At 36.8% G+C, this 127,873-nt stretch overlaps 4 protein-coding genes across 10 annotated transcripts; all 4 read left to right on the top strand.

Moving 5' to 3' along the window:
• Nucleotides 1-7,277: 7,277 nt before the first annotated feature.
• On the top strand, nucleotides 7,278-8,823 carry LOC132120943 (galanin receptor 2a-like). The gene has a single exon (XM_059530159.1). The coding sequence runs from the start codon at nucleotides 7,278-7,280 to the stop codon at nucleotides 8,550-8,552; it is 1,275 nt and encodes a 424-aa protein (XP_059386142.1). The 3' UTR covers nucleotides 8,553-8,823.
• Nucleotides 8,824-18,029: 9,206 nt separating this feature from the next.
• adam8b (ADAM metallopeptidase domain 8b) lies at nucleotides 18,030-32,583 on the top strand. Its single transcript, XM_059530540.1, has 23 exons — nucleotides 18,030-18,096; nucleotides 18,707-18,789; nucleotides 18,933-19,039; nucleotides 19,154-19,232; nucleotides 19,764-19,840; nucleotides 19,987-20,152; nucleotides 20,248-20,310; nucleotides 21,242-21,313; nucleotides 21,390-21,559; nucleotides 21,976-22,057; nucleotides 22,157-22,293; nucleotides 24,129-24,306; nucleotides 24,452-24,541; nucleotides 25,326-25,521; nucleotides 25,864-25,966; nucleotides 26,113-26,281; nucleotides 26,365-26,445; nucleotides 26,563-26,647; nucleotides 26,733-26,841; nucleotides 28,674-28,836; nucleotides 29,224-29,271; nucleotides 31,931-32,005; nucleotides 32,196-32,583. The coding sequence occupies exons 1-23, from the start codon at nucleotides 18,045-18,047 to the stop codon at nucleotides 32,250-32,252; spliced, it is 2,442 nt and encodes an 813-aa protein (XP_059386523.1). The 5' UTR covers nucleotides 18,030-18,044; the 3' UTR covers nucleotides 32,253-32,583.
• Nucleotides 32,584-34,761: 2,178 nt separating this feature from the next.
• On the top strand, nucleotides 34,762-107,699 carry LOC132121281 (exocyst complex component 6). 7 transcript variants are annotated; one of them, XM_059530532.1, is made up of 24 exons: nucleotides 34,762-34,938; nucleotides 48,585-48,756; nucleotides 53,721-53,768; nucleotides 53,910-54,000; nucleotides 54,216-54,261; nucleotides 56,206-56,410; nucleotides 56,807-56,956; nucleotides 59,240-59,308; nucleotides 61,177-61,260; nucleotides 61,341-61,387; nucleotides 61,504-61,624; nucleotides 67,710-67,781; nucleotides 67,954-68,051; nucleotides 68,156-68,261; nucleotides 69,875-69,984; nucleotides 74,897-75,008; nucleotides 75,098-75,232; nucleotides 76,191-76,370; nucleotides 77,002-77,031; nucleotides 81,722-81,863; nucleotides 92,475-92,548; nucleotides 103,425-103,537; nucleotides 103,817-103,828; nucleotides 106,237-107,699. In XM_059530532.1, the coding sequence occupies exons 1-24, from the start codon at nucleotides 34,805-34,807 to the stop codon at nucleotides 106,367-106,369; spliced, it is 2,484 nt and encodes an 827-aa protein (XP_059386515.1). In that variant the 5' UTR covers nucleotides 34,762-34,804; the 3' UTR covers nucleotides 106,370-107,699. The 7 variants fall into 7 exon arrangements, with proteins under 7 accessions (XP_059386515.1, XP_059386518.1, XP_059386519.1 ...); XM_059530533.1 differs by lacking the exon at nucleotides 34,762-34,938 and adding an exon at nucleotides 36,537-36,715; XM_059530535.1 differs by lacking the exon at nucleotides 103,817-103,828 and having other exon boundaries at nucleotides 34,763-34,938.
• A 4,674-nt stretch (nucleotides 107,700-112,373) lies between these two features.
• Nucleotides 112,374-115,245, top strand: LOC132121280 (cytochrome P450 26A1-like). The gene is made up of 7 exons (XM_059530531.1): nucleotides 112,374-112,786; nucleotides 112,938-113,162; nucleotides 113,523-113,804; nucleotides 113,884-114,039; nucleotides 114,142-114,276; nucleotides 114,369-114,521; nucleotides 114,616-115,245. Exons 1-7 carry the CDS (start codon nucleotides 112,598-112,600, stop codon nucleotides 114,958-114,960), a joined length of 1,485 nt encoding a protein of 494 aa, XP_059386514.1. The 5' UTR covers nucleotides 112,374-112,597; the 3' UTR covers nucleotides 114,961-115,245.
• Nucleotides 115,246-127,873: the final 12,628 nt, after the last annotated feature.

Here is a 127,873-nt window from a genome sequence, read left to right as displayed (position 1 = left end):
GTGTGTGTGTGTGTGTGTGTGTGTGTGTGATACGCTGAGAACGTCCAGTGCGGCACAGCATCAGCAGCCAAATTTAAATTCTGCTTTGCACTTTGGCTGGCGCCGAGCCAGACGCGTTTTTACAGCGCTGCACATTATAACCAATCACACAAGATTCTGTTGAGTTTATGAATGCAATGGCCAATCCGAGGGATTCAGATGAATCATCGCTGAAAACCCCGTGTTTTGTTCAGTGCGCGCGATCGCTGACTGAATGCTGCTCTCTTGCGAATTAATTGTCTCATCATAAACAAACAGGTAAGATATACATTTCACAGTATAAACAGCTTCAATTATTATAATGGGAGTTGTTGAGAGTTCTTGAACTCTGTCTAGACATAAGTTAATATTCTTTGATAATGCAAATTTTCTTTGCTTACTTTATGTAGCAATGAAAGTGTTATAATTAGTTACTTAACAATGTTTTTATTAAATGTACGTTAAGTACAAAGTCAGTCGATTTAAAATTTTTATTTGACATGACACCTATATCTACTAGTACAAGTTAAAAGACGGGTTTTATGCATAGGCTAGGGTGAAGTCAGCTAAAATTTGCCATGTTTGGTAAATGACTTATAATACCATCAAATAAGCTATGCATGAGATCAATTTTTTTTTTCAATTAGCATGGGTCTCTTAAATATATATAGGCCTATATTTTTTTTTATGTGAAAGTATAATTATTTTAAAATTATGAGAAGGTACCTTCTTGAGCCTAGGCACAACATTCAGGAAATATGGGCCAACTCTTCAGTTAAAATGGGCCAGGTAATTTCGGCTGAAATAATTTTATTTTTAATAGTAAATTTACACCATTGTCTCTTTAGTGTGCCATTGCAACAACACCATGAATTTATATATAAATTTTATGCATTTAGTAGAAAGCGACTTACGGTGCATTCAGGCTATCAATTGTTACCATGTGTTCCCTGGGATTTGAACCCCCAACCTTGCGCTTGATAACTCAATGCTCTACCAATTGATCTACAGAAACACTAATAGTTTAATGAATTTTTTTCATTAAATAGAAGGTTGAACCAATACTTCATTAAACGATGCAATTAAAAATGAACTGATCATGTTGTATAGGTGTGTGTTTCAGTGCACGGGTGTCTTTTGTGTGCATGTATTAGTGTGATAATCAAATACTTTTTGAACATTTTGTTAAAGATTAGGACATATTTGACAAACAAACAAACAAAAACACTTTAATATTTCCTATACTGTATGTCTTAACATTACCTGATGACCCATTTTAGCTGACTTCACCTATTTAATAGATTACACTAATATTATGCTAATTTTCCCATAGCCCATTAAAGATAAACTAACATGATATTATATATAAGGTGCAAAATGTATTTACTTATATTTAAGAATCATGGTATTTTATTATATAGTTAACAAGTCTGGAAAATTTCAAATAAAAAAAGTAATAACATAATATACAATTTCCACAATAAATTGACATTAGGGATGTTGCACACCCTGTCTGGTTGCGGTTTTGTTTATGCATGATATGACTGTTGTTTTATAATTTGTAAGAGACTTCTTCTATCAGAATAGGCATATTTGAAAGCAAAAACAAATTCTGTCATTTGTGTTGTGTTAGTGTTTAGAATTCCTTTTGGATCGACAAAATTAATTAATTAATTAATTAAATAAAAGAGACCAAAATACAACTATGAAACAAGACATTAGAAATCCTCAACTTCCAAGTTTTTACCACAGTTGCCTCGAAACCTCCAGACTTAACCGCATCAATCACAGTATTGATTCTGGAGACAGTCACACATCTGGACAATTTGAGTTTGCTATGAATAGAACCCTGTGGTGATTATCAGAGAAGTGGGTGAAGATGGCACACAACTTTTAGGCATCTTGTCTATTATCTCTATGAAATGAAAAATGTATACCCATCAAAAACAATTCCAGAAGATTTTGTCACTCTGGCAGTCCAACCAATCCCAGTCAGTTCTCAGTTTGCACTCTGGTGTAGAGAACGCAGATGTTTCAAGGTGGAAGATTACTCATGTCAGTGAGTCTCTTCTAACTCCCAGTGTTTGCAGTAGCTCAGCAGAGCACAGCTTGCCAGGGTGATAAGAACAATAAATGATTCACCACTAAAGGTATAACCTTGTGAAAAACCAAGTGCCATCTCACCAATCTATTCCAAATATCTTGTGGCGCTTTCAAATGGAACCTATGAGGAATAATGTGTGAAAGAAGCAGGTGTTGAATGAAAAATAGAGATGGTGTCGTTCTCAATCCACAAATAATCTTGAAACTGTCAGTGAAGGGTGAAAGAACTAAAGTGCTGGCTGCTGTTGGTTTATGGTTTAAGGTCACTAGTCTTTATTTCATGATTTATTTTGTTTCTTTTTTTATCTTTTGCTTTCATTTAAAATGTCTTGTTCTAACAGGTTTTTTTTTGTACACTTTGCACTATTTTCACAAGTGAAATGTAAATGTTTAAAACGTATCTCATACTTTCAACAGTTGTACAAGTATTGCATTGGCAGCAAAAAAATAAATAAATAAAATAATTGCAGTGTCACTGCACAGATACTGTTACAAACTTTATGAACATTATGTAAATACTGTTAGTTAATGCTAGTATATTTTCTAACATGAAAACTGTAGCCTGTAAAATCTAAAGTTTTTCAACAAATGTGATTTTGAAACACATTTCACATTACTTGCTACTGAATTATAATGTTCGTACATTGTGATGTTATTAAAATGATCTTGTGTTTTTAAAACTGTTTATGTGGAAAGGAAATATTTTCAATGTACTGAAAGAATGAAAGAATTTTAGCTATAAACATTTTGAAAATGTTCACTATGCATGTAAAAATAGCATAAACATAAAACATATAAGATCAGTTGGATTAAACAATGAACAAGAAAATAAATAAACTAAAATGTTTGATAGCATTATGAAAGGCAGTTAATGAAATATTTATACAGATTAAACACTTATTTTGTGTAATGAAAATGATTATTTTTTATTTTGTGTATTGTAGTCTACTAACATAATTGAAAACAAAACATTTTTTTATGTGCATTTTGAATGCTGTGAAATCAGTAATAGTTTTGAAAATGTACCACTTGCATGTGAAAACTGCATCAAAGCAATTAAAAAAACAGTTTGAGGATATAAATCTTGTGTAGCTTGAATACTTGTGCCACATAAAAAAAAAACTATAATATGTTTTGCATATTAGGAATGAGATTTGCTTTGTCAAACTCTGTGTAATTTTGGTAAGAGTTTCCTCTGTGTGTTTGCTAAGATTTAAAGGGATAGTTCACCCAAAAATGAAAATTATGTCATTAATGACTCACCCTCATGTCGTTCCAAACCCGTAAGACCTCCGTTCATATTTTTGGACCAAAATGTATTTTCATGCTTCAAGAAATTCTAACCGACCCTCTGATGTCACATGGATTACTTTGAAGATGTTTTTATTACCTTTCTGGACATGGACAGTATACCGTACATACATTTTCAATAGAGGGACAGAAAGCTTTTGGACTAAATCTAAAATATCTTATGCTGCGTTTCCACCGCAGGAACTTTACCCCGGAACTAGGGACTTTGGCCTGGTACTCAGTGTGTTTCCACCGCAGGAACCAGGAACTAAATAAAGTTCCGGGTAAAAAAATGCCCCTCAGAAAGTCCCTGCTGGCGAGGTGGTACTTTTTCAAAGTTCCGGAACTTTCGGGGGCAGGACTTGGGCGCTAAACATCCTGATTGGTTGAGTTCACGCAGCATTGGTTGAGTTCAACCACCATTTATTCGGATCAACATTTTCAAAATACTACTGTTATTGTGTCATGAAATGTAATTTTAAAAGTATTTCAGGCGAGAATGTAGTTGTTTAAAACTCAAATCTGTGGTTTATTTATAAAGACAGCGCCTGTTTAAAAATGTGTTTCGCCGATCTCAGAGACGGTCAGCTCCACGCGATCAGCGAGAGCTCAGTGATCATCTATCCGCCGAGAAGCAGCCTCACCTTGGCTAGACCTTCTGATATGTGCCGCTGGCTCTGATGTCTCTTTAGTGGTTAAACATAAGATAAAATCTAACAGGTTATCTTTGGTCTGTATTCAATTTATCTATATTTTAAAATGAAAATAAAAAAGACAAATTGATATACTATTTTGTTTCATTGTATTTGCTGTATATATACACATTTACCTGAACTAAGTACATTTCTGCAGCTGTTATTATGTTTAAATCAAAACGAAAGGAGGCAGTGGTATTTGATATCCCATTTCGTTTCGTAATTTTCACGGTGGAAACGCAGAAAGCAACAGGTCTGGGGGGAAAAAAGTTCCTGGGGAAAAAAGTTCCTGGTACAAATGTTCCGGGTAATTTCGGTGGAAACGCGGCATTAAACTGTGTTCCGAAGATGAACGGAGGTCTTACGGGTTTGGAACGACATGAGGGTGCGTCATTAATGACATCATTTTCATTTTTGACTGAACTAACCCTTTAAGACCTAAGGTTTAAAATACAACATTTGATTCTGTTGTTGTTTTAAACTGTAATTATGATTTTGAAAACACACCCAAATATGGTGAAAAAATGGTTTATTAGATGCATTTTAGTTGTTAAAAATGTTAACAAAACTTTTGTTAACAAATGTAAAAAACAAGTCCCTGCACTATATTATGACCAACGTTACAACACTGTTTTCAAGCTCTGGCCATGCTAACTGTGTCATTTTCTTCACAAGATTCAATTTTAGATCAATTTCTTCAACACAAATGGACATGAGCCAAGATGTCAGACATGCAATTTACCCGTGAAATTGTTTATAGTTCAGGTAAATCACATTTCTGACACTAACATTTAAAATCAAATTGTCAATATCTTGCAATAAACTGTCAATAGAGAGTTTCCTATTGTAATTTTTGGAAATCTAGTGCAGATAAATAGCTTTGTGGACGTTTTTCTAATTATAGAATTCAAGTGTTTTAGTCTAGAAAAATAATCTTTCAGCAAAAAGTAATTTTCCATTTTATCAGTTATTATCTTTGTGTGTGAGAGTAATAAAGTTAAATTTGTCAACATTAGTTAATACATCAAGTATCAGGAACTAACAATTAATAATAATTTAACAGCATTTATTTATATACTTTTTTTGGTTAATGTAAAAATGTACAAGTATGAATGAATTAACATGTTATCATGTATATTTTAACATTCATTTATTTATTATGAATAACATAATTAAAAATAAACAGTTGCACATATTTATATATTTAAAAATTATCGTTATAAAAAAATAATAATTGTTGTAAAAAAAGTTATTTCATTGTTTTTTTATGGTACCTAATTAAAACACAGTGTTTTGCCTGTGTTTTAAAAATGGAAAATTTTATTTGCGGAAAACTACAGGACTGCAGTGTATTTAAATCAGGTAGGTGCTTTGTGAAGTAGGTAAAGTAATAAATATGTGGGCTATTCGTTGCATCTGAGGTGTTGGAAATTATCAAATGAATGCATTTGCAAGAAGGTGACTATCAACCTTACTCAAGCAATGTTCTTCTAGTGTCTGATATGATGATCAAATCATTATTAGTTTTCTTATTAGTCATGCTGTAGGTTGGAGTTGTCATCATGATGTGAATGAGTGAATTAAAACACTTAGACAGCAGGCCTGTTATGTAAGTCTGTTCATCAGTGTTGCTTGGTAGATTGGAACACAATGTGTTAGTTTTGAGGTGTGTGAAGAAGAAATTATTAGTTTTTTTCCCCTGTTCAGAAATCTTAACAATTGCAAAGGCATAAGGCAAATGCACATACATTTTGTTATTCATAATATAAGACATCTAGCACAAGAGAAACACATTTATTTAAGAACACATGACTGTAACTTGGCCTTAAGTGGATTATTGCTTTTCTAAATGGTGGCAACAGCGATAATGATAAAAGACACAAATGTTCAATAGAGCATTACATTTATTCATAATGAGCGATTCTTCTGCCAAAAGATATAGCTCATTGGCCTCCAACTGGGGCTGTTCATAGCAACGGCTTAGAACTTGAATAATGCAATCAGATTTTATACACAAAACTACTCATTTTCTAACATGTTTTCATATTTTATAAGTAGCTCTTTTAAATGTGCTGGAAATATCATACCTGCAAAATCTGTGTAAAAAGACAAAACAAGCAGCTGACTGGCCTGATTTGATGACCTAGTACTGATTTGGCCCTATTTAACCATTCATTTAGTCAATAACAAAGCCAGTTAATTTAGATGTTGCCACTAACTGCAGAGCATCATTGATATAAAGACAGCTGTGTGTTAATCTGAACAAAATAATGAATCAATGTGGATTGGTAAATGATGTCTGGGGGAATATGTGCTCAAGACAGAAAATACATTTTCATGATCTTGTGTATTATACATTTCAACCATTGATTAGTGACAGATGTGACATGTGAGAAAGAGCTTTCCTGGAGCATATCAGTCTTAGTGCAACTGGAGCACACAATCAACTATGGGTGGCAAGGCACTGTCAGAAGATCTCTGGGATGAAGTTGTGGACAGGAACAAGTCAGGAGATGGATACAGAAAAAAATCAAATGCTTTATCAATGCCTAGAAGCACAGCAAAGTCTATTATTACAAAATGGAAGGTGTTTGGTACAGCACAGACCCTCCCTGGATCAGGACGTCACTTCAAACTGGACGAAAGTTCCAGGAGGAAACTGATCAGAGAGGCGACCAAGAGGCAGACAGCGACTCTGGAGCAGCTGCAGGAATTTATGACAAAAACTGTTCATTGTGTGCATGAAATAACAATTTCACAAATTCTCCACAAATCTGACTTTTATGGGAGAGTTGCGAGATATCACGCTCACATACTTTTTCCAAAAACAAATGGAAGGAGACACATTATATCTATCAACTCAATTGTGCATTTCAGATGCTGACACATCCTGCATCCTCATCGTTTACATTCTGTCACCCAGTCATACCAAAAATACACAATAATGGATTTACAAGCATCAGCGTTTGAAATGTGATCGAGAGAAGTCGTAGGCTACAGTGAAGAATATTTTAATTACACGCGTCATTATCTGAGATTTAACCAATTATGGGATATTTGAGTTTTTTTTTCTCGGTGAATCATTGCTCTTTTATCATATAGCTGAGGGTGGGGGCGTAATGGAGATCCTCGAGAAGCGGACGGTCAGATGAGATCCTATACAGAGGAAACATGAACACCTCGAGCATTCACAGCACATTCGGACGCTTCTTCCCAAACAACTTTTCTCTTTGGGAGCATCTCCAGAAGAACTGGACTACTCGTGACTTGACGCCTTTCTCAATCGACTTTCTGTTCGCGGGACACGAACCGGACACTATAGTTTTAATGGTGATGTACGTGATCTCTTTCGTGACCGGACTGGTGGGGAATATCATGGCTCTGTGGGTCCTGACGCGCCGCAGGAATCGTTTATCTGGAGCTTCAGCCACCAGGAGACTCCTGGTCAACCTGGCGGTGTGCGACATGATGGTGGTGTGTGTCTGCATGCCGGTTAACTTAGGACACCAGGTGTATAACGCCTGGGTGTTTGGAGACTTTCTGTGTCGAGCTGTGCCGTTCGTTCAGGCGGTGTCCGTCTCTGCGAGCGTTTTGAGTCTGTCCGTGATCAGTCTGAACAGATACTACAGCGTCCACAGTCCTCTGCACGCCAGGGCTTTCTTCACGGCCAGCAGAATGATATGCATGATAGCTGTGGTGTGGGTCGTGTCTTCTGCGTTATGTCTGCCATTATTTTTCATGAACACAACTAAGACGCTTTCTCTTCTAGACGGGCTGCATACAGTGACCGTGTGCGTGGAAAGCTGGTCTAAAGTCAAACTGCGCCAGAGTTACAACTTTTTACTCTTCTGCGCGTTATATGGATTCCCGGTGGTATTTAACCTAATTATTTGCTTCCTGACATGTTGGAAATTGAATAGAGGAGGTACAGCATCATTTTCAGATCCCAACCAGCTCGCGCTGACCTCTTCGACATCACGCCTGAAAACGCGCAAGAGGATCGCCAAAATGGTCTTTGCGCTCGTGCTGCTCTTCACCTTCTCCTGGCTGCCACTCTACGCCGTGGACATCTGGATCGATTCCAACATCCCCAGCTCTCCTGATCGAAACGATGAGCTGAGCAACGTTGAGCATCGTTGGATTCTTCAGAGCAGACCCTTTGCGCAATGGCTGGGTCTCACCAACTCATCCCTCAATCCCCTCTGCTACTGCTTTGTCGGAAACTTGTACAGATCGGCCAAGAGGTTCAGAGAAAGCTACAGAGAGAAGATGTCATCTGTCTTGAGCATGACCAATAAATCTTCAATGAGAAATTCTGCGTCTAAAATCCAGCCGCGCAGCTCTGGCTCCTCCAGGAGATTTGCGTCGGACACAGGGAGCTACACTGTTTTCAAGCTGTCCAGAAGTAAAAGCTTGTCTTCGACGACCGTGTGTGAGAGTATTTGACTTGGGGAGCATTGCCGACAGACTGCAAACGAAAACGGAAAAGTCAATAGTGTGATGCTCTCTAATAACTTTCATCGATAAGTCCTTATCAAACATCACATGCTGCTTAATGGAGGTGTACATTTCAGTCTAAATATATATATTTTTCATTGTTTCTTTGCAAGTTTGAAAACTACAGGAAACAATAACATTTATTTATTATTTGCACTTTTTATTTATGAAATACCTTTTTTTTCATTCGAAATATTTTAGCATAATTTGAATGAAAAGATGAACTTAAAAAAAGAATGTTTGGCATGTCCCTTTTTTCAATGTCGACTTTTAATGCATAATGTAATATTGTCAATAAATTAAATTTCTTTTGTAAATGTATTGATCAAATTTATTATAATGTAAAAAAAAGGGATTATATATTTATCTTGTCTATTTTGTAGGTTTCTTTTGTTATTATTTTCAGTTAAATAGATGAACACCAGATTTGTAAGGAAATCCGTCCTTCTGAGTGGAAAACTGTGGTCTGATTTATGGGGACAAACCAAGAGTGTGTGGCTCAAGTCAAGATTAATGGTACCACTGAGAGGATTTAGCCCTGACATGTGGTGGTCTGTTATTCCCACCAACTCCTCCCCGGCAGAAATCTGAAGAGCCCTAAATAATAAATATTCCTACTGGTATAAATTTTGATATTTAGTCATAAGAAAATTACAAATTCAGTGACAAATTGTGTGTTACACAAAAAAACAACAACAGTATGCTATTTTTCCAGTGTTTGCTGTTATACAAGAAAATTACTCAGTTGCAGATTAATTTAGATTAGGATAATAGGATTTATATTCTATTTAATTTCTTTATTCTTCTAGCGTGGCTACAGATGATAATTTGTTGTCATTAAGATTGAGCACAGATACACTCTCTCAGTGAACAGTAACCTTGTAATTTTGACAAACACCTCTACAATTTTCTGTGCAATTATATTAATTCCATATTAATCTTGACAAATGCCATTCTAAGATTATCCTCAAGTGCATGAAAAGGTGATCTGTGCAAGGCTATATTTCAGAAACTATAATTATCCCTTAGTTCGCTTCATTAAATGAAAACCGACTGTGCATAATTTGCTTAGAAATGAATCTAGGCAAGATAGAGGAACATTATAAATGAGTGCTGATTGTTGTAAATATTGGGTTGAAATAAGCTGTGTAATGCTCTGGATTTGGTTGATTTGATAGTCTCTCTTGATATCTCTGCTTTGCAAAGCAGAAAAAAGCTGTGCTTAAATGAAGAAACATTGCATTTGAATAATGTGTTGTCTTATTCATAAAAATAAATACATTTCAAAGCTCATCTGAAGCACACACACACACAAAACAACTCAAAAAAAAAAAAGTTTTTTGCAAATATTACAATATTTTTTTTCCTCTTGCATTCGTACTGAATAGCCATGATGCATTATTATCACTATTTAAATTCTTTACTGTTTATAGCAGTGAAAAAAAGAGAGGACCTCTGCTCTAAAAGATCTCAAGAGTGTCCTGTGATTACATTTATTTAAACTTAATGTCTAGCACAAATGGGCTCCTGTCAGTCACTGAAAACAAATGAGTGCTATAATGGATGTGCTGCCTCTGTGAATAACCTCCATGAGCTTGTGCCGTCAACAGTTCAATCTTATTTCAAAGCAAAAGGAACATCTGGGACAAAAACATGTCATTTGGGCTGGTTTTAAAAGAGTAATTCAAAGTCTTATATAAAAAACAATTACTGCATCTTAATAACTCCCACCTGATGTAGTGAATATACACCACAATATGTAATACTTTGGGCTGTTCATGTTCATAGACAGTCTAAGAATGATCAAATTTCCTACAATAAACAAAGACATTGTTATTCAGCAGTTGATTGCTGCCACATTCTTCTTTGTACACTGAGGATGGGTGGAGAAACTTGTGAGCCCACCCAATAAATTGTTTGCTTTTTCATCAGACTTTGACTGCAGTTACTGTCTCTCATCTGGACATTTAACGCTATACCCATCTGAAAAACAAGGGCTTCCTACCTCATATCACTTCAGTACAGAGTCTAATTTAATGTGTCGGTCCACCCAATGGGTCCTTTTCAAAAGTTTAATTGCCCACCTAAAATGGAATGAAGTAGTTTGTAGGAAGGTCTTCAACAGCAACACAAAATAATATTGAGCCCTCTTTATTTCTTCTATCATTAATGAATAGTAGCAACTGACCAGCTAAAGGGCAACATTGAGAAGGAATAGTTCACGCTAAAATGAAAATTAGCTGGATATGTATTTACCCTGAGGACATTGAAGATGTAGATGAGTTTCTTTCTTCATTGGAACAGATTTGGGAAGATTTTGTAGGCCTCCTACAGCAGTTGCTCACCAATGGATCCTCTGCAGTGAATGGGTGCCGTCAGAATAAGAGTCCAAACAGCTGATAAAAACATCCCAATAATCCACAAGTAGTCAACACAGTCCATCAATTAACATCCCGTGAAGCAACAAGCTCTGTGTTTGTAAGAAACAAATCCATTGTTTAGACATTTTAACTTTAAACCGTCACTTCTGGTCAAAATACCACACAGAGTCCATAATATATAATAAAATCTGTGTGAAGAGAAATAAAAATGAAGCTTGTTCATTCAGCCAAGTATGGTGACCCATACTCAGAATTTGTGCTCTGCATTTAACCCATCCGAAATGCACACACACAGAGCAGTGAACACACACACACACACAGATAATTGCACACCATTATTTTGTGTAGTGTTTATTCAGTTTTACCGTGATTATGCTATTATGCCTTTGCCTGCTGAATATATTACAAGTTAGCTTAATTTTTGACCTTGAAATTAATTCCCAGAAATATAATGAGCTCTATTCCCACTGAAATGCTTTAAATATAAATTAATTTCATGATTCTTTCATCACTGCAATCATTTCTTCCTCATTCTAATTTTAGAACAGACATGTGTTGTTTTTTCATTGTCATTTCATTCATTTTTGGGTGAACTATCCCTTTAAGAACATTTATTCCTTTTATTTTATTAATATTATGATATATATATATATACACATATACACATATATATATATACATCTACAAGGCAAAAGGAATGGTAGCAACACTTAATATACACTTCGTACAAATGTAAATGTCTATGGATTAAATCCATAGACATGTTGGGTGTACTATATCTGCACATATTATGCTTTTAGCAAAAATATTAGCCTAACAAGAGAAGGAAAATAGTTTTTTATTCTCACATGTTGTGAAAAGAAACTGTAATATGATGCCAGCCAGTTATATTTTACATTACTATACTTTGTGTGACCATGTGTGTGTGATTCCATGTTTTTTTTAGGAGTGGCATATGGTTTGTAGGCTAAATCCTCAAGGCTGCAGCTTTGGAAGTCTTTGCCCATCTGTGGAGAATGTGATATACTTTTAATCCCACTGTCAGGCACACGGGGTCCAGGCCAAGCTGGGAAAAGACTCACAAAACTCTAGTCTCCATAACACAACACGTGACAAGCAAATCAGGAAGTATCCTCAAATATATCATCTCACTGGATGGTTTTTTGGATGAGCAAGGCAAACCAGCAATTACCACTATCTGAGGAAGGTAAATGATGTTGAAATAATCATTTAATTTAATTTAATTTAAAACTTATGTTAGTGGTAGCCTACCTGGAGATTAATCTGCAGTGTGCTGTATACTTACAAACTCATCATTCCAAATCATCTGGGACTCCCTTAATTTTAGATCACTTTTACATAAAAAAATAAATAAACAAATTAATTACTTTGGGTGAGAAAGGAATCCATTAAACTGCAAGTAATTTTAGAAACGAAGCAGCTGCAAAAATAAATAAATAATATAAATTATTTAGAAAAAAATCAGTCCAGTAGGTTTTGCCATAAATGTCTGTTCACATTTCAACAACATACTTCAAACCAGCAATAAAAATAACCAATGAAGGCAAAGAAGATTAAAAATTGTGAAAAACAAACGACTAATGTTAAATAATAATAATAATTCATGTTATATTATTATTAATATTTAAAAGATGTAAATTTAGCCTATTAGACTGAAGCCACTTTACTTGATCATCCATGCATCAAAATTATGTTAAAATGCAAATATCAGACTTTGAGGAACGCTTATTTGTAGGTCTATCATATTGCATTGCATTGTTTTGCATCCCACAATTAAACGTGCAGTATGGAATTTTTGGCCACCAGGGGTCACTCAATCAAAATAATAACATGAGACGTACTTTGATGACGTCGGGAAAGAGCGTAGGCTCATGGGAGTTGTTGTTCATTGGAACACGCGCTATGTCGCTCTCCACATTCCTCACTCATTTTAACTGAGGCCGGCGTCTCAGCTGCGTGGCGTGTCAGTTTTTAATAATTCGGCTCCCATGTTAATAGGTTAGAGCTTGCAGACTGCCTGCGTGAGACGCGTGTCTCAGGCGCGGCTCGAGCCGCGCGGAAAACGTGTGCATGCTAGAAATAGAACCGACGCCTATTTTTCACGCGACACGCACGCGTGTTGGAAGCGTTTCCAGGCAAAATATAATAGGAAAATATGTTTATATGTAATTTTGTACACAAATACATATTAATTCATGACATTTTTATGTTTGAAAGTCTATAGGTTGACATAAATTCAGATACAAATGTAATTTAAAAAATAAATAAATAATTATTGATTTTCAAATATTGCACCTGTCAAACATGAGTCTATTTTGCCGTCAATACTGTTGACGGTGCCCTTTATCAGTAGGCTTTATATTTATGTTCAACATGAACTATAGATACTGTTGTCATGAAGACAAGAGCCTGGTCTGTCAGCGGTCTCCCTCTATGTCACCTACAGCAGCAGGCGCCACGCTTCTGGCACGCAGCAGAGACGCCACGCAGCCAGTGTGTCACCGGCCTTAGTATTTTGACAATCACGTATTTTCGAACGCAGAGATATATGAATTATCAGACCCCTATCAAATCAATATTCCATCTAGCTAGTAGTAATATATGTAAAAAAAAACACGGTTGCCTTTCGTTAATAATTATAATTAGGCTACGTTTATACTATGATATCGAACAAAATAGTGAACTGCATTTGAAGCTACTTTATCCAGCTAGATATAGAACACATGTAGATTTACATTATACTCTACATGAGAGCTAGTCCGTCTGCGTTTTACACAAGACATCATCGTTTCACAAAATATACGGATAGATATAGTTAGCTGAATGGATGCATACCTGTTTATTAGAATGCAAACATCTGTAGTTTCAGCTTGTCACGAAGCTCTCTCTATCTTGGAAATGCAACTCCAATATTTACCCGTGTCTCGTTTCTTCTTCGTCCCAAAACCTTCTCAGGTCATTTATTTCACCCGTACGTTTGCGCTTCACAGAACGTGCAGGCAAAGCATAATCATGATCCATAACTAAGTTATTGATTGAGGTATAAATACGAATATACAACCCGAATTCCGGAAAAGTTGGGACGTTTTTTAAATTTTAATAAAATGAAAACTAAAGGAATTTCAAATCACATGAGCCAATATTTTATTCACAATAGAACATAGATAACGTAGCAAATGTTTAAACTGAGAAATTTTACACTTTTATCCACTTAATTAGCTCATTTAAAATTTAATGCCTGCTACAGGTCTCAAAAAAGTTGGCACGGGGGCAACAAATGGCTAAAAAAGCAAGCAGTTTTGAAAAGATTCAGCTGGGAGAACATCTAGTGATTGATTAAGTTAATTGATATCAGGTCTGTAACATGATTAGCTATAAAAGCTTTGTCTTAGAGAAGCTTTGTCTTGGCTCTCCAATCTGTGAAAGACTGCGTAAAAAAATTGTGGAAAACTTTAAAAACAATGTTCCTCAACGTCAAATTGCAAAGGCTTTGCAAATCTCATCATCGACAGTGCATAACATCATCAAAAGATTCAGAGAAACTGGAGAAATCTCTGTGCGTAAGGGACAAGGCCGGAGACCTTTATTGGATGCCCGTGGTCTTCGGGCTCTCAGACGACACTGCATCACTCATCGGCATGATTGTGTCAATGACATTACTAAGTGGGCCCAGGAATACTTTCAGAAACCACTGTCGGTAAACACAATCCGCCGTGCCATCAGCAGATGCCAACTAAAGCTCTATCATGCAAAAAGGAAGCCATATGTGAACATGGTCCAGAAGTGCCGTCGTGTCCTGTGGGCCAAGGCTCATTTAAAATGGACTATTTCAAAGTGGAATAGTGTTTTATGGTCAGACGAGTCCAAAATTTGACATTCTTGTTGGAAATCACGGACGCCGTGTCCTCCGGGCTAAAGAGGAGGGAGACCTTCCAGCATGTTATCAGCGTTCAGTTCAAAAGCCAGCATCTCTGATGGTATGGGGGTGCATAAGTGCATACGGTATGGGCAGCTTGCATGTTTTGGAAGGCTCTGTGAATGCTGAAAGGTATATAAAGGTTTTAGAGCAACATATGCTTCCCTCCAAACAACGTCTATTTCAGGGAAGGCCTTGTTTATTTCAGCAGGACAATGCAAAACCACATACTGCAGCTATAACAACAGCATGGCTTCGTCGTAGAAGAGTCCGGGTGCTAACCTGGCCTGTCTGCTGTCCAGATCTTTCACCTATAGAGAACATTTGGCGCATCATTAAACGAAAAATACGTCAAAGACGACCACGAACTCTTCAGCAGCTGGAAATCTATATAAGGCAAGAATGGGACCAAATTCCAACAGCAAAACTCCAGCAACTCATAGCCTCAATGCCCAGACGTCTTCAAACTGTTTTGAAAAGAAAAGGAGATGCTACACCATGGTAACCATGCCCCGTCCCAACTATTTTGAGACCTGTAGCAGAAATCAAAATTGAAATGAGCTCATTTTGTGCATAAAATTGTAAACTTTCTAAGTTTAAACATTTGCTATGTTATCTATGTTCTATTGTGAATAAAATATTGGCTCATGTGATTTGATAGTCTTTTAGTTTTCATTTTATTAAAATTTAAAAAACGTCCCAACTTTTCCGGAATTCGGGTTGTAAATATAAAATATAATAGTCTCGATAAAGGCTAGCTACTACTTTTTCTTCTTCGTCTCGTCTTTGCTTCTGTTCACCTTTGTATTTGGCGGTTCCGCAGGAAGTTAGATAAACTAGAGGGGTCAAAGTTTATATGACGCCATAGACGGGCGACAAAAACGGAAATAAAGAAACGTGCCGTGTCTTCTAATTAAACTATAATTTTCTCCGGATTTTAAAGTTTGTGGAAACTGACGGGATAATGTAAGTACACAACAAAAAAATGTATATAACATAGATATAGTGATATCTGCTATTTTTAAAGCAGAAAAATTACATATTGCGCCTTTAAAGTAACAGAACTTTGATCATAAAATTTAGCATTGAAATAATTAGAGAAGCAGAGTAACATCTTATATATGTGCATTTTATAAAAGTAGTCTAAAAGTAGGCCTTAAAGATCTCAATTATTTTTACATTACAAATCTAAATTTTGCTCATGTGAATGTCAAATGTGCATCAAATTGAATTTTGATCAGTTTAGACCTCTGAATAAAATTTAGGTGTTTTTTCCTTCTGTAAGTGCTCCACATTCTCACTATATCGTATGAGAAATGTAACAATATCAAATATGACAAAACATAAAACACCTATGCAAACTTTTTATTTTAGATTTTATGTTTTTACATTTTTTGTGTTTACTTTTGTAAGATACATTCTGTGTATGGTTGCCACTTGATGTCTGAAGTAAAATGTGGCTCCTGAAGTAAACCCATTGAGAAGCACTGATCTAAAGTGCTAACATACTGGCTGTGAAATAAATACACACTTCTCTTGTGAGCGCTGTGAAACAGACCTGTGAACAAACACTTCCTCTGTCACAGTTCTGTTGTGCCACAGAGGATGATCAATGCAGTCTGAAATTACATAAAAGAACTACTAAAAACCTTAATGACAGCATCTGAGCAGCAGTGCCAACACTAATGCCAATGTTTGTTTGTTTTAGCATCACTGAGATATTTTACATTTTTTTTAAATAGTTAGTTTTTTTGTATTTTGCATTTAGATTTTTTGTTAAAGTTTTAGTCTTGTTGTTGTTTTTCACTTGTATTAGAACACACACACACACACACACACACACACACACACACACACACACACACACACACACACACACACACACAAACACACACACTGTATATATATATATATATATATATATATATATATATATATATATATATATATATATAGGCTACACACAATAGGCCTATTGCAGTAATATTTTATGTGTCTTTGATCTGTCCTCTAGTGGTTGTGATATGCAAGTGAAATAGAAGTTTTCTCCGTGCAAACGGGCAAACATCGGGCAGGATGATCAATTTTCATTTTATAGCTAAGCTGATGATTTATAATATAAATATAATATTATATCCTTGAAACAGAAAATGTAGCCCAAGTGCAATCAGGTCAATAATTGAACATTGCATGCGTTAAAATGTGTTCAACCTCCATTAGGGACATTTATTTTGAAAGAAAGAAAGAAAGAAAGAAAGAAAGAAAGAAAGAAAGAGTAAATTCTGGGAATACTAAGTGCTTAAAATTACTGTCCAGTTCTAAATGTATAAATATTGCATTTATTTACTCATCAGTTATACAATATACATCAATTACACAGTAATTAGAATATACACACGCTTTTATACGTAACATGTGTTTCCTGTAATGTTCTGAGTCATTGTCGTTACGGGATATGTTGCGGTTTGTCCTTTGGGTGGTAAGTAGAAAACACGGATGTGTTCATGCAGGGGCTTTTGGAGGGCAAGTAGGGAGGCCCAGGACACCGAATGCTCCATTGAGCCACATTCAAATATCAGCTCGTGATTTACACACAAAAACTAATTTAAATAAAAATAATTTAATTCTGTAAATTTCAAAGATTGTAGCCTAACATAAATAATGAAAATTAACCTCAGTGGCCTGTAGAAAAAACTAATAGTAATAATAATAATAATAATAAACTTTACCTTGTAATCACAAACGAATGTGATTGGTTTGCCAAGAGCAGCGCTTAGAAAAGTATTAGCTACCACGTGACAACGTTGTGGATGATCTGTTTCAGCAGCGGTATGACAACAATTTACCACTACATAATAACACTGAGAAACAACATATTATCATATAATTAAAAAATTAGCAGATACATTTGTCAAATTACGAGAATTATTATTTTGATCCCTCGTGACGTCTCTAAGCCCCGTCCCTTTCGAAACTTTGTTGCATGCAATTGGCCATTCTACCATCTTATTCTGTTTTTGCGTTTGTCCGGTTAAATGGAAACGCGGCCCACTTGGGCGGAACTCAAGTTTATCTTTTGGGATGTAATAGTTCGCCAGATATGAACTATAACGCACAGTAAACATGCAGTGCCCTGCCTTCACAGCTCATGTACTATGGTGTCTTTGTCTTTGGGGTATGTATGATATTCCTTTATGTAAAAATATGTTTTATTCCTTAATGCATGTAATTAGAAAGCATATTTGCGCTCAAAGATTAAACCGGTCGCTTTTGTCTATTTTATGAATTTATTTGTATGTATTTACATTCCTGCGAATAGTATAGCTACTCATAGAAGAATATAGTGATGGAGGAACTTTTCTATCCTTGAGTTAATTTTATAGAAAAATGTATTTATTAATATTTGTACCTTTTTATTGTATCCCTTTAATGACATTTAGGTATTGTTTTTCCTCATTTTAAATGTGGAAAGATTTTTAATATACAAGAATTTTCGTACTTTGGACTTGTCCTAAGAAGGGTTTATCAATTGAAGTATTTAAATAGTAAAATAAGGGAAAGTATCATGCACTTTTTCAAGCATGTATAGAACATATGTTCAATTAATTTGTTATTATTTTTGTGCTGCAGAGTTTTCGAAGATCAGAAATGTTTAAAGGTAATTTAGGGCCAGTAAAGTTTACCCTAGTTAGGCTTATGCAACCTATTTATTTTTATAGAATCCTGTTAACTTTTGTGCATGGTGCATTTATGAAATGTAAAAATATCTTTTGATTCTTCATCAGGATGTGTGGCAGAGAGTTTGCTGACATTACCTCATGTAGAGCAATTTGATGTAGTGAGACCTAAAAGACAGAGCGTCAGAAAGGTACCTCCATTTACAAGCTGGATCTTATTGTTACAACAACAAAATATATTTGAATAAAACATTTTTTTATTTTTAGTTTTAGGATAAAAGCAACCATAGGGTTTTGGTGTTTATGTGTGGATTAACACATCAATCCTCTGCAGGTACAATCTGATAAAAGTCCAAAAAGCCATGAGACATATCCTGATAGACTCACATATAAATTATTCTTTGGAGGGAAAGATCACCTGATTCATTTGGAAAAGAACTGGTGAGTGTTGCATTTGGGTGTGTTATATTTCAAAATTTCATTTTGATGTTTAATCATATGAGATACACCATTGTACTCTAAGGTAGTTCTAAATAAATATTTACTGTGATTTAGGCAACTCATAGGACATAACTACTCTGAAATATATTATCAAGATGATGGACTGATTGTGAGCAGGAATCCAATTTTAAAGGTAATTTACATTTACTGTAATTTAATAATAACTATGATCAGAACAGCATACTAGCATATTCCTCATTTTATTCCTGCAGTATAGAGCATATCTATACAGCCGAACTAAAATTTATTCAGACATCTCATTAATATTTCACACATTATTACAGCTTGTTAGCTATAGTTTAGAAAATGTCAGATAACACTTAAGCAAAACATGGTCAGGTCAAATTGTCTGAATAATTTTTGGTCCCAAATTTTTATCAATCTCACTGGTAGTCCATTGTATGACGTTTACTTTATTGTGCTATGCTCACTTAAATAAATGAACTTTAGTGTCATGCACCCACTAGTAAAAAAAAAGATGATACCTGGTGTCTGAATAATTTTTGGTTTGACTATATATTGCATATTGTGCAGTTCCTGCTAGTATTCTATTCTGAACATTTAAGTCATGTCAGACTGACTGAAGTTCCCTTGTTTAAGCTGGATATAATATAATCAGTTAAGCACAGAAAATAAAAATCAATCAATTTTGTATCATTTGTAGGACAACTGCTACTATCATGGCCATATTCAGGATTTGGAAGATTCCTCGGTCAGTGTGGGAATCTGCTCTGGAATCAGGTTCGAGACAATGGCATGCTCCTTTCACATCAAGTTCATTACAAGATGCTTTTCATACATTTCCTAATGGAAATGCACAAGCATTAAAGGCCATTTTTGCATGTACATATGTTCTTGAGCAGCAGCATTATGTCTTCTGTCCATAGAGGTTTTGTTAGAGTGAAACAGCAAGTATACCTGATCGAGCCCCTGACCAACCACAGTGAAGGAGACCACGCACTTTATAAGCATGAACATCTGAGGTGGAAGAGAAGCACCACCATTTATGACCATGAACCACCAGTGGCTGTCCCCTTGAAGTCCAGTGGATGGGTAATAACAATTTCTTTCACAATTCTAGAATCACAAGTGTTCTGCACATGAAAGAAATTATGCATGCATTTTAAATAATTCATATATCTTCTTAGAAAACAAAGCGATTTCACACTCCAAGATTTGTGGAATTGTTTCTTGTGGTGGATAACACTGAGGTAAGAATTTAAGCTTTCAGAAGCTTGTTAACTGTTATGGTGATACCGATATCTAGAGATTAATAAATCGGTGATGAACCATAATACAATGTCAGTATTTGAATCTCTTTGACTTGACATTGTATTATGGTCAATTACTGATTTATTAATCTCTAGATATTGGTATCACCATAACAGTTTTTTTTTATTGGCCAGGATGATACATTATATTGTAATGTAGTGTAACACTAATATTTCCGTCTATTTTACATTTTTATATTTTCGAATATAAAATGTTTGACCCATCTCATCATAGTGGGGCCAATACTATTGGTCAATACATAAAGCCAAAAAGAACATTTTCCAAACAAACGATTGCTTTATTTATAGAGGTGTGAAATCTTGAGATATGCAATGGCTTACACTAATAACTGTCTAATATTATTCCAAGCAGCTAATCCCATTTGTAGTGTCCATTGTCAGCCCAGCAACACAGTTCAATAAATCCACTTCAGAAACGTTGAAATAAAAGATGAAAATCTCCGGTTTTATTCCTTGGTTTCAAATTTACAAAAAAGAAAATATGAGCTGACTAATACACTTATTCTATAGTTACTAATGAAATAAAAGATTACTAATAAAAGTATTTAGAAGTTAGCAGTTAGCAGGTAAGAAAACCGTTCGCTTCCACAGCTCTCAAGATCAGAATAACATAATGATAATCAACTTAATATATTTGGCCTTTTCTTAAAGAGACAGTACACTATTTTACAAATATGTACCAAATCCTATAAACACATGAATTCTAAGATGCTTTTAACCTTTTAAGTAGTATTTAACATTTTAACTATTACATGAACTTCTAAATGAAATTATTTAACTTTTTAACATTAATTCTTATTCACATTACTATGAATTGTACTTTGGCCTCTACATTATTTTTCTCTTATAGTACACAAAATATGACTCTAACATGGACATAATCAGAGCCAGGATGCTGGAAGTTGCAAACCATGTTGACAAGGTATACATATATTTTGATTTAAAAGAGTTAAACCTGCAGGAAATGCAAGACGGTGAACACTTTATTCTTTGCTCAGGTGTATCGAGCCCTTAATATCCGGGTTATGCTGGTGGGGCTTGAGGTTTGGACGAAACAGGACCAGATTGTGGTCAGTTTGAGTTCTGATGACACTCTCAGTCGGTTTATTGAGTGGAGAAAGAGCAATCTGCTTAAAAGAGTCAAGCATGACAACGCTCAGTTTGTGACGTGAGTATGAACTAGTTACCCATTTACTCTGCTGGATGACTAAGACCTTCACTTCGCTACAGAATAGACGATGCTAGTGCACTGTAATACAAAGCTAAAACTTTTCATAAGTTAACTTTTAGTTTCAACATGTTGTGTCTTTTTGTGTCTGTTAACATTAGTTCATGCACTGTGAACTAACTGGAGCGATGAATAATTCTATTTTTATAAACTAATATTAACAAAGAATAATAATAAAGTAATAAATACTTAATAAATAAAAATAAAAAAATAATAAATATTTTTCTTGTTGTTATTATTTAATGTTAACCAATGCAGTAACTAATGCAACCATATTGTAAAGTGTTAAAAATATATCTTTACGTCAGTATATTACTAAAGAACCTTTTATTGTTTATTGATTGTTTTTCTTCCAGTGGAATTGATTTTTTGGGTGACACAGTTGGGTTGGCAAACAAATTTGCAATGTGTTCTGAAAGCTCAGCGGGGGTCAATCAGGTATTAATTTTCTGAATCAGTGAAAATGCTCTTCTGTGGTGTAATAATAAAGATTCTTTGTTATAATTGCGTAAATGGTTATATGATGTTATTTTTCAGGATCATAATCAGAACTCACTGGGCCTGGCATCCACGATTGCTCATGAGATGGGTCATAACATGGGCATGTCCCATGATGAATATCCCTGCACGTGTGGCTCATTAAATTTCTTCTGTATCATGACAGAGCGTGTGGGGTAAGCAGTATTTGTGTAATGTTATACTGTGTTTTCAGTGTGCTGTTCATTTTTGCTTTGGTCAGAAGTAAGATCTGTCTGTTTTTTACTCCCTATGTAATGATCATCAAGTATGCCTTAGCAGTGACTCATAACACCTTAGCAACCACATAATAGTATACTGGCAACAACCTGCAATGCCCATGCAACCACTTTGCATTCACCTGTGAAAAAGAAGCACACGTTGGCACACTTTTAACATAAGACTACTTACGGAAATAATACAATTAAGAGTCAACTGAATGTAATGTTTTCTTCTTCTGTACTTCTATAAAGCATGATATAAGATTATTTAAAGATAATGATTTTTTTTTAAAAACATAATGGTAAATGTACTTTGAATAATTGTTTTTTTTTACATTACAAAGTGCATGTTTTCAAAATGTACAAAGCCGATTCCAAAAAAGTTGGGAGTGGGACACTCAATATTTTATTCAGAATACAACATAGATGACATATCAAATGTTTAAACTGAGAAATTGTATCATTTTAAGGGAAAAATAAGTTGATTTTGAATTTCATGGCATCAACACATCTCAAAAAAAGTTGGGACAAGGCCATGTTTACCACTGTGTGGCATCCCCTCTTTTTTTTATAACAGTTTGTAAACGGGACTGAGGAGACAAGTTGCTCAAGTTTAGGAATAGGAATGTTGTCCCATTCTTGTCTAATACAGGCTTCTAGTTGCTCAACTGTCTTAGGTCTTCTTTGTCACATCTTCTTCTTTATGATGCGCCAAATGTTTTCTATGGGTGAAAGATCTGGACTGCAGGCTGGCCATTTCAGTACCCGGATCCTTCTTCTACACAGCCATGATGTTGTAATTGATGCAGTATGTGGTCTGGCATTGTCATGTTGGAAAATGCAAGGTCTTCCCTGAAAGAGACAACATCTGGATGGGAGCATATGTTGTTCAAGAACTTGGATATATTCAGCATTGATGGTGCCTTTCCAGATGTGTAAGCTGCACATGCCACACGAACTCATGCAACCCCATACCATCAGAGATGCAGGCTTCTGAACTGAGCGCTGGTAACAACTTGGGTTGTCCTTGTCATCTTTAGTCCGGATGACATGGCGTCCCAGTTTTCCAGAAAGAACTTCAAATTTTGATTCGTCTGACAACAGAACAGTTTTCCACTTTGCCACACTCCATTTTAAATGAGCCTTGGCCCAGAGAAATGACCTAATTTAATTTAATTTAATAATATTGACCTAATAAGTTGCATATTGGTCCTCCAGTGGCAATGGCAAAATGTCTCACTTTCAACATTTGATATGTCATCTATATTCTATTGTGAATAAAATATAAGCTTATGAGATTTTTAAATAATTCCATTCCCTTTTTACTCACAATTTATACAGTGTCCCAACTTTTTTGGAATCGGGTTTGTTATTGCTGTGTTAAGAAACACATCTCTATAAGTACACTTAAGTGGCCATCTCATTAATATTATAATATCTGCAAGTGCATCTTTAAAAAAATATATATATATACTTTTAAGATTTAAAGTACCCTACAAATGCACATGCAATATACTCAAGCACACTACTTAACAAGCAAAGTAAGACAAGTGCATGAAACTCTTTAGACCTTTAAACTTCACTATGGTAAAAACACAAACTGAGCCTTCTGTTGCAGTTAGATCTAGTAAAAAATGACAACATTGGAGTACACAACACAACTTGTAAAATCTGGGCAGAAGTCATTAAGTGTATTCCAGCCTTAAGTGGACTGCTCTGCCTAGTTTAAAGCCTGTACTGTCGGAAAAATGACAAATTCTTTGCCTGTCTAGCAAGCAGTTCCCGGAGCAGTTTAGTAACTGTAGTCTGGAGCAGCTAAATATGTTTCTAGACAACGCCAACCCCAGCTGCCTGCTGGACACCCCCAGCTCATCCAGACTGTACAGTGGGTCTGTTTGTGGTAATGCCTTCCTGGACCCTGGAGAGCAGTGTGACTGTGGAACAGCTGAGGTACTGCACACATATCCTGTGTCTGTAGTGACTCAGTCTTGCCCTGATGATCCTTTTTAATGACATCATTAATGCATTAATGTAGGTTCATCTTTGACTCAATATGATGTCTCATTGATGACTGTGATTTTTTGTGTACTGTAAGGAATGTGAAAATTCATGCTGTGACCCCATGACCTGCAGGCTCACTGAAGGCTCACAGTGTGCTCACGGAGACTGCTGTGAGAATTGCCAGGTAAATGACCATAAATAAATAACTTCACTCTCAACCATTGTGGGTCAAATTACTGTAAGTGGTGCAATACCCTGTGCTCCAACTAGAAAAATACTTGATGCCCACACACCTTTTTTTTAAGAAAATGGCACTATGAACATATGTTTTAGAATATATCTTTATTTAAAGGAATGGTTCACCCAAAAATTAGATTTCTCTCAATAAAGTCAGTCATTGATATAGGAACACTGTTTGGATTTGAACCCAGGTTCTGTAAATCAGACTGGACTGCTGTCTTTGACTTGTCAGATAGTGTGGGTGGCATTACAAGAGTTTTCAAATGTCACCCAAACTTCTGTTCTTGGCATTTTTTGTGGGTGGGAGGAGGGAGGTGCAAAATGCACTCACTAAATTGCAAGAAGTCACGACTTCTGGTGGGGATCTGGACTTTCTGGCCAAGAAAGTCATTGGCATAGGCACCACCAGGATTTGAACCCAGGATCTGCAAATAAGACTTGAGTATTACAGCTGACCCTTGTTTATTGTTGTTTGTTTGTCCATCCCATGGAAGAGCAAGATCCTCATATGGTTCCACTGAAATTTGAACCTATAATCTTATGTTTATAAGACACACTTGAACCAACTGAGCCCTTGATGCCAAAAGTTATTCATCTTGCATGGAAGGGTGACTAAGAAGAGCATAAAAAGGGTTGTTGAAGAGCTTATAAGAGTTTACAAATGTCCCGCAAGAATCTTTTCTATATGTATTTTGTTATTATTTACAGCTTCTCTTTTTTCATGCCAGATAAAAGATGCTGAAAGCATGTGTCGAGCACCTGTAAATGACTGTGACGTCCCAGAGTACTGCACAGGGCTCTCAGAGCAGTGCCCAGAGAATGATTTTAAGATGAATGGCATACCTTGCAGCTCTGGCCAGGGTTACTGCTATAATGGCCAATGCCCCACTCACCTCCAGCACTGCCAAAGACTTTGGGGAACAGGTAAGCGTGAGTTTATTGCCCAAAAGACCAAAATCTCTCCAACGTCTATGCATATGTGTTACAAGACATAAGCACAGTCAACATTCTTAAAGTTTGGAACGGCATGCGAATGAGTAGAGGATGACATAATCTACATTTTTAGGTGAAACTGGAATCTGAACTAATATTATTAAACTCTGTGATTCCCTACAGCCCAACTACTTTACTAAAACACCAGTTCATTAATTTTCACAAGCTGGGTTGATTTGCTCTACCTTGATATTTCAGTATCCTGCTCTGCATGATGTTTCATATAAACACAGTACTGACATCTGCTTCAATGTTGTGTGATCATTTCCCTAGGTGCCAAAATTGGTACTGATAAATGCTTTCATCTAAACACATATGGAAAAAATGATTCTCACTGTGGAAAGACCAAAAATGGATACAAAGCCTGTACAAAAGAGTATGTCATCTTTTTCATTTTCTAAGTCAAAACAGCTCACAAAATGACTTTTTCCAGCATCAATATTTGTCATAGCACACTTTTTTAAACTAACCTAATACATCAAGCATAGATTACAAAAAAATGTGCTTTTTTTCCTTATATAGAAACAAGTTTTGTGGTAAGATATTTTGCGAAGGAGGAAACGAATACCCCATTACTGGTCAGAAAGCTGTTATAGGAACATTATGGGGACTTTGCAATGTAGCTGGGGACCAATCAGAAGAGGACGCCCTCAGCATGGTTCCCATTGGCACAAAATGTGGACACAATAAGGTGAGCATGTAAGAAGGGTATTTAGACTATGATGGCAGGACTTGTAGGCACAAATATGAATTCTCTGGCTTATGTTTCAATAGGTTTGCTCTGATTATATGTGCCAAGACCTGAGGGTTTACGGTAATATTGAAGACTGTGCACTACAATGCAATGGTAGAGGGGTGAGATCAAAGCTCCATTTCACTGAAACCAATAAGAGAATGTATTATAATTCCAACTTAAAAAGCTTTAACAGGATTTAAACAAAAAAAAGTGTGTTTTTTGTCTTATTTTTGCAGATTTGCAATCATAAAAAACAATGCTACTGTGAGCCTGGTTGGGCACCTCCTTACTGTGAAGTCAGATATTCTGAATTGTCACCTGGTAATCAAACTTTTTTTCTGAAAGGCATGTTTAAATGTAGTATCTGTAGTAATTTTGACAAATTTTACTCTTGTTTCCAATTTAGGACAAGCAAAAATCATTGGCATCTCAGTAGCAATCACTCTACTTGTACTTGTACTATGTGCAGTCTTGCTTTATCATAAACTAAGAAAAGCCATCATCAGCCGCAAGATGTGAGTTTTTTAATTTACCCATACCAATTAAACATTTTCCAACCAGGAATATTTTTATTGGTCATAAAACCATTTTGCATATTTTTTATTTAAAAATTATTATGATTAATTTTATTTAATTAGCTACCCGGGTTTTTTTCTCTGCCTTTGCCTGTGACTCTGGGATAGGCTCCAGCGTCCCAGTGAACCTACAGACAAATGATTCGGAGAATGAATGGATTTTTGACAGTGGGATAATTGTTTTTTTTTCTTTGCATGTATGAAACAATCAGCAAAGCTCATATATGAGTTCATCAGATGTGCTGGTGATAAAAAGAGGAAGACTCAGCATGATTTTGTTCCTCAAATAGTGTGTGTGTGTGTGTGTGTGTGTGAATTATTATTATTATTGTTAGTTTTTTGGAGGCTCAAAATAGTGCTTCACTACATAGTTATGGGGAACTATGAATTTCTGAAGAAACAAAACCTTTTGTTTTTTGCATCTTACAAAAATGGTAAATGATATTGATAGATCTTGAAATCTTCATCTAACTTGACTTTTTTTCAAAAGTAATATTTATTAGGGGTGTGATGAGATCTCGCAAGATCTGATTTGTGACGATATCCTCCCAGACCTTTCAAATATATTTGCATGACACTGGCCCTTTCACCAGTGGTGGTATGTAAGATATTTTATTTTCACATCAGGCAAGTGGACACATGATAAGAAGGAAAATTACGCAGTGTAGTCTTTATCTAGTCATAAAAACAGAATTCACAATTTAACGCAGAATGCCACGGAATTTGTTGACATTGACGTTGACAAAGTGACATTAAATCAAATGACGATGTACGTTATCTGTAAAAATAAAGCTGCGAAATTTTCTGCATGTCTCTGTTACTGAATGGCACAGACGCACGGTTACGTATACCAAAGACTATCAATTACTAAAATGCGCCTGACGCTCGCGGTGATTTCAGTGTCTGCCGTCTCACTAAATGAGGACTTGAACACATGAACAAAATCTCAAAAAATGCTCTGTGAATCACTTCATGAGCATTTTACCATTTGATTTGTGTAAAACTAGCATCATATCACATGCACAGAACTGTAAAGGTATTTATGGAAACTCGTCAAAATAAAAGTCCGGTACTATTTTTCAGTAGAACGTACATAGTTTTCTACTACTACTAAAACTGTAAATACACAACACAGAATTTTTAAGGGAAAAGAATTCATAAGGCTACTTTAAGAAAAAATAAAATAATTTTTTTTTTTTTGTTTATACATTCAAATAATTAGACATGCTAAAACACAGAATGGTAACAATAAAAATAATCTAGTGAGAAAAAATAAAACATTTCACAGGGCCCTAACATTTTTGTTAAACTTTTAATAAATTGATGTGAAAATGTATACGCTTCATGATTTTAATTAATTGCACATGCTTTTTAATTGATAAAATGTAACTATTAAAAAGGAGTTACAGAACAATTAAAATGGAAAATAAATATTTTTTGAAAAAAATAAAATGGATTAGTTAATTTTTTTTTGCATTTGCTGTTTTTAGTTGAATTAAAGACTATATATTTTTCCCTATATATTTCATTACTGAGGATTTCTTAAAACAATTTTTAAAAAAGTCTAAAAATCTCGGCTCGTTCTTGTGAACCCTGTCTTGTGTCTTGTCTCGTCTCGTGGGATAAGTGTCTCATCACACCCCTACTATTTATGCTTTGTGTGTAAAACTTTTAATGAAGAAAAATTTTTTGGTCAGAAGGTGTGGGTAGCTGTGAGTAATGTAATTATAGTAGTCTGTCCGTTCATGTCACATCTGTCTGATTGTTTGCAGAAAAACTCCGGCATCTTCAGGGCAGTTGAGTCTGCTTTTTGAGAACAACAGTGCCAAAAAGGACCGCCCTGAGATTAGCCAGCCCATATTCATGGGGACCACTGTGACTCAACCCTGCACCCCTCTAACAGCTAGATTGGGCCCGAACCGTCCTGCTCCTCCAGTAAGTAGAACCTTTAATGTAATGCAGCCTATTTATTATCATCTTAATGTTAATACCTCTTTTAGGGTCAAATTTATATTGCATAGACATATAATGGATTTGTCCATAAAGTCTGGTCCACATTGCAGCATATTCTGGTTAGGAACACCCATCTAGATTAAAAGAGACGTGTAATGCTCCCAGGCACAGTTTGTACATGCCATTTAGGGCTGGGAAAATCTAAACTGATTCATACAATAATAATAGACTGGCGTGTGACCAAAAATGTGAGTGGACCTTGAATGGAATTTCTGTTTGTCCAAAAGTTTGAAGTACTATTTATTTCTTGAACAAGTTGAATATAAGTTCTGCTCATGGATATCTGGTCTATCACTATTCTGCTTACAGCCTCCAAAAAAGTCGCTATCACAATCGCAGCAGACAATTGTTAAACAGGTAAGATCAACCATTGATACCAGAAATCCACCTTTTTTTATTAAATTTTTTTTATATATATATTAGTTCTGTTGAACGATTAATCGCTATCACATCCAAAATAAAAGTTTTTGATTACATAATATATGTGTGTGTATTGTGTATATTGATTATTTATATATAAATACACAGATATGTATGTATATATTTTGGAAAAATGTTATATTTTTATTTTAAATATATTTATATATAATATCAATGATATGGATATAAATGTATACATGTAAATATTTCCGAAATGTATACTGTATGTGTGTGTATTTATATATACATAATAAATGTACACAGTACACACACACATATTATGTAAACAAAAACTTTTATTTTGGATGCGATTAATCACGATTAATCATTTGATAGCACTTTGACACACATTACCAAATAAAAATTACAGCACTTTTAAAGTTCATCCCACTGTTTGATGTGAGCATAAGTATTGGAACAATTGAATTTAAGGCAGATGTTACCAAAACATTTCTTTGCCCTGATAAAGTTCTTGACTGAACTGGCAGGGTGTTTTGGGTCATTGGCCTGATCCAATATGAAGTGCTATCTAATGAGTTTGGTGGCATTTTTTATTATTATTGGTAGCCAAGATGATTTTGTACCCTTCCAAATTCATTCTGCTACTGCCATCATACATTAAGTCATCATTAAAATTAAGAGATCCTGTTCTAGAGACTGCCATACATGCCCTAGTCTCGCGTAGAATTCATGGCAGCTTTCATTGGCCAAGCCCCGCAGATGAGGTCGTTTGACCGACTTGTCCAACAACCAATCACAGTCCGTTTCGTTCATCAACACATTTCGAGGTGTGGAAATGTCGCCACAATAACAGACCGTTATGATAATGATAATCGATCATCATCACAGTTGTAAACACAGCGGCTTTCTTCTTTTGTGAGCGGGTTTGGCGCCACGGTATCTTTGTTTCCAGGTGGAACGTTAAAGAACGCGACACACATCTCGTGGAACTCCTGTAGAATTCAACCAATCTGATGACGACTTCAACATTCCTGAAGTGTTTCCACTTTTTTTCCCATATGCATCAGATGTTTAGCCAACGGTCCGTGGGCGTGACGTCTGAGGCTGAGACTATGCATGCCCATGCCATGACACCACCTCCACCAAGCTTTACAGATGAGGTTGTATGCTTAGGATCATGTGCAGTTCCCTTTTTTCTCCACATTTTCGCTTTCCAATCAGTTAGATAAAGGTTAATCTTTGTCTCATCAGTCCATCAACTCCAGTCCAAAACTCTACTGGCTCACATTTTTGAAGAATCTTGCCTTTCTCTTTTTGGTGCTGATCAGAGGTTTGCATCTTGCTTTGTAGCTTCTGTAATTCTGTGTCAAATTCTCCTGTGGACTGTAGATTGACAGAGCATCACCCCAGCTTTGTGGAGGTTGTTGGTGATTTTACAGACATGTATTTTAGGGTTCATTTTCAAAGCTTTCATGATTTGTCTGTCATCAACTACTGTTGTTTTTCTTAGCCGATCAGGTCATTGTTGGTTGCTGATGTCGCCAGTAGTTTCCAAACTGTTGATTTCTCCATGCCCTTTGTTTTTCCTATAGTTCTAATTGACTTCCTCTTTTCTTTTAGCATCCAAATTGCTTGCTTTTATTTCAGAGACGGCTTCCTCGTCTTCATCCTGGTTTGTGTGTGTCATCAGCAAAAGCAAGACTTAGAATGCAGAAGCAATGGATATAACTGATAAAACACATTCCCTGCTCTTAATATCTGAAGAATTACACAGCTGAACACTTAGAAAGATCTGTGAGGCAACTGTTCCAATATGCTCACATCAGATAGGGAGATGAAACTGTAAAAGTGCTGATCTTCTTAGCTGGTAAAACATATTTGTGTTGAATCACCCAATAATAAAATGTGACATTCTGTAGTTTTGTCTCATATTCATCTTTTAATCATATTTACAGATTTCTTGACTCCACAGCAAACAGAACAAATTTGTCTTTACTTTTCCAATAAATTTTATATTTTTTATTTTTTTTTGGGCAAATAATTATTTTATTTTAAGACTGGAAATGTATTTTATATATTTCAGCTTTTTGAAGGTTATACTAAAAAACATGCACTATAAATGTATCATAAAAGTAATACAAAATAATAGTATATTTTAAAAAAAGAGTACAGTTAGATTAGTACTTATTAGAGTACTCATGAAATCTGGGTTGTAATACTTGAATGAATTTACATTAAGTATTATTGTAGGGAATTTGTACTTTACTCAAGTAATATTGAAACCGAATACTTGTACTCTTGTTCAGTTGACATTTTCAAAAAAAGAGAATACTACTTTTTTCATTTAGTTGAAGTACAAAGCACATATTTTGCAGGTCATCTCGGGTCAAGTTCATCCAGATCATTAGTTGAGTCATCTGTAGCTTCCTGTTGATTACCACTGAAAATGATTTTACTCATCCTCTAGTTAGTAAAAGCTTGTATTTGGTTTGATACTGTGACTTAAATAGACACAGTATCCAACCTATTTCAGTAGGATATCATTTTTGGAAAAGAGGCGATAGCGTGTAAGTAGTTTCATTGTGTTTATGCACTTGTTAATACATTCTCTCAGCTCGAGTCTGTGTAATTGTAGGTAATCAAGCCAACTCCACCTCCTGTTCCTCCAGTCAAACCATCTTTAGCAGCAGGATCCTGGAGCACAGATCAAGTTGGTTACTTACATTTACTCTTACAGTGATTGTATTATTATGCATGCTTACATATAACACAGTTTATCTTGTAATGTTAATGTGCTGCTTCATATGTGAGCAGCCCAAATGCTTCAATGTCAATAAAGCTACACTATAAGAAATCTTACGTTCACCTTTTTGGTAAACTGTAGACTTTTCACATTGCAGGTCACAGGAGATAAAGTGAAGGTTGTGTTAAGACCACCCACCATTCCAAGAAAATGACCAGATGTGAAATCATCATGTGACTCATTTAAACAAATTAGCTACATTCCTTCTTGTTCACTTGTAGAGTGAGGGAGTGGCTGAATCACAAAGTGCTTTTTAAACAATGCTTTAACACGCACACACGCAGTTGTGCTTGGCCTCACGTAAGAACTGGTTTTTGTTTTTTAAAGTAGTGTATATATAATATATTGTATGTTAAACATTTGAATGTGTGGTTGGAAAATAATCAACAGGCGAAAATGCTTTATACTCTAATGAATTTAATTTAACCGTATTGTGGTGATGTGAATGTATTTCATTCGAAATAAAAGTTGTTGTTTAAACATTTGACATTTTCTGACTTGCCTTCATTTTTAAATGACAAATGGAATCTTTAGCAATCTAATGTCACATACAGAATATTAGTAATAAATTAATCTTATAAAACAAAGATGTCAATTATATTTCTGCATCATTTATGAATAATTCCAATTTGCTGAATTGTAAGTTCGACTTAACAATGTTTTACAGCCTTTCCGTTTCAAATTTTTCATTTTTAATTCAAAGTGAAGCTTGCAGTTTTAATTATTTGTGAAGTTTACTAGCAATTTCATATCAGGCATTATTGTCAAATATTAATCAGTAAATGACAATTTAGTTATAAGTTAAAAAGGAAAGCTTTAAGTATTTCTTTAAAAGTATTTTAGTTAAATATCATAAAGATGATAATTACATCTTATTAATATTTACTAACAAATGCTTTTTAATAAACTATGAATATTATGATTTGAGGAGAGAGAAAAAAAGGCTACACTTTATGGTTAAACTCAACAAAGCCAGAAATGTTCCACTGGTTTGCACTCATAATGACCTCATTCCCTACTCCACAACTCCTGAGCAGCCCAGATTAAATAGTTCTTGTCTGATCTTGTAGTTAGTTCTAATTTTTCCCAGACCTTTATGACAGGTCATATGCTGACTCACCTTTTTTGTTTCTTTCCGATGTGTGTCATTGTGATTCACAGGTACAGCTGTTTAATTATCCTGTGGGTGAGGATGGAAATACATCTTGGGCTCTTGTGAGAGGATAAAGTGATACACTGGTCTATGCTTGTCTTGATTGTGTGGTTAGATACCTGACATCCGACTAAAAGAAAACATTTTTGAAGTTCTTAAAACAGAAGTGTACAATATTCTAAGAAAAAAGTGGTGTGAACAAGCAACACTGGTGATATCAACAGCCTTGTCCTCATACATGTAAGAAGTCATGTGATTCAGCTGTTGTCTAATTCAAGATTTCATTATGGATAGCGACTCAATTTTTTTCTTAATTGTTTGTTTTGCTTCTACGAATCTATTTATGTATTTATTTTTTGCAGTGCTTTTCCGTTTGAACTTTCTATTCATCGAGGATCCTGAAAAAAAGTGTGCTGGATTCCACAAAAATATCAAGCATTGCATTTTTTTAAGTTATTGCTAATAATAAGAAATGTTCCTTGACCAGCAGATTTCTGAAAGACAATTTGACACTTAAGACTGGAGTAATGATGTTGAAAATTCATCAACACCATTCATAGGAATGAATTACATTTACAATATATTTAAGTAGAAAATAGTTAAATTAAATTAAATTAAAATTAAATTTATGCATTTAGCAGACGCTTTTATCCAAAGCGACTTACAGTGCATACAGGCTATCAATTTTTACATATCACGTGTTCCTGGGGAATCGAACCCCCAACCTTGTGCTTGATAAGCAATGCTCTACCAGTTGAGCTACAGGAACACTAAAATAGTTATTTTAATTGTAATATTTTTAATATTGTTTTTCAAAAAGAAAAGCGGTTGCAAACTGATAATGAAAACAAGACAAAACGGGTGTGTTTGCCAAAACCATAGTTGCTAACCTGTTAGCAACTTTTTTGGTTGGCAATGGGAAATTGCATTGCAACCAACAAAGTTGCTAACTTAGTTACATATAAAAGCAAACGCACACATTCATCTCGTTGTTTCCTGTAAGTTAGGTCATAGCCTCTTGTTGTTTTGAAGCAGAGAGGAAACCGCTTGTCAATGCTTGGTAACAACTGATCATCAGTTTGCCAACTGAACAGTGTTTTGTAATCTGTGTAATTTGTAAGTTAATTCCTCTTACATGTAATCAAACAGTTGATGTTATGGCGTAAATATTTCTTTTGTTCAATTTTTCATGAGCAATGTCCAAGTGCAAGACATTGCACTTTACAATTTGAGGTTATTCTTACAAATCATTTGTATAAATGAACTTATCATAAACGTGTGTAAAGCATTTTTACAATATCACACTTTTTTCTGAGTCTTTTATAGTGTCTCAGGTACCATAAAATTCAGATCCTGGTCCAGTAGTATGATAAATATTGAAGCACCATTGGGAAATATTTAACAGGACAGCACTGAAGTCTGTTTTGTTGGATTCAAAGTACTAGAGATCACAAGGTCTGTCCCTTTTCCTTAGTTGCAGTTTTCTGCTGACAGTAGTATATGTATGTCCTGCTGGAAGCACGATTCTCCCCGTCTAACACAGAGTAATAGACATGAACGACAGCAGCAGCAGCAGTCTCAAGATTCCCACAAGTCCCCAAGAAGAGGACAAAGGGGAAGGAAAGGTGTATGGGAAAGTTTTTGCAGAACTGGAGTCAGTAGATCTGCCCTTAGGAACGACCTTAAGGTAGAATGACTGTTACGTGTTCTAAAACAGCAATGTTTTTGATGGATGCTTGAATCATATGTGTTATTTTCCCACGATTATATGTATACAGTAGGCCTATTTCTTATGCACATAGCAAAAAGATCAAAGTAGGAATTATTTTCATTGTCACAATTTGTGAATATACTGTATACAATTTAAAAAAATATATGAGTAATAAAAATGATTCTATGTTTACTGGTAGTGTATATCAGGGGCTCCAGTCAGGGGGTAATAGTGGAACTGAGTAGCAGGATCCCATGGTGAGAGGGGGACCAATCTTAAATTCAGTGCACAGGGCCCAGAGCGACAGCCCTGGTTTATATACAGGCATATTTCAATAGCCCATATATTAATTGAAGATACGTCATAATAGCAGTATTGTGAATTCAAATTGAATGTTTTCACTCAATTAAACTATGGGTTTTAACGAATACTGAAGATGTCTAAAATGCACATCTGACTCATGGAATTACTGAACAATAACTCCATGAATTACAGCAAGCATTAAATAGAAATAATAACACTAGAAACAACACATCACTCCGGGCCTCTGTGGCAATTCTTTTTATCCCAGAGCTCTAATTTGAAATTTTCCACTTCCAAATGAAAATCATTTTTAAATCTAAAACATTAGTAATGTGTAAACAAATTCCTAATTAACACACAGACACAAAAACAGACAAAATTACAACAATTTATGACGGACTGTTGATATTCTTTTAATAGTACAAAACACTCAATGGTTTATTTTTCACTCTAAGGTCAAGAGAAAAGACGCTTGCACACTTTCCTATAATATTCGACTTATTTTGGCTCTGCATAGTCCCTAGCTCACTGACAGAGTCCCAAAACTGTAACCTTTACACCTGTATGGGGCGCCGTTTGTAAAATAAAATGTGTAAGAAAAACTGGTCAGATTTGGTCAGATTTAACTACAAAACAAATACATTTGTCCAAGATTTACTTAAAATAAGCTTTATGCAATATTTGTATTACTTACAAAATATATTTAATAATTAAAAAAATTTTTTTACTATGTGACTATATTACAATAAAGTATTAAAGGTAAATCTAAATGTTTTATCTAAATCTAAATCTTCATTTTAAATCTAAATGTTAAATCTAAATGTAAATGTTATATATATATTTTTAATGTTCTCTTTGTACATAAAGATGTGTGTAACATTTACAATATTTTTATTATTATTTAGATTATTTAGATTTAACATTTAGATATAAGATTAACATTTATGATTTGGACTTAACATTTAAATTTAGATTTATCATTTAGATTTAAAATGAAGATTTAGATTTAGATAAAACATTTACATTTACCTTTAATACTTTATTGTAATATAGTCATATAGTAAAAAATAAAAAATATATATTTTAAATTAAATTATTACAAATATTTTTTATGTAATACAAATAATGCCTAAAGCTTATTTTTTATAAATCTTGCACAAATGTATTTGTTTTGTAGTTAAATCTGACCCTGCCCCAAGAATTTTTCTTACACATTTTATTTTACAAACGTCGCCCCATACACCTGGCCAGCAAACCCCGCGAGCTGCTGCAGCGACATCTATCGGTGGACCAGAGTTACTGCATCTCCGTTAGCGTTGTCACAAATGAACACTGTGACGATTAGAGCCAACATGGCGGAGAGCGAGAGCTTGGAGACTATCACCGAACATGAGCGAATATTACAGGAGATCGAGAGCACGGACACGGCGTGCGTGGGGCCGACACTACGGTGAGAGAGGAGCGTCGTCTGCTCTTATTTACCCTTTAGATGGCGATGTGATATTCCTCCTGTCCGATGGATGGAAAGCAGGCCTTTGTTTGCTAAAGATGCAGCTCATTGCTGACAAGTCTGTCAAATAAAGTGCTGCTCGAGTCGATGTGAATTGGTGTTTTCCCATATGAATTCTTTGAATGATTGCTGCTTGCTGATCTCAATAATGACACAGGCTGCTGATCGCTGTTTTGCTTGTCATTCATCGAGTACGACTGGGGGATGTTATGTGGGGATTATTTGTATTCATTTGCAAAGCATCTGTCTGCCTGTCTTGATCAAATAAGTTGTAAACATCTGATGTGAAGCAGCACAGGCCCAGTGACGGTCTCACTGCGTTATGGATATGATGGAGATGTCGACAGGTGGAAAGCTTCGATATAATAATAGCTTTAGTTTTACCAAATTGACGTCTCTGTCAGGCTCAGTTCTTCTGTATTCTGTTCATTTCCTTTTCCCGACACATTTCTGCTGCGGAAGACTGAAAGCTGTCCAGATATGAGTGGGTGTGGCGTTAGTAAATGAGTCTGGGTTGAGCCGGACATTCATATTCCGCTCCGAGTCATTTCAGTAGATATCATGACGCCACTCACAATATGATGATTTCAGCACAGTTGCTTTTCATATTTCAGTAGAAATCATTTTTTCATGATAATGTGTCTTATTCCAGAAAAGATTTGCTGTAGTTGGCTTTATTATTTCTGATTAAAATCATGATTTTGGGTACCACTCGGTCATGTCCTGTGACCAGACCTTTTGTAGTATGATTTCTTATAAAATCATTATTTTGCTGTCGCTCATCTGCGTCTTTGGCTTCATGATTTCTGATCAAATCATAATTTTGGTAGCACTTAACTATGTCTCATTGTGAGGTCTCTGGGTTTATAGTTTCTGATCAAATTCATGATTTCGGGAGCACTTATTAGCTGTGTCCAGTCATCTTTGGCTTCATGATTTATAATCCAATGATCATTTTGGTAGTGCTAGTTGCGTCCCACCAGGAGATCTTTAGCTATATGATTTAGTACCACTCAGCTGTGTGTTCTTTGGCTTTATGTTTTATAATGAAGTCATGAGTTTGGTAGCACCAAGCTGCACTCCATAATGACATATTAGGCTTCGTGATTTCTGATAATATCATGATCATGTTTCTGATGAATGTTTTCAGTATCACTCAACTGTGTCATGACATCTTTGGCTTCATGACTTCTGATCGGTTCATGATTTCCCATCCTGATGTCTTTTGAGTTTGTGATTTCTGATCAAGTAATTTCAGTAGTGCGCGGCTGCATCCCATCATGATTTCTATGGCTTGATTTTTATTTTATTAGAATTTGTGATTTTGTGAATCAAGGTCTCAGTTGAGCTCAGCTGCATTAACTGTAAGGTTTTTGGCTTGATAAGTACAGTAGAAATCATGATTTCAGCAGAACTGACCTTCCACATTATGAGGTGATGTGTCATCTGAATCTTAATATAAATCTAAATAATGTAACCAATAGTGAGAAATTAATTCATTTGGACATGAACCAGACTAGTTGTTGATAAAGCCCCAGAAAGAAGGTTTTCGGGACATGCAAATTTCAACATTCCAGTGCAGGCAACATGTCCTGAGGCCACACGTTCTGTGCTGACAGTCACGCTGATTGTTACAGATATGACAGCTTTTCACATTTCACAGATTCCAGGTATGTTATCTAGCACACATGACATGTTGTTTACATACAGTAATGACAGCAAGTCTTTGAAGGAAAGGCTTGCATGCTTTTTTACAGTTCTATCTTGTAAGCTTAAAGGTGTGCAGAGAAAGTGCTTTATCATGCAGTCTGCTTTTCCATTTGAGTTGCAGTATTAAGGGATTTTGATGCAACGCAACCTTTGGTGATTTTCCCAGGATATTTTTGATTTAGCTGACTGAATCAGAATCATCTTAGATTTAAATTAAACCTTCATTATTTTTTATTTCATGACTCTAAAAAAAGTGTGTACATCAAGTAAGAAGTAATATAAAAACATTTTATAAAATAGTATAATCATTAATTAAACATTATTTGTTCATTTTAACCATAAGCATCATTTAATAAAATAATTAAAAATATATATAAAAGACAAGTTTTCAAATCAAATTTGCAAGGTGAAAAATACTTTTTAAACCGATCATGAATATTTGAACCACATTTATGAAGAGGATTCTAGTTCATTCCAATTGACAGCCTGCACCTTACCACAACATAAAAATAAAAAATGATCTGCTATTTTATAATAGTGTTAATGTAAATGAAATTAAAATTCACCCTATATATTTTCTAAATGCATATTTTTTATATTTAACAAAATTAATTTTAATGCAGAAATATAGCTATACAAACCAAAAAACTCTGTGCTAGAAAGCAGAGTTTTCAAAACAATTCACGTTTACACGTATCCGTGAAAATGGCACAAAATGCTGTATTATGTACGCCAGGCCAGTAGTTGACGCTGTCACCTTGTAAGTAAACAGTACCTTTAGGGAAGTGATGATTATATGTTGTATATGATGCGTCTTGGCTGTTGGTTGTAATATTGGTGAAGTAAATCCACACTTTGCTGAAGAGGCATTAGCCAACAACAGTACCATGTACTCCGCCATTGTTGTGTATGTTTGTTTGCGATTGTCTTTAAAACCGAAATGCACTGCACATGTTTACATATTTAACACGTACTATGCACATGCATGATTTCACCATTTTCAAAGATTTCCGTATTGGGTGTTTCAGCTCTCTACGGACACCTTGGCAAATGAATCGCCGCTGGCTAGAATTTTTTTTAGTTTACTGTATTTTCCGGACTATAAGTCGCATTTTTTTTCATAGTTTGGCTGGTCCTCCGACTTATAGTCAGGTGCAACTTATTTATCCAAATTTATTTGACATGAACCGAGAGAAATGAACGAAGAGAAAATATTACCGTCTACAGCCACGAGATGGCGCTAGATGGCCTACACTGAAAACATAGAGCGCCCCCTCGCGGCTGTAGACGGTAATGTTTTCTCTTGGTGCTTGGTTCTAAATAAATGCGACTTATAGTCCAGTGCGACTTATATATGTTTTTTCCCCATCATGATGTATTTTTGGACTGATACGACTTATACTCAGGTGCGACTTGTAGTCCGAAAAATACGGTACTCGCCAGACTGATACAAATATATATTTTTAGAGGTGCATCGATCAAGATCGGCCGATCATTAATGCGCATCTCATCAGTAAAGCCGGTTCTCTAATCAGCGGTAAATTCCATCAGGTGCGTGATTTCACATAGAGCAATAGCTGCGCAAATAAACGCTGATTAGAGAACCGGCTTTACTGACGAGATGCGCATTAATGATCGGCCGATCTTGATCGGTGCACCCCTATATATTTTAGGGCTGTGCAATTAATTGAAAAAATGGTTACATTTAGATTTTGGCCTCCAACGATCATGAAAATACAATAATCGAGATAAAACGATTATTGTGCCCCATTCTGCCCCTTTTTTGCAGCGCTGCGCTTTCGTTCCTCCATAAAAGCCCAATTTCCTGTGCAAATCAGTAAAATCATGTTACATGACATTAAAGTCATCATTTAGCTCAAGGTGTGCGCCTAAACGCTCAAATACACACAAAAATGCTGCGTTTAGTGATTATTCATCTATACCTTCGTCGGTCATGTAATAAATGAACGCAAAGAGTTGAGAATGAAAATACGTGTTATGGTAAATTGTATCCGTGCAGCTCTTAAAGTGACAGTGGGCTATTTTCCTGCTGCGACTGTGTGCTTATTAATCAAACAACAAAAGACAAATTTATAATCACACACTGCTCTTGAGTGAAGGACTTTTGTAGCTTTAAGAAACAAAGAAAAGTTATTATTAATTTCTGTAGTAAGCTGTAAACTGCTTGAGACTTGCATAAAATAAACATTAAAGCACAGTTTGTTTCATTTGTATCTTTTTAGTCTATTGTATTTGTCCTTTGCCTTTTTATCAATAACAGTTTAATTATTTTCAATAATTTTCAATAATTTTGTGGACTTTTTGTTTGTTTGTTTGAAATTCTGCTGTTCTCTACAATGTAGATGTCATAGCAACCGATTTTACAGAAAATATTATCACTTTCTTGAAATAAATCACTCATATTACGTTTTGGTCATATGGCCCCCTCATAATTGTTAAATAATCGTGATTACAATATTGACAAAAATAATCGTGATTATGATTTTTGTCATAATGACAATCTACACAAAATCAATGTTAAAATCGCAGGCGATTCTTTGTCGATTTTGAAAACGATTTTGTGTTAGTTGTCAGTAAACTAGGGCTCATATCCGCGGTTTGAAGCAACCCCAACTACCAATAACGTGATATTTAGCCCCTAAAATGCGAATTTTACCAAGACAACCCTTCCAAAAAATGTATGTTTTAACCCCGGGAAGCAATTTTTATCGGGGAACCTCCTGGAAACGCAATTGGGCTAGTTTTGGACTAGTTTTGAGAAGCTACTGGGAAGGATTTGTTGTGAAAACCTGGCAACCCTGATCTGAACGCACGTGCTTGAGATATACTTCTAATTACAGGAGCATCTTTACTGATGAGATGTGCATGAAAATCGCATTTGATTTTTTGCACAGCCCTAGTTCTGTATAGGATGATTATTTTTAATTTACCTTAAATTACATCGACTTAATTTGATATAAAAATCACCTGCTGTAGCACACTGAAAAAAGTGTTTCATTAGTTGAATTAAAAACATTTAGGGTAATGATTCACATCTATATTTTTTAAGTTGAGACAATATTTATTTATTTTTCAGTGGCTCAAGTAAAAAAATATAGATGTGAATCATTACCCTATTTTTTTTTTTTATTGGAAGAATGAAACACTGCATCTTTGTTTTATTCGCACCAACATCATTTCAATTTAACAATTTGGAATAATGTATTTATAGCATACTTTTATTTAGTCTCACTGGTAAAGACGTTTTTTTATTTAAAACCAAATTTAAAAACTAAAATATTGAATGCTGATTAAGAAACATCTTATTGAATGTGTTGTTTGTGTTGTTTGGATTGTAGAACTATGCAGTTGTTGCCTTTAATTTCAAATGATTACAGTTAATCTTTTAATTTAAGGCCAGTTCTATGTAGTTTCAACCCAATTCAAAAACAAAAGCTAAATGCTGATGTCTGTACCATCTATGATTGTACTGAATGTAGGCTACTTACTGTGCTGTTACTGCCATTAATTTCAGATGGTTACGGTTATTGTTTTCAATAGCCAAAAGCCAGTTTGGCCTATTAAATACCAAATAAACATCTTGTTTTTGCACACTTTCCTTCTTTCTTATTTGTTGCTTAAAGATTAAAAACAATCAGAAATCGGTATCAGAATCGGCCAGTTTGCTTGTAAAAAAATCGGTATCGGAATCGGCCATGAAAAATCATGATCGTGCATCCCTAGAAAGTACACTCTTAACATCAGTCAGTCAAGCATTATAATATGTTAATAAAGTATTATTTAATGATAGAACTCTAGTAATTAGAATTTAAAATTTATAACTATGTTTGAATGCATATTAGTCATCTGAACATTTTAACTGGACTGGTGGTGGTACTTTTTTGTTCATTCAGTATTTCTGTAAAAAAAAATAAAAATACTGATAAGATAATAATGATATTAATTCTACTAATAAGAACGATATAAAACAAGGATTAATGAGCTGCTGGATGTATGAATATTAATCAGATTGTGTCAATTCGTTTGAACTGATTTGCTGAAATGAAAACAAGGACTATAATAGGTGAACGCCAGCCAATGAGATTATTTTGACAGGAAAATACAACAAAGAATATCGTTTACATGCAGCACGTAAATTTTCTCTCTCTCTCTCTCTCTCTCTCTCTCTCCTTGTATGTGTGACAAAGCGACAGTGAGCCGTGTGTCTTCACACTAGAGTTTATGGTACATTAAATACAGGTGGCTGCACATCCATTTCAGATGAACTGAAAAATATCACAGATCGCTTGACGGAGAGTGAAACTCTGAAGCGCTCAGTCAGAGTCAGAGCGTTCGGTGAGTGAAAATATATCTGTGCTAAACTTTCACTTAGCCTCCAACTCACACACTGGTGAATATTGGGTAATATTAGACTTTTAGTCGCTCAGAGTTAAGATTTAGTCGCATATCCAAGTGATTTACTCGCAATGTAGAGGGTAGTGTTTACACGGAAACTATAACAGTGGTGTTTTCAAAAACTTGCACTTTGAAACCTGTTTAAAAAAATATGCCTTTTCAGTCCCCAAAACACCTTTGTTGTGTAGAAGAACAGGCAAGAAGCATTATGATTACATGTGCTGTTCATATGTTTTCTTAACCCAAATATACGCGTGGTACAAGCAACTTTCTCTATACCTTTACGTTACTTTAGCTATGTTACTTACACATTATCTTCAAAAACCTGTAATATGTTACTTATGGTGTTTACATGATCACATGCCCTGTTTTCTGTGTGGTAAATCATTTTCTCTTAGAGAAGATATTTTGAAGAATGTTGTGACCAAGCAATTGGTGGTAGCCATTAGGGCTGCACAATTAATTAAGTTTCTAATTGCAATTAAAATTATGGATGCCATAATTATGTAATTGTTCAAAGCGGCAATTAATCGTTCAAAGTCCACTTATGTTATTCTGTGTGCTTAAGATGCGTTTTTTTTCTTTCTACATTGTTACTTTTTTCCCATTATAATAATTTAGGATAAAATAATATTTCATATTCATATTTCATATTTTAACTTTTTTATCATTTAAAGAAGAAACCAATCCTTAATACTATAGAAAAACACTAGGGCTGCACGATATTGGGAAAAAATGACATTGCGATATTTTATTTTTCTGCGATATATATTGTGATATGAAATCTAACCTAATTTTTTCTTACAAACAAAAATGGGGTGAACACACTTACATTCTCATTTTTAATGATTTAAACATCGACACCATTGTGTCAATTGATTAATATGCGCGAGGGAGAGAGAGCAAGACAGCGCTCGTGTTGTTTGAAGATGGTGAGCGTGCGGCCGGGGCTCGCTCGCTCGCGCGCTCTCTCTCTCTCTTTTTCTCTCGCACGCTCTCTCTCGTGCTCTCTCTCGCGCGCTCGCTCTCTCTCGCGCTCTCTCTCTCTCGCGCTCTCTCTCTCTCCTTCTCGCACGCTCGCTCTCTCTCCTTCTCTCGCGCTCTCTCTCTCGTGCTCTCTCTCGCACACTCGCTCTCTCTCGTTCTCGCACGCTCGCTCTCTCTCGCGCTCTCTCTCTCTCCTTCTCTCGCGCTCTCTCTCTCGTGCTCTCTCTCGCACACTCGCTCTCTCTCGTTCTCTCGCGCTCTCTCTCTCGCACGCTCTCTCTCGTGCTCTCTCTCGCGCGCTCGCTCTCTCTCGCGCTCTCTCTCTCTCCTTCTCGCACGCTCGCTCTCTCTCGCGCTCTCTCTCTCCTTCTCTCGCGCTCTCTCTCTCGTGCTCTCTCTCGCACACTCGCTCTCTCTCGTTCTCTCGCGCTCTCTCTTGCGATCTCTCTCTCGCACGCTCTCTCTCGTGCTCTCTCTCGCGCTCTCTCGCTCTGCCCTGTTAAACTGACTGGACTTAAAAACAAATGAAAATGATAAACTTTCACTCTATGATGGTTAAGCTGTGCAATTAATCCGCGAATCACATTCGTCAAGGGCCGGGGAGCAGCTGGCTCGTACAGTTAATGAATAACGGATCAACTACACATCCTGTGATGTGAATATCGTGGATTCATACTTTCATATAAAAATACGGCATGCAGTTGCATCAAACAATGGTATAAACACCATTTCATGTAAATTGTGATAATCGTAATTAATAATCGCAATTACAATTTCAAGGGTATAATTCACAACTATGATTTTTGTCATAATCGTGCAGCCTTAGTAGCCATTGACTTCCATAGTATCTTCTTTTGTGTTCAACAGAATGAAATGACTGCATTTTTCTCTAGACTGAATCTCTTTCCTTAAACGGCTTTAGAGGAACATTTCACATTTACATATTGTTTCAGAACGCTTCTGCAAAAACCCAAGAATAAACCTTATTTCCTAAGCCTATGTCCTGAAATATATGTAAACACAGTGGTTAAGCTCATGTTAGCGCCCTGTGGTGGTAGTTGTATATGTATAATGATCTGTGTTTTGTGTTTGAGCTGTAAGAGGAGAGGCTTGACTTTTACTTGCTCCGTTTCCTTCAGTACCTCCTGGCAGTTGTCCGGAACTTGCTGCTCTTTGGTCTGTTGAATTCAATAACAGGAAGGAGGAAACTCATTGTGAACATGGCCCTGCTGATAGAAGTTCTGTGTGCATGTGTGCAGATTCGGGGAAAGGATATCCCATTATGGGGCGTAATGTGACCTTCTGAAAGGCAGTGGAATTGGGTACTGATTCTAGAAACCTTTGTGTGTTTTCAGTAGAAATTGGCCCTCAGCATTTTCCATCGGGGTGACAGGAAAGGGCCTGTTGATCTGACAGCCTATCACACCGCAGAAATAAACATGACATCAGTCCGCCAGTGCATGCTGCTAATAAAACTGCATGTTTTTTGTAAATTAATATTAATATTAATTAATATTTATCACAGTTTAAAAGATTAAATTGTTAAAGTTATATTAATTAATTTCATTAATATATATTATATATTATTAAAAAAAATATATAAATATATATAATTTCTTTTTTTTTATTAAACAGAATTTAGGGAAAAATTAAATGTTCATTTTAAAAGTATGTTACTGGAGTTCCATTGTGAACACAAGATTTATGTTTACTTTGATTCTCAAGGGTTGACAAACATGTGGTAATCATTTCTTTCCCCATTAAGGGTACTAATGAATTTTGTGATAAATATAGCTAGCACCAACTCTGAAAGCAAAAATGTAAATTACTAATGAAAATTGTTCGTTACAATTTTTTTTTTCTTTTCTATTTCATCACTGATAATGAAGACTTGATGAAAACGGCACTATTATATTTAAAAACAATTGTACTTGAAACATGCTGCTGGTATAGAGTGTAACAGTTGGTTTCCAAATAAAGATATTCATAATAGCAAAGGAGCAAAGTCTTGGATGGCTCGCTGCTAGTGAAACTGCCAGCTGGCTCTCTCTTTTTCAGAGGCCGAGCAGAAGGTTCAGATTAAATCCAGGTTGCCATTGGCAACACAGCCTCAACGTCTAGACTGTGAATGATGCTGATGCTAGTTCGGAGTATTATGTATATTATGTTGGGTAACCACTTCATGTTCAGTGTAATCCACATGAGACCCACTGATCGATGGCTGCTTTTTAAAGTAATTTTTACTTTTTAATACTTTTTAAAGTAATTTTTTAAATCTGTAATTTTACTTTTACTTAAGTATATTTTGTTTAAAGTATTGTACTTCGCTACATTTTAAAACGCATTAATTACTGAGTAAAAAAAAAAAAAAAAATCGCTCGCTGGAAACTACGTCAGTAAATAATGGGCAGGAGGGCAAACTGGCGCTAAAATCACAAGAAAGATGCAGACGGACAAAACAGGCGTTAGTGGTGCAGACACCGCTGAAAACGAAACCCCCTTCATATTCTGAAGTTGAACTTGAAGGAAATGAAGTGAACCCCTGGCCATATGTATGCTCTATTATGCAGTGTGAGCTGTACTTTCCTAGGAAGACCAAACTAGCAGCTTATAAAATCTCGACAAGACATCAACCCTTCGCAAGAATGTAGAGGTAAGCTAAATAATTGCATCGTTGCATTGGTGGTTAAAATGAAGCTTTGACATTTTAGCAAGAGGTTTTGCACAAATTAGCCAAAAAGACCGTGGTGAGGAGTGTGCTATTTTTGTTTTAATGATGTGCGCGCGCATTTATAGTGCGTTCTTTCACGGTGTGATTCAGTCTCCTAAAATGCATTTAGCATGATCACAAAATTGAAGATATGGGGCAGAAAATTCAGATATTTATATAATTTCATATATTAAATCAAAATCACACAAAGGCCGTCTTTTCCTCCAAAAATCATCATGAATATATACATGCATACATATATATAACAGTTCAGTAAACAAGTTAATTAAGAGACTTGCGTTTTAGAAATTATATTGCCTTTTTTAGCTCTATTTCTACAACAGAAAATAATTCCAAACACTGCCACCAAAGCACAGTTTTGCGTCTCTGAGCAACGTGACAGTGTTTCGTTCCTGAATTAATCAACCGTTTAAATGATTCGGTTCAATCGCAATGACTCACTTATTAACAGTGACTTGCTGACACATACTGGCCATTTTAATTTCACATTTAAAGTATCTTTTGATTTTTTTAAATAATTAATTTCTTATCATTTCAAATGAGTATTCAACATTTTATGTCTTGTATATCAAAACATTATTCATGCATTTGTAACTGCAGGTTAAATGCATTCTTGTCCTGCACTAAACAGTGTAATACATCTAAATGCCACTTCCAATGAATCTTCTGCATTTCCTCTGCATTAAAAGATGAGTTTGTTGATATTGATTTACCTGGTAACAGCCCAAATGTTTTATTATTCTAAATAACTGATTCCTTTAATTAAAAACAACTAGTTTGAGATTAATAGACCTATCCCAGAGGTGTCAAACTTAGTTCTAACCCTGCTCCAGCACACATATCATGTAGTTTTCAAATAAACCTAAATGATTAGATTAGCTGGATCAGGTGTGTTTAATTAGTGTTAAATCTAAACTGTGCAGGACTGTGGCCCTCCAGGAACTGAGTTTGACACCCCTTGGCCTGTCCCATTTTTGAATCCGTCCCACTGTTAAAATGTAACTTAGTAATTTTTACTCTGAGTAAATTTTAAATGAGCTACTTTTTACTTTTACTTGAGTTGATTTTTAGACTGGTACTTTTACTTGTACTTAAGTAAAATTTCATTAATGTAATGGTACTTTTACTTGAGTAGAATATTTTTGTACTCTTTCCACCTCTGCTGCTGGTTTGTTTAATAAATATGCATCTATGTGCATCAGTGATTCGACATACTCTGTTTCCTTGTTGCCCACAGGGTGGTGCACTTGGAGAACTATTCGTGCATCTCTTCAGCTGCAGCATATTCTGCACTCTAGTGGTTCTCACCCACATTGTGTAGTATATTTTTTCATAGTCACGTCATTTTAACCCAGTGTTTATAGATTGCAGCCCCCCCCCAAAAATGGCATTTTATACAATTTTCTGAATCCAGTCAATCACTGATAGATGAAAAGTCCCCAGAATTATTATTAACATATTTGAAATACTTTATGGAAGTAGAATGGCCAGTTCACTGTTTCATGTTGATTGTGAATGAGAAGTAATGCAGTACGGTGTCAGCTGGTGCAGTTCCCTTCACACTTCCTCTGGATCTGTGTCAGGAAGTGAGTGAAGAGCCTGAATCATCTCGGACTGTTCTTTCCTCACTGCGACAGCCGTCTGGAGCACTCTGTGATCTCACAGCACACTGAAGAAGCAGCCCGTCTGTTGGCCTCACCTTGCTAGCTCTCAGCTACAGTTACAGCTACTGTAACACACATGCTCTTAGATTGATAACACCTGCAGAGTATTGAAGTGTGTGTGTTATCTGAAAGGAATCACAAAGTGTTTACACAAAAATAATGCTTTTTGCCATTAAAATGTAGAACTTTCAAATGTTGTGTGTGGTATATGTAAAAAATATTTCTGTTATAAAGAATATTTCTGCAGTATCTCTGTTTGTTGGAACTAGTTTAATGTAGTACTTGGATGTTTGTTTTATAGATCCGTTTACGATGATCAGCCCAACGCACACAAAAGGTTTATGGAGAAACTTGATGCCAGAATACGCAACCATGACAGAGAGATTGAGAAAATGTGCAACTTCCATCATCAGGGATTCGTGGACGCCATCACAGAACTGCTGAAAGTCCGAGCAGATGCTGAGAAGCTGATGGTACGTGGAAATCATAATTGCAATTATTTTAGGGATAAGAAGCATATTATGCATTCTTATTGAGATAATTAAAAAAAATGTGTATATGTATATATGTATATGTTTTCCTGTTAAATATTGTGGCAGAGTATTGTGGTAAAATATTATCAGAAATATAAACCATTATACTAAACAATGCTGGGTGATATATAGAAAATTCACAACATATTTACATTGATTTAGCTCACAGTTCAAAATAAAGTGAACATCGCTGTGATTATTAAATAGTGTTGGAAAGCCTTTCATTAATATTCATAGGATCAATTTAGTGGAATCAATTCAAAATGCCTCATTAGTCCTTGACCTTGTGTGCAGTTTACTACTTACAATGGTACATATTAAGGAATAAGATCAAATATTATTCATCAGGGCTCCAAACTGCGACTAAAATGGTTGCATTTGCGACCAAATATATTTATTTGTGAGTGAAATTCCTGTCAAGGTCGCCATTGGCGACAATAAAAATTTACTACCTTTGATTGTAAATTTGCATCCTACGTGTATGTTTTACAACCAGTAGCCTATTGCTTCATTCGTATTGTTAACATCATGAAATAAGATGTTTTGCGTGAACTTCACTGAGTGAAAGCGCCAAAATATGAACGGGTAAAGCGAATTGTCACCTTTCCGCACAAGAAAAAAATGTCAAAGCGAAAAATATCTGACTTCTTCAAGCAATCCTCATCTCTGTTAATCACCAGCACGGATGACTCTCCTGCTAACAAAAAAGCAGGCTCCAGCAGCTGTGCCAGCACGAGCGCTGTAGAGAATGCCAGAGACACAGGGATTCATCTTTCCACTTCAGGCATTGAACACCGTGCCGAAAGACATTTCAAAACTTCCTGGATTCAGGAGTTTTCTAGGCTGAGGTATGATCACAAGACACAAAACATGTTTTGTGACTTTTGTTCAAGAGCGGGCAAAGAAATAGCGGGGAAAACGGAGTTCATTACAGGAACGAACCATTTCAAAAAAGAGACTGAGAAAACACGGGAACAGTAACAAGCATAAAAATGCACGTGATCACATAATCGCGAGGAATGCTCCACAGACTACACCGTTAGCACGTGCAGTTTCTCCTGCATGTGAGCTGCGGGTCGAAAAGGAATGGAAGGAGTTAAAAATGAAATTTAACACAGCCTATATGATCGCACAGGAAGAGCTGCCGTTCAATAAATTTAGTTCACAGATATTATTAATGAGAAAAAACGGACTTGATGTGAGCAAAACGTATGATAACGACACATCTTGTGCTGAGTTTGTAGGATGCATTGCAGATGAGCTCAAAGAACAAGCACTGACTGTGGCACAGACGTTTCTGGGAAAGACAACGTTATTGCATACTGCAGGCCCATTTCTGCAGGTGTGGCAGTGAACAGGTTTATTGGTTTAACTGAGCTTGAACACTGCCATGCACATGGAGTATTAGATAAAATAAAATGCTTGTTTAGTAATGCTAAACAAACTAATCGTGATTGGTGGCAGAAGAAGATTACTGCATTTGGAGCAGATGGGGCTGCCGTTAACATGGGTGCTCGAGGAGGAGTAGGTGCTCTCTTAAGAGAAGAAATAGGACAGCACATTCTTTCCTTTCATTGTATGCCACACAGACTGGAATTAGCCATGCTAGATGTTCAGAAGTCTGTTCCAATGATTGAAAATGTCTATGACTTGCTGCAGCTAATATGGAAAACATACCATTTTAGCCCCAAACGCAAGCGTGAGTTGAAAGCCATTGGCATGGAGTTAGGCTGTGCCATACGAACACCTTCTGCTGTGAAGACCCAGCGCTGGCTGCCTCACACTTACAGAGCCCTTTCTGTTTTTTCTTGCATCTGATCAGACTAAAGGCCAGGGCCAATATACAGCTGTTCACTTCCACATGCAACACCTTGCTGCCTCATCCAAAAACACTGAAATAACAGGAAGAGCAAAACACATCTCACAACAAATGGAAAAGTTGCCTTTTGTGGGGTTTTGTCACTTTCTCCATGACCTGTTTGAAGAAATCTCAAAGTTGAGTCTTGTGCTTCAGAAGACCTCGCTTATTCTACCTCAGGCTAAAGCAGCTATTGATTCCTGTGTTTGTACAATCAAGGGAATGAAGGACAAACCAGTGAGAAATGGAAAGTTGGAGGAATTTCTCAGTCACACAAACTTAAATTCAGTTGCTCAGCATGAAAATGTGGTGCAGCAGGACAAAGCCCAAAGAGAAAAACAGACCAGAAGGCAGAAAAATGCAGCCTCATCTGACTACTTGGGCATTTCCTTTCAAAACATACAGCTGAAAGGCGGTGATCTCCAAGGTTTCAGTGAAGAACTAAACCACCTCATTGATGAAACTGTAGACATTACAGTTAAGGAGCTTGAAAGGAGGTTTGAAATAATGAGAGACAACACTCAGCACAAAAACACACAAGGGACAGAGATCATTCAATGCTTCTCAATCTTTTGTCATGATTCTTGGCCAATCGACATCTACGCTTTTGGGGTAAATGAAATTGACACACTGCTGAAATGGTATCAAGACATCTTGCTGAAAAATGGATGTGACATCACTGCTGTACAGGCAGAATGGAGATTGTTGAAAACCCTTGTTAAAGGACAGTTTTCAGATAAATCCTATTGCAGCTTACTAACAAAAGAGCCCTACTGCACAGATTTCCAGAATGTTTTGCATCTAGTTGAGATAATGTTTGTCCTACCAATTTCGGCTGCTCAGTGTGAACGTGGCTTTTCAGCTCAAAACAGGATAAAATCTAAAGTACCCAATTCACTCCATGTGTCAACCTTGGAAGATTTGATCAGTATCAGCACTGAAGGCCCATCACTTGAACAGTTTGATCCTGAATCATGTGCCAAACGCTGGCTTTCTGCAAAAAAGAAGAGGAGACGGCCAAACTACACTCAGTGGCCAAGTGATATGGACATAATCATGGTCAGTGGCAGTGAAACTGGCTCAGATTCTGCGTAATAAAAAAATTATTTGACTGTATATAGTTCATAAATCAGAAGTGACATTCAGTTCCCAAATAAGCTTCAGTTCCCAGAACATTCACAAGATGAAAATGCTGAAACTATAAGAAGAAGAGAGGCATGCACACAACAGGGTGACTAAAAGTAAGTGCATTGTTATGTGGCTCTTAAAAACATTATTGGGCGTCTGTTTTTTTCCACTATAGGAGCTTAATTGATTTTTTTGTTTGGAGCCCTTTTCATTGTGTTTATTTAGTGAAAAACAAACGAACAAACATTTTGTAATGTTTTCATCTTGAACCTGTCTGGCCATTTTAGAAATTATTATCATTATTATTAAATAAATGTTGAAATATGTAATGATAAGCATTGGAAGGCTGACATGATTATCTCAATATTGATTGTATGTAATGTTGTTTATATTGAATGATTATCATATTAATATATAATATTTTTTTGTGTGATACATCAAGTTACTGTAAAGAATACCGTTATACTACCACGGTACTTTATTGGCACTTTTTTTTGGCTAGTGTGGTTAAAAAAGGGGTCTTTTGCCTATTTTTGAAATGGGGGTACTTAATTTCAAATGCATGTTGTTCCAGTGTCTTATTTTCTATACCTTACTAGACTTTTAAAAAAGATTTTTTTCTCCCCCTGAATATGAAGAGTGCAGTATATGCTTCAAGCAAAAACAAAGAAACTGGTGTGATGCAATTTTGTACAAAATTGGGCCAAGATTAAATTCATTTAGAGTTCAGTTCAGGAGTTTGAAACAGTTTGCCAAGAGAGCTTTCTATTACATATTCATCTTAACTTTGGATGAATAGAGGTTCTGTGTAACACACTTCCATCTTTTGGTAAATATGGAGCTAATTATGGAGCTGTTTTGCTCAAGATGCCTTCAAAAGTGATATCAATGATGAGCATTACTGGTGAGCCATTACACATGTAATTTAATATCAAACTTTTCTTGGTCATCCCCAATAAAATGTATACGTTCTTCTACAATGGAGTATACGGTAGACAATTATATTGCCTTGAAATTGCATTAAGAAATATTAAGCACCATTCTCCATAAAAACGTTTGTATGCCCATGACATGCCCATGGTGTCTAGTTTTTATCCGCGTTGGTTGGGTCATTGTGCGTTCACCGGGTTCAGGTCTTGCGCTGGAGTCACACGCCAATTCTCTTTAGCTCCCTTTCCACTTCCCAGAGTGGAAGATGGTGACCAAACGGCACAGGAGTGGCTCACCAATCCTCGTAATTAGACCCACATTATATGAAGCATATTCAGATAACAAGAGAGCACATATGGCATCAATGAGGTCACTGGGCCCTCTTTGTTCACGAATAAATGAGATTTTTAATAAACTCAAAAAGCGGATCCTTAGTACGATGACCTAATGAGACTTAATATGTGGGAAAGTCTGTGGCCGTGCGGTCCCTGCACCTGCAGCACTATACTGGCGCTGTGGTGTGGAGGTTTTCACATTTGATGTTAATCAGCCACCCAGTGTTTGTGTTCAGCTGAAAAAAAAAAAAGAAAAAAAAACAATGTTTAATTACCAGAAAATGCAATCCGCATTTTACCCCAGACAATGAATGGCACATAGAGCTCATTGAAGTTACCAACAAGGGACCAATGGTCAATTGGGTCATTGATTTGAATTGTTTGACAGAGCCAGAGGAACAACCAAAGTTCAAAAATCCCAAGTAAAATTGAGAAGTTTGTCACAGAATCTGTGAGAAAGGGCTGTCAGAAGCGATTACCGGCCATAAAAGCTCCCCGCTGACCAAAAGTTCAAGTTCCCGCTGCACATTTAATTTGAATTTGCATGGCTTTGTTCTTGACTCCTCATGAAGTATGATCTGATTACAAGGGTGAGCAGTTACAACATGGAATCGTGGGCTTATTTGTCTAACAAACTGATATTATGTTTTAAGGGCCAAGTGAGCGACACCAATCGAAGACTTCAAGACGCCGGACGAGAGGTATGGCACAGTCTGGCTTTGTTAGTATGTCTGCCGTTAGATGGGCAGAAGCACAGAATGTTTATTATCGAACAATAGCACAAAGAGGACTGTCTCGTTAATTGAGAGGGCTTCACACTCTTTGACCTTCCCTTATGTAAGGTGAAGGCCCAGACGGAGGAAGTCATCCGCTGCCGAATTCAACAGAGGAACATGGCCACCACGGTGGAGAAGCTGCAGCTCTGCATTCCTGGTGAGATGACGCGTTCGCGTAAAAATTGAAAGTGAAACTTTTTACAGTGGTTTAATAAAGAAACCTATTGGATAATTCTATAGAAAAATGCAGTTAGGTTGTGGTTTCTTTGCTCTGTTTCTTTCAAAAAGGAATATTCAAAGTTTACTTCTGAAAGGTGAAAATGTTTCAGTTTTTACTTGAAATCATGCTGTCTTTTGTTTACATTTCTGCAGTCCTGGAAATGTACAGCAAATTGAAGGAGCAGCTTGAATCGAAAAGGTAACTTACTGCTTATCTGGGCTAATGAGAGTTTTTATCTTTTTTGCAAATCAGCCATATTCATTAATGTTGACAAAATAGGTTAGAAATAGAATCTCTTTAAAAAGGTACTAAAAAAATAAATAAATCAGCTCGCAAGTTCAATAACATCATGATAGGTTTAAAAGGTTAGTTCACCCAAAAAGGAAAATAATGTCATTAATAACTCACCCTCATGTTGTTCCAAACCCGTGAGACCTTCATTCATCTTCAGAACACAGTTTAAGATATTTTAGATTTAGTCCGAGAGCTCTCAGTCCCTCCATTGAAACTGTGTGTACGGTATACTGTCCAAGTATAAGAAAAACATCATCAAAGTAGTCCATGTGACATCAGAGGGTCAGTTAGAATATTTTGAAGCATCGAAAATACATTTTGGTCCAAAAATAACAAAAACTACAACTTTATTCAGCAGTGTCTTCTCTTCCGCGTCTGTTGTGAGCGAGTTCACTGCAGTGTAGTGATGTCCGGTTCGCGAACGAATCACTCGATGTACAGTATTTTCCGCACTATAAGGCGCACTTAAAAGCCTTTAATTTTCTCAAAAAACGACAGTGCGCCTTATATATGGATCAAGGCGCTCTGTCAAAATGTTGACATCCCCTTTAGCACATTATGCACAACGCAAACACAGTCAAACATTTGACTGCAGTATCTTCTATTCTATGCGCCTTATAATCCGGTGCGCCCTATATATGAAACAGTTCTAAAATAGGCCATTCATTGAATGTGCGCCTTATAGTGTGGAAAATACGGTAACCAGATCTTCTTGAACCAGTTCACCAAATCGAACTGAATCGTTTAAAATGGTTCACTTCTCCAATAAGCATTAATCCACAAATGACTTAAGCTGTTAACTTTTTTTAATGTGGCTGACATTCCCTCTGAGTTCAAACAAACCAATATCCCGGAGTAATTCATTTACTCAAACAGTACACTGACTGAACTGCTGTGAAGAGAGAACTGAAGATGAACACCGAGCCGAGCCAGATAACTAACAAAAGATTGACTCGTTCTCATAATTTTCCTTTTTGGGTGAACTAACCCTTTAAAGTTTGCACTTTGCGGTCCAAATACAATTTTAAATTATTTGGAATAATTATGTTTTTTTTTTAAGATTCTGATGCTCAGAAAAACATTCTCAGAAATGTTTTTGATCAAAAATACAGTAAAAAATTTTTACAGTTATGTTAGGGTTTTATGGCAACAGACTTAAACTGACTAAAATTGAATATGACATTACACTGAAAAGGTTAGTAAGCTGTTTGCCTTACACTAAAATCAGGTTAATGCACATATGGTTTACATCTTGGTCTGTACTGTTAAAACAATGAGTACAGATGGGCTCCATTCACTTTCATCATGATACGATCTGACACTGATTCTCTTAGCTAGAGATAGGATTTTTACAGATACATCAAAACATGCCGCAATCACAATTTGTTTAGATTTATTACAAAATTATGTGCTTATTTTAAAGTTACATTTTTATTAACTAACAATGGCAACCAAAATAAACTTTTAATTGGTCTTGAAAGTTTCCAGTACTATATCCCAGTTGGTTGTTATAACTTCTCAAATATTTAATGTCACCTCTGTGAAATTCATAGAACGGTCGATGGACGTGAGTGCCAAAATAAAGGTGCATCTAATTGTTTGTGTGTGTTTTGTCAGTACATCATATTATAAGTCATTTGATCAATGTACATATTTTAACCCTAGTAAGTGTCTCACTGTAACCCAGATGTTTAATTTTTTTATTTTTTATTTTTTTTTATTAAGAATTTCAAAACCAACTTACTCTTTATTATCATCTCATTTCTGTCATCTTATTGATATTTCAGTGATTTAAGGGGTTTAAGAGACTGGTAAACTGAAGACTGAGGTGAATCGTTTCCTTTTCAGATACTACTCTGCATTGAAAACCATGGAGCAGCTAGAAAACATTTATATTCCCAGAGTGAGCCAGTACAGGTTCTGCCAAATCATGGCTGAGACACTCCCAAAACTCAGAGAGGAGATTAAGGAGATCTCCATGTCTGACCTGAAAGACTTCTTAGAGAGTATCCGAAAGCACTCGGATAAAATTGGTGAAACTGCAATGAGACAGGTATGATTTTATTTTATTTGATTAAATAGGGAGTTGTAAATGTTGCTGTTTCAAAACCTAGTCTATGGTTGCTTCCTAACTGAATAGATGCTCATAAGTGAATGATTTGGAGTGCTGTACATAGGTGTCTACATATCATTCAAAGTGCATGAGAGAATAGACTGATTTCAGAGCTTGTTGTATGCATGTTAATGCTGGCTTACTTTTGGAACAGCCGGAGCAAAAACAGGATGCTTTAAATTGATCTATGTAGACACCTGACTAGGTTTTGAAATGGAAATGATATGTACAAATTTTGTTGCACACATCGCAAATAGAAATGTAAAGTTGCAGTGACTTGCATTGTAGACTATTGAGGTTGTTTTTGGTTTTCTCTCCATCACTCTGTTTTCTCAGGCTCAGCAGCACCGTACGTTTAACAGTGCGGTGCAGAAGCAGGTGACTCTGAGCTGTGCCAAACCTCTGTACGGTCTGAACAGCCGAACACCCCTCCATCACAATGGCCTGAGGGCAGAGGCAGCAGATGAAGAGGAGATGGATGAGGAGGTAGCGTAATCAAGCCCAAAATAACATAGTTTTTTGAAGCACCATACTGTGGTCCTGCTCGATGTATGGCATTAAAGGGTTAGTTCACCCTGATAGCAAATTTATGTAATTAATAGCTTACCCTCATGTTGTTTCAAACCCGTAAGACCTCTGTTTATCTTTGGAACACAGTTTAAGATATTTTAAATTTAGTCCGAGAGCTCTCGGTCCCTCCATTGAAGCTGTGTGTACGGTATACTGTCCATGTCCAGAAAGGTAAGAAAAACATCATCAAAGTATTCCATGTGACATCAGAGGGTCGGTTAGAATTTTTTGAAGCATCGAAAATACATTTTGGTCCAAAAATAGCAAAAACTACGACTTTATTCAGCATTGTCTTCTCTTCCGTGTCTGTTGTGTGAGAGAGTTCAAATCAAAGCAGTCTGGATATCCGGTTCGCATCTCTAATACGCATTAATCCACAAATGACTTAAGCTGTTAACTTTTTTTTTAATGTGGCTGACACTCCCTCTGAGTTCAAACAAACCAATATCCCGGAGTAATGCATGCACTCAAACAGTACACTGACTGAACTGCTGTGAAGAGAGATCTGAAGATGAACACCGAGCCGAGCCAGATAAAGAACAAAACATTGACTCATTCACGAGTCAAGAACCATTTCTGTCAGACGCGTCCGATTCGTGAACCAAAGAGCTGATGATACTGCGCATGTGTGATTCAGTGTGAAGCAGACTGACACACAGAGCGTCTGAACTGAACTGATTCTTTTGGTGATTGATTCTGAACTGATTCTGTGCTAGTGTTATGAGCGCAGGTAAACCGAAGGCTTGAATCAAGGGCAATCATCGCAAATGACGCCATTATACGTCGAGCGCAAAAGAACCGGTGAACCGTTTTCTTCAACCGGTTTATTGAATCGAACTGTCCGAAAGAACTACTGGTGATCCGAAAACCGATGCAACCGGTTCTTGACTCGTGAACGAGTCAGTCTATTGTTCGTTATCTGGCTCGGCTCGGTTTTCATCTTCAGTTCTCTCTTCACAGCAGTTCAGTCAGTGTACTGTTTGAGTAAATTAATTACTCCGGGATATTGGTTTGTTTGAACTCAGAGGGAGTGTCAGCCACATTAAAAAAGTTAACAGCTTAAGTCATTTGTGGATTAATGCGTATTAGAGATGCGAACCGTTTAAAACGATTCAGTTCGATTTGGTGAACTGAATGATTCGTTCGCGAACCGGATATCCAGCTGCTTTGTTTTGAACTCTCTCTCACAACAGACACGGAAGAGAAGACAATGCTGAATAAAGTCGTCGTTGTTGCTATTTTTGGACCAAAATGTATTTTCGATGCTTCAAAAAATTCTAACTGACCCTCTGATGTCACATGGACTACTTTGATGATGTTTTTCTTACCTTTCTGGACATGGACAGTAGACCGAACACACAGTTTCAATGGAGGGACTGAGAGCTCTCGGACTAAATCTAAAATATCTTAAACTGTGTTCCGAAGATAAATGGAGGTTTTACGGGGTTTGAAACAACATCAGGGTAAGTTAATAATTACATAAATTTGCTATCTGGGTGAACTAACCCTTTAACATCCAGGACTTCTAGAAAACATCCAGATTTCATCCCAAAATTATATTTGACAAAGAAAATTCATTTAGAATCATTCAGTTTATTTATTTTTAGAACTGCAAACATTTCCCTCTGATTATTGTTAATAATATTTGATTCATTACAATAGAAAAGGATTTGAACATGATGTTTACTATTAAAAGCAGCATAAATTGGTGTTACAACAATTTAAGGCCAGTACAACAAATCCCATGATGCATAAATACTTTAATTAAACTTTTTAATAATGCTCATTTGCCTAATACTTAAAATAGAATTCTAAAAATATATATTATTATAATGTATATAATTATTAATAATTACTTATTACTTAATTATATTTTTATACCATGATGTATAGAAACTTTAATTGTGCTTAAAGTATAATTTTAATATATTACCATTACTGTAATGAAAATGTCTATGTACAGTATTTATAAAATATATAAAAATTTATTATTTTTCTTGTTTAACATATTATAAACCAATAATATATTTAAATGCTTAAAACAGCCTGTGTTTGAAGGAATGTTTTGTTGAATCTTAGTGTTCTTTGATCACTATTCAAAGATATCTTTTCAAAACATCATAAACATAGTTGAAGCATCATAGTTTAATCCATTGCCTCAGGAAATTTTCCTTTAACCTTGTCTGTTTTCTTTTTAAGGTCTTGACGGCACAGGATCTGGTGGATTTTTCGCCAGTCTACCGATGTCTTCACATCTACACTGTTTTGGTAATTCCCAGTGTCTCTTTCACTCCAGATGTGACGGGAACACAGTGAACGATTGATATATCAAAAGCTTAACAGCCTGTTTGGGTTCTGCAGTAGAACACAATATGTGTTTTATCGAGAAACATTCCTGTTGATCTGTTTCCAATAGGTCCCCAGCCTCTGAGTTGACAGTGCGTTTTCATTGAAACGCTTTTCTCCCAAGTGGCATCTCAAACATTAATGGCTTATAAAAGCAATGGGATTTCCAGAGTTTTGACTGTCAAGCCATCAATATTATTTTTGCTTTTAACCAAACGCAAACTGTGGAGAGGTGAGATTGAGTTTGTTAGCGCTTGGTGCCATCGCTCATCTGGTCAGAACTAATCCCGAGTCCTTCAACACGCCAACAAAAGGGGTCAGAATGCAGCATCTAATGGGACTGACCGAGCAGTAACCCCCTTTTCGCCGTAAAAACAAAGCAGTGAAAATGTTCCTCGCTTCGGCATTCAGATTGTGCACAAACTGCGGTGCATTCACTGGCCGTAGGATGAGTCGAGGGCTTTCCCCTCAGTGGTTCAGTTAATGAGAACATGAGCGCTTTTGACCGTTGTGCTACCCGAGCACTCACAGGTGCTGGCTAGGGCCGAGGGCCACTCTTCAGCCACACACAGAGAGAGAGAAAGTGCTTTATACAGTATACACAGAAATTGCATGTTTCAATCAACATATGATCACTGTAAACACATTACTCTGCCTACATTTCAGCCAAACCACACAAAGGTACTTGTACATACACTTCACTGCAGTTTAGTCACCAGTCACCACTAGATGCCGCTACAATTTACACACTGCAACTTTAAATAGCAAATGCATTTGCGCCCATTTGTGTGCCCATGGGTGTGCTGGTGTAAAAAAGAGGTGTGTTCAGGCGCATTGTTGGCGCATTACTATTTTGAGGAACAGAAAATAGACTGCTCCATAGACCAACTTAAACCTGGTCTAAAGTCAATGGCGCAACATTTTTTTTTGTTATTTAAAGAGCGTGTTGGTAGAAAATGCGCAGCAGCACACAAACATGCCAAATATTAAAAATGAAAGGATTAAAGTGTAAAATAATATTATTGTGCTACATATAAATATAAAAATGTCATAATGGATAGTCATTGCATGTATCAGAATTAGTCTACCTATTTGCTCGTGCATGAGCAGCTCCGTTTGCTCTCTGGAGACGCCTTCAGTCTGTGCGCCTTATTTAAATAGCGAATCCGCTATATGGCACGAGCGCAACTTGCTCTTAAAGAGAATAGGAGATAAACCCTGATTGGTTTATTGCATGTTATGCCCAAAAACACACCCATCACTCATTAAGAGAATAGGGACAACCCTTTTAGATCACGTGCCGGGAGCAACAACCATTTTTCCCGTTGTTCCCGTTGTTATACTAGCAAAAGTGGATTCGGAAATGCCCTCAGTGCACCTGCGCCGTGCACTTTAGACCATGCACTTAGATCATTAAAATACGGCCCAACCTGTTGATATGTATGGCTTTTTAGATGTAGTGAACTTGCTCGGTAGCCCACCTGATACAGCATTGCACTTGTGATGTGGAGTCCTGGAGTATGACTCCCATGAAACTCGAGGCACAAGACAGCACAAAAGGGCTCAGTAGGAAGCACCGTTAATCAAGTGAAATTGAAAATGAATTGCTGAAGTCAGTCAGCTGTGTTACAGTTGACTGGTTTGGGATCCGTGTCTTGTGTGCCTTAACCTGGTAAATCTCCAGTGCGGTTTGCTATGGGGTAAAATGCATAATTACATGTCGTACAAGTTGAATGCTCTGGTATAAATCAGATTAAATGGATATTAATTTTTTTTCTGTTTCTTTATAGGGAGACAGAGAGACATTTGAAAATTACTATAGGAAGCAAAGAAAAAAACAAGCGAGATTAGTACTGCAGCCTCAGTCTAACATGGTTCGTATTCTTTGATCTTTGAACAATCCTGTCTGTTTTATTTGTTTTTATGTTTTTTAATTATATGTGCTTCACTCCAGCACGAGACAGTGGAGGGCTACAGGAAGTACTTTAATCAGATTGTTGGGTAAGTTAAATCTGGATATATTCGTGAAGTTCTTTATGTGCAGGGCTGTAAGTCTGTTTTCTCATCTACAGAGTCAATGTACTTCAAGTAATGCCGTCTCCCATCATGCTTTGCAGGTTCTTTGTTGTGGAGGATCACATATTACATGCCACCCAAGGCCTGGTGACCAGAGCCTTCACAGACGAGCTGTGGAACATGGCCCTGTCCAAAATCATTGCAGTGCTCCGCACACACTCCGTGAGTCCCGTGCGCACACACCTGTCCCAACTGAGTCCGAGCACTGTGGGGGATGCATATGGGGTCGCATGCAAGGATTTGACATCCCCCTCTCTTTCTCTCTCTGTTTTGCTCTGGACCGAGTCTCTTTTTTTGTGATTAAAAGTTAGCTAGCAGTGGGAGAGAGCTGGCTTGACCCCTTTGTTCGGGCCACAGGACTCAGGCTGTGAGCTTCAGCCGCAGGGTATTTGCATAATCCCTCACTGATTTACAACTGACTGGCCCTCCAAACACACTCTCAGAATCTTAGAATATTCACAGTTAATCTGCTGTTATTGTCGCAATCTGTCCTCATTAGGCCAAACTGACCTCTCCATTAGATCAGATTGAATGGATTGCCATCGAAAGGGCTCACCAGGAAATGCTTCCAATTATCATTCAAAATGCCTTGTTTTGAAAATAAATGAATAAAAAAAATGCTACTAAAGCCCTCGTAGCTCCTGAACTATCTGTGCTGAAAAATAATTAGTGTAGGATTAACTTTGAAACGATTTTCATTTAAAAACTTTCATTTTGCAAATAACTGCAGAGAAACAGCAAGTAACAAACTGAAATTTGTAAGTAGAAATACTGATTTTTTTTCTTGTAAAATGTACTTCAGTAAAAAAAAAAGGACAATGGGAAAGAAAAAGATAAGATAGCTTTTGTCTTATTGGAGTCATTTAAATGTATTATTTCCAAAAATTGATACCTGACACCAGAAATCTCTTTAAAAATGTTTTGAAATCTTAATAGTCATAGTTAAAGAAGGAAAAGTCATGGCGATTCACTGGTCAAAATGTGTGGAAACCTTAAGTGTGTAACTCAAATTGAAATACATACTTCTCAGGCTGCATTTATACACTCGGAAAAGCAAATTTCTTGATTTGTGTTATTTTTATTAAACCAACCAAAAATGACTAGTCCGATGTTATATGAAAATATGACAGAATATTTCATTTTTGTATCATGAGGAACTGCTTGAATAGATTAGTTTTTCTCGAAGCAACCACTATAATATTGCAGTTGTTGTGTTATTTAAAAAAATATATTTATTTTAATGTGTAATATTAATAATTCTCTTTTTTTACATGTTTTATATGTTAAGTTAATTTGAATTGTTAACCATCATTATCTTCCTTGTTTATTTATGTTAAACAAGTTCCAATTATATTAATTATTGCGTAATTATATTATTTAAATAAAATTCAATAAATAATACACCTTAATATGAATTATGAATATTATAAATAATAATTGATAGATAATTTAAAATAATTATACTTTTTAAATAATATCATTATTAAAATGTATTTAAACAATTGCATCATAACACATATAACATCATCAATCAATTAGTAATGACGTAAATAGTATCCCATGAAAATATTCAAAGGTCTTTGTTTTGTTCCTGTTTCAGGGGTTAGATATGCACGTGTGTGTGTGTGTTCTCGTCCATGTGCTTGTCAATGAAGAACATCATGTCCTGTAGTGTGGAGTGACGGTGTGTGTTGCAGCCTGACCAGTGCTTATTTAAGCGTGTGATTTACGCACTCACTCCCCTCGTCTGAGAGACAGGCCACTGCGCCCTATCTAAATGTTTAACAGGAGAATCACACTAGTGCAAGGGGCTGTAAATCAAACCTGCAGCTCCTGTACAACCACCCTCACTATCAAACCCCACCAACCTGGAAGAGACTCACTCGTCTGGCTCTTAGTTAAAAGCTCTGGAGATCTGTGCGGATGCTATAGCTGCTGCCAGCCATATGTTAATGTTGATATTGGTTTCTCTCATAGTGTTAGGATAAACTCACATCTGCAGTTCATCGTAAATCATTAAAGGTCCTATGACATGAAAATTTCACTTTCTGAGGTTTTTTAACATTAATATGACTTCCCCTAGAATGTATGTGGTCCCCAAGTTTCTAGAAATTTTAATCGGTGCAAATCGAGATTTTACTATCTTTCTCTGCCTTTGAGAAAACGGAAGCTCAAACGGTCTGATCTGGAATCTCCTCTTTGTGACGTTGTAAAGAGAAATGTTACCTCCCCTTTCTCTGCTTTGCCCGCCCAAATATTTACATATAATTCAGTCGCAATGTCAGCAAAGGTGTTACAAACAGACCTTTATGATATGGATTCGACAGCACCGGCACAAACAGTGAGTAACAGTGTTCATTAATGCCTGATCTGTGATCAGTGGTTTCTGATGTGTAGCTAATCATTCAAGTTCACACAGACTTTCTTTCTAAATCGTTTAATACTGTTTATGCATCAGTGAATCAAGCCAGTGACTAAACGATCAACTTCACGTTGTTTCTCTTAGTAGCATTAAACAAATTTGTTATTTAAATTGTGATTTTTAACTACAGAGAGCGATCAAAGAACGCTGACTTTTTTTCGGAGCTGTCACACATCGCGAGTATATCTGCACACTTGCCTAAACTGCCGTTACAATGAATGACGCTGTTATGCTGCACAACAAAGCTCTTACTGTATTCATGTGTTTGCTGTTAGTTGTGGTGAAAGCATTTTGTGAGAGAAAACGTGTTGCAATAATGACGAGATCACTGCATTCACGCGATAAACAGACTCTGTCTACTCAATGCTCATCACTGCAGCCTTTCATGTGATGGGAAAAGATCAAAAAAATAATTATATAATCAACAAATCCACGATTTGTTAATCTCGACAGCTGTAGTAATATATATATATATATATTTGAGAGGGGTCCACATGTAATACGCATTTCAAATGCAAAGATGTCAGCCAATCACAACAGTTGTTGTTTACTCGGAGTCTCACAGCAGACACGCCCCTTCAAACAGAGCATTCAAGCCTGAGGACTATTATCAGGATATAAAAATGCTTTTTATTTCTAAATTTTAAATGTAAAAATCATACTAACAATATAAGTACACCTAAGGAAACATTAAAAAGCATTTAAAGAAAAGGAAATAATCCATGTCATGGGACCTTTAACTAGTTAAACACTGATGTGTAATTGATTGGGAACTGCATTAGGTTGGCAAAAATGGGGCAGCAGTTCCAGCTTGAGTTACTATAACTAAAAACCACACACACACATATAGATAGATAGATAGATAGATAGATAGATAGATAGATAAACACATTACATTTAAATTACATTTACATTTATTCATTTAGCAGATGCTTTTATCCAAAGCGACTTACAAATGAGGACAATGGAAGCAATTAAAATCAACAAAAGAGCAATGATATTCAAGTGCTATAACAAGTCTCAGTTAGCTTAATGCAGTACTTGTAGTAAGGGCTTTTTAAATAATATAATAAATAAAAATAAAATAGAAAAAATAGAGCAAGTTAGTGTTAGAGGTCTTTTTTTGCTTTTGTTAATTGTTTAAATATAATGTGTGCGTGCGTGCGTGTGTGTGTTTGTATATATGTATGTATGTATGTGTATATATATTAGGGCTGGATGATTAATCGAAAAGTAATCGAAACCGAAATTCAGAACCTCTAACCGACTTAATTTTCCCATGTCGGTTATTTTGTTTTTTAAATCCGGTTAATATCCATTAAAAGCATACTACTGCGTGTGTAGCCACATGACTCTGCCCCGTCCAGTCAGTGACATAAAAGCAAAACACGGAGGTGAACGCAGGTTTAACACATAGTGATGGTACGCGAGCGGTGAGCCTTGCGTCTTCACTAAACTTTGTCAGTTGTATTTGTTTTATGGTGTGGACATTCCAGCGATTAGATGATTGGATGTGTATTATAATATCGAGCTCCCATGTTCGCGCAGCTGCATTGTGGCACGAACACTCATATAAACAGTAGCTATGAAGATCACGGGCACAGAGGAACACAGAAACTAGTTGTCAGCGCTGTTCTGTGATTTATCACTAAAGTAGCTTAGAATCTCAAAACTTATTATAGCATATTTTTCTACTTTTGAAGGAGCTAGGCTATTTAAAACACACAGCTTCACAATAATATAGAGACAGTATGATTAATTCACACACGCAATCACTCATACTGGTATGTGCTAATTTATCTTTATCTGATCTTTATTTATCTATTACACAAGCAATAATCTGTAAGAAATGTTACGAGCATAGATAAAATAACTGCTGATAGTGAGCTATGATGTCAGATCGCGCTTTCAATAGGAAAAAATATCCCACCTTTACTAGTCGATCTCAACCGTCTGGCTGAGGCCAGTCTAAAAAGACGCTTAGGACAGTTGACAGAAAGCTGCTGCCTGTCGTCATGAAAGCGTATCATTTTCACGTGTTATTAACCCTTGCCTCTTGTCAATTTAACCATTCAAAAGACTTTAAAGCATTCAAACACAAGACGCGGAAAAGCTGAACTGAGCAGCTGGTTACTCGTGCTGTGCACGGTGCGCACGAGAGAGAGAGCCGCGTCTCACAGACAGTAACACTGAACTGAGCTCTCCTTTGCAGAATTGCTAATGCAACCTTTTCACACCACAGACTGAACACAATTAATCATTGATTGGTAATTGGCCAACAAAGTATTGACTGTTGTATGAAGTTTTGTTTGATAGAAAGATATGTAATGGATTACAATCATTAATGTAATGGACACTTACAAACTTGAAAAAACTTGAACACTGTGTAATTAGCACAAACAAATAAACAGAACGAACATACAAATTAAACACTTTCAAACAGGACCCACTGGTACAACCTGCACCGGGGTTTATTTATATAGTCTTTTTTGTAATTTTGGTAATACCTAGTTTACACAGTGCATAACATTAATAATAATAAAAATGTTATTATTTAAATAAAAAGTAAATAAATAATAATTAAAGTACAATTTTACAGAAATACAAATAAATAAATATAATTATTATTATATTATAAAATATATATTTTATGCATTTGGCATATACACACACTGACACGCACATCAAATAATATGTAATGTCCTTCTTTTTATTTGTATTTTTTATTATATTTACATTATAACTATATAACTATATGTATATATGTATATATGTATTATTATTATTAAGTTATATGTACATTTTTATATTGATGTAATTAATATTGATATTAACTATTATTTATTGACCTTTTATTTAAATAATATAATCTTCCAAAATCTTATTAACCTTTTATTTATTTTAAACAAGATACAGTTTAAGTAAACAAGAAAGGTAATAAAAATTTAATTAAAATTAAAAAACAAGTAAACATTCAAATACTATTAAAGAATATAGCATGATAACTGTATATTATAGTGGGTATTATATCTTTTTGGTTGTCATTAGTAGTGTGTATTAACACAGGGTGAGAAGAAAATGTTTATCAAGACATTAACTTGGAGTTAGTCAGGAATTTTTTTATTTTTTTATTTGATTAAATGAGGTAGTGAAGTGCGTTTGAGTTTGAACACTTCACATCACAGATCCTCAGGGGCCGTGGGGTTTCATGTAGCAGTGGGTGGGCAGGCTGTGTGTTCAGACATCGACTAATCCTGTCAATCATCACTCCCCTGCCTGGGTCAAGCACTGCTCTCTCCTGTTTAACCTCAAGGACAGGCCTCCTCTATCAGCGGCGGCGGAGGGCCGGACAGCCTCATTTAGATGCTAATGTAGCCTAAAGACTCATTAAGACACATGAGTATTTGATCAATGCTGTGAGTTACCCATTTAGAGGGAAATGCTGAACCTAAAATAATCTGGTCCACAGAAATGTGATTCAGTGAAACTCGGATCTTCTGTTTGAACCAATGAATAACACAAGGTTTTATAGTGCAGTTGTAGGGGTGAATTGAATGAAAAAATATCTGGCTCATATTTCACACCAAAATTAAAGCAAGAAATAAAATATATTTTGCAGTAAGACCATTATGTGTGCATGCACACACACACACACACACACACATATATGTATACAACAATTTTAAGTATAAATCACAGTAGTATTTGTGAAAATTTTAATTTGCATGTATTCTATTATATTCTAGACTTTTTTTATGAAGAGTGCAAATGTGTTGTCTTTTGTTGTCCTTCTTATCATTATTATTGATTATTTTATCCCACTAGTCTTACTGCAATGATCCCGACCTGGTCCTAGAACTGAAGAACCTGATAGTTATATTTGCAGACACTTTACAGGTATTCTTCAACCATGTTTTGTTTAAAGCAAAACTATGTTGCTCTCCAATTACGTTTTGTTCTATGAATAATTACATTAGACATTAATGTCAAGATCTTATATGTTGTACATTTTATAGACTTGGGCTATAGTTTATGCTGCTTACTCACTGCAATTGAATTGGTTTTGTAGGGTTATGGCTTCCCTGTGAACAGACTTTTTGACCTTTTGTTTGAGGTTAGAGATCAGTACAATGAAACATTACTCAAGAAATGGGCCCTGGTCTTCAGGTGAGCTGAACTACAACTGCATTGTTGCTGATGTACCGTAAGTGAATTAATGTGGGTAGTTTCTGCGTTATACAGTAACATCTGTGCTTGCTTTGCTGAAACAGGGATATTTTCGAGCAGGACAACTACAGCCCCATTCCAGTGGAAAATGAAGAGGAGTATAAGGCTGTGGTCAGTCGCTTCCCCTTCCATGATGCAGAGATTGAAAAGGTTGGTCAGAGTCTCAATGGTGCTCATTTTTTTATAATTTTGAATAACTGAATAGTTTTAATGTCTTTTGAAAGGTGTCTATTATGCTAATGTTGTGAAACATTATTACAATTTAAACCAACTGTTTATTATTTTAATATATGTTAAAATTTAATTTATGTGATGGCAAAGCTGAACTCTCAGCAGCCATTAACCCAGTCATTCAGAAATCAGTCTAAAGTGCTGATGGATATTCTGACAGATTGTTTCCAAGAAAGCCATTTTTGTCAATTAATAGAAATAATTAGTGCCTTGGAGGGTGTCAGAAAAAAAAAACAGGGCCCTATGATTTCCGCGATGTGGACAGAATCACGGAATCCAGTCATAAAAATTGAATTTACTGTTTAATGCAGAACGTCATGGAATTTGTCAAAGTTTAGGTGAATTAATCGAAAGTAGGTCATGATACTTAAATCAAAGCTCGATACAGACTAGTATGTGTAAATATTAAGCAACAAAAAGACTATTTAAATATGACTATTGCATGTTCTGTGTGTCTCTGTGTCAATGAAAGGCGCAGATACGCCATTTCAAAGCGTGCATGACGCTTGTGGTTATTTCAGCATCTTCCGCCTCAATATATGAGTACATGAACATAAACAATCTCTAGAACTCCTCAGTCACTTCATGAGCATATGACCGTTTAATTTGAGAGAAACTGTTGTCCTATCATTTGCACACAGAAATTTAAAGGTATTAACAGCAACCCGTCAAAATAAAAGTTTGATTTAACTTGAAGAAATTATTGCGCCTGAAATATATTACTGTTGTTCAGTAGAACGTACGTAATACTACAGCTACTACTACTACTACTGTTACTGAAATTATTAAAACTAAATTTTTTAAGGAATTATTACACAATATTTCTTACATGTTTTAATGTTAATAGTAAATAATAAAAAAAGCTTGTTTAATTTTTATTTGGTTAAAGGATTAATTGTATTAATGTTTTTTGCTTTCATTTGACAGCCAGAATTGTTTTTTAATACAAAACACAGATTGTCTGAGGGGGAAAACTATATTTCATAAACTATTGTAAAAATTTTATTTAATAAATTAAATCGTTTTTATGCATTTAAGAATTTGGTAACAATCAACAGAAGCTGAGAAAATATAAAACATTTCATATGGCCCCAAACATGTCATTTTTGTAAAACTTTTAATACATTTATGTAAAATTGTATAAGTGTCATGATTTTAATTCATTAGACATTACATATAAATAGACAATAAGTAGACATTTTTGACTGATAAAATGTAATTTAACCATTACAACAAGAGTCCAGAAAAATTTAAACCGAAAAAAAAAAAATGGAATCCAGAAAAATTTAAATTGAAAAAAAAAATAATTTGGAAAAAAGTTAAATGGAATTTGGAAAACAATACCACTGATTTCATAGGGCCCTATATATATATATATATATATATATATATACACACACACACACCAGTGTGATTCACAAGTTAACAACATGATTCACAAAAGCATGTTGAGTATTTCTCGGAAAATGGGTTGTGAATGTCTCTTCCTATTGACTATTGACCCTTTATTGACTTTCTTGTTTATTAAACAGCAACAATTTCCAAAGAAGCTGCCCATGTCCCAGTCAGTGCCTCAAATCTACGCTCAAGTGAAGGAGTTTATTTACGCCAGCTTGAAGTTCTCAGAGTCACTCCATCGCAGGTGAACAGAATCCACAGCACACATGAATCTACATCAGCAGACATTCTGCAATTTTCAATCTCATCTATCCAGTGTGCTTCTCCTCGGTCAGAACAAAATGCAAATATTAACCGAAAATCAGATTTGGATGCAGACTCATTAGCAAAGCAACCACATCTAGAAGACCAGATCTAGAAACAAAATTTGTCACTCATCTCTTGTCAGTATTGGCTTGTAGAGCTGTTATCGTCAAGTCAAGTCACCTTTATTTATATAGCGCTTTAAACAAAATACATTGCGTCAAAGCAACTGAACAACTTTCATTAAGAGAACAGTGTGTCAATAATGCAAAATGATAGTTAAAGGCAGTCCATCATTGATTTCAGTGATGTCATCTCTGTTCAGTTAAATAGTGTCTGTGCATTTATTTGCAATCAAGTCAAAGATATCGCTGTAGATGAAGTGACCCCAACTAAGCAAGCCAGAGGCGACAGCGGCAAGGAACCGAAACTCCATCGGTGACAGAATGGAGAAAAAAACCTTGGGAGAAACCAGGCTCAGTTGGGGGCCAGTTCTCCTCTGACCAGACGAAACCAGTAGTTCAATTCCAGGCTGCAGCAAAGTCAGATTGTGCAGAAGAATCATCTGTTTCCTGTGGTCTTGTCCTGGTGGTTCTCTGAGACAAGGTCTTTACAGGGGATCTGTATCTGGGGCTCTAGTTGTCCTGGTCTCCGCTGTCTTTCAGGGGAGTAGAGGTCCTTTCTAGGTGCTGATCCACCATCTGGTCTGGATATGTACTGGATCCGGGTGACTGCAGTGACCCTCTTTACCTTTTAGACGCGGCTCATGTTTATAACAGTAATCTTCGGGGGTGGACTCATTTAAAATAATATAATCATCAGGTTTTAGCCAGGTTTCTGTCAAACGGAGCACATCTATATTATGATCAGTGATCATATTATTTACAAAAAGTGTTTTCGTAGAAAGGGATCTGATATTCAATAAGCCAAGCTTTATCATTTGTTTATCCATATTGCATCTGTTTTTTATTTGTTGAACCTCAATTAAATTGTTAATCTTAACTTGGTTTGGACGTTTTTTGTATTTTCTAGTTCGGGGAACAGACACAGTCTCTATAGTGTGATATCTAGGTGAAAGAGTCTCTGTGTGCTGAGAATTAACTGACCTCTGTGACGTGAGGCAGCTAGCAGACGATCGGTTTAGCCAGTCTGTCTGCTTCCTGACCTGGGCCCAAGTTAGTCAAGTATAAACACTAAGACTATTTGCCATATTTCTAGAGAGAATAGCGGCACCACCCCAGGAGGGATGAAGACCATCTCTTTTTCAACAGGTCAGGTCTGCCCCAAAAGCTCGTCCAATTTTCTATGAAACCTATGTTATTCTGTGGGCACCACTTAGACATCCAGCCATTGAGTGATGACAATCTGCTATGCATCTTGTCACCACGGTAAGCAGGGAGGGGACCAGAGCATATTACAGTGTCTGACATCGTGCTTGCAAGTTCACACACCTCTTTAATGTTATTTTTATTGATCTCGTGACATGACCTTCTCCATGGGAAGCACTCATTTACGGATCTGGACTGTCTTTTAAACCACCACCCTCCCCTCCACCTCCAGCCATCTCTTCTGCCAATATTTGTTCTCTTTAAGCTCTGTGGCATTCGGCTGGTCGTTGTGAGGGGTCTGTGTTGTGCTTGCCACTGGCAACCCAAATTCTTTCCCAGAGGGTTAGAAGTGCACATAGCCTGGAGGATTTTACCTCCCACTGTCCCTTTGAGGTCAGTAGTAGTGGATATATATCAGTCTGTATGTGTGGTGTTGTTTTTTTAATGATTGCATTGGCTGATTTTTTTTATTTTTTATTTGTGCAATATGTGTCGAAAGTAAGACTATTTATTTTGGCAGTGCTGAGAATTTCAGTGCCTGAGCTCCCGTTCTCCATCTTTATATTATTTTCTTTGTTTAACTTTTTAACTGTCTTTTAAATTATTAGACAAAACCTGTCAAAGAAAGTAAATGGTACATGAAAAAAGTATTCTTGAGTTTACCTTTATATGATAAAAAGGTAAGCACTATAATACTTTTTCATATACATTATACGTTATATTGTTTGAACAGAACAGTGAATACCTCAGAAATATTTAATGCCACATATCCTGCAAATGTATTGAAACTTTTAGATCCCCCCTAAAGTATGCACTGTGTCATATTCAGTATGTACTGTAAATAACAAAATTTTAGTAAATATGATTTACAGTAAACAGACTAGAAGTTCAAATAATTTTTTCCATTTTCAAATAATTTCTAGTTCGCTAAATATAATGTTAAATGTACATTTAACTGCAACGTGTTATTTACTTTTTATTTATCTTAACAGTGTCATCTTTCAAATATTTTTCTTCATATTGAAACTCATTTTAAAATCATTTCTAATTCAGTAAATTTTATTCAAAACAAAAAGAAATGTCATTGCAACCTGTGTTATTATCTATAAATTAAATAGAGTAATAGGAAATAGCAAATCAGTTTTCAATATTGATTCCTTTCAAATTAATTCTAATTTAGTTATACATTGCAACAAGTGTTATTTACTTTCTTTGAATTGAATAGTGTGATATTGTATCAACCTTTTTCCCTATATGGATTAATTTTCAAATTATTTCTATTTCATTCTAAAATTATTTCAGAAATCAGTCTAATATGCTGATGGATATTCTGACAGATTCTTTCCCCGAAAGCCAATTAATTGAAATAATTGAAATTGAAACTTGAAATGCCTTGTATGATGTCAGAATAGTCCAAATTTACCAAATGTGATTAATAAGTGATGATAACACCATGATTCACAAATGCAACTGTAAGTGTTTATTAGACAATATTATGTAAAATAAATGTAATTGCAGCATTTGTTATTGTTTAAATTGAACGTAGTTGTTTATATTGGCCGTCAAAAAATGCATATTGCTTCACTATCTTATCATTGCTTCATTTCCGCCGTAGTGGAATATGCTTTTGCTTTGAGCAGAGAGAAGAGTGTGAGGAGACCCACATGAGGCTTTCAGAGCACCTATGATCTAACATAGTCTTTTCCCCTCCTGACCCTCCGCTAATCAATGCAAACGACTGCAGATTTCACACTCCTCTCTAATGGTTTTTTTTCTTATTTAAGCAAGCGATAATGAGTAACCTCTGCACCTCTTCACTCCCTCCTAATCAACACCTCACACTGAGACACACAGTCCCCAACAGCAAAATCAACACCATTCAGCAGTGTCCTGTAAACACTCACACCTTACAAGCGTGCTTGGCAGCAGTAGGGCTAGCTGTGGACCCGGTCAGTACTAATGGGTGCAGACAGCAAGCATGCTATGCTTTATTAAAGAGATGGCACACCCAAAAAATTTATATTCTGTCCTCATTTACTCTCTTTTACTCCCCATACAATGAGGGGGTCCAGTGTTGTTTTGACATTCTTTCAAATAAATTATTTTTCATTCAAAAAATAAAGATAATTTTGTGAGCATAATGTACCAAAAGTAGAGATGCAATTTCCTTGTGGCTCAGTTGTTTTCAAAACAATGGAGCTTTCCGCTAACAAGCTAATTTTCTAACAAACAGCAGTGTAGCACAATAACAGCTACCGTATTTTTTGGACTATAAGTCGCACCTGAGTATAAGTCGCATCAGTCCAAAAATATGTCATGACGAGGGAAAAAAACATATATAAGTCGCACTGAACTATAAGTCGCATTTATTTAGAACCAAGCACCAAGAGAAAACATTACCGTCTACAGCCGCGAGAGGGCCCTGTTACCTGTAGACGGTAATGTTTTCTATTGGTCCATTTCTCTTGGTTCATTTCTGTCGGTTCATGTCAAATTAATTTTTGATAAATAAGTCGCACCTGACTATAAGTCGCAGGACCAGCCAAACTATGAAAAAAGTGCGACTTATAGTCCGGAAAATACGGTACACTGTTTTTGAATTTTCTTGCTCAAGTAGTCATGTCATGTGTCTTTTTGGCAAATAAATAAATAAATGGACATGAAATATTGTTCTGAATTGAAAAGATTTGTGTCAGAAGTGTTATGGTTGGCTTAAAAACTAGCATAGCATAGGAAATAGGTGACCTGGTGCAATTTATTGTCATTATTCAATAGAAGAATGCAACTGACCAATCAGAATAATATATTCAACCTATCTGCAATAAATTAAAAGAAAATTAGTCATTTTATAACTTAAAAGGTAAATTTCATTGATGATATTTTTTCTTCCAACAATTTGCTAATTTAACCAAGGGAAAGCATATTATAATCTCACAAAATATTTTTGCATCATATGTTTCAGTCATGATGTCCCCTAAATGACATGCCATTAAATGAAAATGAATTTTTTAAAAAAAAGCTACAGTGAACATTATCCACATTAAATTTATTTTTAAAGTCTAAATACTCAATAATAATAATAATAAAAAAATGTTTTAAAAAATTCAGTTCATTCATTCCGTTCTTTAAAAAGCTTAATTTTTAATGATTGCACTTCAAATATAAAATCAGATTTGAGGTTGACCTGGTCAAGAAAATAATGTGGTTGTCCAGACAAAGTTTTTTTTATAATTATTTAACTTTTTGTGTATCAGAGGAAATTTGAGTACGTATGTGCGTGAGCTAACAACCCGTGCAATAATTAACAATTTGTCCTGTCGACTTTGTTACTTGTATATATTAAAAAATATATAATCTGATTCTGAAACAAGAAAAAAAAAAAAAAAAAAAAAGTATTTTATTGAGAAAGCATATTGTTTTTGTACTTTTTTTTTTTTTGTTGATGTGACATGTACTTCTAAATTTTATATGAGACCAAGTTAAAAATATAGATTGAACATATTTCATGGTTAACTTGTATTTCAGCTCAACCGAGATTGACGACATGCTCCGTAAATCCACCAACCTGCTGCTGACAAGGACGCTGAGCAGCTGCTTACAAAATCTCATCAAAAAGCCACACATAGGATTAACCGAGGTGACGTTAACGTGACAAATCGTCTCAATCTGTATGTGAAGCTCAGTTTGATAATAACATACACCTTCCTTTCTGTTATAATTTTTCAGCTAGTTCAAATTATCATCAACACCACCCATTTAGAGCACGCGTGTAAATACCTAGAGGATTTTATCACGAACATCACCAATGTTTCACCGGAAACGGTTCATACCACAAGACTCTACGGGCTTTCCACCTTCAAGGTAAAAGTCATTCACAGACATGTTCTTTAATTACATATTTCACAGTTGTATAACTGCCATGGGCACACACTGTGATCAGAGATCAGCCGTCTGGAGCGGTTCCTTCAGAGTAAAGCTGCCGCCTCGGGCTTCACAAACTACAGAGCTTGTTCTGATGCCACTGTGTTAAATGTATCTAAACAGAGGTGTTATCAGGTAACCTCTTTCTGAGTCATTACACATGCAGCAGCATGTTAGCATTGCTCAAGTTTGATTACAATGCATCCACCCCCACCTCTTTCCACATTTTGTTGTTTTACAATGTGAAATTGCATTTGATAACCATTTAAGATCCACTAAATGTTTACCATTTGATACGCATGAAAAAAAAATGATTTAGTTATCAGGTGACCTATTTTTCAGTCATTAAACACTCAGAAACATTGGTCAAGTTTGATTATGATGCATTATTTTGCTTTTTGTTTTTTTGCGACTTGGAATCACATTGATAGGTAATTATTACCATTTGAGATCCGCAAAATGTTTACCATCTGACGTCCATACAAATAATGTTTGATTGTTGCAAGAAGATTTAGTGGTTAAACATTTATTGCTTCAATTGGCAATTGATTACTTGTGCAATTTTCCATATTTTTCTGTTTTTGAATCTTGAGATGCATTTGATAGGAAATTTGTTTCAGTGCTCTTTAAATGCATCCCAGGATTCAGTTGGCAATTGGTTGTACCGCTGTTGTTGTACACTTCCGGAGGAAGGAATTTTCCAAATGTTGGAATTGCATTTGATAGGGATTTTTACATTTATTTTTTTATGGTTGCATGAGAATTTAAACTAAAAAGCAGACATTTATTGGTTGCAGCATTACTTTTTTTCCGATACTGTTAAAAAGCATCAGCAGTTGGTTATACCAGTGTTTGTACACCTCTGGAAAAATTTGAATGCATGGTTTCCCATTTTGAGGATGCCAGACATGCAGCTGAAGGAGAAATATACACCAAACTCAACCAGAAGATTGATGAATTCATTCAGCTGGCTGATTATGAATGGGGCATGGCAGAGTCGGACGGCAGGGCCAGCGGCTACCTCATGGACCTCATTAACTTCCTGCGTAGCACCTTCCAGGTCTTCACACACCTTCCGGTAAGTTCCACACCATCCTATTGATATGCAGTCTTGCCATGATTTTATGATCATTCTTTACCCGTGGGTTCATGTAATGTGTGTTATTGCATGTGTGGCATCAATCTGTGTTGCATTTATAGATGTTTAGTTGGTCACACCTGGGCGGAAGTTCTAGGAGCCCTCCAGAATAACACATTTTCTAGATTATGCCCCACTTTTGACTTTCCACTGTAAATCAATACTGAGGTGCACAGGAATATCGTGTTTGGTGTTATAAGTGTCATTACAAAAACATAAGACGTCTGTTCCCAAAACCAATCAAATCTCTGTCTCTTCCTGCACATAATCAACACAGATAACTTCCAAGCCATCCATTCACTGAGAATGATACAGCTTGCTTGGGTTTCTCTTCAGCTGCCCTGTCCTCTTAAATAAATTACTTTAACCTCCAGTTTAAGTTGGTTATGCTTTGGTTTCTCAACAGTATAACATCTTCCTGTCAGTGAATGTATTCTTCAATTTATTTTCTGCCAGGCACGCTTGGTTTTCTGATTTTCCTTTTATTTGTCTTTTTATTTGTCTGTCCATTTATTATCGCTATACTTTTTTTTCCCTGTCCGTGTTTTATTTTCTTGGTGTTTCCACTCAGAATAACAACAATGATCATGCTGCAATGTCGGTAAGTAGACTCTCTTCGAACCCTAGAGGAGGAAGAGAAAATTAATTTACAAGCAAAAAAAAACAAAGAACATTAAACTGCATGTTCATGTCAGCTCTGTGGACTTGCTGCCAGCCTTGTTTTGCTTCCCTTTTCATGTGTAATGCAGAATGTAAACCAGATCGATTGGCATGCTGCCCATGATTGTCTGACCATGCAGAACACACGTGCCATTCTTATTTGAGATTCACAAGCACTAGTCACAACCAGTTAAAGGGAAAATTCGCCCAAAAATAAAAATCTTTCTCCTCATGTCATTCCAAACCTGTATGACTGACTGACTGACTGACTTCAGAACACAAACATTTTTGCTCATAAAATTAATGTGAATGGAGTCCAAAACCTCATTGACTTTGATTGCATGGACAAATCTTTCTAAATATTTTATTTTGTATGTTTCACATTGTTTCATTTTGATTTTTTGGGTGATCTATCTCATAAATAGTCTCAATAATGAGTGTCTCTCAATTCAGAATGCTGCTTTATTAATGCTGCATAATGACACATTCTTTCTAACCTACATGTACCACCTAGTTACATTAGTTTGTCAAGTATACTCCGATCTTACATAATCTGTATGTTAGCGCAGCTAACTCACTTCACACCAGTTCATTTTATATAAGCTGACTTCATATAAACAGGCCATAAAATATTTGTGATTGAAAGAGATGTGAGGACAAAAAAGGGTTTTATGACATCATAGCCATTCAGCTCAAGTTTTAATGAAACCTGCACATTGGGATGAGACAAAGGCAAGCCAATTTTATGAATCACTATTGTTGTGACGTGTCCCGCCCATAGTCAAAACTCATTGATCCAATAGTCCACTTCACATCAGTGCTATTTTAGTATCATGGAGAAACTGTTATAGTTGATATTAATATATTGAATAAATTAAAATTTTTATATTTTTAAAGTTTTAAGTTTTTAGTTATTTAGTAATCAAATTACACTAACTGAAACCGAGAAATGTTACCTTGGCAGCTAGATGGTGAAAATATATAAAAATATATTTTTTATATATTTTTTTATACATTTCATTCCCATTAACAATCATTTTATTTATTTATATTTATTTGTAAAATAAAATAACCCTTGCCTGTTAAGGATTTATATATTTGTGGTGCAGCATTATTTATTTATTTAGTTATTTTTAATTAAAAAAAATTGTGCGAAGTAGTTACATTTATATAGAAGCATCTTTTTAAGTGTGGAATAGAATTTCTTGAATTGAATTGAATCTTGAATTTCTTTTAGGTCTCAGAGAGTATCTCAACGATTTTTAATTGTGAGGAATTTTTAGGGGGCTGCTTTTAAAGTCCTGATTTTTTTAAATACATATATATTTTTATTTCTAGAAATAAAATGTCCATGCATTCTGAATTTATTGGCTTTGGGGTTTTTTTATTATGCATTTGCTTTTTAAGGATTGCTTGTTCAGTGTGGTGCTGGAGTGTTTTATGTAGCTTACAGATGAAATAAGTGAAAAATATAGTCTTGTTTATAGAAAACTGTAATGTGTCTAATGGATTTCAACACTTCGCGAAGAACTATTTTGTATTTTGTACTTTCGATAGAATAACCAAATAGAATTGTTTATTCATTTCTTTTCTAGTTGTCAGCATGTACTGGTGTAGCAGCTGTTGCATGAGTGTGTGTTTTTGAGTGTTTGGCGTCTGGTATTGCCAGGTTTAACTGGTCTTTTACCTTTTTATTATTATTCCTCTTTATAACCCTGTTCCTCATGAGCGTGTTGGCTTGCATGAATGTCTGCTGTAGCTATGAGACTAGATGTTACCATGTGTCCGTGTCTTATTTAAATCCATCAGATGGTGGATTTTCAAGAGCTAGAAAACCTTTGTCAGCTTCATTTTGCGGAATTCCACTGATTTAGATTTTAGGTGTTAAGGATGGTTTTATGGTTACATATTTGGAGATGAATCAACGTACACTTCCAAAATGTTCTCTGTGCTTATTAGTTTCATACATTCAACCAAAAGTAGTTCACCTTTATTGCAATTATTTGCTAACCCTCATGTTGCTCCAAACCCATATCTTTTTCTGGCCTCTTTGAAACAAAAAAAGAGGAATTTTTAAAAGAATAACCAGGCTGATCTTTTTTTAACACAAAAAGTAACGGAAGTATCAAGAATGACAATTAGAATTTCAGTCCGTTCATCGTGCACAATTAAATTATGATATAAGACTACCAGATGGCATCAAATATAGAGTTTGAATCATATGGACCACTTATATTCTCTTTTGTTTTGGTCTTTAAGTTCTTGACAGACCCATTAACATTCACTTATATATTCACTTATACAATATATGGAAATGAGCAGTCAATATGCTACAACAAAGAAAATTATTTTACAAAGTAAAAAAAAAAGATTATTGCAGTCTTTTTCTTTACTGTTTTAGTATTTCTACATCAACCTTTCATGTTTTATTCAGTGTGTTCCTTGCCCTTTCTTTGTAAACTTTTAGTGATTTTTTTTTTAAGTACAGGTGCATCTCAATAAATTAGAATGTCATGGAAAAGTTCATTTATTCAGTAATTCAACTCAAATTGTGAAACTTGTGTATTAAATAAATTCAATGCACACAGACTGAAGTAGTTTATGTCTTTGTTTCTTTTAATTGTGATGATTTTGTCTCACATTTAACAAAAATCCACCAACTCAATATCTCAACAAACTAGAATATGATGACATGCCACTCAGCTAATCAACTCAAAACACCTGCAAAGGTTTAGAAGGGAGTCACTTGCGCTTCAGCCTGGTTGGTGCTCACGGAACAGGACACAAAATTAAAGAGAGGAAAACCAAGGTCTAGCTCGGACCAAGGAAACAGAACCGGAGCACACAACGTTTAATAATTTATTAAAAACTGACCAACGTTTCGACGCTCATGCGTCTTCTTCAGAGTCAAATAATGAATGGCAACATACAGATTTTATAGCATTGAAGTTTAAATCATTGGCCATAAGCCTAGATGGGTGTGGTACATCAATTAATTAATCATAATTAGGCACTCAGGTGTACACCAGTGTGAATTACAAAAAGCATGAGAGACCCAGTTCCTCATTCAGACCATTAGGTTCCACTGTGTTAAGAGTGAAAATCCAGAACGCCTCTCTTTGTAGTAGGTACTTGACTATATCGCCGCCTCGTTGGGAGGGTAGAATTCTTTCAATCCCCCAAAATTTTAAGGACGCATTACAGCCGTGATTAGCTTGTACATAATGTCTCGCAATTGCATAGTCCATATTACGGTTCCGAATTGCTGCTTTATGTTCTGCAATGCGTAATTTAAGGGGGCGTTTCGTCTGACCTACATACACTAAACCACATGGACATTTCAACATATAAATCACATGGGTGGTATTACAATTAATAAAGGAGTTAATCTTGTATTTTTTACTTGTCTGAGGATGGAAAAATTGCTTAGTATCATTTGAATTAGAGCAATGGGTACAATGTCCACATCTATAAAAACCCACAGGAGGAGCCGGCAACCACGTAGATTTAAGTGAAGAGTTCATGGTTGTGTGAACCAACCTATCTCTGAGTGAGCGTGGACACTTAAAAGTAATGCACGGCGATTCTGGACATATAACTTTAAGAGCTGGATCGCTCTGCAAGATGTGCCAATGTTTCTTAATCACATGCTTTATTTCTCCGCCAATATGAGAGAACTCAGTGGAGAAGCAAAGTCTTTGTCTAGAGACGTGTTTGGTTTTAATCAAGAGATGTGATCGTTGCGTCGATCTAGCTCGTTCATAAGCTGCGGAGATGTCAAAGGTTTCCTGAGCCTTCAAAATGGTCTCTCAGTTTGGTTCACTAGACTACCGTCAAATTAAAAGTCCCGCATCAAACACATCGGCCAAGCAGGAAAACTTATCGGCCGATGCCAATATAAAAAAAAAAGATAAATATCGGCCGATAAAAGGGCCTCGACAATATATCGGCCTTTATTATATCGGTCGACCACTAATTGTTGGTGTTGGTTCCCGTAAGATTACAATAGCCTGTTAGTACTTTTATGCATAATTACTGAAATTATGGTTGTGGTTTCACATGTACAAAGCAGTGGTGACACCAACATATAAATAAATACTCATTCTGCTTTGCTGAAAATAACAGACACAATAGCTTGCACTTTGTCACTGTCTCACAGGATCATTATATAATATGCATTTAAAATTTTATACATTTATATTTCATGTTTTCATAATTTAACAATTATATTGTCTGATTTATATTGTCTGCACTATTTAAAAAGTGCATATTCCATAAAATAAATGATTTAAAACTTATTTAAAATCTAATCTAGGTTACTGGTGAAATCAGGCATTATGCAGACAATCCATATTGATTCATTAGTTTAGACTCTGAATTATGTTTTATAAGAATAATACATACAATAAAAAAATCATATGGGCTTGGAGTAAAATTTTAAGGTGAAACTGCTTTTCAGGAACACTTCTAAACTAGCCATCGCTTTATGTTCATAGAGTGGCACAGACCCTGATACTAACTTTGGTGCTATGAATTCATTAAGATATTGAGACAGAAAAGCACTGATGCCGTGTGCAGCTGAGGACACCTGTAGTAACGGTTTGTTGGTGTGTTTGTGTGCCGTTCCTCAGGGTAAGGTGGCACAGACGGCGTGTATGTCTGCTTGTAAACACCTGGCCACGTCACTGATGCAGATGCTGCTGGATCCTGAGCTCAAACAGATCAGCATGGGAGCCATTCAGCAGTTTAACCTGGACGTTATGCAGTGTGAACGTGAGTAGAGCGTCTTAATTGCATTTTTACAATGGCACCTCCATGTTCATTTCAATAGTCAAAACTTTACCATAAAAGATACAGTAGCAACATTTCAGGTTTTAGGGATTTACCTTAAATTATAAAGTAGTACAAACATTTCATTGCCTGATAAAATGTTAATATAGCAACCCACTTAAATACTAAAACCTGTTTTGTACCTTTTATAATACACTGAAAACACACACAAACACACACACATAACACAGGAATAAAAGAGAAAGCCAAAGCTCATCAGCAAGCAGTTTTTTCACAAGCTGAAGTAAATATTAATATGCACACAGTGTAATACACACAATTATAAAACACCATCATGTTACACACGACACAAAAAAACACAGTAAACATTAATTTGACAACATAAGATGCAACACAAAAACTTCAAAGAAAAAAGTTTTTTCACTTTAAATTATAAGAGGATTTGTTATTTTTCAGTTCCAAAAACAAAATATTGTACTGTAAAATTACAGAAAATATCCTATGAGATTTATTCAAAATTTTCACCATATAGCGTAAAAGAACCATTAACCAATTAACAGGTCTTCACCATTAAAATGCTGATCATTTTTATAGTACACTATAACAGTGGTCCATATGCTGTATTTTAAGTTTTCTGTAAGCGAAGTATCAAATAACAGTAATAATAATAAATATAGCTGCAATCAGCAATTAAGGGGCCAAGCACTCCAGCGGAAAGTTGAGGAGCTAAGCATGGCGTGGAGCATCACACGAAATGCAACGAGCAAAAACAGCAATTTTAGGATGATTGTAATTGAAATGGCTGAAAAATCAGAAATACAACCACTAGTAAAATGAGTAAATGGCTTATCACTTTTGACCAACAGGTGGCACTGTAATCAAATAAATTTTGTGTGTTCTGTTTGAGATGACAATAACGCACAAAAAGTTTGGTGTCAGTATGCCAAAGCATTGCAGAGATGCAGCCTGAAGTGTCATTTTGGCATCAAGCCTCAAATTCGTTGCGGTGGTACGCAAAAACGGTTTCGTCTATCGACACAAAATCCATAACATTTTGTCAGCACAGTCTGAAGATCATCTGATTCAATTTTGGTGAGAATCGGACCTACGGTTGATGAGGAGTTCGAAAAAGTAGGTTTTCAACAAAAATCAAAATGGCGGACAGGAAGTTCAGCTTACTCTGGAATATTTGGTATCTATGTTGTCGGCATAAGCCATGGAATATTTTGAGACCAGTTTTATTGCATTTGGCTAATGCAATAAAAAGTTATTTGCATAGACTCAAAATCCATAACTTTTGACCAGCTTGGTCTGAAGATTATCCGAGTCAAATTTGGTGAAAATCGGACTAATGGTCTAGGAGGAGTTCGAAAAAGTAGGTTTTCAACATTAATCAAAATGGCAGACCGGAAGTATGGCCAAATTTGGCATAATTGATATCTATGTTCTCGGCATGACCCAATGAATACGGGGAGACCATTTTCATTTCAGTTGTCTAATTAACTCAAAAGTTATTAGCATTTTTTAGATATTTCGTTATAACTTTTGACCACAAGGTGGCGCCGCCACCAAACCTTTTGAGTACCTTCAGGGCATGGAGCCGAACATTTTTGTAATTATTTTCATAACGATACGGTAATGCGTTCAAAAAATACAGCATTTTAAAGCGTAATTTAAAATGGCCGACGCCTAAAATGACCACTAGGTGATGCTGTGTCGAAACACTGCAGGTAGTCTCAGGCCATGCTTATTATAACACAAACCAAGTTTGGTCTCAATATGCCAAACCGTTGCTGAGATAGAACCTCACGTGTATTTTTGCGTGCTTTTCGTCATATTTTTTTACGTGTCATTCGAGAACGGTTGGACGAATCAACTTGAATTCCATAACTTTTTGCCAGCATGGTCTGAAGATGATATGAGCCAATTTTCGTGAAAATTGAACTAACCGTCTAGGACGAGTTCGAAAAATTATGTTTTTTGAAAAATTGAAAATAGTGAAAAAAACTAAACCTTGCGATTTTTGAATTTTGGGGTTCATTCGACTTGGCATGAGCCAAGGATTCAGAGGAAAAAAGAAATTTAATTATCTGGCTTACGGTTCAAAAGTTATTAGCATACAAATATTGAAACTTTGGACAAGTGGTGGCGCTAGAGAGTTGGAGTTAGAGACTTTAAATTGGCTATAGTTAATGTTGGGACTGTCCTCTATCAGTGTGCCAAATTATACAACTTTCCCGCAATCGGTTCTATGGGCTGCAATAGACTTGTGGCGGAAGAGGAAGAATAATAAAAAGAATCCTAATGGATACAATAGGTGCCCACGCACCTTCGATAAATGATAAATTATATATTCATTTATTGAATCCCTCTTGTCTGTTCAAAAAAATAATTAATTAACTAGACCTTTTAGAAAAGATTTCCATTCTGTTTGAGCATTACCATAAACCATTTTTCGAAGTGCAGTATAGCTAAAGCACTAAGAGACAGGCATGTCAGTGTTATGCTCTGTGAAGCGCAGCATGACGGTACATGCATTCATGCAGCAGGTTTTATTGATTTTATCTGCTGTTCTCAGAAGCAGTTATCTGAGTTACACTCTTTCAAGGAACATTCCAGATTACCCGCACTCCACCTGCTCTTGGATATCCACACCTGCTCTGATATGAGCTGATATGGAACAGTTTGGAGAAACCTTAATCGCTTATCCATTTGAACATTCATTCATCTTACAAGTGCTTCATTTGTATGCATTACCCACCCGTATAAGGATATTGTTTATAGTTCTACCAAAAATTAAAAAGCTGTTTGGAAGCCATATGACAAAACTGTTTGTGGAACACAAAGGGAATTCAGCAAGGATGCATTAAATTAAATAAAAATGATTGACAGTAAAGATCGTGGGACACTGAAGACTGGAGTAATGGCTGCTAAAAATTCAGCTTTGGGATCACAGGAATAAATTACATTTTAAAGTATATTGAAATGCTATTGAAAAAGCTACATTTACATCATATTTACATTTTTGGGTCCGTCTCTATCCCTGATAATCTTCAATGTTTCAGTTTTTCAAAGCACATCAAATGTGTACACAACAGACAGGTTTATTGGTAGGTTTTAAAAAATGGTATGCTGTAATTATAGCAGGTGCTCATAAGTATTGCGTGTTTAGTTTTTTTTAGTTATTCTCTGTTTATGTGAAATGTAGAACATGGGGAAGCCAATGAGCCCCTCTGTGGAAGACTGTGTGTGTGTGCATGCTCGTATCTGTGGCCTCAGGTCACAGATGTCTAGAGTTTTCTGAGGTTCTAACCGCACAGGGACGCCAGAGAATATCTGACCCTTCTCTAAGGTCTGAATGGTGTTCATCCCATTAGTGGCAGTTCATTTTACGCTAGTCAAAACAAAGACAGTTAAGATACACACAAAGGATTACTTATGTTGTGAGTTCACAGTCTGATTTGTATAAATTTTGCTTGTAATTTATAGTTGTTGAGAGAATAGTTGATGGGGAAGTGAAGGAATATAGAAGTCACATGCGTTTGGGATGTGATCATGGCCGTACATGCACTTTCATTCTAACTTAAATGGTAATCTGTCTTTAAAATGTTTCAAACACTTACTCCAACTGAAATCTTACCAGTATTCTTTCTGTAGTTTGGCCTCATCCAGCATACATACGCATTAATGGAACCACAAGTGGCCTTGGTGCACTTGATCTGAAGGACAGAGGGGACTTTAGTCCTTTAAAATATTTCATTTTGTCTCTTGTGTACTTGAAGGCTGCAGCTAGACTATACTGTAGATTCATTGTAAGTGCACATGAACACATACTGGCTGACTGTTGCTTAATCTCATGGCTCATGGTAGGTGTGTTATCATTAATGAAATCTCTCTGAGAAAAAAGTCTTTGCTGGCTGCACAAACTTGAAACTAGTGTAGTTCTCTTACGAGAGCTCTCTCGTACTGCGTCTTAGCTAAGACGCTACGGGAAAAGTCTCTTTTCACGAAATACTGAAGCAAAAAATTATCCTTAATTTTGTATTTTTGTAAAGCGCATTTGCAGCAGTACACAGCCATAGGCGAGACGGCTCGTTCGCTCATTGGCTTGTTCTGCGGCAACTGCACAGCCTATCGAGCGCGGGCTGATGCAACATCAGACCAATAAGGGTGCTTCGCGCCCTTCTTGCCACTTCCCGCCGAAACGGGTGCGGCCCAACCTATAAAAGGAGCTCGAAAAGGCTGACTCACCTGATTTTTCATCTCTTCAGCGAAGCTCACGCATCGCTGGATCACGGAGGAAGCAAGCGCCGTCTGAGAAAGCACATCAGCAGGACGTGCCATTCTGAAGCTCCTGGCATCGCCGCCTTCCACTGCCGTTCCTGCTGCGCTATCCGGCGCCTATATCCTTTTAATTCTGTTATATCCAAGCTGTTCTGATCTCAACCGAGCTCGCCGGTTCGCCCTGCTTCACCGCCCCCCCCCTGCACCGCTTCCCGGTGGGCAGCGCCCGCTGTTTGCCGGCGCGTCGTCCGAGGAAGTCGATCTCAGGGCCGTGTCGGGGGAAGAGGACACGCGCTCTCTGCTAGCTTCGGGCAGTGAGGGCTGGGCGAGCTCCGAGGATCTCGCGCCTTCTGCTCAGAAGCCCAGCAGACGAGCTGACATCGAGAAGGAGCCGAAGCGAATGCTCGTGTTGGCCGCGATGAGTCTCGGCCGCGAGTGGTTTGCACCAGCGCCCCCCCTCTCGTTCCCGGCTGGATGGTATTTCCCTTTCGGATGAGTGTACTTCTCAAAGCCCGCCTCATTTCTTCCTGAGCTTCACGAAGAGGTGGCGAAGGCTTGGAACGCTCCATATTCAGCGCGAACTTGTTCGTCTGTCTCACTAGCATTCTCCACACTGATAATGCTACACCTCTGCTGGACGGCGGCAAAAGCGGTGTTGCCATCTAAAGCCTGCTGTGTGACGCTGCGTCGGCACTACTAACGATGGCTGCTTCATCGAAGCGCAGGTTTACGAGTTCCGCTGTGGCCGAGCTCTCACCCAAGCGCGCCGCTGTTTCAGTTCCAGGAATTGTGACTGTCTCAGCGTTTTCTGCAATGCGCAAGCCTGCACAGTTGCCCGCTTGCCTGCACACAAAAGCCGTTATCACAACAGCTTCAGCAACGCAGCTCGAGACCCCCGTTCTCGCTCTACCAGCCGTCGCCCTGCGCCGCGGGGACCGCGGCAGAGGATTATGGTGAGGCCGGGAGCCCCGAAGCCATCCTAGGAAAGCCATCTACGCATGCTGCATGACGCTGCGTCGGCACTACACACGATGGCTGCTTCATCGAAGCGCCGGTGTACGAGTTCCGCTGTAGCCAGGCTCTCACCTAAGCGCGCCGCTGTTTCAGTTCAAGAGATTGTGACTGTTTCAGCGTTTTTTGCAATGCGCAAGCCTGTACGGTTGCCCGCTTGCCTGCACACGAAAACCGTTATCACGGCTACCCAGATATTTCCCGAAAAAGGTGTAATTTCTGGTGTCCCGGCCACGGCCGATGGTGCTATAGATGTAGTGACGATGCCCACTGCTCTGTGCCCATCTCCACATATAAGCACGGCCCTTCACACAGGGCTCGCGCCCACAGATCGACACAGATCGCGTGGCTTCTATAAAAACGAGGCCCGTGCACATACGCTCTGCACAGGCAGACAGCGAGTTGAAAGTGGTAAATGTGCACATATGCAGCCCACAGTTACTCGCAGACATATCGAGTCCCACGGGACCTGCTCAGCCTTCCCCCAGTCGGTTAAGCGCCAGGACGGGGTCGAGGAGAAGCGATCTGCCCGCTGTGATCAGCGCGCTCCCCGCATCAAATGCGCAGCACACCCGAGCGCCGCCGTTGCCCGGTCAACAGAGCGCGCTTCGCATCCAGCCCTTAGCCATTCATGCAGATGCATGGTCAGCGCTTCCAGGGGTTTCGGATTGGGTGCTAGGCATTATAAAGAGAGGCTACTCGCTAAAGTTTTTTTTTTTCGACGCCCTCCGCGCTTTTCAGCGCGCGTCGAAACTACGGTCAAAACAGAAGTAGCACACATACTTCGGGCCGAAATATCAAAACTGTTGAGCAAAGGGGCTGTAGAGCCTGTGTCTTAAGCTCAAAGCGAGGGGGGGGGGGCTGTACAGCAGATACTTTCTGGTGCCCAAGAGAGACGGGGGTCTCAGGCCCATACTGGATCTAAGACAGCTGAACAAGGCATTGATGAAACGCAGTTTCAAAATGCTTACGACCAGGAAACTCCTCACGCAGATTCGCAGAGGGGACTGGTTCATGTCAATAGATCTGAGGGACGCGTATTTTCAAATACAGATAGCGTCAAACCACAGGCGATATTTGAGATTCGCCTTCGAGGGCCAGGCATACCAGTTTACAGTCCTCCGTGGCTCCTCGTACGTTTACGAGGTGCATGGATGCAGCGCTCGCTCCTCTCAGACTCAGAGGCATACGAGTGCTGAATTATTTGGACGACTGGCTGGTTCTGGCCCGATCACGAGCAGAGCTCGTGGACCACAGGGCCGTTTTACTCGATCACCTCGAGAAGCTCGGCCTCAGTGTCAATTGGGCGAAGAGTTCGCTGAACCCCAGTCAGATGATCCTGTTTCTGGGTATAGTTCTGAACTCTTGTTCCATTACGGCGCGGCTGTCACCACAGCGCGTGATGGGCATTCAGCGTGCAGCGAGTTCTTTCCGCTGCGGCGCGACCGTGTCGCTCAAACACTGTCAAAAGATGCTGGGTCTCATGGCCTCAGCATCTCCGGTTCTGCGGCTGGGCCTGCTCCGCATGCGCCCCCTGCAGTTCTGGCTGAAGGCTCGGGTGCCGCGCAGAGCGTGGGCGTCTGGCCGGCTGCATTTCAAGGTCGATCAGAGCTGTGTTGCGGCTCTAGCACCTTGGACATCGAACGGCTGGTACCGATCAGGTGTAAGCCTGGGGACTTCCCCGAGTGTGAAAATGGTGTCGACGGACGCCTCCACTTTGGGATAGGGAGCGCTGCTCGAAGGCAGACCGTCCTTTGGCCTATGGTCAGAACGGGAAACGCTCCATCATATCAACTGCCTGGAAATGCTGGCAGTGGAGAACGCGCTGACGCGCTTTTGTCCCCATATCAAGGATCACCACGTCGTAGTCCGTGCGGACAACATGTCCGTGGTGTCCTACATAAATAGCCAGGGCGGTCTCGGGTCCCGAAACCTGTGCAGGCTGACGGAACGCCTCCTGGTTTGGGCTCAGCGCAACGTGCGCTCGCTGAGAGCAGTGCATTTGCCTGGACTGCAGAATCTGGGTCCAGACAGGCTGTCCAGAAGCAATGTTCCTACGGGCGAATGGTCTCTACACCCGCAAACAGTCCGGCTGTTGTGGGAGAGATTTGGCATGGCGGAGGTGGACCTCTTTGCGTCCCACGAAAACGCTCATTGCCCCGCGTTCTTTTCCAAGAACGAAAGCGCGCTGTCACGGAGATGGCCGTGCTGCCCGCTTTATGCGTTCCCTCCCGTCTCCCTCCTTCCGCAGGTGATAGAACGGGTGAGAGAAACGAGATGTTCAATACTGCTTGTAGCACCTCTTTGGAAGAACCAACCATGGTTCCCAGATTTGATGCAGTTAGCAGATGTCGCCCCGTGGTTGGTACCGTTGAGGAGGGACCTCCTCTCACAGGCCAGGGGCTCGATTTGTCACCCTCAACCGGAGTTGTGGTCCCTCCATGTGTGGGCGCTCAACGGTTACCCGCTGATCTCGCAGTGGGAGTGCTAAATACCATCACTCAGGCTAGAGCTCCGTCGACACGACGTCTGTATGCCTCGAAGTGGTCTGTGTTCTCCAGCTGGTGCACAGCTCGAGGCTATTCACCCCTTAGTTGTGAGGTGACTGAGGTCCTCTCCTTCCTACAGGAGCTGTTGGATAAGGGCAGAGCCCCATCCACGCTCAAAGTTTATGTGGCGGCCATCGCGGCGTTTTCTGAAACGGCATCCGGTCAGTCAATAGGAAGGAACGATCTAATCATCCGGTTCCTCAGAGGAGCTAGGAGGCTGAATCCTCCCAGACCTCCGTCAGTCCCTATGTGGGACCTCGCGGCAATTTTGGAGGCCTTGAAGGGTCCCCCTTTTGAGCCTATCCAATCGGTTAGCCTTCAGCATCTGTCGTTCAAGACAGTATTCTTGTTGGCTCTCGCTTCTGTGAAGCGTGTGGGTGATTTGCACGCGCTCTCGGTGAGCCAGTCGTGCTTGGAGTTTGGGCCCAATGACTCAAGGGTCATTGGGCACAGTTATGTGCCGAAATCCCTCAACACACCGTTTCGGGCTCAGGTTATTGCCCTGTCTGCCCTGCCGGTGTCAGGGGAGGATGGAGACTCAAGTCTTCTTTGCCCTGTCAGGGTTTTAAGAGCTTATGTGTCTCGCTCTGCTGCTTTTCGGCAGACGGAGCAGCTGTTTGTCTCGTTCGGTGGACGTTCCAAGGGAATGGCTGTTTCGAGACAGACTCTATCCAGATGGATAGTTGACGCCATAGCGTTAGCTTACGCTTCCAGGGGCCTTCAGTGCCCGTTGGGCGTCAGAGCACACTCCACAAGAGGCGTCGCCTCGTCGTGGGCGTGGTCTACTGGGATCTCCTTGCAGGATATATGTATGGCGGCAGGTTGGGCCTCGCCGTCTACATTTATCAGGTTCTATAGCCTGGAGGTCCCTGCCTTGCAAGCAAGGCTGTTGTCGGTATAGTCGAATCAGGGCCCTGAGGGGAATTCTGAGTTCACGAGCGCTATGCGCTGCCGACTGTTATATGGGCAGTATTGCGTAAGACCCGCATTGCCACATTGGTCAGGCCTTGCCTCGGCTGTGTGATGTCATATTGCCGCATCTACGGATGCTGCTAGATATAGGACGGAGGGCTTTTTCCCTTTTCTGTCCTGGACTCTCTGTGAGTCCCTCAGGTGACTGTGCACTGTAAATCCTGGGCGTTGCTTCAGGTTTATTGGTGTGTGATCCCTGCGCGCACAGCGTTTTACATTGGGTTCCCGTAGCGTCTTAGCTAAGACGCAGTACGAGAGAGCTCTCGTAAGAGAACGTACTCGGTTACTAAACGTAACCTCGGTTCTCTCTAGAAGAGCGAACGAGTACTGCGTTCTCTGCCGTGCGCACGATTCACTCTGGTTCGCTTCGGCGATGAAATAAATCAGGTGAGTCAGCCTTTTCGAGCTCCTTTTATAGGTTGTGCCACACCCATTTCGGCGGGAAGTGGCAAGGAGGGCGCGAAGCACCCTTATTGGTCTGATGTTGCATCAGCCCGCACTCGATAGGCTGTGCAGTTGCCGCAGAACAAGCCAATGAGCGAACGAGCCGTCTCGCCTATGGCTGTGTACTGCTGCAAATGTGCTTTACAAAAATACAAAATTAAGGATAATTTTTTGCTTCAGCATTTCGTGAAAAAGAGACTTTTCCCGTAGCGTCTTAGCTAAGACGCAGTGCTCGTTCGCTCTTCTAGAGAGAACCGAGGTTACGTTTAGTAACCGAGTACAGTACATTCACTGTTTGAACAGCACAAATGCTGTTCTCATAAACTGTTACCCTTTATTACAAAGTTCTCTGGAATACTTGATTCTTGTGGTTGATCCAGCATTCAACAGTCAGATATTTGTACAAAATAATCTCAAATCTGAATAACTGACAGATTTTCAGCATAGCTGAGCTAGTTTTGTCTCTCAAATCACTCTGAGAGATGGATGGATGGAGAGATAGGTTAGTTAGTTGAGTTTGTTAGATAAATAGTTTTGATAATCTGGGTTTATAAAACCATTGCGTGAATTAAGATCGTCTAGTTTTAGGAAACCATAGTTATTTTTGATTGTCTGGTTTTAGAAACCATAGAGTGAGTGAGTGATCAATCGATAGATGGATCAATCATCATCTGCTTATTGAAAACCATAGAGTGAGTAATGAGTTCTGGAGGGCTGGAGGGCTGGTGTCCTGCAGAGTTTATCTATACCTTGCCTCTATACACTTGACTGGAATTTTCTATTATGCCTACTTAGAGACTGATTAGCTGGTTCAGGTTAGTTTAATTAGGGTTGGAGCTAAACTCTGCAGAACACTGGCCCTCCAGGACCAAGTTTGGAAACCCCTGGTTATTCTCATCTGGTCTTAGAAACCCATAGATGCAGAGTAAGTCTGGATCATCTCATTTTTGAAAACTGTAGGTCTAGATCAGATAGTTTAATATTTAGTTTTGATCATCTGGTTTTGGACAGCCATAGATGGGTAGTTAGGAAGGGCCTCCTGCATAAAACCTGTGCCAGATCCCTGTATGGATAATTCTCCTGTGGCAAACACTAACAGCAGCAGCTCCAGGAGAAACTGAGTGATTTAGTTAGTTGGTTATAGGTGTTTTTGATCATCTGGTTTTGGAAAATAGTGAGTCAAGTAATAATAAAGAGTATATCTGTATATTGGCTTTCTCAAGCAACATGGTACATGGTTAATGTTAACAAAAAATGCTTTGGAAAGATTCTTCAATAGTTTTAACAATAATTCAACTAATTGCTTTTAATAGTATTTTCCTGTTTTTCCCAGTGTTTGCCAGTTCAGAGCCCGTGCCAGGATTCCAGGGGGACACACTGCAGTTGGCCTTCATTGACCTCCGACAGGTACAGACCTCTCTGCAGACATGACTATTCTTGATCCACAGTCTCTGTGAGTGGAGCTGAGGGGAAGGGTGGAGAACATACAGCATTAACAGGCACTAATGGATTATCCCAACTTGAAGATGCTTCCCTTCAGGAGGGGAAATCACTTAGTCGCAATGGGGTTCATTATGCTATCAGGATTTTCTTCTTCGTCTGGTCCTGTTTTTTGTGCTGCTTGAAGTTTGAACTTATAATCTGAGCCTGAGGTGCTTAAAATGTGAAAACGAGGTCATGTCAAGGTTTCTTCTATAAAGGTATTTCATATAAGGAAGTATTATTAGGGTGTGGAGTTAATAATACTCTTTGGTTTCTAAATACCTCTTTTTATGTTCAGGAGAAAACTGAAAGTCTTCAAATCACACATGCTGCAGTATTACTTAAAAATAATCGGCATGCTGTTGAAGGAAGAAAAATTGAATTTCTGTCATCATTTACTCACCCTCTTGTCCTGACGTTATTTGTGTAGAACACAAGCTGTGTTTTTCAAGATGTCCTGGCTGATCTAATACAAGTACTGGATAGTTCACCCATAAAAGTAGAACATTATGTCTTGATTAAATGCCATTAACTTCAAGTTTTCAAGGATGTTTGATTGCATGGTACCCAAATTTTGATTCCAATTTAAAGGGATAGTTCTCCCAAAAATGAATATTATCCCATGATTTGCTCACTTTTTAATACAATTAGAGTTATATAAATAAATGTCCAAGTGTTATAATGGCAGTGAATGGGGGTCGAGATTTTGAAGCCCAATAAAGTGCATCCATCCATCATAAAAAGTGCTCCACATGGCTCCGGGGGTTATTAGATTCCTTCTTAAATCAATTAATGCGTTCGTATAAGAAAAAGATCCATATTTAAACCTTTAGAAACTCTAATCTCTAGCTTCCGCTAACTATCATATGCTTATTTACGAGAGAGTGGAGTTCCAGCGGATGACTTCCTTCAAAATCTCATGCTTCAAAGACACCATTCACTGCCATTATAAAGCTTAGAAGAGTCAGGAAATTTTTATATATAAGTCTGATTGCAGGGATTTATTAACATGTACACCGACCCCATCCCTAAACCTACCCTTACTGGATAAATACAGTGTTGGTAGCATAATTTGATAAGTCCCTCCACGGCTGCATCTTCTCACGTACGCCGCTCACAACATTCACAGTCGGTTTATAAGCAGAGTGACGGCTTTTAGTTATTAAGGCAGATGGCAAATGTGATATTGATTTAATACAACAGTTCAATAAACAAGTACTGCCTGATTTTGCTCTATTTAATCAACGAAAATTGTTCAGAATATACTAGCTCAGCTGCTTCGCATCTCTAAAAGCAAACACAGCCGAGTTTAATTCATGAATGAAACTGCATTTTTGAACGAATCTAGTGAGTCAGTGATTCATGATTACCCATCCATAAAGTCACTTGCTTCATTCCTGAAGGAATCAGTCATTCAAATGAATCAATTGAATTAATGATTCAGTGATAAGATCAGTGACTTGCCGCCACCTGCTGGTGGATTTAATAACATTTTTGGCATATAAATTCAGTTATTTAAATAATTTAATATTTAGGTATTCAAAATTTTATATTTAAAACATTAATCTCAACATGAATGTGAGTTTAATTGCACTCATGCCACCTCTGAGCCTTATTAAACGTCAGAAAATGTACCTACAAGCCACTTTTGTGGTGTTCTTTGCCACCACTGTAGTATAAATTAATGTTTTATTAATACTAATTTTATTTATTTGTCTTGTTCTACTTCTTTTTTTATTGTTTTAAATATTAATTGTAAAAGCTTACAAACATACATTTTTGAATTTGACAGATGAAAGTGATGCCATTCCAAAGGTAAAAAGAAAGGTAAGCATAGAGCCATGTGTAACAGTATATTAGATCTGTGCATGAGGTCTTAAAGAGACAGCAGTCTAAATAAACCTTCTGCTGCATTTCATCATACAGTGAAGACAACCCAATGTTATTTTGGGGATAGATTGAATGGATTATAGTTAGACCTAACTAAAAAACAAAATTAAGTACTTTTAATTTAATTTGTATCTTAATGCTTTTTTTTGTGCTATTTATTGTCATTAATTCATTTGTTCTTATTTTATTATTTACAATTTAATTTTTCAGTTAAAATAAATTCATTTCTGAGTGAATGTGATTCTTGGGTGAGAAGAATCACATGCACTGAAAATAAAATATTTCTAAAATAGCATGAAATAGTCCTGCCTCCACAGCTGGAAAAAAATCCCTAGTCCTGGAAAAAAACACTGCATACATTTAATAAAATTAGAAAAAAATGCCATTCCAAAGGTTAAAAGAAAATGCCCCTGTAAATAAATTTAAGTCAAATATCAGCTCCTATTAGGAAGGCACATTTTTCATCAGTCAGAAGGTGCTCCTAAATTTTTTCAAATCAGAAGGACAATCACTCCTAATTACAAGAAGTAAAATCTGCTCTTAAACTGGGTGTGTGACTGGCATGGCTGTGGAAAGTTTTTTTTTTTTTACCACTGTGATTGTATTCATCTGAAAGAAGAAAGTCATTTACACCTAGGATGGCTTGAGGGTGAGTAAATCATGGGGTAATTTTCATTTTTTGGTCAACTACCTCTTTAAGTCTCTTCCTCACATAATGCTATTTATTGTATGTCTTCAAAAGTCTTGAAATACAGTACACAATTTATATAAAATACATGAATGAATCCTTATTTACATTCATTATAAAGAGTAAACAGACACTACAACAAAAATAATTTTTGCATTCCCATTTGCTTCGGTAACAAAAGGAAAAATCCATAAAAGCATTTCTATGACTTCTCCAAAAGAGCTAAAACATTTTAAGAGATTGATTACAGTTGTCAGAAAAGAGAAAGTCGTCAAATGTAGTTACTCCTGTCAGCCGTTGTATAAAAACACTCATGCAGCTGTCTTGAATCAAAATATGTTTTAAGTGTGTTACATAAAAAAAATAAAAAATACTAGTAAATGTGGACTTGCATCATCACAGTCTGTGAAATGGGTTCATCTTCAGTATTCCACGGAAGTGATAGAGTTTGGAATGTCATGAGGGTGAGTGAATGAAGACACAATTTTATTTTTAGGTGCAATTTCAAACCCTGTTTATTGTTAATGAAGAAACACACTGCTCTTGCTTTATCTGCATGCCACGTACCAGTCAGGGTGGTGTCTTTCACCTTGTCACGACTGCGATGCTCGCCAAGACCTCTCGATTACCATTAGTGATACGCCGCTTTGATCCTCGCCTGGTTTCTTGGAGGATTTGGTGACAGCTTCTCTCAGGTGCTCTCAGTGAGCTCTGGCTCCAATTCAGACAGAGCGAGCTCAGACAAGGTCAGAGATAAGGAGAGCGGAGTGCTGGTCATCAGAATTTACCTATTCACCCCAACCCCCTGTATAGATAACCTTCCCATCATGCATTACAGCGCAGAGCTCTTATCGCAGTCCTACCTGGAGTAGATGCCGGGCTACAACTTTTTTTCTTTTTTTCTTTTCTTTTTTGGAGCATATAGCAACACCCAATAGAGAGGTCACAGTCTCCCTGCCAATCACGCAGTGGCTAATGGAGAGGCTCCTGTTTACTCCGTTGTGTTTTAAATGTTTTAAGTTCATGTTGTCTGTGAGGTGACGCTGTGCAGGGCTGCAGAGGCTTGTACTAATACTGCTAAAAATGCACTTGTTCACATCACTTAAGAGAAACTTAAATGTCTGAAGGCACATTTCTGAACATTGCAAGTTTTCCTGTGTTCTTCACTTTCAGCAGCATTGCAAGTAATTATCTAAAAGTAGCGATGCTGCTAACCTGACTCCTTTTTTCAGTAGTGTGACAATAGATCAGTTGTTCATGGTAGTACAGCTTTTCCAGTAGTAATTTTTTGCAACTATTAGCAATTAAAACACAAAAAAGTCGCAAACATAGGCAATAATCAAAAATGCCCTTATTTCTTGTATAGCATTAATTTAGGTATTCAGTTCTTTCTTTCATTTTTACTTTTACTTACATACTGTATGGTTTGAGCTACATGACTGCTTTATCTTTAACACTACTATTCAAAACTTATGGGTCTTATAATTTTTAAAATGTTTTTGAAATTAGTCTCTTATGCTCACCAAGTCTGCATTTATTTAATAAAAAATATAGGAAAAAACTAATGTTTTGACATATTATTACAGTTAAAAAATCTGTTTAAAAATTCAGTTTTTACATATTGTAAAATTTAAATTATTCCTTTGATTTAAAAGCGGAATTTTCAGCAGCGATTACTGTTTTTCTTTGATAAATCATTCTAATATGCTGATTTGGTGCTCAAGAAACAGCTGTTATGCTTAATGTTTTTGTTCAAACAATGACACTGTTGTACATTTTATGAGATTCTTTGAGTAGGAAATTCAAAAGAACAGCATTTATTTGAACTAGAAATCTTTTCTAACATTTTACATTTCTTTTTTGTCACTTTTTTTTCATCAATTTAATGCCTCCTTGCTGAAAGAAAAAAAAAAAATTACCGATCCCAAACTTTTGAATAGTAGGATATATATATATATATATATATATATATATATATATATATATATATATATATATATATATATACAGGGTGTATTATTGTATATATTAGAGTGTATTGAGAATGTCAAGAGTAATGCTGTCATCATGAAATTTAAAATCATTCATTGTTTTGTACTAGACAAAATGCAGCTCTGAATAAATGCTCATTGCTATGGATAGTTATATATCTCCCCTTCAACTCATCTTCAACTAAAACATTCAGAGGTGGACTTTTTTACTTTATGACTCACTGTTAACTTTTTATGTCTTGTTGGGCTTGTGAGTCTGTAGCGGTGAGATCTCTAAAAGGTCTGCACTTAAGGCCCTGATATACTTCAAACGAAATTGAAGAACAAACCGATATGACGTCATTTTGAACAAAAACAGGCCGAAACGAAGTTCGTTTTGAGTTTGTTTCAGCAGTTCGAAACAGCTCACCAAAGCGAACTTTCTGGAGGAGTTTGTTTTGGCTCCTAAACACCTTTGAGGTTCTATTGGTCCATTTCAGTTGCGCAATCAGTGGGTGTGTTCTGAAACCCTACCTTCTTTGCCGTGCAATGTTTTTAAAAAAAAATTTCGGTTTGTTTCAAATTCTACGGAGGTCCGAGCATAGAACAACATCTCCTGAATACACGGTGTTGAATGGCTGCACAAATATATCCGCACCTGTATGATAACTCGCAAAGAGCCTTTAAAGATTCAGAGAAAGCATTTGATTCCTAGAAAGAAATTGCAACTGAGCTTGGTGTCGACGACCCAGAGTTATGCAAAAAGCGACATAAACATCCGAGAAAGGAAAGAGTAAATATATAAGGTAGCAAGTACCAAATATATGTGTTTCAAATAAATGTTACACCATGCTGCCGTTGTTCTTTCAATAAGCGAATTTATAGGGTACAATAAATGCAATGGCAAATGAATGTACAATAATAAACCTTTGTTTTCATCAAAAGTAAATCATGACACCATATAAAATATAAAAAGGTGTTACAATTTATCCAGTTTAATCAAATAAATGAACACTAATAAAATAAAGTAACAAAGTGACTCCAATATTTTTTTTCCACGTCATGCTAAAGTTTTCAAACTATGAGTCATTCACACTTCCCATAAAGGGCTGATTATGGAAATAAATGGTGCTTTTGTATTGCAAACATGATACTTGACTCTAAACTGCTGCTAATCATTATTCTTTTGTCTAGAATATCCCGTCTCACACCTAGATTCATTTCATCATTGTTTTGTTTAGGGTATTCGTGCAAGCGTCGCAACACATGTTTACCCCGCCTCCAGCAGCGCGGGGGTGTTGGAATGTTCGTAAACAGTATACCATCGCTCAGCCTTTTCGAACTTCTTTTTGCCCCTAAATGAAGAATTTAAACAAACTTTGTTTGAAGTATATCAGGGCTTTTAGACTGGAGCTGTCCTGTGGGAGAAATGCACTTTACTTGGATTCTAATAATCATAATTAAGAGCACACAAATAATCTTATAATGTCTGATTAGTGAATTAAAAAAAGCATGATTTATAAGTATCTTAGATATTGCTTTAATATATTTTTTTTGTAATGTTATTTGATTCTTTTAAATATTTATCTAGTTATTTTTGAAATTCTACAACTTTTTTCATCTTCAAATTAGATTTTATATCCTAGATTTTAAGTCTGGTCTGGGACTTTTGGGTCCAATTGTTTATCATTTACCATTTAAACTAATTCATAACAGTCCAAACTAGTCTTTATTTGGGTATGCAGGGAATGCATGAACTTATATCATGTATACCTTAAATGACTGTTAAATCTATTTTGGATAATTGATTAAGCTGTATCGCCCAGCCCAAGGTCTGTAATTATTGACATTTACGGGCACAGTCTTGTTGCCCCTGGTGCTCCGCAGGGTCTTGTTTTGTTTAGCAGCAATATTGTCACATCCCAGCAGGAGCAGCAAACAGAACTAAATAATGGTCTGAAAAACAGACCTCCTCAATATGGAACACATAGTAGGTGTAAAGTGCTATTAGCCCCCTGAACCCTCCTCTCCAGGCCCTCCATAATGAACGAGCCATCAAGGAATTGTCCCCCATTGATTGATATTGATTTGCATACATAGAGGTGAGTGATCTGGCCCTTCTCCAGCAAATTAAGTTCAATGTGTCCAGAGTTTTTCTTTGAATCAGAGTTGCCAAGTGGCAGGGAGTCCACTGACCAGAGCACCGCGGAGCCAGGATTAGCTCCTCTGTGGGTTATCTGGAGGTCACGGAGGGATTTCTCTTCCTTTTGCATTTAAAGTGCTCCCTGATCCCCAACAAGTGCCCTAGTACTAACCCCCACCATTAGTGTATGACCTAACACACTTCTCTTTGGGCAACTTAATGAATAATGAATTATGAAAATGAAAAGTTAGTTAGTTAGTTATGATGAATAGTTAGTTAGTTAGTTAGTTATTAAAAATATCTGGGAGTTTCCAGGATATATATATATATATATATATATATATATATATATATATATATATATATATATATATATATATATATATATATATATATATATATATATATATATACATACATACATACATACATACATACATACATACATACATACATACATACATACATACATACACACACACACACACACACACACACACACACACACAGTACAGATCAAAAGTTTGGACACACCTTCTCATTCAAAGAGTTTTCTTTATGTTCATGACTATGAAAATTGTAGATTCACACTGAAGGCATCAAAACTATGAATTAACACATGTGGAATTATATATGGAATTATATACATAACAAAAAAGTGTGAAACAACTGAAAATATGTCATATTCTAGGTTCTTCAAAGTAGCCACCTTTTGCTTTGATTACTGCTTTGCACACTCTTGGCATTCTCTTGATGAGCTTCAAGAGGTAGTCACCTGAAATGGTCTTCCAACAGTCTTGAAGGAGTTCCCCGAGAGATGCTTAGCACTTGTTGGCCCTTTTGCCTTCTGTCTGCGGTCCAGCTCACCCCTAAACCATCTCGATTGGGTTCAGGTCCGGTGACTGTGGAGGCCAGGTCATCTGGCGCAGCACCCCATCACTCTCCTTCTTGGTCAAATAGCCCTTGATGCCTTCAGTGTGACTCTACAATTTTCATAGTCATGAAAAGAAAGAAAACTCTTTGAATGAGAAGGTGTGTCCAAACTTTTGGTCTGTACTGTGTATATATATACTAGTCATGCCCAAAAATATGGACACCTTTGGTAAATATGATCAAAGAAGGCTGTGAAAATGAATCTGCATTGTTAATCCTTTTTTATCTTTTATTAAAAAAATTCACAAAAATCTAACCTTTCATTGGATAATAATTTAAAATGGGGGGGGGGGGGGGTATCATTATGAAATAAATGTTTTTTATTAAAGACACCCCTAAAAATTCTTATGAGTAAAATAACTCTGAAGTAAATTCCCATTCATATTCACAATTTTGAGCACTCCAGCATGATTATAAACGTGAAATTATCCAGCTCTGGCTTCCTGTTTCTCAGAAATATAAAGAGGAGGGAAAACAAAGCCCAAATTCCCCTAATCATCCATCACAATGAGAAAAACCAAAGAATATATTTCTGATGTGGATAATTGATTTGTGGATAAAAGATAATTGAGCTCTACAAAGTAGTGAAGTGGCTATAAGAAAAGAGCTACAACAGTGAAAATTCCCATTTCCACCATCAGGGAAATAATTGAGAATTTCCAATCAACAGAAAATGTTACGAATCTGCCTGGAAGAGGACCTGTGTCTATATCATTCTAATGCATGGTGAGGAGAGTTTGAGTGGCTAAAGACTCTCCAAGGACCACAGCTGGAGAATTGCAGAAAGATAGTTGAGTCACGGGTTTAGAAAACCTTTAAAAAAAATTGTCAAACAGCACCTACATCACCACATGTTGTTTAGGAGGGTTTCAATAAAAAATCTCCTAGCTCATTCAAAAACAAACTCCAGCATATTAATTTATCAGACACGACTGGAACTTCAAATGGGACTGGCTTCTGTGGTCAGATGAAACTAAAAAATGAGCTTTGTAGCACTAAACACTCAAGATGGGTTTGGTGAACACAGAGATATAAACTACCCCATGTGTAAAATGAAATGTACTGCTGTATTTCTGATGTTGTGGGACTATATTTCTGCTGGAGGTCCAGGACATCTTGTTTAGATACATGGCATCATCGATTCTATCAAATACCAACAGATAAAAAATCAAAAAGTGACTGACTCGGTTAGAAATCTTATAATGGGCCATGTTTGGATCTTCCAACCGTACAATAATCCAAATACAAACCTCAAACTACAAAAATGGGTCACTGAGCACAAAACCAAGCTTCTGCTATGGCCATTCCAGTTCCCTGACCTGAACCCTATAGAAAATAAGAGGAGTGAACTGAAGAGAAGAAGCACCAACATGGAGCTGGGAATCTAAAGGGTCTGGAGTGATTCTGGATGAAGGAATGTTCTCTGATCTCTTCTGAGGTGTTCTCTAACCTCATCAGGCATTATAGGAGAACATTTACTGTGTACTTACACTAGGCACGGTTGCCATGAACCGGGCCCGAGTACGATTGTCCCCCCTCCCCACTCCCCCTCTGGCCTGCACTCACATAGGAGGGTTTCAGCATTCGTGCCGGAGCACGCTTACGTCATTATGGTGCGTGACGGTTTCGGGATAAACAGGAAGAGCGGCGCTCTCTGAACACAATGGAGTCCATCGCTCTGTTTTCTTTGTGGATAATTTTGTGTTGTTTGGTCCACAGCCCTCTCACAGCCTGTTGTTAAACAGATGTGTCGCCTTAGTGGCGCGAAAATTTTCACGTAATCGTGCTGCTCGTATGAGGAGGTTTGCAAGGTACCAGCTGAAGTGCAGCAAGGACTTTGCAGCTGCACTTTTGGAGCGTCGCAAAACCGTGACGCCACGCGTCCTGTTCCGTGCTCCAGCACGGTTAGCGCTCACACTGCATGCGAACCGCGCCCGAGTCCAACTGAACCGTGCTCTGGCCCACCTCTTCCAAGCGGGCCAGGGCCGGCTAATCGAGCCGCGCCCGGGCACGGTTCGGAGCACTCACACTAGTCAAACGAACCGCGCTTTGGTGGTCAAACGCACTCGGGCACGGTTCAAACTGGCTAGTGTGAGTACACCCTTAGAGCTGTTAAACTGGCAAATGGAGGTAAAAAAAATTATTCAATAAAAGGGTGTCCTTAATTGTGGCCAATGTGTATTAGAGAAAAACATTTATTTCATAATGATATTTCCCCCCATTTTAAATTCTTATTATTCAATGAAAGTTTTGAATTTTTTGCATTTTTTAAATAAAAGATCAAAAGGATTAACAATGCAGATTAATTTTCATAGCCTTCTTTGATCATATTTACCAAAGGTGTCCATATTTTTGGGCATGACTGTGTGTGTGTGTGTGTGTGTGTGTGTGTGTGTGTGGACTTAAATAAATTATATATATATCCTGGAAACTCCCAGATAGTATTTATTAATACTATAGTATATATTAACTGATAGTATACATTAATTTTGTTTAAAGTTTAAGTAATTTTGTTGTGTGTGTAGTCATTTTAAAATATAAAAACTATATAACTACAAAAATATTGTTTTAATTTTCATTAGCGTTTTAGTTATTTTAGTTTCAAATTTAACTCAATTAAAATGAGAAATGTTGCTACGGCAACTAACAAACTTTGAAAAAATAAATAAATATAAGTATATTTAACTTTTGTGGCCTGGAAAAGAAATGAGAATAAATAAAATATAGATTTTTTTTCTCTCTCCACTTTATTCTCAGCTCTGCTATATTTCATTGGCTTGAATTATGTATGCATTCTCTGCGAAAATATATTTAATAATCTTTGGAAATCTATAATTTTATACATTCATTGGAAATTCTTTGGTCAAGAAGTCTTGCTGCTTATTAACATTTGCTGTTTATTATTTAATTATTATTATTATATATATTTTTATTTGTATAAAATACAATACACTTTGCATTACACTTATGCACTTTGCATAAAAGTGTATGCTTAATGAAAACAAATGCAAAATACTCATTTTATTCTTCAGATTTGTATTACTACCTGTACTATTGGTTCTGGTGAAAGTTAAGAATTTGATTTAAACTTTATAAAGTTCTGGTTTTGAAACTATGGTTGATGTTCTTTTTTTTTTCGACATTGATTTTGTGCACCATCTTTTTCCTGTGTTTCAGCTTCTAGATCTATTCATGGTGTGGGACTGGTCCACGTACCTGGCAGACTATGGACAGCCCACCTCAAAGTACCTGCGGGTGAACCCCTCCACTGCGCTGGCACTTTTGGAGAAGTATGTATTGTCTTTACTCTTTCCTTCAGCTCAATGCTAATATCAAACTCTGCTGAAATCATTTAAGCTTCCTAGAGTGCTTTACAACAGTGACTGTTATGAATATGATGGTTATGATGTTGCCTTAGAAGGCAGCTGGAGGCTCACTAGTTTCAGAACAGAACCTCAAACATCAGTGAACAAACGTTAGAGTGATTTGATCAGCGGAGCTCTGCTTTGTCCTTTAAACCTGATAAATAATCTTCATCCTCTTTTTTTTTTCTTACTTACCAATGCCAGAGTCAACAGAGGGTATGTAGATCCAACATGGATTTCTCTTTTTCCCTAGTATTGTGATATGCTGCATGAATAGAATCTTACATACATGTGAAATATCATTTATTTCATCATCATTTATTAAGCATGCATACTGCACTGAAAAATGTCTGTTTGATATTCATATTAAAGTTTGTTTAGAATCAGCATCTGATATCATGAAATCATAAAAAATATGCATTTACACTGCAATTTCAAATTATATATATATATATATGTATATATATACAGTCGTGGCCAAAAGTTTTGAGAATTACATAAATATTGGAAATTGGAAAAATTGCTGCTTAAGTTTTTATAATAGCAATTTGCATATACTCCAGAATGTTATGAAGAGTGATCAGATGAATTGCATAGTCCTTCTTTGCCATGAAAATTACCTTAATCCCAAAAAAACCTTTCCACTGCATTTCATTGCTGTCATTAAAGGACCTGCTGAGATCATTTCAGTAATCGTCTTGTTAACTCAGGTGAGAATGTTGACGAGCACAAGGCTGGAGATCATTATGTCAGGCTGATTGGGTTAGAATGGCAGACTTGACATGTTAAAAAGAGGGTGATGCTTGAAATCATTGTTCTTCCATTGTTAACCATGGTGACCTGCAAAGAAACGCATGCAGCCATCATTGCGTTGCATAAAAATGGCTTCATAGGCAAGGATATTGTGGCTACTAAGATTGCACCTAAATCAACAATTTATAGGATCATCAAGAACTTCAAGGAAAGAGGTTCAGTTCTTGTAAAGAAGGCTTCAGGGTCGTCCAAGAAAGTCCAGCAAGTGCCAGGATGGTCTCCTAAAGAGGATTCAGCTGCGGGATCGGAGTGCCACCAGTGCAGAGCTTGCTCAGGAATGGCAGCAGACAGGTGTGAGCGCATCTGTATGCACAGTGAGGCCAAGACTTTTGGAAGATGGCCTGGTGTCAAGAAGGGCAGCAAAGAAGCCACTTCTCTCCAAAAAAACATCAGGGACAGATTGATCTTCTGCAGAAAGTATAGTGAATGGACTGCTGAGGACTGGGGCAAAGTCATATTCTCCGCTGAAGCCCCTTTCCGATTGTTTGGGGCATCTGGAAAAAGGGTTGTCCGGAGAAGAAAATGTGAGCGCTACCATCAGTCCTTTGTCATGCCAACAGTAAAGCATCCTGACACCATTCATGTGTGGGGTTGCTTCTCATCCAAGGGAGTGGGCTCACTCACAATTCTGCCCAAAAACACAGCCATGAATAAAGAATGGTACCAAAACACCCTCCAACAGCAACTTCTTCCAACAATCCAACAACATTTTGGTGAAGAACAATGCGTTTTCCAGCACGATGGAGCACCGTGCCATAAGGCAAAAGTGATAACTAAGTGGCTCGGGGACCAGAATGTTGAAATTTTGGGTCCATGGCCTGGAAACTCCCCAGATCTTAATCCCATTGAGAACTTGTGGTCAATCCTCAAGAGGCGGGTGGACAAACAAAAACCCACTAATTCTGACAAACTCCAATAAGTGATTATGAAAGAATGGGTTGCTATCAGTCAGGATTTGGCCCAGAAGTTGATTGAGAGCATGCCCAGTCGAATTGCAGAGGTCCTGAAAAAGAAGGGCCAACACTGCAAATACTGACTCTTTGCATAAATGTCGTGTAATTGTCGATAAAAGCCTTTGAAACGTATGAATTGCTTGTAATTATATTTCAGTACATCACAGAAACAACTGAAACAAAGATCTAAAAGCAGTTTAGCAGCAAACTTTTTGAAAACTAATATTTATGTAATTCTCAAAACTTTTGGCCACGACTGTATGTATATATATATGTATGTATATATGTGTGCGTGTGTATGTATATATATATATATATATATATGTGTGTGTGTGTGTGTGTGTGTGTGTGTGTGTGTGTGTGTGTGTGTGTGTGTGTGTGTGTGTGTGTGTGTGTAAAAATATTAGTTAAACATATTAGTTAAACATTAATTAAAATTTTATTTCAGGTAATGCATCCAAAGCAGCATTTCTGTTTTCCATTTAAAGTTGAAATACAGAAGTAACTAAAACTAAATAAACTTAAACTTGATGGAAATTATATAGACATAAAAAACTAATAAAAATTATTAAACACAGAGCAATATTGCTAAAACAAATGAAAATGGAAAAAATATTTAAAAAACATTATTAGTTTTTAAATGATTGTTAAATAACCCTGCAGTCTGTACAAAGTGTTTATAAAACTATTTAGATTTGTTTAATATTTTGGTCAGTAAATAATTGTATTGACTTTATGCCTAATTTATTATTCTAAAATGTTGAAAACGATAATAATAATAGCTATTTTCTGGACTGTGAATCTGTCTGACATACATTTATTTGCCTGTAATATTATGTCCTCATTTTGCTTTTCCAGGATGAAAGACACAAGTAAAAAGAACAACATCTTCTCCCAGTTCAGGAAGAACGACCGTGACAAGCAGAAACTGATTGAGACGGTGGTGAAGCAGCTCAGAAGTCTGGTGAATGGAATGTCCCAGCATTCCTAGAGTCATCCAAACACTGGGCTGCGTTTGAAAATGTAACTTACAAACTATGTTAAACTTCTTGCTTTGGCCCCCTTTTTTCAAAATCCAATTACTTGCTGTAAGGTAACTAAAGTACTGTGGTATATTTTGACTGCATCCTCCATGTGTTCTGCCAAAATATTCAGCACTGTAGGTTAATAATGTAAATATATGGCAAACATGAAGAGTAAAAAAAATGTGAGCATAAAAAGTTATGCAGTAATTTTTTGTAATGTATTTTTAAAGGTTGAGAATTATGTTTTGTACGTTGTGAAAGTGCAATGACTCCTAACACTACACTTGAGAGAGCGGAGGTGTGGATGTGACTGCTGATGCTGATGGTCATATTGCAACCTGTATGAAATTCTCCCTAGTGTAACATGGATGAAGATTTTATTGTAAATAATTTTACATATATTTAACACTGCTATGGATTCATGCTTCCCATCGGTCTGCCTTGAGTTGAAGTTGAACTTATAAATGCTAAACATTTGCATGAGAATGCGTCGTTTTTTTCTTTGACGTTGGCAGACTTCTGTGGACAAACAGCACTTCTCTATTGAAAAGAATCTCAAATGGTCAGCTGCATTTCACTGAATAATGTACAAATGCACCACAGAATTATATTTCATTTTTATTTTCTCATGGTGAAATGTAAGCTTTGGGTTCAGACGCTTTAGAATCTCATTTTTAGGTGAAAATAAATAAGCAATAATTGGCCCTGCTACAGACTCCAGCTACAAAATTCTAGATTAATTCTTTATTTTGTTTCTTAAAATGTATTTTGACCAGGCATTTTGCACTGAGAATTATTTAAGTTTGCCTTTTAACAAGCAACTGTATGCTGCTTATATATTTAAAGTACCACTGTATATACCATAATATTTTATTAAAATGGGGGAAAACATTGAATGTAAAGATAAAGCATTTGTCATCTGTTTTCATATTTCAGTTTCCTGTTGATGGCTGTAACAACACTAATATTGGTTTCACTTTAAAATAGCACTCATAACTTAAAGACTTGCTTAACAAATCAGTAGTTCCTTAACATTCAGATATGTTTATCAATGGTTCAATACATTACAGGTATTTGATTGTACGTTAACTAATGATCTGTTAAGCATTATGGAATGTGTGTTAATATTAATAGGCACCATGACATTCAACATTTCAACAAGGCAAACAGAATCACAGTCTTCAAAAATCAGTAACTGGCATTACCTGGAGTTACACAAACCCAAGTGACTACAGTCGTTTCCAAAGTCCACCCATTTTTATTTGTGTGCTTTAATAAAATATCACCACAAAAATACATTTGATTCATTGTTTTTTTGCTTGTAATATCTTAAATACTGTACATACAGATCAGATTTTAAAGATTGCTTAAGAAAATCCATTTTTATTTATTTTTGGTATCTACTTTGCAAGTTTTTTTTCACCTATTAATGTGCCTTTTTGAATGTTATATCAGACAACTTGAGATAAATTAAGGGGCCAAACTCAATGGTCAACTCCTCGGGGGACCTTCACAAGAAGAAACACAAAGTAAGACATTACACTAATTTAAAAAAAAATCTTAATCATAAGATTCTTAGATTTAAGATTCTCAGGCTGAACCAATCCTGATCCAATGCTTTCAGTCACACAGGTTTTGGGAGCTATATTCACGCAAAACTAAATCTAAAGGTTCTTTATTGGCATCTGTGGTTCCATGAAGAACCTTTAACATCCATGGAAACTTTCCATTCAATTTCTCTTTAGTAGTAAACCAAGATTCTTTAGATTTTTTAAATGTTCTTCACACCAAGAGTTAACCAGAGTGCACTTAGAGACATATAACTTGAATACTCTATATAAATAATTTTGAAAAATTATTGTAATATTCAAATAAAATGCAGCTTTATTGTTACATTGGCTACTCTTTTTGTGTATCTTAAATGATTAAATCGATAAATATAAATGCTTTCATACAGAATTAACTTATTATTAACATGCTAAGCTTATGTTGATTTTTTTTTTTTTTTTAGCATTTGGAGTTTGTAGGCATTATAGGCGTTACAGTGCCTAGATATAATCATTCAACAGAACTGCCTTATAAATATAGTTTCCACTAACATACACACACACACACACACACACACACACACATATATATATATATATATATATATATATATATATATATATATATAATTTTTATTATTATTTAATTATTATTATATTTTTTTTAAGCATCCAAAAGCTACTTCAGAAATGGAATATAAGTTATTTTCATCCATTAGTGACACAGTTTTATATATTCAGCTATCTAATCGTTTTGTTTAGTTTGGCAAGGAAAGAGCCTTTAATAGCAGCAGTATTTTTTAAAGCAAATAAAAAGCAGAACAAGGCTCATGAGGCTCAAGTTTCTGTAGCTTACAGTCAGTCTTCAGTCTGACCCTTCAGTGAACTGTTTGGCTGTGCTCTCGTGACCCCCTCCCGCGGTGCTCACGGTTCAAACTGCGTTCGCGGGTCTATATGTCATGTAAACTCATAAATCAAAGACAAATTCACTACCTATAGTTGTGCCACGTGTCACTAATGTGAGTCATTTTATGCGAGTTAACAACAACATCAGCAGAGCAGGGCTGCGTACACGTCATCCACGGGAAAGATGCGCGGGTTATCATCTGTATATATTCTGAAATAGCTGACAATGGATAATTTTATATGATCACAGGCTATATAAAGTGATTTCCCCAGAGATATTTTTAAAAATGGTAATCGAAAACGATTTCTTTTCATCATGGGTGCGAATTATGTTGGGATGGGGGGGATCTGACGCCCCTAATTAAGGCTTGGTTCCTCAAGTCCTTTTCCGTATAATTATATATACATTTCCAAACATAAAAAGTTAGATTACAATTAAGGGCGCACTAAATAGAGGCTTGCGAACGAGTCACGTTCTTCTGAGAGGGTAACCATACGCTGTTCGCGCGCTTCTGTACCTATAAACTTCGCAATTGTTCTCTTTATTAAACATTGAAATGTTTATCACTAAAAGTGTTTTTAAACCTCTCATATGGTTTTCGTTTAACTGTGCCCAACAAAAGACAATTTGGGTTGCGCGAAACGTATCCGCATTTTGCGTCCTGACAAAATTATTTTAAAAAGTCGAACCCTTCTTGAAGTCATTCTAGCTCGCAGTCTACTTTCCACGACAATTTTAAAGCTGTATATCTAATCATAGGAAGAACTCTGTGATGAAAGTGTAATAAAAGTGACGGTCTACATCCAAGGCTCCAATTAAAACTCTCTCTCGCGCGCAGCAGTGAAAGGCTGTTTATCTCTCGACCCAGTTAGAACATTACTGTAAGTTGCTTTAATGATGCCCTTGATTTGATTTCTGTGATGGACAGCGCAGAAGACATGGCAGTGTGGATAATTACTGCTGCTCAGGCTGTGAATCTCGTTATTTGATGGACAGTGAACTTGGCGAGCTGTGCGCTCAGAGTTCACAGAGATGTCAGGGTCCGCGCTGCAGGGTCACCAGCGGGTCACCAGCGCCCGGGAACGAGCACTGAGAGCAACACACACTCAGCGCTGGGTATTACAGCTCATACGTGCCGTGTATGGTCAGTGATGACTCAGAATATTACTCTACAAAATCGCTAAATAAACATGGAATTAAGAAATAAATGGCGAACAGCATGGATGCATTGCGTTCGGGCAACTCCCTTTGGAGTGCTAGTTTTAGTAATGGAAACTCTTACTGCATGATTTAGCTCAATTTTGTTGGGAAAATAATAATCAGTGCAAAGAATATTTAGACTGAAATGTTAATGAATAGAATAGGCACTTAAGATTCAATTCAGTTTTATTGTCAGGACTATTCATTTGAATCCCAAAGTATTCCCAAACCAGCCAAATCATCACATATTTTTTGGATCCATGTACATGTACATGGCATGCAACCAACATATATATATATATTGTTGGTTGCATGCCATGTACATGTCCATGGATCCTTCCTTCCTTAGGAATATTACTAATCAAAAATTAATACATTTACAGTAGGAAACATGCTCCAGATTTTTGGCATAAAAGAAAAATCAATTATTTTGACCCATACACTGTATTTTTGGCTATTGCTACAAATATACCCCAGTGACTTAAGACTGGTTTTGTGGTCCAGGGTCACAAATATATTGGTATATTGGTATGTTTTATGATTTAATTCATGGATCTATGACATAGCTTGTATCACATTTTTCAGATGGCAGATGGAATTAAACAGCTTTATATGTTGATGTAAAATCAATTTTGTTTACAGTTAACAGTTATTTCTAAAATATATAAATGACTCAAACTCAACAGAAAGGTTTGGTCACAAATATTGCCAGTGGATTAAATGGGTTAAAGTACACCACCACACTGGATAGTATCACAGTTTACATAAAGGATATAAAAAAAAGAAAAACAAAACAAAACATACCAATAATAAAACACTATTTGAGAGCTATATAAAAAAAAAAAAAACCTTCTGTGACCTATCCTTGAACTTCAGGTTGCATTGCTCTTGGCTCAGGTTGAAAGAGTTTATTAGGCATTTCACAAACTGCTATGACTCTTAGGAGGAAAACAAGTCTCATAATTGCACAGATTCACAAATAAGGCCAAGTTTGAAGATTCACTTAGGGCATTTTGCACGGTCAGGTCATGTTGAAGAATAAATATATCAATGGTTGTGTAATGGGTTAACATGTGAACGTGTTGCTTACATAGACACATGCCTAAAATCCCCTCAAACATAGATATGTCATGCATGAGTTTTCCTCATCCCATCACGCAGGACGAAAGGTGAGATGCAGGGCAAACACACATCAAAGAATTAAGAGAGGGAAAATTTGGAGCCATCCTGTCTCTTTAACTTACTGACTTCCCAGGTTGTTTTTTCCACGTTATGGCTGTCGTAAAAACAGTAATTCAGACTGTGGGTGTTTGCTCTTCATGTACTGGTAACCTTGCTCTGCTCCGTCACTTTTTAAGCTGACCCGAGTTTGAACCTGCAGCGAGACAATAATCATATTTATGATATTACTGCACACTCTGCTCCACATGAAAACAGGGCATAACAGCTATGGCTTGGTTCCAGGTTAAAGTCTAATATGAGATCAGATTCACCAACACAGCACTGACAACACATAGAATCACTTTATTTTAATCACTTAAATATGTGATATATGTGATATACACAGACATATTGCACAGTGTTCACATATTTTCACTATTGTAATGTATATTGATATTATAATCAGATTCAGTTCAATTTAATATAATTTTATTTGTATAGCGCTTTTTACGATACAAATCATTGCAAAGCAACTTTACAGGAAATTAAGTTCATGATAAGTTCTAATAATGACCCAAATGTATTTTTTTATAGCAAATAATCTGTACAGGTCTATATTGATAGAAACACACAATCTACAGAGAACACAATGTAAGTTAAAAATATTACTAAATAATAAAGAAATAATATTACATTTTTTTTTTTTTTCCATATAGTCACACAAACACACACTCACACACACACACACACACACACACACACACACACACACACACACACACACACACACACACACACACATACATACATATATATATATATATATATATATATAACTGTACATTTGTAGATAAGCTTTCTAAACCTGTGTAATGGCCTTTAAAGGACCCCCATGCCAAAGAAGGACAAAAGAGGAACATTTAAGGGATTTAAAATGTAAAAAAGTAGAGCGCCACAGTTTAAGCTCCTCAATTAAATCCTCCACGGCATTTCTGATTCCACACAAGCCCAGAGTAATGAGTGTAAATGACGGGAATATTGGTAACAAAAGAGCCTCGGATGCTTCCTTTTGTGCTCGGGGAATTAACACCTTTTCAAAGTGAAATCTCAGGATTGTCTGCTTTCTACAGGAGGTGGTATTAAAATGCGCCTGTAACAAATGGTTCAGAGTTTGGAGCAGCTTCTGCCCTGTGGGCGGGGCGAGATGACACCACAATTAAAGATGAACTTCGTGTGAACTAATTTATCTGAGGAAGGTAACCGGAGGAGACCTGCGCGCGATGGATATATAAGGACGCACAAGCGAGGACGCTTTCAGTCTGCGCGTAAAGACGCGTCTCCTCTCCAGAAGCTCTTTTGCGATCTTTGCGCGCTTCAGCATGGGGCTGTACACGCTCATAGTCACTTTTCTCTGCACTATCGTGCTGCCCGTTTTGCTCTTTCTCGCCGCGGTTAAGTTGTGGGAGATGTTATTGATTCGCCGGGTCGATCCGAACTGTGGAAGTCCTCTGCCGCCAGGGACCATGGGCTTACCCTTCATTGGAGAAACGCTCCAGCTGATCCTCCAGGTACGCGTGCGCTTTTATTGCCATATGCACAAGTTCAGCTGAATTACTTAAATGCGATACATACTAATGTTTTGAGTTATTATCGGATACATGTGGAGTAAAATGTGCGTTTGGAATCTTTGTGCCAATAACGCGTTGTCCTTACACACAGAGAAGGAAGTTCCTCCGGATGAAGCGCCAGAAATACGGATGCATCTACAAGACGCACCTCTTTGGTAACCCGACTGTCAGGGTGATGGGGGCTGATAACGTGAGGCAGATTCTGTTGGGCGAACACAAGCTGGTTTCTGTCCAGTGGCCAGCATCAGTGAGAACTATCCTGGGCTCTGACACGCTCTCCAATGTTCATGGCACTCAACACAAAAACAAGAAAAAGGTAAAGGATGCGAATAAGTACTTTAGGGGTTTTGTATATTAAACTACATTAATATTTGAAGTAATATACAAAATAACTTAATTTTACTACATTACAATGTTCTCTGAGGAACTTATACAAGACCTTTGAAGAATGTCAGCGGTTCCTCCTATAAAGCATAACATACCAGAGGATTTCAAGCACTTGAGATGTTTCTTGATTAAACAATAGATTAGTGTTCGGAGTTGCAGGAACTTTCTCATTCTCCCACAAGCATCTTCTCATTTTACAGCGTTAGGACTGTAAACCTTATCTTCAGTTTTTGCATTGAAAGGAAAACATGTTTAAAAAGATGCACTGTTTTTTTAATGTTTTGTTTAGGCCATTATGAGAGCATTCTCAAGAGATGCTCTTGAGCACTACATCCCAGTTATCCAGGAGGAGGTGAAGAGTGCCATTCAAGACTGGCTGCGAAGAGATGCATGTGTGCTGGTTTACCCAGAGATGAAACGACTCATGTTTCGTATAGCCATGAGAATCCTGCTTGGTTTCGATCCAGAGCAAATCAAGAGCGATGAGCAGGAACTGGTCGAAGCTTTTGAGGAAATGATCAAAAACTTGTTCTCGCTGCCTATTGACGTTCCCTTCAGTGGCTTGTACAGGGTAAGTTATTCTAGAATGATGCATTTTCGGTATGTGAATTAAACTTCGGAAAATAATAACCTGTATTTTTGTTTGGCAGGGTCTGAGAGCACGCAATTTAATTCATTCCAAAATCGAGGAGAACATCAGGAAGAAAATTCAAGATGACGACAATGAAAATGAGCAAAAACACAAAGATGCTCTTCAGCTGTTGATTGAGAACAGCAGGAGAAGTGAAGAGCCCTTTAGTTTGCAGGTAACTAATTCTCATTAGACTTCTCGGATATTGTTTTATTCCCATAAGTAAGTGACATCCAGTCAGCGAACTTTATTAATAAAGTGTTTGTCTCCCCCTCAGGCAATGAAAGAAGCAGCTACTGAGCTTCTATTTGGAGGTCATGAGACTACCGCCAGCACTGCAACCTCACTGGTGATGTTCTTGGGTCTGAATTCAGAAGTGGTACATAAAGTTAGAGAGGAGATTCAGGAGAAGGTATGCTCCAAAGCATTTAACTTTGAGTTCTTCTCAATTCAATGGCACATCTAAATCAATGTGTGCGTTAATATGCACATTTTTATTCACAGGTTGAAATGGGCATCTATTCACCTGGAAAGACCTTAAGTATAAAGCTGTTGGAACAACTGAAGTACACTGGATGTGTGATTAAAGAAACTCTCAGAATCAACCCTCCTGTACCTGGAGGCTTCAGAGTGGCGCTCAAAACCTTTGAACTGAATGTAAGTTCAACTTTACGGCTTGATCGTTAATAATATAGACCAATTCTAAATTATTTCACACAAAAACACTAAATGTTCTTTTATTTCATTTCAGGGTTACCAGATACCGAAAGGATGGAACGTCATCTACAGCATTTGCGACACACATGACGTTGCTGAGGTGTTTCCTAACAAAGATGAGTTCCAGCCAGAGAGGTTCATGAGCAAAGGCCTGGAGGACGGCTCCAGGTTTAACTACATCCCCTTCGGAGGCGGTTCCAGGATGTGTGTGGGCAAAGAATTTGCCAAAGTGTTACTAAAGATCTTTTTAGTTGAGCTAACACAGCAGTGCAACTGGATTCTTTTGAATGGACCCCCGACAATGAAAACGGGCCCAACCGTTTACCCAGTGGACAATCTGCCTACCAAGTTCAGTAGTTATATCAGCAATGAATCCTGAACTAACATGAGCTTTGTACATATGTTCGTTTTTTAGATGAGCTGTGATGTAATGGATTTTATATTTTGTTTATATACAAGATGTGTATATAGGTCTATACAAGAAAGCAAAAACGAGGGCACTACTTTTTCACGGATCACTCCAATTCTACAAAGTGTCTGTGATGTATATTTATAATGTAGTTGTGTTATATGTGTGTGTATATAGCTTTTGTACTGTATGCAACTTATTTAACTTTCTCTTTATTGTATGGGTTTTATTTAATAAAACAAGTTTTTAAATCTCGAGAGGTTTTTCATTACTGGCAATAAGTTGGTGCTAATAATAGCATGAGATTTACATGCAAAGCACATGTAAATGCAAATTAAGATAAGCACATTCTGGACAATGCCCTGATCCTTTCTCGTGTTAAAAAAAAAGTATCAGTATGTTATCTGAAAAGGTCTTTCAGGCAAACAGCAACACTGAGATCTCTTTAACAACTAAAGCATAATGAAATGCAAAGTACCTGGAGCCCTGACATTAACCCTATAAAGTCCACCACATAATGTTTGATATGCAACATGACTAAAACGTTTGCAAAAAAAAAAAACCTGTTGTACACAAACTTAAAACTAAAACCGCATAAATGTCCAGCTTCCAGTCGTTTACTTTAGTAAACCTTTACTGGTTTTTATTAAGTTAACATAACTATTTCATAAATAAAATTTCAAAATGTACATTTACCGGACTGAAGCATCTTCGGTTTATTTGATTACATTATTTTTTAGAAAAAATAGTATCAAAGTGGTAAATATGATTAGGCTTTTGAGGAATGTTTATTTGTCCATCTCTCAATCATCATTTTATTGCATTGCTTTATACGTTTTAAACACTACACATTAAGAGCTTTGATCATAAAACCAAACATTTAAATAGAATTTTACTGATATTATTGGGAGAAAAAGAGTGACTTCTGATATTTATATGCAGAAATGTATGTCTCTTTTTTTATTTAATTTAATTAATTGAATTGAATTGAATTGAATTGAATAATTACTGGTACTGTGTTTCTCTGGTTGTTTTGAGTTATAATGTTTTGTAAAGAAATCTTTGCAGACAGTTGTCCTAGCCTGTCTCAAAAGCTCATTACACTGCTGTATGGTTGTTCTACAACCCCCATAGACGTCCCACCTAAGCTGTTGCAGCTTTGCACAAATGTATTACCCCCCATGGGGGCGCGTCTCCCAGCGCACAGGGGTCATGTGGAAGGGACTTGTCCTTGTGTGACATGGCATTAGAGACAGAGAAGGCGGTGAGATGCTGGCAGATGCCTCTCTCGGCCATTTCTCTGCTTTTCTCTGCTGCTGATTTACATGTGTCCCGCCGCAAGGCTGACACCTTTATGTTCAGCCACCCTATCACTGCAGGTCCAGGCCTTGGGAGAGATGCAGCTGAACTTTTCCTCCTATCACCTTGTAAAGAACGTCTGTCCGGTCTATTGTTTGACATCTAGGGGCGACAACAAAACGTTTTATTCCCAGAGCCATTTTTTCTCTAAATTTGTGAGTATATACAGAATTTATAGCAAGCAAATGAAAGAGGCCTGTTTTATTCACTAACTGAACACAGTGTAAATCAGTGTAATTGCAGGGTGTTTTCCCTCAGACACTGAACTGCTTGTTGTTTAGCGTAAGGGAAGAGGACAAAAGAAGCATTTTCAGTGTCCTTTTTTACATTTTCTGCACAAAATGTAAGCGATGCCTGTACAAAAGTCACAGTACTGTGGTGTTGTAGTTGCTAAGGTGTTCAGAATGGTTTTTAGTGTTGCTATGTGATTGATAGCTAGGATGTTTTAGATGGTTTCTAAAGCATTTTTGGTTTGCTGGTTTCTGATATATACCAAAATGGCTCAAGTCTATGGATATGGAGGACCAAACCTGCAGAAATTAAAAATAAATAAATAAATATACAGATAATTAAATAAATGTAAAAAAAAAAAAAAAAGGAAAATAAATAAATTAATTATTTTTGTTTTTAATCACATCATTTATTTTTTTATTTTCCTTTTATTACATGTGTTTTTTTAATCTCTATATTAATTAATTTATTTTTTATTTCTGCAGGTTTAGTCCTCCATACGAGTCCCCATTTCAAAGTGATTTGTTCACCTGTTTTATCATCCACCAGGCAAATATTGAACATTTGATCACTTAGAAAAGTAATAGGGATCAAAAAGTATTAATATTATTGATTTAACTGCACTATTTTTAATGAAGCTGCTTTAAAACAATCTGTATTGGATAAAGCACTCTATAAATAAATGTGACTTTGTTACATAAATTGTTTTATAGGTCATTGGTTCATTTAACAACATTTAATTTCAGCTAAACTTACTCCACAGGGGAAGTGTTAAAGATGTCTGAACTGAGCTGACTGATATGGTTCTCCAACACTGAAGTGAAAATGGCTTTTTCATTACCACGAGGGTCAATGAGAAGGCTTCTAAAAGCATTTACACGTCTGCTGCCCTCTTGCCCTCCTGCCGACTCATATCAGACTTTTCCAGCTTTCAATCGGATTAACTATTAGCAGCCCATTGCTATTATTTATAATCAAGAGGGGGTTTTTCACAGGTCCCCAGGGTCAGGAAAAGTTCAGTTGTTTACAAAAAAGTCATGACCTCACAGAGACATTAATTTATCCGTTTCTTGTGAGCTGGAAGCTCTGTTTTAGTACTATTAATGTAAAAAAAAAACACTTGAACTAGCATGTGAAGGCCAAGTAAAAGAAGTATGTGACCTCCTGCATGTATAATTAAAAAAAAATCAGAAAACCTTTACACACTCATTTTTAGATAGACAGTTTTGTCATTTTTTATGGTGTAAAAAACTGTAACACGCACCAATTTTACTTTTGCTCATAACTTCTAACAATAAATATTCAACTTTAGTTAAGTCACATTAATTTATATATTGTTCTATACAATACAGATTGTTTCAAAGATTGACAGTAATAAACAGAAAAGATTCATGAATCATGAAACAAATTCAATTTCATCTGTAGTGCAGCTCCTCAGAAGACGATAATATCATAATATTCAGCTCAGTTTAGTTCAGTGCTGTTTCAGTTCAGTTCAATAACTGTCCAACTTCATTTAGTTCTCACTCAATAGTGTCAGTGCAGTTAAAACAATAATATTACTGAATATTAATATCAAATTAATTAAAACCCCAACTGAGTAAGCCAAAGGTGACAGTCACAATAAAAAACGGGAAACCCTTCAGTGTGTAGCAGCAAAAAAGTGCAGCTTGAATGTACTGAAAATTTCTTCTAATATATAAAAGCATCAGCAAAATATATTTGAATAAACATGTAGAAATCAGAAGGTTGTGCAGACTGGGACTGGCTGTTTTAAAGGAATAATTCACCATAAAATGATAATTTGCTGAAAATGTTTTCACCCTCGGGCCCTCCATAATGTAGATGAGCAATAGTTTGAAGATAAAAACGTATTGGTGGATTTGTTTCTTACAAACATGCTGCTTTTCACTTCACAAGATGGTAAGTAATGGACTGGAGTGGTGTGGATTACTTGTGGATTATTGTGATGTTTTTATCAGCTGTTTGGACTCTCATTCTGACGGCACCCATTCACTGCAGAGGATCCGATGGTGAGCAAATTTCTTTAAATATTTTGATGTCCTATGGGAGACTAGATTATCATCAGATTTATATTTTTGGGTGAACTATTCCTTTAACTTGGGATGGTAAGCAACCACCCAGAGCACCCTAGCAACTGCATAGCAACAATATCCCACCCTGGCACCATGGTGACAAGTTATACCCAGGTAAACCCCATTCACATCTTTTGCAGAAAATATCCAAACTTAGTTTTGATCAAATATAGTCATAAAAAGAGATGAAAAACTTTCTCTTTGATGAGATTCTATGTATGAGCTTTTGTCAAAGTGAGTAGCTGTGCTCAAAGCTAATGATGAATGATTTCTCTGTTTGAGCGTGAATACCTCCACACCCGACACAGTTCAGGAGGCAGCTTTACTCTGGTCAAGTAGCCGCTGCTCAGGTTTCTGACTCGACCAGCAGCGTAAACAGTAAGCATGCACCATTTAGTCTTCAGAATATCACTATCAATGCTAGCAAGTGAAAACAAATTCCCTAAATCTCCTGGAAAGAAGACCTCATTCCAATAGGCAGCTAAATATCTGGAGCTTATTGAAAGTGAAGATGATTTATTGCTTTTACTTGTGGCTTTCAGGTGAAGCTGCATGACTGTAACCATTAGGTGGTTTTGGCTTAACTTCCAGTTGGGGAAGCTAGTTTGAAATTGCAACTTCCCAAGACACAAGCTCATAATTTGAAGTAGTATACGATAGCTTTCAGAGAAGTAGTTACTAAGTAAAGAAAAGGAAGCTAAGTGTATTTAAGGGACAGTATTTCAGGCCATAACTTTCGGATGCCAATTTGCAATCAGTACAGAATTGATTTAAATTACAGATGCATTACACATAAACCAATGCATGTGCACTAAATAAATGAAATAAAATTAGTTAGCAGCCTAACTTATAGAACTGTTAAAAATAGCAGTGATTAACCTCAGTATTCAATTAAAGACACATAACAGCAATGAAGGGATTCAAATGAATCAGTGAATCTTGTTAAATGAAACGAACAGTCTAATTGAACTGATTCACTAAAATGATTCAGCCTGAATTTGATACATTTGTTGGTAACGTTTTACAATAGCTCCATTTGTTACTGTTAGTTAACTGCATCAGTTAACATATTTTCAAAGCATTTATTAATCATACTTAATGTTACTTTCAACATTTACTAATACATTATTAGAAATCAAAAGTTGTCTGTTAATAATGGATCTGAGATGACATTTACTATATAGATTTTTAACTAAAGATAATTAATAAATAATATAATACATATTTCTATTGTTAACTAATTGTGAAGTAATAATACTATGATAATAAATAAATGCTTAAAAAAATAAACAATTAGTTTAATTAATTCATTCATTGTTTAAACATTGTGTACTTGTGTTTCTCTTTAAAATATATCTCAGTCGCTCAACCAACCCTGAAAAGAATTCTTTAACTGTTTAAAGATTTGTACCAAACAAACACAAAATCTAAAATAAAAAGAGTATTTGACTGGAAAATTACTTAATTATCATTTAAAATAATACCACAATAACAATGTACTCTAATCTAATTAATGGCTCACTAATTGGGTTTTGGGGATCAAAGTAAAGGTTTATATGCCTGAGCTCAGCTCTGTTGAATAACAGCAATAAATCTTTAGGGTTGTTTGAGTTTTGTAGATGTTTAGCCCAATGCACTTGACATTCAGTGGCAAATCAAAGGCTGATAACCTGTGAGATCATTGTGAGACCTGAGACCAAATCCACTACTGCATCTTATTGCTACATGTCTAAATATTTGATTTGGACACCAGCACAAAGCCACATACCACTGAAAGTTCAAAAGTTCAGTCTAGCCATGAACTTTGTCAGGGCTCAAGTTGTTCTGCAGTCGAGGTATTTTCACCCACGCTCTCTCTCTCGAGAAACGTAGATTTCTGTGGAGAACAGCGATTTAATTATTGTGAAAGTAATACATACAAATGCCTATTTGCTTACTTCTCTGAAAAATAAATAAATAGTACATTTCAGTACATTCTGTGCAATCGGCGACCAAACAAATAGTAGGACATTTAAAACAACCATAATGTTGTTTTATCTCGTAGTGTTTTATTACCCTGCAAACTTCAGAAGTGAAACAGGGTTGCTCCGCGGTCACAGGAGCCGTAACAGGGCTGAACTTCATCCAGATAAGATGTGGAAACCTCTCCCTTGTTATATAGTTGTGAATGAATACATGAAAATATCTTATTCGCCATGAGTAGACCTTAGAGGGTTAGAGGCCTTCGGAGAGGAGAGAACTTCAGTGGCTCCTCATTCAAACCTTTCTCTGTTTAATCACATTCCTCTCCTTACCTGAGAAATGAAAGAGAGCTCATGAAGCTCTCATTTAGTGTAAAGTAAAACACCTGATGCTGGTGGTTTTCTCCTCTTCATTTTGTCATGTCCTCCCCTACCCCGTCCTCATTCATTTGGCCTGTACATAAACCCTTGCTGACTTTTAACCCTTTACCTGCTAACACACAAGCAGCTGAAAAGTTAGCTTCTTCCTCAATAATTCCATTGTAATATCCAAACTCACTGCAATGCACTGGCATTTAAACCTACGAAGGAAAACTGTAAAGTTTTGTTAGTAGCATTTTAAAATAAGGCTTATTTTATTAACTTGAACTTCCAATGAAAAAGAAATCTGAAACATTTGTTAATGTTAATTTCATACATTAACTTCATACATTATTAATACATTTTTAAAACAAAAAAGTATCTGTAAGAGCTAACTGAACTATGAACAGCTATATTTTTTTATTAACTAACATTAACAAAGATTCATAAATACTGTTATAAATGAATTGCTTATTGTTAGTTCATTTTAAATAATGCATTAACTAACGAGACCTCGTAAAGTGTTACCTTTTTTATATTGTCCTGCTTATCTACACTGGTAAAAAAATAGAAAAAGATGTGGCTGTGAAATACTACGGAGCCGCACACATGACATGCAAGAAAAAAATACATAAATAGTGCACGCAATTTACTAATTCGGTCCCTCGATGTAGTAAAATGTGCACACGATTACTATGTTGTTCCCTCAATTTGGTTGTTTCCTCGATTTGCTAAATCGTGCACACAGTTTACTGATTTGTTCTCTCAAATTATAAATTGTGTGCACAATTTATAAATATAGGGAACAAAATAGTAAATCGTGCACACAATTTAGCCTCCTATTTTTTCCTGCATGCCAGGTGCAGGGGTCCGTAAAATACAGATTTGAGTTTAAATCATTTTATTTTGTGAGAAGGAAAGTATAGATAACATAACAGGAAATCCATTGCCTGTAACCACAGTCAGTTATCCACTTTATTCTTCAATGCGGAAGTAAGCCTATGGGTAAGACTTCGGTTCATTAGCTGCTACAGGGAAATAACGAGAAGAATAACAACGTGCAGTAAATGGGAAAATCTGTTTGCACGGGAAGAATAAGGTGGAAACACTAAAATATAAATGCTATGATGACCGAGCAATCAAAAATAAGTATTCATAATATAATTTGAATAAACTGATACCATTATAAGGAACTGAATGTTCTGACTTTAGAGTGCCTTTAGATATTTGATTCTTTTGTTTTCTGAGGTTACTTTCTGAGGATATTTCTCAAAGTTCACTGATGGGTCTGGCCTTTAATGAGTTTGCTAATCCTGTAAAGAGCACAATGTCACAGGTAGAGGTATGTTAAGTTGTTTTGGTATGTGGAAACAGATAGGAGTGGAGCTTCCCGCAAAATGATTAATTTGCTGTTCCCATCAAAAGGACGGTCTATGAACAGCTGCTATGGACTCTGAAAGCAAGTGAGGAAGACTTGCCCAGTTCATTGGGAGGGCAGAGGAGATATAGAGTGGTATGTCTGTGACATTTGTGCACACACAAACACACACATATGCTGAAAGAGTTACCTCTGTATCTCCCATTACCTCCCTCACGAGAGGAACTCTTTGCAACATTTCACCCTCGTCCAACCTGCCATGATCTTCGCCTCCAATACTCTTCGGGTTCATTCCCATGCCAGACCGAGCAAGCAGCGGCATTTATTTTCGACATCTGTCATTGCAAAAAGAACACACTGTTTTGGATGTACTGGGAAGGCTTGAATGGTTTCTAACACCATCTTCTCACTTAATGATCAAAACCGATGAGTCATTACTTGTACGCTGAAGGTTTGAAGCGCCGGGAGCGAGTGAACTCTTTTTGGAGCGGCTTTGGAAGTGTAACTTATCAGTTGTGGGAAACTGTAATGGTGGATAGCTGTACTTGGCTCCTTGGCCACCTAATCCTTCATTCGGCCCATCTGTCAAGAGCTGCCTTTGGCCCTCAATTTCAGTCCTGTCTTTGATTCAGGAAAGTTCAGTGCCGAGTCGTTCTTTACACTATCACTGCCTGGAGAACATGTGTCAGCAGATTGAACCAGACTTTTAACCCCCACTCATGTTCTAAAAGGCTTCACTTTAAAGAAACGTCATGACTTTTACTATAGTCCTGATTTTGCTGTGGTCAGATTGAGAATGAACAGATATGGGTTATACTTCAAAAATACGAAAAGTGCATTGAGAGGGTTAATGCTTCAATAATATCTGTGAAATTGGTTATGGTTATTTTTGTGGAACGTTTTAACAGATTCTGGGGTCTCATGGGAGCCCAAACATAAAGACATTAAAATCAATCTGAAAGATCCATAGATGTAAAAACTGCGATAGATTACTGTTGTTATTTATGACTGGATTTTTTCGCCTTAAAATTAATAATATTCACAGAGATTGTTTCATTCAATACTGTTCAAATTTTTGGGGTCAGCAATTTGGTCAGCGATTTTTTTTTATTTTTTTATTTATAAATGAATTAAGTTATTCAACAAGGATGCATTACCTGATCGAACGTGACAATAAAGACATTTAGAATTTTATAATAGACTTCTATTCCAAATAAATGCTGATTTTGAAAAACATGATTCTTATTAAGCAGCGTGACTATTTTCAACATTGATAACAAATCAGCATCAGAATGTTTTCAGAAGTTGCATGTGACTGATGACTGAAGTAATGAAGCTAAAAAATCTGCTTTGCCATCACAGGAATAAATTACATTTAAAAATATATTAAAATGTAAAACAAGTATTTAAAATTTAAATATATTATTTTTGATCAAATAACTGCATCTTTGGTGAGCATAAGACATTTTAAAAAACATTTAAAAATATTTACCAACTCTAAAACTGTAGTGTGCACTCAAATATTTTCTGCAATTAATTCAGCTTTAAATGTTTATTCCTTACTTTTTTTTTATTACATTCTGGTTTATGTAAATTGTATTCCTTTTACGATATTAAATTTGAATTTAATTGACATTTTTAAAACCTCATAAGATTGAATAAATGTTAGTGTTCCACATTTAAAAATAATCAGCAGCAATGATAGCAATTGGTATTTTCTTCCTAGCTGACAGGATGCACAGTGAGTTTCAGGACATGAAATCCTAGGATTGACATTTTGATGAGCAGATGTCACCTGTTTACTATGTCGAGGCTGAAGGAGAAGCTCTGAACCCCGCAGTCTGGCCGGTGTAGATGTTGGAGGTAGCAGGAGTGTGGTAAGTGTGGTTGGGAACACTAATAAGAGCTCATGCTGAGACAGACAGGGACAGATGAGGGCCACTGGCGCTCACAGCTGGGAATCCAGTCAGGGCCAGAGAGTCTATCAGTGAACTCCACAGCCCTGCTCAGACCCCTCCTGACCTGAACATAACCCCACTGATGCTAATTCTTATTTATTGCCTATTAAAGAGCAATGCTTCATCCTCTCATGCCGTAGTGTGATTTAGCACTCCTCAAGTCCAGTGTATCACCCTATTGCTTCATCATGTATTGAACACTTTATAAGCAGGCCATTGGTAACTTCAATAGCTAAATTTGTAAACATTTGTAGTGCATTCTACTGCAGGCTGTGTGACAGGTTGTTGTACCATATAAAGGTCCAATTTCTGAGTGTAGTTTAAAAGTTTCAGTAACATTCTGGTTATGTGTCTCATGATGTCACTTCAAGTCAATGAGATTTTATACTTTTTTATACAATGAGATTTTATACTAGGCTTCTATGCATATCAGGTCTTCTCGTGTCGTATTACATGTTATGATGTGAGTTTAAATTTACAAAGAGAAATAGCTGGAAAAGCGGGTTAAACGGAAGAATGGACCTGTATGAAAAGAGAGTCATTTATGGCACTTGGCACAGAGCCATCTGAAGAGGTACCTGCTAAGTGGCGTCATTAAGCTGGAGTCAAAGTGTCTACAGGATCTGCATTGTGCACCACGGCCCTTGTTTCCTGTCAGACCTGGAGATGTGAATTGTCCTGGGGCCCTTCAGGTTGAACCCGGGCTGGGGGTAGAGAAGAGACAGAAGGACACAAAGGAAAAAGAGAGGTGACGGTCCGAGTCTAGTCATCCTGTCTGTCCCCTCCCACCCGACCCTCTCTTATCTTGTTTGAGACTGGCATTAGGTCTACAGTAGCAAGCTGCGAAGCCGCATTTCACACTTTCAGTTAGGGATGTATTATGTCGTGTGACACCTCTCCTGCTTGTGAAAAGCAGAGACATATTATCAGGACAGGTCCCCGTTTCTTTGAACCCCAGTGAGTTAATTTGCATTTTATGCCTGTGTCAAAGCAGTCTGATGCTCACCAACGTCGTAATAGCGCTCTGAACGTGGTGTGAGACACCGTCCTCAGATCTTCAGGAGCCTCAGGGACTATTTAGGTGGTGCAATCAAAGACCTCTCCTCTATAAATCGGCTTTCGTACTCAACTTTATAGGCCCTGATTCGTCAGAACAAGGAGTGAAAGGAGTCGTGGCCAGGGGTTAACTACAGTCCACTGCCGTTTCAGACAGCTCACATATGTATGTGATTGCATTGCTCTCATTGAGACCAAAGCCCATAGGTCACTTCCACTTTATTGTTTTCTACACTAAACTGTCACCTCTTTGAACTCTGAATAAAACAGTGGATCATGGACCAGAAAGTTTTGGTCGTCATATCTGACGTTACCTGATCTCAAGTGAAATGGACTCATTACACATGCATTCATTTCCTGTAACTACATTACAATTCACATGGTCTATTTGTTAATTTGAAATGTGTCTTTAAACACAGGAAACATGTCATGCAGGTTTGAGTATGATGACATATAGACATATATAAAAATCTAATATTGGTTTAAATATTTTCTTAGACCGTGCAATACATCCATGTGAATTTATATGTAGTAAGTGTTATAGATAGATCACATAGATGTGAATTTATATTCTACTATATATATATATATATATATATATATATATATATATATATATATATATATATATATATATATATATATATATATATATATATATATATATATATATATATATATATATATATATATATATATATATATATATATATGACATTTTTATATATAAATATATTATTTAACTATATAAAGTGCATAAAATATTTCATCATATTTATGCAAATATATAAACAAACAGTACATAGAATTGCAATTACTGGAATACACACGATTTTCAGCTCTAGAAATATACTTTGAAATATTCCATTACTATAAATTAATTTAATGTATAAATAAACAAAAGTTGACAATATACTGTATATAAGATCCATTTGTATTTATATAAAACATATTATGTATTTAAACAATTTAATTTATTCTCAAAATCATGAATTTTATTATAACGACTTGCAATGTTTGTTATGAAAATCTGATTTGTCATTATTTAGTGTCATAAGGAAGCGGTTGTACATTCAAGACGGTTTTCTAAATGAAAATGTCTTCAGATAAGCTTGTGGCCTGTTGTGTATTACATTTTGTAATTTCTTCTATTGTCGGCACATGCATTTTGTGCATGTTTAATAATCCTTTCTGGCTGGCACACGTCTGTCCAGCAACAGTTTGAGATGCTTTTACAAACCAACTGCTTCAATACTTCTATTATCGTTTTCTTTTTTTTCACGTGTCCTCCTACCCCCATGTTCTTGCTGGTGCATTTATCATCCATTTTCACTTTTGTTGAGGCCATGCATCAAATGATCAATCATAGCCGAGTGTTTTCCTTAGCATCGGCTATCTTTCATTGTCACCATCAAAGGACTGTCTCATCTCCTTTATGGGAGAGAGAAAGAAAGAGAGGGGGCTAAAGGACAGGAGCACTAGGTCTCATCCTAACACCACACTGTCGCCGCAAGAGAATCCGAGGTGTACCATCCAAGCATCTCTCTGTGGGTGCTGGGTTTTTCAACGGTCTGCCCTCCGGTTCACCTTGAGCTGTTGCCGAGTCCTCCATCCCCTCTCCATCTGTCACCAGCAGAGAAGCTCTGTTTTACTGCGGCTGGATCCGTGAAAAGCAGATCTGGGTTCAGCCAAGATTCACCAGGAATGCGTTTTGACCACACACACTGCATGTGACCCTCTCACACTTATGAAGTTTTATTTATACACTAGTCAATTAGAGAGAGAGAGTTTAGGGGTTTATAACAGTGGGCACTAGAACAGTCCTGCTCTGTGCTAGATCAGCCATCATACGATAACAGCCGTCCTCTGGAGCTTTCACTTTCTGTCAAGTTCCAGAAACTACACAAACATGGCCACTTAGCAGATCTGGTTCACCCATACCTTTATTACGAGTCTGCAGCCATATCACCCTGTAGCCCAAGACTGGTTGCTCACTGAAGCTAAGCAGGGCTGAGCCTGGTCAGTACCTGGATGGGAGACCTCCTGAGAAAACTAGGTTGCTTCTGGAAGAGGTGCTAGTGAGGCCAGCAGGGGGCGCTCACCGTGTGGGCCCTAGTGATGGGGACATTATACTGTAAAAAGATCACTAAAAATCCCATGGCACTTCTTATAAAGATATATATGTTTTAGTCTTGTTGAAAGTGTAGCTATGAATGAAGGTGTTTTTTTTTTAAGAAAATACTATGAAAAACATCAAAATTACCCAAATAATTGTCCAAATTATGGCAAAAAATATGCAACGAGCTACAACAAAATGTACACATTTGTTTATTTCTTTTTAATTCAGAAATTCTCCATTTATAGCTCAGCAGACAAATGTGCCCTTTAGGTGGAGACAAAAATATCATAATTATGAGTTCGGAACAAAAGAATGACTGTGCAAAGTTGTAATTCATGAGTGGAAGCTTCTCAATGATACATAAG

The sequence above is a fragment of the Carassius carassius genome, chromosome 39 (assembly GCF_963082965.1).
Source record: "Carassius carassius chromosome 39, fCarCar2.1, whole genome shotgun sequence".
In the NCBI taxonomy this organism is placed as follows: Eukaryota; Metazoa; Chordata; class Actinopteri; order Cypriniformes; family Cyprinidae; genus Carassius; species Carassius carassius.
Note: the sequence above shows the minus strand (reverse complement) of the source record. Positions and strands in the feature narration are given on the sequence as shown.

What these genes read in the sequence shown, in the direction of transcription:
- adam8b (XM_059530540.1), top strand. Translation starts at nt 18,045, where the DNA reads ATGCAGTGCCCTGCCTTCACAGCTCATGTACTATGGTGTCTTTGTCTT. An exon ending in TACAAAGCCTGTACAAAAGA is followed by an intron (nt 25,967 to 26,112) that starts GTATGTCATCTT and finishes TTCCTTATATAG; the next exon opens with AAACAAGTTTTGTGGTAAGA. An exon ending in ATATTCTGAATTGTCACCTG is followed by an intron (nt 26,648 to 26,732) that starts GTAATCAAACTT and finishes TTTCCAATTTAG; the next exon opens with GACAAGCAAAAATCATTGGC.
- LOC132121280 (XM_059530531.1), top strand. Translation starts at nt 112,598, where the DNA reads ATGGGGCTGTACACGCTCATAGTCACTTTTCTCTGCACTATCGTGCTG. An exon ending in GAGAGGAGATTCAGGAGAAG is followed by an intron (nt 114,277 to 114,368) that starts GTATGCTCCAAA and finishes TTTTATTCACAG; the next exon opens with GTTGAAATGGGCATCTATTC. An exon ending in TCAAAACCTTTGAACTGAAT is followed by an intron (nt 114,522 to 114,615) that starts GTAAGTTCAACT and finishes ATTTCATTTCAG; the next exon opens with GGTTACCAGATACCGAAAGG.
- LOC132120943 (XM_059530159.1), top strand. Translation starts at nt 7,278, where the DNA reads ATGAACACCTCGAGCATTCACAGCACATTCGGACGCTTCTTCCCAAAC.
- LOC132121281 (XM_059530532.1), top strand. Translation starts at nt 34,805, where the DNA reads ATGAACGACAGCAGCAGCAGCAGTCTCAAGATTCCCACAAGTCCCCAA. An exon ending in CAGATGCTGAGAAGCTGATG is followed by an intron (nt 48,757 to 53,720) that starts GTACGTGGAAAT and finishes TTATGTTTTAAG; the next exon opens with GGCCAAGTGAGCGACACCAA. An exon ending in AAATGGGCCCTGGTCTTCAG is followed by an intron (nt 68,052 to 68,155) that starts GTGAGCTGAACT and finishes TTGCTGAAACAG; the next exon opens with GGATATTTTCGAGCAGGACA.